The 122,088-nt window shown below is 54.1% G+C and overlaps 4 protein-coding genes across 8 annotated transcripts; 1 reads left to right on the forward strand and 3 right to left on the reverse strand.

The window, feature by feature from the left end:
- Positions 1-11,334: 11,334 nt before the first annotated feature.
- On the reverse strand, positions 11,335-48,794 carry PTPA (protein phosphatase 2 phosphatase activator). 3 transcript variants are annotated; one of them, XM_064377246.1, is made up of 11 exons: positions 48,523-48,794; positions 40,409-40,504; positions 37,866-37,963; positions 35,030-35,116; positions 29,646-29,771; positions 27,575-27,692; positions 24,445-24,544; positions 23,357-23,481; positions 22,266-22,366; positions 17,439-17,546; positions 11,335-12,900 (listed from the first exon to the last, which is right to left on the reverse strand). In XM_064377246.1, exons 1-11 carry the CDS (start codon positions 48,551-48,553, stop codon positions 12,823-12,825), a joined length of 1,068 nt encoding a protein of 355 aa, XP_064233316.1. In that variant the 5' UTR covers positions 48,554-48,794; the 3' UTR covers positions 11,335-12,822. The 3 variants fall into 3 exon arrangements, with proteins under 3 accessions (XP_064233316.1, XP_064233317.1, XP_012313415.1); XM_064377247.1 differs by having other exon boundaries at positions 40,409-40,501; positions 48,523-48,793; XM_012457992.2 differs by lacking the exon at positions 40,409-40,504 and having other exon boundaries at positions 48,523-48,788.
- Positions 48,795-49,371: 577 nt separating this feature from the next.
- On the forward strand, positions 49,372-65,293 carry CRAT (carnitine O-acetyltransferase). 2 transcript variants are annotated; one of them, XM_012457994.3, is made up of 14 exons: positions 49,372-49,670; positions 51,979-52,242; positions 55,002-55,120; positions 56,226-56,279; positions 56,816-56,981; positions 57,325-57,499; positions 58,137-58,315; positions 58,863-58,963; positions 61,223-61,342; positions 61,500-61,622; positions 61,723-61,858; positions 62,549-62,611; positions 63,980-64,117; positions 64,515-65,293. In XM_012457994.3, exons 1-14 carry the CDS (start codon positions 49,644-49,646, stop codon positions 64,728-64,730), a joined length of 1,881 nt encoding a protein of 626 aa, XP_012313417.1. In that variant the 5' UTR covers positions 49,372-49,643; the 3' UTR covers positions 64,731-65,293. The 2 variants fall into 2 exon arrangements, with proteins under 2 accessions (XP_012313417.1, XP_012313416.1); XM_012457993.3 differs by lacking the exon at positions 49,372-49,670 and adding an exon at positions 51,151-51,291.
- Positions 65,294-69,404: 4,111 nt separating this feature from the next.
- On the reverse strand, positions 69,405-77,927 carry DOLPP1 (dolichyldiphosphatase 1). The gene is made up of 8 exons (XM_012457995.2): positions 77,831-77,927; positions 74,735-74,835; positions 74,405-74,489; positions 74,206-74,305; positions 73,896-73,994; positions 73,240-73,368; positions 72,657-72,746; positions 69,405-70,880 (listed from the first exon to the last, which is right to left on the reverse strand). The coding sequence occupies exons 1-8, from the start codon at positions 77,904-77,906 to the stop codon at positions 70,844-70,846; spliced, it is 717 nt and encodes a 238-aa protein (XP_012313418.1). The 5' UTR covers positions 77,907-77,927; the 3' UTR covers positions 69,405-70,843.
- A 7,333-nt stretch (positions 77,928-85,260) lies between these two features.
- MIGA2 (mitoguardin 2) lies at positions 85,261-120,332 on the reverse strand. Of its 2 annotated transcripts, none has more exons than XM_012457997.3 (16): positions 120,264-120,332; positions 116,630-116,868; positions 114,812-115,022; positions 109,443-109,555; positions 108,373-108,490; positions 107,908-108,044; positions 99,051-99,168; positions 97,661-97,761; positions 96,983-97,098; positions 95,059-95,131; positions 94,745-94,831; positions 89,638-89,736; positions 89,174-89,308; positions 88,057-88,110; positions 87,285-87,401; positions 85,261-87,009 (listed from the first exon to the last, which is right to left on the reverse strand). In XM_012457997.3, exons 2-16 carry the CDS (start codon positions 116,723-116,725, stop codon positions 86,803-86,805), a joined length of 1,782 nt encoding a protein of 593 aa, XP_012313420.2. In that variant the 5' UTR covers positions 116,726-116,868; positions 120,264-120,332; the 3' UTR covers positions 85,261-86,802. The 2 variants fall into 2 exon arrangements, with proteins under 2 accessions (XP_012313420.2, XP_012313421.2); XM_012457998.3 differs by lacking the exon at positions 120,264-120,332 and adding an exon at positions 119,921-120,150.
- Positions 120,333-122,088: the final 1,756 nt, after the last annotated feature.

Genomic DNA, 122,088 nt, shown 5'->3' on the forward strand with positions numbered 1-122,088 from the left:
AGTCCCAGGGCTCAGGCCTTGGCCCCTTCTCCCTCCCTGCCACCTTCTCCTGCAGGGTCCCTTCAATCCACTGACAACTCTCTCCAGCCAGGACCTCTGCGCTGAATGCAAGTTGAGGGTCCCACCACGTCTGGCCCCTGCTCTTGGGCTACTGACATCTCGGAACTCGTCTGTCTGAGCCCAAACCCCTGCGAGACACCCCAACCCCTGCTTCTCCCCACATCTGTCCCATCCCAGTGAGTCGCACCACCATCCAGCAAATTGTTCAGGCCAAAAACCAGGGCATCTTGACTCCTTTTTGGTTCATAAAGCCAAATCCAGTCCATCAGCAAATCCTCCTTCAGATGAGATTCATAATCAGGCCAGGCATGGCGGCTCATGCCTGTAATTCAGCACTTTGGGAGGCCAAGACAGGAGGATCACCTGAGGTCACAGGAGCTCATGACTAGCCTGGCCAACATGGTGAAATCCTCATCTCCCCTAATAAATACAAAAATTAGCCAGGTGTGGTGGCACATGCCTGTCATCTCAGCTCCTTGGGAGGCTGAGGCAGGAGAATCACTTGAACCCAAGAGACAGAGGTTGCAGTGAGCTGAGATCGCACCATTGCACTACAGCCTGGCAACAGAGAGACACTCTGTCTCAAAAAAGAAGAAGAAGAAGAAGAAGAAGAGCTTCACAGCGTATCTTAGTACCACGGCTTTTGCTCTCCCAGCCCAGCCGCACCATCTCTCGCCTGGACGAGTGCGCTAAGCTCCCTGCAGGTCTCCCTGGGCTTCCTGTGTTCACGCTCACCCTCCTCCTGGCCATTCTCCTCCTCTCCACTCCCGTACACGCGAGCATGCTGAAGTCGGATCACGGCTCTCCCTATCTCCAACCTTCCCAGTAGTGTAAATGTTTAAAAAGCTGGTGGGTAGAGCTCATCTGTAGCGTTTGCCAATTCCTGTGGTGTAAACACTCCCATTTTGGCCAATTCCTACCAATGTGACATCACTGAACATGGAGAGGGAGAGGAATGTGTGCAATCAGCTCTCGCAAGCCAGTGTGAGCCACCCCAGCACACTGCTGCCCCTACTCCACTCAGAACAAAACACAGACCAGGCATGGTGGCTTACGCCTGTAATCCTAGCACTTTGAGAGGCCAAGGTGGGCGGATCACCTGAGGTCAGGAGTTTGAGACTAGCCTGGACAACATAGTGAAATACCGTCTCTACTAAAAATACAAAAATTAGCCGGGCATGGTGGCACATGCCTGTAATCTCAGCTACTTGGGAGGCTGAGGTGGGAGGATCGCTTGAACCCGGAAGGTGGAGGTTCAGTGAGCCAAGATTACACCCCTGCACTCCAGCCTGGGAAACAGAGCCAGACTCCATCTCAAAAAAACAAAAAACAAACCACTTCTGTGGGTCAGGCTGCCACTGAGAACACAGCCCTGGCTCTGTCACTGAAGCGGAGGTGGCTCCAGAGGAAGGCAAGGAGGCCAGCAAAAGGGGCTCGACTGCTCCTTGGGTGCCAGGACGAGCACTGGGACCTTTATCCTGGTGGGGCAGGTGGCATCACTAGTTTATCAAAAGCAGTGTGGCTCCCACTTCGCCTCTCCCTTGCTGCTCTGCCTCTCCACCCTTGGGAATGTCCCAGAGCCTTTGCCTGCCTGAGGCCAAGTCCACGCAGTCTGCCTGTCTCCATCAAGGGTGCTGCCCAAGTTTGGGAGTGAGCCGCAGAAGCGTAAGCCCTCAGAGTCTGGAACACTGGGAAGCTGCCCTGCCCCAGGGGCCTCATGGGACCCCCAGAGCTCCTGCATTGGAGTCGGGGGAGAGCAACACAGCAGCCAAGGCCCCGGCCAGCACCTTCTAGGATTCAGCTTCTTCTAGGATAACACCAGGGACAGAGGACTTACAAACACACATTCATCATTCATTCATTCATTCATAGCTCAGCAAGTAGTAACTGGGCATCCACCTACTCTGGGCCAGCCCCTGCTCCAGGTGCTGGGGACCCAGTGGTGGCCACGGTAAGCCTGTGCCCTCCCTCATTGGATGACCTTCCACTGAGAGGGAGATGATCACTAAGTAAACAAGCCGATAGATAAAACTTGAGATGAAAACGGGCTCATGAAGGCAACTAGAACAGAGAACAGATGGAGGCTCGCTCACGAGCAACTCAGAGAAAGCTGGGACGCCTCTCTTGGGAAGTGTAATCTGAACTGGGCCCTGAACAACCAGAGGGCACCTCTGCTCAGCCTGGGGCTCAGGCAGTGCAAGCCAAGGACGCAGCAGGTGCCAAGGCCCTGGGGCAGCAACAGGTTTGACATTCTGGAGGACCAGGAAGAAGGCAGCATGACTGCAGTACAGGCGCGGGGCAAGTGGGAAGGGCACAGCTGCTGATCACCTTGTGGGGCCTTCTGTGTGCGACAGGAGCCACCCTTCAAGCAGGGATCTGATGGGAGTCACCTTGAAGCAGCTCGGGGTAGAGCCCAGGGACAGGGGCAGAGTGGAGTGAGGAGAGCAGAGAGGAGACGCTGTGGCCAGTGCTCCCGGGAGAGCCCACTGTGCTCCCTGGCTGCCGTGCAGGTAAGGAAGAAGGGGACAGATTTGGGTTACAATCTGGAGGGACACCCAATAGGACCTGCTCATGGGTTGGATTTGAGAAATGGAGGAAAAGAAAGGAATTCAGATTCAGGATGATACCTGGACCAGGTGCAGCAGCTCACACCGTAATAATCCCAGCACTTTGGAACACTTGTGCTCAGGAGTTTGAGACCAGCTTGGGCAATGTAGGGAGACACTGTCCCTACAGAAAAAACTTTTTTAAATTTAGCCAGATAATGGTACACACCTGTAATCCCAGGTATGGGCCCAGGAGGGTAAATTCAAGCAATAGAGGGTAAGGGAAGCCAAGGCTGCAGTGAGCTATGTGTCCCTGCACCAGCCTGGGTGACAGGGCAAGACCCCGTCTCAAAAAAAAATTAAAAATTAAAAACACCTGGGCTGGGCACAGTGACTCACTCCTATCATCCTAACACTTTGGGAGGCTGAGATGGGTGGATCACTTGAGGCCAGGAGTTGGAGACCAGCCTGGCCAACATGGTAAAACCCTGTTTCTACTAAAAATACAAAAATTGGCCTGGCATGGTGGCAGGTGCCTGTAATCCCAGCTACTTGGGAGGCTGAGCCAGGAGAATCACTTGAACCCAGGAGGCAGAGGTTGCAGTGAGCTGAGATCAAGCCACTGCACTCCGGCCTGGGCAACAGAGCATGATCCTGTCTCAAGAAAATAAAATAAAAAGGGTAACACCTGGATTTGGGGCCTGATGGCTGTCCACGAAACAGACTGCCGTGGGGAAAACGAGGAGCCACATGCCTGTACCCACCTTTCCCTTGCCCAACTCTGGGTGCCGCACCATGCTGGCTGTTGTAGGACCTGGTGTCAGACAAACCTGGGCACCATCCTGAACCCACCAGGACAAGCTGGAGGCCCTGGGACGCCACTAAAATCTGAGCCCCACCACCATCAGCCCTTGACTGGGAATGTGATGCCACCTTCTCAGCTCACTGTGGGGACTGCATGAGGTGACACATAAAGCACATGCCTAATACACTGAGAGGCACGCTACCAGCCAGATAGTCACTGCTGTCACTGCCGTCCTGCCTCTTCATCATCTTTGTGCAAATCGGCCCTGCCCCCAAAAGAAACTGGGCCCTGGGAAGAGGTGCCTCTCAGACAGGGCCAGGGTCTGGGGCCAGTCCTGGAGAGATGGGCCTAGGAGCAGGAAGACGAGGAGGGTGGAGGGAGGGGTGGAGTGGAGTGGAGTGGAGGGAGGGGTGGAGTGGAGCGGAGGAGGGCTCTCAGGCCACCACAGTGGGGACAGACAGCACATGGCAGCCCATGCTACCCGAGGCCTCAGGTCAGGCCCCATGGAGAGGCTGAAGGAGCACAAGCCTCAGTGGGAAAGAGACCCTGCACCCCCCGCCACTGCCCACCTTGGCCGCCCACAGTGCTGGGATAACAGGCGTGAGCCACCGAGCCCTTCTGTGAAATGAGGACATCATCACTTATGGTGAGGATGAAGCAAGAGAAGCTTCCAAGCACTTAGCTCAGGGCCAGACACACAGGCTGCGTGCAGGAGCCACCAGCTCCGAGGCCTCTACGGGAACCCCCCGAGGTCGGGGGGCAGGGAGCAGCAGTGGCAACTGAGGACATGGAGGCCAGGAATTTGTATGGAGTGGGGCAGGAGCCGCTCCTGAAGGACCAGCCAGGCCAGCACAGTCCAGGCAGAAGCCAGGCCTGGGGCCTGTAGCCAGTAAGGGAACAACCACCTCAGCTCCGGACAGCTAGCACACCTCCTGCCTTGCTGCCAGAGCCCTCGTCCTGCCTTCCGCGAAGCCTCTCCACTCTGTCCACCACATTCCCACAGATCCCCGCACGCCCCACGCATGAACCTCCATGAGGGACGGAACCACATCTACCTCCTCCATGGTCCTTGGGCTCTCCTTGGAGCCTGGCAGAGCAAGTGCTCGATGAACATTCATGGGACAGATTCACAGCCATTATTGGGCTCAGTGGGTAGAAATGTCCCCACTGGCCCGGGCGGGATGGCTCACACTGGTAATCCCAGCACTGTGGGACACCAAGGCGGGTGGATCACCTGAGGTCCAGACCAGCCTGGCCAACATGGTGAAACCCCATCTCTACTAAAAATACAAAACTTAGCTGGGCATGGCAGTGCGTGCCTGTAATCCTGGCTACTTGGGAGGCTGAGGCAGGAGAATCGCTTGAACCTGGGAGGTGGAGGTTGCAGTGAGCCGAGATCGTGCCACTGCAGTCCAGTCTGGATGACAGAGCGAGACTCCTGTCCCAAAGGAAAAATAAATAAATAAATGTCCACACTGGAACCTGATGGGCCGGGTTTGAACCCCACTTACCACCAAGGAATTCCTCCCCTGTGGCTCGATCACCGCATGCCCACCTCACAGGGTGGCCTGCGGAGATTCAGTGAGACGGTGCCGGAAACGCCCTGGGCTGTGTCCCTTCGGTGGCTCATCACCCACCCCGTAAGGCCACGTTTACTTACCTTGTTCATACATGAGGAAACAGGCTCAGAGGGGCTCAGCCATGGCTCAAGGTCACACAGCAGGAGATGCAAGAGCCACTCCAGAGCCCACGCACGCCTTGGCCACGGCGCTCCCCACCCCTTGCAGAGGGCAGGAGCTGGCCCTAGAGGGTGTGTGCGGTCTGCCAGTGCGGGCGAGGGCCAAGCCCAATCTCCCTGAGCAGAGGTGGGAGGCCGGAGCCTGCCTGCCTGCCAGTCCCGCCTGGGGCTGGGTCCAGTTACCCCGGGATGAGGCGCTGCACTCAGCCTGCCTTTGCAGTGTCCCATTTGAAAAGCCCCAACTTTGTCTCCAGCAAATAAGGAGGGTCAAGGAAACTGTCCAGGCTCAGACTGGGAGATCTCACTACAGGCCAGCAAAGGCTCAGCCTCAGGGCCAGAACTGGGGATCCAGCCCTGCTGGGAAGGGAGCTTCCCAGAGCTCCAGCCATGTGCCAGGTACTGAGGAGTCCGCCTCATCACCGCAGCTCCGAGCCTCAGCCTCACAGGTCCGTCTGCTCCTTAATGTCACCTGCTCAGGGATGAAGCTGGACCCATCAGGGGCTCTGCCCCTTCACTGGGATTTGGGGAAACACTCTCAGCCACATCACAAGCACTGAGAGAAATTGAACCATTCAACCCTTTTTTTGTAACCACCAAACCCCTCCATCCAGGGCCCAGGTAGGAAAAAGAGCACCTCAACTTTGGGACTGAATTCTGGATCCAACTCACGTGTGCTGGGGTCCTGAGAACAGAGGCTGGGTCCCAGAGGTCACGAGGGAGGCTGCAGATGCCCTCCAGGGAACTGCTAGTCACCTCAACTCTCCCCAGTCCAAAGGCTTCCTGAGGAATCGGGATCCGGGCTGCCGCCTCTTGCTGGGTCCAGTTTGCACGGACTCTCACACACCATTTCTCCAACAGCTCTCACCCCTGGAATCCCCCAGCCCCAACTGCCCACTCCCTCTCAGGGGGTCTCTGGGCCAACGCATTACCAAGAACTCACCTCCCCTTCCTTTACCCTGACAGATCTGAGCAAGACCCCTCTCCTTCCTCTCCCTCCTGCTCGGAAGGACAAGGCCCCTCCTCTCTGCCCAAGATCCACCATCCCCCGATGCTTGTTAGGGGGAAAAGCTTTTTATTTAGTTTTTTTTTTTTTCTTATTACAAAAGTAATATGTGGATGTGGTCGTAAGATTTAAAAATCAAATATGAAAAACATAAAGCAAAGTGAAAACTGACCTACCACTACATTTTCTTTTGTGGATCAGTAATGTTGGGTATTTTCTTTTTTCTTTCTTTTTTTTTGAGACAGAGTCTTGCTCTGTGGCCAGGCTGGAGTGGAGTATTGCAATCTCAGCTCACTGCAACCTCTGCCTCCTGGGTTCAAGCTATTACCCTGCCTCAGCCTCCCGAGCAGCTGAGACTACAGGCACGCACCATCATGCCTGGCTCATTTTTTGTATTTTAGTAGAGACGAACGAGGTTTCACCATGTTGGCCATGATGGTCTGGATCTCCCGATCTCATGATCCGCCCACATTGGCCTCCCACAGTGCTGGGATTACAGGCGTGAGCCACCACGCCTGGCCATAGTTGGGTGTTTTCCTAACTATCTTTGGAAACAGGAAAAGCATTAAGAATTCTCCAAAATCCCTCATATCCCCACCACCCAGAGATAAGCCCATGACTATCTGGGCCTTTGTCCACGCAGATGGACAGACAGACGGACAGATCAAGAATGCAGATTTCTGCTTTTTTACAAAAAAGCACTGTCCTTCACCTGCAGTTTTTGCAGCTGCCTTCCCTGCGAATAACGGATTATCAGCATCTTTCTAGAAGAGTAAATGGATAGCCGCGTCATCTGACAGCCCGTAGTAAGACTGCTCCCTCTACATTCCCCAACCATGGAACACGTAGGGTGCTTCCCAGGCTCTGCCAGAACAAGTCCAGGAGGGAAAATGCTCCAGGAGGGATGGCTGCCTGTCTGGTTCACCGCAGCACCCCAGCACTTGTCCCCCGATTGGAGCAGAGAGGGCTCCGGCAGTGTTTGCTGAGTGATGAAAGCAAGCCCAGCCTCCCGGCTCAGCCCTGACCTGGGCTTCTCTGGTCTCCCCAGCTCCCTCCCTCAGCCCTCGGCCTGCAGCAGCACTCAGGTACCCCAGGTCCCCCCATACCCTCCTGCCTCCTTTTCCTCCCCACTGTCCTGACCTCATCCTCCTTTCCCTCCAGCCCACTGCTCCTCCGCTTGGCTCCAAGGCACTCAGAACTGCTGGCTGCCTGAGACTAGGGCAACGGTGGCCACACCGTCTCCCTGCGCACTGCTCCACTCACGCGCCCCAGGCCAGGCGCCAGCTTCCTCTCTCCACGGATTCTCCAGGGCCGACCCGCCCTCTCCTGTGTCTCCATCAGGCTCTGCATGAGGGCCCCTACCACTATCACAGCCATTTCACAGAAATGTACAAAGTGCCTACAGGACCCTCACAGGGCTAGCAGGAAGTAGGTCAGATGAGGTCTCTGGCCTCACAGGAGCAGCAAAGGTAGGTGCTGAGTGTAGAGTGGTGGGCCTTAGCCCGCCTCACATGCATCCCCATCAGCCCACAACAGGAACCCCAAGTAAAGAGAAGCCGTGCCTGCAGAGCAGGCAGCCCCCTCACCACCCCAAATTCCAACTAGGTGGCTGCCCCCATAAAGACCCCAGTGCCCTTACAGCAGGGGTGTCACTGAGTGCTAGGAGGGGAGGCGGGGACACCCAGGCAAGCAGGCCCAGGACACTAGCCCTGGTTTAGGGGGCCAGGCGAGGCCTCTTCTCAGAGGCAGTGAGGCCTCAGCTGAGCCCCAGAGAGACCAGGGGTTCTCCAGTAGGATAACGGGTTCTTCGAATAGGGCCAAACTGATGAACGGCTCCAGGAGTGTGAGGCAGCCTCTCTCTGCGCTGTTCAGGGCCTTCAGCATCTCTTACCTGGGCCAAGGCCCCAGGTCCCATTACCAGCATCCAGCCAGCTGCCCAAGAGTTTCCTAAATCCCAATCCGTGTCTCTCTCACACACCACAGAGGCACCAATTAAATACGCTCCCTGGCCTTCTCCAGCTCCCCACCAACTCCCCACCGAACCACTGATTCTTGCTTCCTGGTGCCTGCTGTGTGCCAGTCTCTGCTGGGCACTGGGATACAGCAGTGGGCAAGACAGTCAGTCCCTGCCCTCCTGTGACTCACCTTCTACCAGGGAAGACGAACCTTAAGCAATGCCTTTTGCAGAGAATTAAATGCAGCTAGGCAAATGTCAAGGCCATGTGTGGAGTGCTACCGGCATCCATAGCAGGGGTCTTAAACCCCAAGGCAGCTTCAGAGCCCTCTGCAGGCCAGCGTCCACCTGCTGCTGCAGCAGCTTTGCCCTGCCAGCCACCCCTCCACATCTCCGTGCACAATGGCCCCGCTAGTACGTCCTGGTTCTGTGCCCATCATCCAGGTGAGAGGATGCCCACACGCCACCTCCTCCACAGAGCATTCCAGAGTTTACCCAGAGTCCACCTGGCTGCGTCACCTCCCGCTCACCTTTGTGGCTAGTTTTCCATCTCTCTGTTCCCCAGTAAGCTGGAGGTTTCTTGAAGGCAGTTTCTTACCTTTTTCTCATCTCCGTAGTCCTCCAACACCTCATCGGTATATAACATGCTTAATGCTTGTGGGATTCAAGAAAAACGTATCACCTGACTTGGGCCCAAGTCTTGGGCACACCAAACCCTCAACTTTGTTCTCCTTCCAACCCCTTCCTCTGCCCAGGGTTTTCCTCCTAGGAAGGCCTCTTCCCCTCACCTCCCACGAGCACAAAGTGGCCTCTGCCCTGGCGAGTCAAAAAGGAGCACAGACGGCTGAGTTCAGCTTGTCCTCTGGAGCTCTTGTGGCCCAGGATGCTGAGAAATGACCCCCACCCTCCAGTTCTGTGGCCACCCCCACACTCAGAGGGCTCCCCTCTGACACACTGAGCCCCTGGGGTGGCAGCAGCACGCCAACCTTCACTGAGCACAGCATGGGCTGCAGGTGCACGTCCTCCCCCCGCCCACCTCCCAGGGCCTGAGTGGGCTCCCGCCCTGCCCTGAAGCCCTCGCCCATGTCCTCCACGCTCTCACTGGCCCTCGTGCCTCACATTTCTCTGTAAAAATAAACCCAGCCCAACTCGCCACCAAATGGTCGCAGGGTCTGCCTTCCTCCCCCAGGGAGAAACGAGCGTCCCACCGCAGCCGCCCGCCCCATGAAGGCCCCCAGCGCCTTCTCCAGACCTCACTCCCTTCAGTTTCCCGCTCTCCTGGACCTTCCCAGCAAGCAGCGGGAGGCAGCCCCAGGTCAGCCTGAGCAGAGCCCACCTTCAAGGCAGTCCCTTGGCCACCACCCTGCCCACCCTCCCTTTCCTGCTCCTGCCACAGGGAAAGTCAGAAGAAGCAAGTGATGTCTGGTCAAGTGCCCACCTCTGGCAGCAGACCACCCCCCACATCCTCCTCCCAGGCTGGTGGCGTGTGCCATGCCAAGCACACCTCACAAGGCGTCGCCTGCATTATCATCCCTACTCCCTCCTCCACCACCCCCACAGAAGCCCACCCAGGGCCAGTGCTCCTCGGATTTGGAGCTTAGGATCTCCGCCCACACCCCATCCTCCTCCTCTGTGCAGAAGCCAGCCCTCTCCTCTGTCTCATCTGCATGTCCCACCCATTTGGCCATCCCTGGTCTGGGGGCACGACACCTCATCACCATGTCCGCCAGGAGCCCACCCCAGCGCCCTCCTCCTCGGCACCTCCTCTTAGAAGCTAACAGATAGTCCCATGGCCCCACGGCAATCCCTCTCCCTCACGGCCCCCTCATCCCAGGAAATGGCACCAAGCCACACAAGCCAAGAACCAGGGTTCCTTCTGCTCAGATGTACTTTATGTAGTAGGGAAAAAAAATAAGAAGAATCGGGGTTCTTGGCTGCTCGGCTGTCACAACTCCCTTACTGTTAAGTGATACCAAATGCAGCCTAAATTGGACCACTTCCTGCCACCCCACTCTGAACCCTCACCCAGGCCACTATCCCTGTGCACATCACAGTTACAGCCTCCCAAATGTCCCATCTCCCCTTCTGCCCCACCCACCCCAGGCCCTTCTCCTGACAAAACCCTCCAGCACCTTCCCATACAACACTGTCCAAACTCAGCAGAGCCGGTAAGACCCCAGCCAAAAAGACTGGCCCCTCTACCCAACCCTAGCCCTCTGGGCCCTAAGCCCCAGCTGCCTCACCCTGGGCCCAGGCCTGAGCTGTCCACAGCGGTTCTTTCTTGTCCTCAGCGTCTCAGCTCACAGAGGAGCCCCCACCCTGCACCCATCAACGCCTTCTCTAATTAACTGCCATTATTTCCTCCATAACCCACCCTGCTACCTAATACTGTCATATCTGGATGCACTGCAGTCATGAGGAACATGCAGCTACTATTTGTGAAATGAAAGAATCCTCAAGATCAATAATAGGAATGTCATTATGCCCATTTTTCAGATCAGGAGGGCGAGGCTCAGAGAGATGAAGTCAACTGCCAGGGCCCTCCTACTCCTGGTGAGTAAGCAGCAGCGGCTCGGTTTGAACTCAGGTGTGACTGACTCAAGGCAGGGCTCCCGGCCTCCAGGCTCCAAGGAGGCGCAAGGTGATGTGAGGCTGAGGCTTTCCAGTCCCATGTTCTCTTGGCCTTAGGTCAAGGGTCCTTGAACGCTGAGCAGGAGTCTCTAAGGAAGTCTGGGGCAAAACAGTCCCAGAGACCCTCAACCCAGCAGGGACAGAGGGGTGGAGGAGGGAGAATAGAGGGCCACCCCCTCACAAACCACAGGTGCAGGTTCCACTGTCAAAACCCATCCAAAGGCTACCTCGCCAGCTTGGGACTAAGCTAGGAGTTCAGAGGGGCCCCCTTCACCAAGCACAGCTGCAGCGACCACCCGAGATGTGCCGTGCCAGGCCCCAGGCTGAGGACTTCACATCTGCTGTCCATTCCTGGCAGTCACCCTGTGACTGTCCCCATTTTATGAATGAGGAAGCTGAGGCTCACAGGCTTCAGTAACTTACAACCTTGCAGCTGGGGCTGGAGACAGCTGGGACTTAAACCCACCAAAGGCTCAACCCAAACTGAAACAGCTCAAGTCTCAGACACTGTGGCCTAGGGGAAGGGGACCTGACGGAGGTCAGTCGTGCAGAGATGGGCCGAACACGTGACATGAAAAGACGTATCTCACACAGGTGACAGGTGCAAAACAGAGGCTTTAATCCGAACAGCAATGAGGGTGCAAGGGGCTGGGAGCCCAATGGGGGACAGGGGAGCCAGGAAGGGGTGTCTGGCCCTGGGAGAAAGGTGGGAGCTGGGCCTCTTCTGGGAAACTGTCACTGACCTTTGGGACTCCTGTCCCAGCCTGTGCCCAGACCATCACCGGATCCCAGGCCAAGCCCCTGTGTTGTGCTTCTCAGTGCTCCCCCTTCCCGAAGGGTGTGTGGACCCAGACACAGGAGGGGGGCAGTGGAGAAGGGCAGGCCTGGGGGATGAGCCTGTAAGAGCCAGGCCCAGGAACAGCCCTAGGAGAAACCTTGGCGGTGGCATGTGGCTAGGCCCCCCTCTCCCCTCAATGGGCCTGCCCAGCCCCCACTGGGCACATCCTCAGAGCCAAAGCCTGGGCCTGGGAGGCCGTCACTTACCTCACCCTATAAAGGCAATGGACAGTTCAGGGAGGTGGGAGGACAAGGAGTGGGACTGCCACCTTCTAGGCCCACCCACCACCCAAGGGAGCAGAGAAGCAGGGCCCAGGGGCCCTGAGTGAAGCTTGCAGCAGCACAGAGGTAACAGAAGCAGATGGGCCTAACACTGCCCAGAGGAATCCAGGCTCTCCAGACACAATGGGCCCCAAGCGCCCCCCTGAGTTTCTGCCACCCCCTCCCTGCCAGGGAAAGTTCTGGAAAGATAGGCCTCATCCCATTAGCTGCATCCTCCCAGGAGCCCAGCACCTACCCACAAGGCAGCTTCCATCAGCTAGGCTACCCTTGGGGAGAGGGAGGGATGTGGCTACAGCCAGAAAACCCAGCAAAACCAAAGGCTGAAGAACAGAAGAGCCAGGAGAAGTCTTGGACACACCTGCCCTCAGGTGCAGAGGGCAGGGTGAAAAGGAGCCTGGGAGGGGCACCGGCCAGGACAGCTAAGGCCACCCCACCCCACACCATGGCTGGCAGCCAGCCTCAGCTTCCAGCCCTGGCATGAACAGCCCCCTAGCATCGCCTGGGAAACTGACGCACCCCTGCGAGGAGCAGCTCCAACCCTTAGAAAGGCATTGACTCCAGGAAGCAAAAAGCAATGGAAGCAGCAGGTTATCTCCCCTCCCCTCTCCTCACTGCAGTGCTGAAGAACAGCCCCTGGCCTCAAAACCAGACTGGGCGGGAGCAAAGGGAGAAGAGGCCAAGAACAGGAGAGGGTGGCCCAGTGACCGGGTCCCAGCCCTCTCTTCTGGCCAGTCCAGCACAGGGAAGGTCAGGAAACCGGCTACACTTTGGTCACTTCTCCCAACTTGGGTCCTGAAGTCTTATGCTCCAAGCCCCCCGCTCAAGCCCATCTCACCGCCCCACCCCAGTTAACAGCCTCTCATCAAACAGGACGAACAGAGGGAGGGGGTGGGGAGGGGCCACTGCTGGGGTGGGGAGGGCAGGCACAGGAACGGTGGCCTGGGTAGCTCTTCGGCTCGGCCCCTCCTAGCCCGACGTGACAGGATGGATGGGCAGCAGGCTCCCAAACTTGAAGTGCTGGATCACAGGGAACTTCTCCAGGCACTGAGGAAGGAGCAGTTGAGCAGAGTGGTGAGGGCTGCACCACAGCCCTGCTGGGACCCCAAGCACCACAGCAGCTCCCGGGTGTCCAGTCCAGGCCCAGGAAGCAGCCCTGCCAGGGGAGCCCCAGGCCTTCCTCCCCCACATCCTTACTCATCCTACTCAAAAACACCTACTCCGCAACAATGAGACCCATGAGAGAAAGAGAGAGAGAGAGAGGGAGAGGGAGACAGAGAGAGAGAGAGAGAGAGAGAGAGAGAGGGAGAGAGAGAGAGAAAGAAGGCAGCCCAACAAGGTAGAAACTGAGAAGAGAGACAGCCAAGTGACATCACTTGGTCCAGAGGGGGAATTTGAGAACTTGAGGTGAAAAGAACCCTCCAAAACCAGCCCCAGTTCTGGAGAAGAGATGTGGGGACATTTGAACATAAGCCTAAGAGGCTGAGGCTGGGCCCAAGGCCTGTTTTCTCCAGTTTTCAGTTCTCTGGACTGAAAAAGGCATCTTGGCACTTCAGAGTAAGACAATAAGAACCAGCTGACGTTGAGATCCCCCCACCCCTGGGCAATTCCCAGCAGCCTGTGTGGGGGGGCAGGGGAAAAGAGCACTGAACAGGGGAATGGCTAAGCAGGGGGGTGGCCCAACTCCCTGAGCCCAGCCCAGCCCAGGCCCCTAGCAGAGGAGCAGAGCTGAAGAGTGAGCAACAGGGCCTATCACAGCAGCTGGCCTGGCCCAGAGGCAGCCGACCCCAGCTTCCAGCTGCAGCTCCCACCACAGCACCCTACGCCCACCACACCTGGTCACTAGCTCTCACAGGAGCCACTCTGGGCATGCGAGGGTTGGATCTGCCAAGACTGATGAGGGCCTCCTCCCACATCTTTGGCCACAGAAACAAGAGTATGCTAGGCACCTCCTGGCTGGGGCGGAACAAGCCTTATGGCCTCAGAGGGAGTAAGAGCCTCACTCTGTGGCTGTGGTCTCAACCTCCAACTAACTTTGAGGGAAAAGGGGTGCCATGACTGGCCCAGGTTCCCTCTCCTCAAAAACCAGCTGTGAAACATAGGAGGGAGAGGCACGGGGGTGATGAGTGGGCCAAAGAGATGCCAGAAGGGGAGGGAAAGAAGGATGGGGACCAAGCTCATGGTGGGTGGGGAGCAGAGCCCTGGCCACAGCCAGGATCCTGGGCCTGAGGCAGAGAACGTGGGGAGCAGGCAGCGGGAGGTGGCCCCTGGGCGGGAGGGGGAGCAGCCACAGATCCAGGCCAGAGGCCAAGGCAGCTGCCATGGTACTTATGTCATCCAGGAAGTGGTCATAAGAGCCCCCCCACCCCCTAGGGTCCTGGAATTCCAGAAGGGGTCAAAGGTCAACCTGCTTCTAGCTCCCACAGGAGAAGCTGCAAGGCGAGAGGGGGGCAGAGGCGGAGTTTCTCTCCATTCTGCCCATAGGACCCCAGAGCCAGCCCCCTCAGAGTCACAGAAGCCAAGAGCTGGGCCAAGGAAACCAAAGGCTCCAGGGCAGGAGGCACCCCCGGCCAGGGCATTCTCCCAGCAAGGCCCTCCTATGTACCTGGGTGGAACAGTGGCCTCAGCCTGTCACTTCTGACCTTCCAGTCAGAGGTGATTCAAGCAGGGGAAGGGACTCTCTGGGCCCTGACAAGGTCCTTCTGAAGGCAGCACCCACACAGTGATGGCCCACAAGAAAGACAGGCCCCCCTCCCACACAAGACCCCTGAGAGCACTTGGTTCTTCGGTCAGAAATATGGGGACAGATGTAAAGTTATACCCAAATCCTGAGGCCACCTACTCCCAGGTGGGTCAGACTTCTGTGGCAGCCGAAGAGGCTGACTCCCCTCCATCAGCCAGCTCTGATGGGAGACACAGCCTTCCTACCCACTCCTGGACTGCAAGACTGGCAAGCCTTGGAGGTCCTCCCTAGGGCGTAAGAACTGGGCTGAGAAAGCAAGCCCTCTCCCGGGACCTCTGTGCAGGCAACATGCCAGCCCATGGGCCCTTTGGGACCAAGGACTAAGGGCTACTTGCTAGTAATTTGTACTAATTTGTCAATGAGTGCTGAACACTGTGAAGACTTAGTGATCTTTTTTTTTTTTCTTTTGAGATGGAGTCTTGCTCCATCACCCAGGCTGGAGTGCAGTGGCACGATCTCGGCTCACTGCAATCTCCACCTCCCAGGTTCAAGTGATTCTCCTGCCTCAGCCTCCTGAGTAGCTGGGACTACAGGCGTGCACTACCATGCCCAGCTAATTTTTGTGTTTTTAGTAGAGATGGTGTTTCACCATGTTGGTGAGGCTGGTCTCCAACTCCTGACATCAGGTGATCCACCTGCCTTGGCCTCCCAAAGTGCTGGGATTACAGGCGTGAGCCACCTCACTCGGCCAGTGATCTTTTTTTTGGGGGAGGGAGGGGGGATGGAGTCTCACTCTGTCACCCAAGCTGGAGTGCAGTGGCATGATCTCAGCTCACTGCAACCTCCGCCTCCAGATTCAAGCAATTCTCCCATCTCAGCCTCCCAAGTAGCTGGGATTACAGGCACGCGCCACTACGCCTGGCTAATTTTCGTATTTTTAGTAGAGACAGGGTTTCACCACGTTGCCCAGGCTGGTCTCGAACTCCTGGCCTCAAGTGATCCGCCCACCTCAGCCTCCCAAAGTGCTGGGATTACAGGCGAAGACTTGGTGATCTTCAAGTCAGTAAGTTCCAGCGAGCCTGTCCCCTTCCCCACACAGCGCCTGCCACACCCAGGGCTACAATCTTCCGTTTTCAGGAAGGCCACTTTGTGATTACTAGAGAGACCCTCATCCTGAGTTGGTGGTCATTTTCAGTGTCCCCCTTGTGTTCGCCCCTGTGCTCAGCCCCCACGGAGACCCTGAAGGCCTGTGCAGAGCAGACTGTCCCTGTGTTCCTGCCACCCCATCACGATTTTCAATCTGAATGTGCTCCTCCCTCATCCTCTGTCAGCCTGAAGTTCTTTTGTCTATGAAGGGCAGGTAGGAGAAAGTGACAGGGTCTGTTCCACTATCCTTTGGGCCTTAGAGCCTGAGTCAAGGGAAGTTTAGAGTCACTTAAGAGGCTTGTAGAGAGGACAGTACTGTCTTTGGCACACAGGAGATAGGGTTGAGAGGAGGCTGGAGGACACTGTACACCTCTCACATGCTCGGACACCCTCAGCGGGGGCAGGGAAACAGCAGAGTGAGAGTTCCCCAGCAGCCCCCACTGTGGGACAGGTGGGGGTGGGGTTGTCAGGAACATCAGGTCACCAGAGGGCAGTCACCCAGGGCAGAGTTGGAGTGGAGAGCCGGGGGCGGGCAGCTGCAGTCAGAAGGAGCCTCGGCAGCTCCAGCCAACAGCCTCTCAGATTAGAGAGGTATGTGGGCTGGAACCTAAACACAGGATGTGAGGTCCAGAGGAAGGGGACCCACAGGGGGAGGGGCGGAAGGGAGACAGGGCCCGGCCTGCTCAGTTCAAGCCTCGTTAACCCCTTCAGGGCAGCGTGCAGGGAGCCAGGCCAACTGGAAGAATCTGTGCTCCCCAACCCCGCCGGCCTCTGGCACCCTTCCCCATTGTCCTGCCACTGCTGATGGGATCCAGTAGGCTCTGGGTCCAATGAAGACCTGGAGCAGCCCCTCCCAGAAGAGAAGAGTGGCCAGGAGTCAAGAGATGGTGCCCACAGGACAGTGCCTGAGGGCATGAACTAGCCACCAGGGCCAGTCTGAGGGCAGAAAGAAGGGACTTTAGGGACCCATCCCTCCAGGTGTGGAACTTCACATCCAGCCCTTTCCTAGCCAAGGCCAAGCATTTCTAGGATTAGTCTTCCCAAGCAGTGGGAGGAGCTAGCAGAAGGGCAGGGTAGAAATAAAATGTCTCCTCCCACTTGCAAGAGAGAAAAGGCCACCTCCTTGGCTGGGAGAAAAGTGCCAAGAGGGCAGGAGACACCCTCGGCCGCCTCCCAGCAGGGGGAGCTCCAGGAAACCTCAGCTCTCCTTTCCTTGGCATCATCTGATTTGAGAGCAGGGAAAACCATTTGCATCAAAATCTCTGAAGCAGTCAATAAAAATGCCAGTTCCCAGTCTACCCTCAGACTTCCCACCACTCAGCCATCATACATACTAACGTGGAAGGCAGCACTTTGGAGACGCCTCCAAAGGGTAAGCCCCTTCCCAGGTATGCCATGGGAGAGACAGACTTAGGCTGCCCGAGCCTCAAGGAGCCTTCAGCTATTTGACGGGAGCAGAGAGGCCCCCACCGCCCCAACTCCCGACGCAGCAGTTCCTTGCCTCAGCCTTCAAGCTCATCAGCACAGAGCTGGGCCTCAGCTTTTCAGGGCTGGGGTAGCCGGTGCTTCTCTGACTGCCCATCCCCCAGACGGGAGATTCTGAGGTCCCAAGTGTCAGAGGGGCTAGCCTAAGATTTAGAGCAAAACGGTAGAGTAGGAGGAAGCAGGAGCCTCAGGCCCCACATCTTTTGCTTTGTCCCCAGCCCAGGACCAAGTGTGGCAGCAGGGACAGGCATGCTGGCCAGCCCCCACTCACCTCAGCCTTATACATGCGGATTAGACCCTGGTTCACTTTGGACCAGGAGGGGACAGCACTGATGTTCCACAGCTGGTTGGAGTGCTCTGCAAATGGGCCAGTCTTCATCTGGAAAAGAGAAGCCACAAGCTGAAGAGGCAGGGGCTGGCTAGGAGCTCATCCCTCCTCCCCTGTAGCAAAGTCACACACACACGCACGCACGCACGCACGCAACAAACGCGCAGACACTTGGGGGCCAAGCTACAGCATCTGCCTGTGGGGCGGACATACAGACAGGTACATGCAAGTGCCAGAGACAGGGCTCCCCCTTGGCCCTCAAGGCCTCCTAGGAAAATACGACATTCCTTGCACACCCACCCCCAGTCACCCCTCTTTCTCCCATAGCCAAAAAAAAAAGGGACCTGATTTCTGTTGCCCACCCAATCTAGCAGCCTCAGGAAGATAAGATAAGATCTCCGCCTGAGACTCTGGTGCAGTTCCCACCGACTCCCCAGGAGCCCCAGAGCACCTCTCCAGCACAGGGGTCCACTCAGGTTCAGATAAACAGCAGCAGCTGGACCCCACACCTACAGGCTTACCTTTTCCCTTCAGGCCCCCCCTTCCCCCCGAGGCTCCCCCTTTCCCCCAGGCCTCCCCCACAGGACACCTAGTCTGCTCCTGCACCTGCCACCAGCAGAGCTAGATGAGGAAAGGGTCGATTTGCAGGAGGGTCAAGATGGGTATGACCAAACCCAGGTATCCAACAGCCCTCTGCATGGCAGGCAGAGTGAGGAAAGAGAGGCCCTACGGGAGGCAGGGATGCCTGAAGCAGCAGTCAGCCTAGCCTGGCCAGAAGGTGGGGAAGGAATGGCTGCCACAGTAGCTGTAAGAGACAGGCACAAGGACAGCTCCATTCCTGGTCCTCCCTCTTGCCAGAGTCTGACCTTCCAGGAAGGAAGAGAAAGATTCTGCAGCCAGCAGCATGAAGTTCCCATGACATCAGAAACCACAGAGGGACATCTGATGTATCCCCCTGACACCACGAGGCCAGCACATTTGTGTTTATTAACCAAGCAGTTCATAATTCCCCCCACACAGCCCCCCAGCTCATGGGCAGCATTTACAGGGGAACAGGGCTCTGCACCCCAAGCCCATGCTGCAGAAGGAAGACTCTGCAAAGAGGCTGAGTCTGGCAAAGAAGCAGAGACTTGGAAGGTTCCAGAAACATGCGGGTGTCGGGGGAGGCTGGGTTGTTTGAAGGGGAAAAGATAAGCCGGAAATACTCTCCATATTGGGGCATCAGTTCACCATGAAGGCCCTCAGGAGCCCCCACTCCTGAGCTGTGGGCTGCCACCTGGTGACCCAATCCTGGCAGGCCTCGTACTTCTCTAGTAAGGGCAACTGTGACAAAACTTTTAAGATTTAAGTTAAAAAAGCTGACATTTTATCCACCTCACCTCCCTCCCCTGGCCCAGGTTCCCTAAGAGCCCGTCCAGACACCCATGTTCAGAAGCAAGGACAACAGGCTCCTCCCTCCCCTCCTCTCCCAGGCTCCACTACAGCCAGGCAAGAGCCCGAGGCACTCGACAGAGGCAAAACCCACCCGGTCCCTGGGGGCCTTGTCTTGGGCCACTTGCTTCACCCGGAATTGTCCAAGGCTCTCTCCTCCAGGAGGGCAGCCAGGCACCCCCAGCCTACAGGGGCCTCACCTCCGGGGAGCTTTGCCCCAACTGCCGTGTTCAACCGACTCCACCCCCAACCCCTCCCCCTCCCCGCCCTACCCACCCCTTCTCCAGTCTCTGAAGGCTCCAGCCCTGTGCACACTTCCAGGTCTGGGAAAGCTCAGGGAGCTATGGAGCTGTGTAACCAGTTTCACTCTCTGGACACGGCCCTGTGACCAAGCAACCAGGAGGCACCCTGCCGGCTTTGTCTGCTAGGCACCTGCCCAGCAAGGGCTCCCAGGCAAAGGCAGGCAGATGGACACAGGCAGACAGAGGCCCTGCCTCCTGGCCAGCCTTGCCCACCAGGGCCACAGAACATATACCCAAAAGGCTGCTGGCAGAGACAGGGCTAAGCCCATGTCCTGGAACTCCAGTGGCCTTGGGCCCCAACCCACAGAAAGGCGAGAGAGGCAGTTTCTTTGGAGGGGCTGTACACTGCCCCTTAGGCCTTCAGTGCCCCAGGGTCTCCCTAAGCCCTTCAGAAGGAGACCCTCTAACTCTGGCAAAGGAAAACAGACAAGGGGGGAAAAAAGCAATCTGGGGCGAGAAGACAAAAAAAAAATTAGCTCATTCTAGCCACAAAGGGAGAAGAGAAAGAGCCAGAACGAGCGAGCTAGCTGCAGCCCGCAGTGACCCCAGGGGAATTGTGTGAGTCAGAGCAGCCATATTGAGCAGGAAATTACTCACAGACGCTGCGTTCCTGCCTCTCCACTCCCCAGAGAATCGGCCTTTTGTAAATGGCTCCTCTGTCAGTAACTGGGGGGATGGGCGGGGGTGGGGAGGCTCTGCACAGCGCCTTCCTGTCAGCTCCTTCCCTTCCAGCTGAAATCTGATCCCTCCCTTCCCAAAACTCCAAATTTAGAAGCCAGATTGAAACTGAAATTCTTTTCCTGCCTGCCCTGGGCTCTTAAAGGCACCAGGGCTGCATTTCCAGAGACTGCAGAAGCCCTGCCAGGTGGGGTCCCTCACCTAGGATGTCCATGGGTACATGAGAGCAGAGAGTACCAGGGTAGTCTTGGCATGAGACCCAGGAAGAGCTGCCCAGTTCCATCCCAAGTTCTTGGTGTTAGGTTTAATCTCCAGCTAAAAGAGCCCATGATGAGCCCAGGGTCTCCAGAGACAACATCGCCTCCTGCCCAACCAAAGATTACAGAACTCCGTGCAAGCCTACAGGTCCCAAGTGAGCGAGGCCAGGCCACTCACCAACTAGAGGCTGCAAATGCTGCTCACTGCTCCGAGGTGGAAGAGGGTGGGCGCTTAGAGAACAGACAAGTGCTGCAACCAGTGGCCACATGGCAAGATGAGCCCTTGCTGCAGTCACCTCAGCTCCTGGGCACACCCTTCCTAGCATCCACTGTTGAACACCATGCCCAAGAGCCTAGACCCAAAGTGAAAACCAGGCCCTGTGGAGAAGGTGCGGAACAGCCAAAAACTCCAGGCACACCCTCCCCTCCCTGTTCCCTCTGCGGCCTCAAATAAATGTCACCAAACCTTCTCCAAGTTCAGTGTGCCTTTCCTGCCACCTAGTGGCTATTTTGAGATTTCCTCTAGCAGAGGAACTGGGACCCAAACTTTGGGAAAGCTTTTGGGTTTTTATACCAGCAGAATCAACCAACCAACTAAAAACACAAAATCTTACCATGGAATCAATTCCCAAAATCCTAGAGGCCAGGCCTGGCCTGCCTCCTAGTTAGAATATCGACAGGGACCCAGGGGCCCGGCCAGCTGCCAGGGGAGTGCAAACAGCTCAACCTTTTAGCCCCATGCCAGAGCTCAGTGTGGAATCTGCACCCTTCTTCCCACCCTGCTCCTCCAGCTTATCCTGAGGTCCCCTAGGCCTCCACAGACCCCCGCATTCCACTCCACAGAGAGCAGCACGTGACTGGCTTTCAAGGCGGCGAGCCAGGCTGCCCCCAAGTCCTTCCGACCTTGGGCCTGCCACACTGCTGAGGGCAGCAGATCTCCGGGAATGAAGTGGTGGCCGCCCAGCCGTCAGTCCCAGCTCCATTTGCTGACTTGGAAAAAATGTGTCATTCCCTCTGGCCTCTGGAGTTTGGCAGAATGTTTGAGCCAAATGTTGACCAGGAAGAGCTTGGAGCCAAGGCTACTGGTTATAACCCAGCTTCTCCATTTCTTCAGAGGTTCAGAATACAAAGCCAGTGTCCACAGGTCTGCTAGGGACCTCACTGAGGCAGCAGACATCCGTGCTGGTGTCAGGAAAGGGACTGAGGAGGGATAGAACCCTCAAACCCTCTCCAGATAGCAGAGCTAGGGCGCCCTTCAGAAATGTGAGGTGAGGGTGTCAGGGAGGAGGAAAAGTCCCAACACCTCCCTGAAGAGAGGTCCAGAGAGCAGAAGGTCCCTAGCTTTCCCATGCAGTCACCTGGCAAGTGTGTTTAGATGCAGGTTCCTGGCTCTTGTCCCCTAAGATCCTGATGCAGTAAGCTGGGATGGGGGCCCAGGAATGTGCATTTTAACAAACACCCTAGGAGATCTTGCACAAGCGGTCCAGGGCCCACTGTAAGGAATCCTGCCTTGGTGAGACAAAAACTTCCAGTTTCAGAGCCCAGCCGCAGGGCTGGCTGTCCAGTGACTGCCACCACAGGCCAGGCCTGCACACTCCCACTCCGCACTTCGCTCGGGTTCACATCCTCAGGCATTGAGAGAGATATGTCCCTTCAACAGAAAAGCTGTCTGCACCAGAAGTTCACACCATCTCCTCTAGTGGTTTCATTTTACACATCCACAAGCACATGTTCTACAGAGCCTTGTGGGGCCCCACTGAAAGATGTTGACCCTCCCCTGCAAACCTTGCCCTCCCACCCTTTCAGACCTGCTGCAGCAGTCACCAAGGCCAGTTAGTGACCAAGTGTTAGACCTCACCTCAAGACTCCTGTGGTGTTCAGGAGAAACTGCAAGAGAACTGGGCGAGGAGATCCTGACAGTCAACAGTGGCTGACTCTTTCAGGAGAGGCCCAGTGGGGCTTCCTTTGCAATAACCCACTCTGGCCGGCCCTGCCATTTTGGGCAGCAGCTCTGGCTCTTCTGATCCACTGTGAAGCCGCCAGCCTTGGTTCATCTGAGTCCGGAGGCGGCTGTGGGATTCTCCCTCACCCCTCCTCCTCACCTCAGTGATAAACAGGATACACTCCAGGAACATGTAGTCCTTGTGGTTCTCATTCACAGCCTTCTCATCCACAAAGTGTCTGGGCTCCAGGTATGGGTGGTCTGGGAAGAGCAAAGCACCCCATGGTTCCGAACCAGGCCCCATTACTACCTGGGCAACCCAGCTCAGCAGTCACACCCACCCAAGGGCCTCAGTCCTGCCCGTGCTCCCCTCAACACCTGACCTTGAAGGAGCAATAAATGGCTTTGAGTGTGTATATTCTAATGCGCTAAGCTCTAGCTGCATGGCATTGGACACATGACTTCAGCCTGCCAAGGTTCAGTTTCCTCACCTGAACAGTGGGGATAACAACAGTCCCTCCTCCTAGGGGCCGTGACAATAATTACCACACCTACAGCACTCAGTATGGTGCCTGGCGCAGGTGCCAGTCAGCAGAACTGGCCTCATGCTGGCAGACCCTTCGAGGGGTCACCGAGAAGATTCAGGGAGGTAATGCACCGGAGGCCACAATAAATGGTCATTTATGAATATCATTTTGTAGGCAGTTCATTCTACATCAAAATAGAGATGATCACCCACCCCTATCCTGAAAACCAGCCTCAAGAGCAGGGGAGTCAACCGAGTAGGCCTCTCTGAGCCCCACAGGAAGCAAGCCCACCGCCCAGCACTTGGTGGCTGCTCCCTAACGGGCCCCTTTGCACACAGTTTGATAATAACAGTGGATGACGCTGGTCACCGAATCAAAAGGGTCCCTCATTTTCAACATAAAACCCCACAGCTGCTGCCAGGAGCTGGGGTGCATTTCACACCAGTCCATTATGCACCAGGCGTGCGCCCTTGCTCCAGCCCATGTCACTTCCCATTATCTTGGTGGCACTTGGCCTCCGCCTCCCCCAGCCCACCACACGGGCTCTCACAGCAGAAGGTTGACAGCAAACAGCCTCCCTCAATAGCCAGTCTAATGCCCTGCTTTCCAACTGTCACTGCCCTGGGCAGGAAGAAGGGAGGAGGGAAAGCAGGAGGGGCAGGGGAGGGGCACAGAAAGCAGCCTTGGTTGGGGATGGAGGGAGAGGTGCCCCCCATTGCAGTACCTATCAGCTGTGAACTGCCCCAGATGAAGGGCAGAAACTGGAAGTCATCCAGACCCCACACTCCCTGGCTGCCGGCTGGCTCCATCCTGTACGTTTTTTGGAGTTTCCGCATAACCTCAAGGTACCTGCACAGGAGGGTGGTGAAAGAAAGGGAAGGTAGCAGAAAGTGAAAAGACGCTCTTACCCCTCCGGCCACTGGGAGCACAGGAGGCCCCAAATAACCACTGAAGAGTGTAACTGTTCCAATTTCAATCATGTAGCTTCATTTCCCCCGACAAACACTTAGCCATCTTTTGGCTCAGGAAAGGGAAAAAAATCACTGATTAGGAAGGTAGGTTTTGGTACCATCAACTCCTGACAACTTGTAAAACCCTGGGCAGGGCCTCAGCCTCTCCAGCCTCAGTCGGCCTGTCTGAAAGCTGACATGAGTCCCAGCAGGTTATCTCCTAGGTTCTTCTGGCTGCAACCTTCAATTTTATCAGAGGCTGCATATGGCAGCCACCTCTGGAGCGTCAAGCACTGCTCCTGGGCTCCGTCACAGGCCTGCTGCAGCAGCACTGCTAGAAAGGGGCTCGCAATGGGAATCTTAAGGGCTCTCAGTAACTGATCCACATCAGTGCTGCCCAGCGACTGGCTTGGGTGGTGCAGGGCAGCAGGTCAGAGCCTGACTACCTGCGTTCAGATGGCGTGAATCCAGTGTGTGACCTCAGTGAAGAGATTGGATGTCTCTGTGCCTCAGTTTCCTCATATGTAAAGTGGAAATAACAGTCGCTATTTCACAGGGTTTTTGTAAGAATTAATCAGTTATACATAAAGTGCTTAGAATTCTTTCTCCACATGGTCAACACCATGCGAGCACTGGCAGACATTATGTGACAATTCTTTCACTTGTTCTTACTAGGAGGTTAATTTGAACCTGTTGGGAAAAAGCCTTGGACACTCCATCCACAGCGAGAGCTTGATTAGGACAGGACAAGAGAACAATGAGCCACTCAGGAGAACCCTACAGCACCCCATTTCCCAGGCTGAGGAGGAAAGAGATGGCCCCCTCACGCCCCCTCCTCCAGCCCTCCTGTCCTTTCTCTCACCGATTGAACACTTTGAAGACAATAGCTATTTGGTCATCCACCCGGAGCACCCCAATCTTGCAGAGACAGCAGAGGAAAGCAGCAAAAGCCGCCTCATGCCCTGGAGGAGAAAAAACAACCAACATTGACAGTGGTCCAGGTAAAGGACTGGGATTGTTTTGGTCTCCCAGAATCCAAATCATTGATAAGTGCCCCTCTAAGGAGGGTCAACATGGAGACAATGAGACCTTTTCCCCATTCAGAAAGACTTGCTAGGCCCTTTCCTTTCAAGAACTATAATGCCAGTACTGGCTGGGCATGGTGGCTCATGCCTGTAATCCCAGCACTTTGGGAGGCTGAGGCAGGCAGACTGCTTGAGCTCAGGAGTTCGAGATCAGCCTGGCCAACATGGCAAAAGCCTGTCTCTACAAAAACTACAAAATTAACCAGACATGGTGGCATGTGCCTGTGGTCTCAACTACTCAGGAGGCTGAGATGGAGGATCACCTAAGCCCAGGAGGTTGACGCTGCAGTGAGCCACGATAGGGCCACTGCACTCCAGCCTGGGCAACAGAATGAGACTGTCTCAAAAAAAAAAAAAAAAAAAAACTACCAGTACTATAATTCTACTCTTAAAAGACCCAGGCTGGACATTTACATTTCGTTTTGTAGGTTTAACCCACTCAGCAACTCCACTGTATTTACTGAGCACCTACCATGTAGGAAGTCACTGTCCATGTCACACACTAGGAGACAGTGACAAGTAAGTCCCTGCCCTCAGAAAGTTTATGATCTATCAGGGACAACAGACATTAAATATATAGTCACTACTATGATTCCAGCTCTGAAGGAGAAAGACATGGTGCTAACCAGAGGCTGTCACAGGAGACCCTGACATAAGGGTTCAGGTTTCCCCTAAGGAAGTAATATCTAATCTGAAATCTGAAAGATGAGAGCTGGCAAGGCAAAGGGAGTGAGGGAAGCAAGAAATGCATTCTAGCCAGAAGGAATAGCATGTGCACAGTCCTTGAGGCAAGAAAAAGTTTAATCTGTTTGAGGAACCCTAAGGAGGCCATTATGTCGAAGGCAGTGAGAACAAGGGAGAATGTGTAATGACATGAGGCTACAAGTCACATGGGCCTTATGGCCATAGGAAAGAGCTCAGACTTTACCCTAAGAGCAATGGGGAGCCGCTGCAGGCTTCTATCAGGGAACACATGATCAGATTACAGGGTGAAAAGGCACCCTCCCTTCCTTTCCCAGTCATATCAAAGAGGAATGGTCTGCACTGTAGGAACTACTCACTGGACTGTGATTGAATCCCATTGTTCACAGTATCACACATAACCTATCTGGAGGGAGGTGAGAAGAGAATATATCAGAGAATACTCCTGTCCTGTCTCTGGAGAACAAAGACCCCTAGAGGGCCTGGAAGCTTGTGAGCTCAGTTTTCTTCCCCTGCCACAGTATCCACTTATGACCAGCCAGGGCCCAGGCTCCCATTGTTCAGGGGTTTACATGCAGCTGGGGCACCAATCCCTGCTGACCTGACCAGTCTTCCCTCTTTGATCTTTTCCCTGCTGGTCTTAGTCAAAGCCCCACCTGGTTCAAGAGGGCCCTTCTCCAGGGCCTGCCTCTGTGGCCAGGGCTCCCTCTTGTGGATCACATTCCCCAGACAAGGGGAGGGCTAAGCAGTGTTCCCATTTGCCTGCCTCAGGCCAGAAAGGAAAGGCGGGCCCTTACCAAAGTAGGGGTCCTCCTTGGCTACACAGGCCATGCCCTGACCTAGAGAACGCCTCCCTTTTTTATTTCTGAGAGATGGGGTCTAGCATGGTGGCTCACACACATAATCCGAGCACTTCGGGAAGCTGAGGTGGGAGAACAGCTTGAACTCAGGAGTTCAAGACCAGCCTGGGCAACATGGCAAAACCACATCTCTATCAAAAATACAAAAATATCAGCCGGGCGCATCAAATACAAAAATATCAGTCGGGCGCAATGACTCACGCCTGTAATCCCAGTCCCAGCACTTTAGGAGGCCAAGGTGGCTGGATCACCAGAGGTCAGGAGTTTGAGACCAGCATGGCCAACATGGGGAAACCCTGTCTATACTAAAAACACAAAAATTAGCCGGGCATGGTGGTGTGTGCCTGTAGTCCCAGCAGGAGAATTGCTTGAACCCAGGAAGCAGAGGTTGCAGTGAGCCAAGATCCCGCCACTGCACTCCAGCCTGGGCGAGAGTGAGACTCTGTTTCAAAAAAAAAAAGTGCCAAGCTGGTGGTGTACACCTGTAGGTACCGGCAGGTGGGGAGATGCAGAGGTGGGAGGATTGCTTGGGTCCAGGAGGTCAAGGCTGCAGTGAGCCAAGATCACATCACTGCACTGCAGCCTAGGTGACAAAGTGAGACCCTGTCTCAAAAAAATAAATAAATATATAAATAAAAATAATTTTAAATACATTTTTAAAAAAGAGATGGGAGTCTTGCTATGTTATCCAGGCTGGTCTTAAACTCCAGAGCTCAGGCAATCCTCTCCCTCAGCCTCCCAAAGTGCTGGGATTACAGGCGTGCCACTGCACCTGTCTACACTTCCCTGTTAAGGTGCCCACACACTCCCTCTCCTCAAAGTCCAAACCCACTTGGCTTACATGGACCACAGATCCAAAGAGCTCAACAGCACAGAGAATGGCTAAGAGACAAGGGGTGCAAGGGAGAGAGCATGCCACAATACTACAAAGGTCACCAAGAAGCGCTCTCATTTCTCAGAGCTTCAGGAAGCTGCTGCCTTGACACATAGTGAGTGTTCAATTAATTATTATTTTGGGGATGAGGCACTCACAGAAACCATTTTCACAAGAACAGAAAGCAGCACTGGCGCAAGCACCATGCATGGGGCATCAGCTCCCCCTGGTGGACTACAGCAGAGCCACAGCATCCGGGCCTCCCTGCAAGCCTGGCCGCTTCCCACCCCCACCCACCCTGTGCCCCCCACCACAGAAACCACCCTACACCCCAGCTGCCCCAATACGCTGTAGGTACTTGGCGAATTCTTGATGGCTCTTGCTTGCTCAGAGGGCCTTGAGACCACCTGAAGCCCCAAAAAAGAAAGCAGTGAAGCCAGGTAAGTACAGAGCCCCACAAGCAGCAGGTACCTGTGCCGTAGTCAATGCGCGTGGAGTTTCCCACTGACTCCTTTAGGTAAACAGCCACCTCAGGCACAGCAGCTGCCAGATGGGTGGGGACCACTGTGGCCACCAAGTTTTCTGCTTCCTGATAACACAAGAGACACAAAATGGTGGCAGCACATTAAGCAGCATCCCAGTGGGCAGGTGCCCAGGGGCAGTACCTGACTGGGGACCCAGGCTGCCATGCCAGGCCAGCCTGGCTCCCTGTTCTGACCGGCCACAGAAGGAAAGGGAAGGAAAGCATTTATTCTCCCACAGCAGAAGACTACCCAGGTGGCTTATCATAGACTGATCCTTCTTCCAGGGCACAGGGGTCTTGGGGCAAGACAGGAGGAATCTGGAAAAAGCCTCAACCCTCCGATCTGGTAACTCACTGGAGTCCCACCGAGACTCTGGTAGGTAAGTGCTGTGATTCCCACACATGCTACCTTCTTCACACCCTCAGGTCAGCTTGTGTCATGTGTCATCAGAAGACATGCAGAAGAATGTTCACAGCAGCATTGTTTAGAGTAGCCAAAAGGTGGAAACACAGCAGAAATGTCCAACAGTGAGATGAATAAATTGTGGAATATTCATGCAACAGAATATTACACAGCAAAGAAAAAGATCTACGGCTATACACAAAAATATGGATGAATTTCAGACATGACATCAAGCAAAAGAAGCCAGACATTTATATAAAGTTCAGAAACATGGGGAAAAAAACAATTTATGGAATAGAAATCAGAAGAATCTGGCCGATATCAATTGGGACGGGGAGCACTCCAGCTAGAATGTTCTATTGCTTGACATGAGTGGTGAGTCCATGGGTAAAAAACTTGGCATGTGTGGTGAGTCCATGGGTAAAAAATACGTAAAAATCCATCAAGCTGTACAGCTATAATCTGTTAGCTTTAAGACATAACAAGGTCAGAAGTAGTGGTTCACACCTATAATCCCAACACTTTGGGAGGCCAAGGTAGGCGGATCACTTGAGGCAAGGATTTTGCAACCAGCCTGGCCAACATGATGAAACTCTGTCTCTACTAAAAATACAAAAATTAGCCAGGCATGGTGGCGGCTGCTTGTAATCCCAGCTACTCAGGAAGCTGAGGCAGGAGGATTGCTTGAGCTGGGGAGGTCAAGGCTGCAGTGAGCTGAGATCATGCCGCTGCATTCCAGCCTGAGCAACAGGAAAAAAAAACAAAAACAAGATGATGTATCTTAAGAGTCCAGAGGCAGCCCCAGGCCTCTCTTGGGAACAGCATTTCACTGGGTCCTGAGTTCTCCCCTCTGCTCCATGTAAAAATATTGGGCCAGAGAAATTAGGACCCAAATTTCCGTAAGCTCAGTTATAGACAATTGGCATGAGAATCTCCTGGAGAGCTGGTGAAAATCCGGATTCCCAGTCCCTACCCAGACCTGTAGACTCTGCTTTTCTAAGGACAGGGCCTGAGATCCTGCATTTTTATTTTTGTTTGCTTTGAATAGATAATAGCTTGATAAGATTCAAAAATAAAAACATCAGTAGGGGATCAGTTAAATCGACTAGTTCATCTACACCATGGAGTACTATGCAGCTAGCATTCCAAGTGGGCATGCAGTGGCTCCATAGCTCACTGCAGCCTCAAACTCCAGAGCTCAAGCCATCCTCCTGCTTCAGCCACCCAAGTAGCTAGGACCAAAGGTGTGCACCATCATTTCTTATTTTTTGTAGAAACAGGGTCTTGCTATGTTGCCCAGCCTACTCTCAAACTCCTGGGCTCAAGTGATCCCCTACAGATGGGTACGTGGGACGTTTCCAATTTGCTGTAATACAAACAGTGACTTCATAAACAGCCTTGTGCAGAGGGCTGTATATGCAGAGTAGCGTTTCCCAGAAGATGACCAAGCAGAGTATAAACTCATTTCTAATTTTGCTAAGTGAAATTGCCATTTTAACAAACTCTGGGATTTTTATATACCTACAAGCGCTATACAATGCAGGCCTTTCCCGAGCTGGTGCCAAAACCACCCTCACTGCCAGCCCAGCCCCTGGCCTGTCCTGTGGCGGCCTCACCTCATCAAGTTTGGCATACCAGGTCCTGTATGCCTTATTCCCAAACCGAGAGGGCTGGTCCACTGGAGGAGTCTCATCAATCCACCTGTCCAGCGTGTTGAGAAGAGCAACTAGTTTCTCAATGGCCTGTGGAGGCAAAATAGAGGGGTCCAAGCCACGTTGACTGGTGGCTCCAGCTTAGAAACAGAGGGAAATCCACTACTGCCACACAATGACCCCTCAACATGGCCCCTGCTGACCACTCTCCCCCAACCCTCTTTCTTCCCCACTGTCCTGATTATGAAGGAGGGTCAGGAGAGCATGATGGGCTTTCCAGAGAGGGAAGAGCACTAGGTTGATGGGACAGGGACAGGGTGGCTTCAGCACCTGGTTTCTACAGGCAGCCTATCCATGGGCTGCTGCTAGACAAGCACAAACTCCAACCCTGACAACTGTTTACAAAGACTGTATCGGAGCCTTTTGTTCAGTATCCAATACCTACTCATCATAAAAAAATAGAAATATAAACAGAAGGAAACAAAAATGACCAGTAATCCTGCCAGCCAGAAATACACTAAACATTTTAACATACCCTTCTGTGTTGTCTTCTTAGAGTGTTTTATATTGTTTAGCACAGTGGGCCTGGATTCAAACCCCAGCTCAAACACCATTTAGTTGCTGTGAGACCTTGATCAAGTGACTAACTCTGAGCCTCTCAGTTTCTTGATCTAAAGAGCACAGTGCCTGGCACAGGGTGATGGTATATATTCATCGCAGGACACGTTCTGCTTTGCAGCCTGCTCCTTTTCCTCATGAACCTCATTTCACAGCTACATATAAACAGAATCTTATGATAACCTTTACTAAATGTATAACATTTCATCGTGCCACTGCATTATAATTTATTTAATTCCTCACTGTGAAATGTTTGGATTATTTCCATCTGTTTCACTACCTATTTCACACACAATGCAATGGTAAATCAGCTTGCAACTCAGTCTTTGTGGAAATGCCAGGTCATCATGTGCAATGCTTGTAGGGCAGCAGGGTTTGAGATCCCATCCCCCCCACACCTTTCGCACAGAAGACAGGGACCCAGAAGTAGAATTGGAGTCAGAGGTGTGGGCAGCATTGGCATATAAAATGTTACTCAGTGAAGAAATAGGTGTGGCTGTCTATCCAAACCAAAGGTCAGCTAGAAGGTGCTCCTTCCAGGTATGGCTCGTAGAAACAGGCCAGCAGTAGGGCTGGTGGAAAACACAATGCAGAGGCTATCTGCAATCAGTCAATCCTGGAAAGAGAGTCCCTGCCAGAAAGTGGATCTTGACTGTGTCTATGGAAACAAATGGTGTAAGAAGAAACTTACAGAAAATCCTGGCACTGGGTAGGAACCAGCAGGGTGATGCTCACATGAGAAGGTGCACCTGGGAGGGCAAGGCAGACCAGGCCTGCCATGTGAAAGACTCAACCAAGAGCTATGTATGTACTTGGGGAGAGGCAGGCTTAAGCTAATGAAACAGGCTGGCTGTGCCCTCAGCTGCATATGTGAAACTGGCCCTGAGTGCTACTCTCTCTCATCTCCCTTTTATCTAGGCTTGAGGCACGGGAGGACATGAAAAGTAGCCTGCAAGAGGAGAAATTTCCCTTTACACCTGGTTAAGGCAGAGGGCCAGGATGGCATAAACCTGCCTTGCTGAAATGTGAGAGCGCTGCCAGAGCCTGGCTTTGTGAAGAACCAGGAATGGCTGATAAGCACAGGCCAGACCTGACCCATGCAGCAACGGGGGCTTACAATGGATGGCACAGTCATCTTGGCCCCAGGAAGCACCAGTCAGTCCCAGATTCCCCAGGGATCTCAGTCTTAGGTGAAGCACTGAAGGGGAGAGAGAAGGCGAAGGTCACAGGAGCCAGGGCCCAGCTGCTAGCTCAGCTGGGCCAATGAATAATTCAAAGGCTCCCAGCTCCTCTTCTGGAGAGGGCTTTTTGAATGTAGGGGCTGCCTCTATTGTGTGATGTGCTGGGAGAGAAGGGCTGGAAGAAAGGGAACTGTGGCTGGAACCCCTCTGAGGCACAAAGAACAACTCCAGCTTTCTCATTCTCCCTAGGCCAGTGCTTCCTTTTTGGATTTCAGGGACCAGTAGAATCTTCCCTAAAATTTCACTGGACATTTTTTAATTTCGCCCCCTTGTAAGTTTAAAAAAAGCAAACAGAACAACAACAAAAATAAACCTATCACATTTATTTTGCAAAAATGGAAAATCTTAACACCCATAAGAGGAGGAAAGGCATCATTTAATATAAGAGCTAGCTGGCCGGGCGCAGTGGCTCACGCCTGTAATTTCAACACTTTGGGAGGCCAAGGCGGGCAAATCACCCAAGGTCGGGAGTTTGAGACCAGCCTGACCAACATGGTGAAACCTCATCTCTATTAACAATACAAAATTAGCCTGGCGTAGTGGCACATGCCTGTAGTCCCAGCTACTCAGGAGCTCAGAAGGCTGAGGCAGAAGCGTCGCTTGAACCCAGGAGGCGGAGGTTGTGGTGAGCCGAGATCACACCATTGCACTCCAGCCTGGGCAATAAAAGCAAAAAGAGCAAAACTCCATCTCAAAAAATAAATAAATAAATAAAAATAAGCTAGACCTTTATTTTTTCCAGATGGAGTCTCATACTTTCACCCGGGCTGGAGTGCAGTGGCGTAATCTCAGCTCGTGGCAACCTCTGCCTCCCACGTTCAAGCGAGTCTCCTGCCTCAGCCTCCCGAGTAGCTGGGATTACAGGCACCTGCCACCACGCTCAGCTATTTTCTTGTATTTTTAGTACAGACAGGGTTTCACCACGTTGGCCAAGCTGGTCTCGAACTCCTGACCACATGATTTACCAGCCTTAACCTCCCAAAGTGCTGGGATTACAGAGTGAGCCACCGTGCCCGGCCAAGAGCTAGCTTTCTATGCAACAACACTATTGAAAATTAGAACTGACTAATGCCTGACAGTAACAATAGCTAATAATAAAAGTATTTATTTAGTATGTGTTAGGCACTATGCAAAAGAAAACCCTACTTGTGGAATCCCAGTGAATCTTCCCCAAGGGCCATGAGTAGGTCTGCTAACTCTTACCGTTCTGCAGATGAGGAAACAGAGGGTCAAAAATGACAAGGTCACTGGTTCACAAGTTATGAAACTAGCCAGCCTAATTCCAGAACCCAAATGTGTAACCACACTGCAAACCTGCCAAAGAACAGCTCTTGAGCTAAGACAATACCTGGGCCAGGCATGGTGGCTCATGCCTGTAATCCCAACACTTTGGGAGGCCAAGGCAGGTGGATCACCTGAGGTAGGGGGTTTGAGACCAGCCTGGCCAACATGGTGAAATCCTATCTCTATTTAAAATACAAAAAGTAGCCAGGTGTGGTGGCAGGCACTTGTAATCCCAGCTACTTGGGAGGCTGAGGCAGGAGAATCGCTTGAACCTGGGAGGTAGAGGTTGCAGTGAGCCAAGATCATGCCATTGCACTCCAGCCTGGGTGACAAGAGTGAAACTCCGTCTCAAAAAAAAAAAAAAAAAAAAAGACAATACCTGACTGGTGTGGATGGCTACCATCAAAGCCATGGGCAATTAGGGAACTTGGCAGCTAAGGATTTGCTGGGGTAATTACAATCTTCCCCTTTAATTAGCCTTCCTCCACGACATTCCTGGCCCACTGAGCACAGCTGAGCATCCCTCACCACAGGCTCGAGGAAGAAGCCCCTCTTTCCTCAGCCATCCTGCACCCAAACCCTCATTCCCAGAGCACTGAGTGAGCCCAAGAGGAACCCAAAAAACCACTAATGGGCGTGGCTCCCAAGGGAAGGCTATCTACCAGAAGCACAAGCCTGGTTCTCCTGAAGTGGACAGAACAGGACCTAGGCCACCCAGCAGCCAGACAGGCTCAGGAACAGGCAGCTCCACCAGTGACCGGGTATAAGGGCGAAGCGGGCAATGTTAGTCTTGGGGCAGGTGGAGAAACTGGGCCAGGGCAGAGCCAACCTTACCCAACAAGCCCAAGGCTGTGGCTAGAGAGCTGGGTAGGCCAAGGTACTGAGGGAGACTCTTGAGGACCTGGTGTCTGAGATAAGAGACTCAAGGTGGCTCTGGGCCAACTGGGACACAAACCCAAGAGACTGCTGGAGGCCTAGGTCCTAGCCCTGGGAGACAGCATCTAGCAACAGCAAATAGCCGGTAAGGCCACACCTTCCCATCAGTATCTGCCTCCCCACAGCTCTTGCCCTCCCTACACAAACAAAACTATCTCTGAAACAACATCCAAAAAGCACCCACCAGGCAGTGTGAACCCAAACACAAAAAAATGAATGTGCCCTTTGACTCAGCATTTCCACATCTAAGAATGAATCCTTCAGAAACAAGGCCCAGAAATCTATGTGCAGGGATATTCCGAGGAGCAATGTTCAGGGAGACAACCTAAAAGTCTGAAGTTAGGGGCTGTTTAAATAAATGAGAGCCTGAGCTTGGTGGTTCACACCTGTCACCCCAGCACTTGGGGAGAACAAGGCAAGAGGATTACTTGAGCCCAGGAGTTTGAGACCAGCCTGAGCAACATAATGAGACCCTGTCTCTGTATTTTTCTAAAAAAGGGCCGGGCATGGTGGCTCACGCCTATAATCCCAACACCTTAAGAGGCTGAAGCGGGTGGATCATGAGGTCAAGAGATCGAGACCATCCTGGACAACATGGTGAAACCCCATCTCTACTAATAATACAAAAATTAACTGGGCACAGTGGCGTGCGCCTGTAATCCCAGCTACTCAGGAGGCTGAGGCAAGAGAATTGTTTGAAACTGGGACGCAGAGGTTGCAGTGAGCCAAAATCTAGCCATTGCATTCCAGCCTGGCAACAAAGCGAGACTCTGTCTCAAAAAAAAAAAAAAAAAAAACAAAAATAAAAAACATTAAATGATTAAATAAAATGAGGGCAGAGCTCACTGCAGGAGAAGTGCTCTTGGTCTCCTGGATGTGCGCTGTCAGTTGGGGCTGCCCCAGGAGCTGGGTTGAGAAACACAGGGAGAAGTCAGCTCTGCTGTGAATGTCATACACATGTCTATTACTGATCTCTCCAGTGAGCACGTTTACTTTTTTGTAATCTTTTTTAATTTCAAAAGTTATCTAAAACACCAATTACCAAAAATACTAGCTATAAAACAGCATATTTACCTTGATCTCAATTTTATAAATATCCATCTATTCACAGATTTTAAAAATTAGAAATATAGACACAAAAATGTGAAGTGCACACATATTTGGGCAATCAATCTTATTTTCTGCACTGGCCCTGGGGTGGGCACTGAGCCCACGGGACACTGGAGCTATTTTTGGAAAGGCTGCTGCAGCAGCTCCTTCTGGGCCTACCTCGGAGACTTTGTACTCGAAGGTCAGCTTCTTCCCCTTCACACCTTCATTGAGGGTAAGGATGAACCCGATGTAGTCAGCGTATGCCTACCAAACAGAGAGAATGGGGATGGAGAGAGGGGTGGCAGGCCCCACCACACCACCTGCCCCCAGCTCTACCACGTTACCAAAGAGCTCTAGCTTTCTACTTCTCCTTCCCCTGGCTCCCAACCCAGTAGCAGGAGAAGTAGAAAGATAATGACAAATACCCAACCCCTATCCTCCAGAAAAGCTGGCAAGCCGGTGACCACAGACAGTAACACGCTCATCTCTAGCCAGAGTGAACCAAGTACTCACTATTGCTGCCAGCAGTTTCTTTGCACAACAGCAGTGTCTATGAGGTAGATGCTGCTGTCACCATCTTACAGATGAGGAAACCAAAATTTCAAGAAAAGTGATCTACCCAAGGTCTCCCAGGAGCAAGATCTCATTAGACATGGAGCTAGGACCAGCCAGCCTAACTTCAAAGCTGAGTGGGCGCATGCTTGTCCATTATGCTCCACCGCTAGGAGTTCCAGGAGTACCATCAAAGATCTCGCCCCCAGTAATCAGCCACAGGCAGGCCAGGCTGTCTAGCTGCAGTGCAGATGCCTGCCACAGACAGATCTCCCCACACACCCATCTCAGCTTCCAACTGGACACTCTCTTCCCTGCTGGGCTGAAGTTACACCCAACACAGGGATAAGAAAGCATTGAGGACCAGGCGCTATGGCTCACGTCTGTGATCCCAGCACTTTGGGAGGCCAAGGCAGGAGGATCACTTGAGTTCAGGTGAGACCAGCCTGGGCAACATAGTGAGACTCCATCTCTACAAAAATTAAAGTTTCCCAGGCATGGTGATACATACCTGTGGTCCCAGCTACTCAGGTGGCTGAGGTGGGAGGATAGCTTGAGCCCAGGAGATGAAGGCTGTAGTGAGCTATGATCCTATCACTGCACTCCAGCCTGGGGGAAAGAGTGAGACCCTGTCTCAAATTAAAAAAAAGGCCGGCACGGTGGCTCATGCCTGTAATCCCAGCACTCTGGGAGGCTGAGGCAGGTGGATCACGAGGTCAGGAGTTCAAGACCAACTGGCCAACATGGTGAAACCCCATCTCTACTAAAAAATACAAAAATTAGCTGGGCATGGTGGCTTGTGCCTGTAATCCCAGCTACTTGGGAGGCTGAGGTAGGAGAATTGCTTGAACTGGGACCTGGGAGGCAGAGGTTGCAGTGAGCCGAGATCATGCCACTGCACTCCAGCCTGGGCTACAGAGCGAGGCTCCATCTCAAAAAATAATAATAAATAAATAAAAATAAAATTAAAAAAATAGCACTGAGGTACAGGACCCTGAGAGGCAATTGCTGGGAACAAGTGACACCTGTTTGGTTTTGTTTCTTCTTCATCCCTTTTTCCTCTCGTTTTCTTCCTTTCTCCTTATCCAAGCCTTATGGATGCTGGGGTGTCCACAGTAAGCCCTGAGACAGGCCCTGACATCTAGAAGGAAGCATTCCTATACCAGGATCCTCCTGCCAGCCATGGAATAACTGCCAGCAGGCCAGGCCTCTCCAAAGCAACTCTCCCAGGCCAGGGCAAGTCTGAGCCCCTGTCCTGAAAGTAGCTACGCTAGAACCCATGGATTCAGACAAAGAAGCAGGTTCAACTAGAACAATCTGGTGCCCAGAGAAGATCTGACAACACCTGGAGACAATGCTGGTTGTGACAACTGGGGAAAGGCGTGCTGCTGACACCTAGTGGGTAAGGCCAGAGATATTACTAAATGTCCTACGTGGCACAGGCCGACCCCCTATGATGAATTATCTGCCCCCAAATGTCCATAGTCCTGACATTGAGGAATTCTGAGGTAAAGCAATCAAGATGATACAAGGACTGCAACCATGTCCTTTAAGCAGCTGAAGGGATCAAGCTTCCCCCTAGGCTGAAGGGACTGTTGATCCTAGTGAAGACTCAGAAAAGACATGATAAGCATTTCCAAACACTTAGAGGGCAGGCTTGTGAAAGAGGAACCAGACAGGCTTAGATGGCCCCAAGTCCCAGCAAGCACAAGGCATGGAAGCTGTGGGGTATGGGTCTCCTGGAGAATCTGCCCGGCATGCGAGGACCCCTGTGCCCAGCCTTCTGTATGAGCAATACTCTGCAGCCCAGCTCACCAGACTGGGAGCAGAAGCCTGACTAGAACCGGCCCAGAGGCCTTCCCTGAGAAATTGAAATTCGCTTTTTCTCAGTTTGTCTTTCCACAGCCTGTACCAGAAGCCTGAGGGGTACAAGTGGTTATCTCCTGCCCATCATTTGGGCTGAGCAGCAGAGAAAGCCAGTCTGTGCCCAGTACTCTGGGTCCCAGCTCCTAGGTATTTGCAGGCTTAGCCATTATCACTGGCTGAAGTTTCCATGAGATAGCCTCTTCTCCCCCTAGGGCACTGGCCCACACTTGCTGTTACTTGCAGCCAAGAATCAAAGTGACTCACTCCATCATTTCAAACACTCATGTTCGGCCAATGCAGCAACACTTAAGGGGCAATGGCTTATGAGAACCAGGAGCGGAATGCTCTCAGGCTACCCTGGTGCCAGCCTGATAAAGTAGGCAACCTTCCTGATAAAGCATCTCTGAGTACTGCCTCTGAAGGGAAGAGACAGCCAGCTCCCCTGTCACCTTGCTCCCTAGCTTCTGAAAACTCAGGCTTCAAAAGCAAGAAGGGCCAGGAACTCACTGCCTGTCAGGCCAGGAAAACCACTGTCTTTGTAAAGCCCAAGTTTCTCACCGCAGTTCCAACCTGAAAGTGCAGACACCACTGGTACCTGAGAACGCTTCCATTTGCCCATGTCTGGAACTGTGTGGATCTCCTTTTTTGGAATGATGAAGTTCTGAGTGGCTGGAGGGGCCTCCTCCAAAGAATCTTGACAAAGAAAATGAAAAAACAAATAGGTAAATAGAATCCTCCCCTACAACACACAAACACTCTTTTTTTTTTTTCAATTGAGACGGAGTTTTGCTCTTGTTGCCCAGGCTGGAGTACAGTGGCACGATCTCGGCTCACTGCAACCTCCACCTCACAGATTCAAGTGATTCTCCTGCCTCAGCCTCCCGAGTAATTGGGATTACAGATATGCATCACCAAGCCCAGCTAATTTTTGTATTTTTAGTAAAGACGGGGTTTCCCCATGTTGGCCAGGCTGGTCTCAAACTCCCCACCTCAGGTGATCCACCTGCCTCAGCCTCCGAAAGTACTAGGATTACAAGCATAAGCCACCACACCTGTCCTCTCTCTCACTTTTAAACCATGACTCCAACACCTGAGCCCTAGCATAAACCAAACGCATACTTCCAGGATGGAGTAATGCCTTGTTAAGCTAAACCCACCAGCTTCCTGCCTGCCCTTCTTCAGTATGGGGAGGAAAGAGAAGGGCAATACTGACAATCCTTTCAATAACCATACCCTCCCTTCCTTCTCCCCATCAGAGCAGGAAGGTTAGAAAAATAAAACCAAGTTGATGTTTTAGACATACATAGGCAATTCACAGAAGAAAAAAAACACTAATTGCAACAAACATTTGGAATAAACTGGCAACCTCCTGAATAAGCATAGATACATAAATTATATGTGATTTCTCTTCCTGGATAAGGTTGGCACATTAAAAACATCGACTAGTTGTAGCAGCTCATACCTAATCCCAGCTTTGGGAGGCCAAAGCAGGCAGATCACTCGAGGCTAGGAGTTCAGGACCAGCCTGGCCAACTTGGCAAAACCCCATCTTTACAAAAAAATTAAAAATTAGCTGGCCAGGGTTGCCGTACACCTATAGTCCCAGCTTGAGAGGCTGAAGCAGGAGGATCACCTGAGCCCAGGAAGTAGAGGACGCAGTGGACTGAGATCACACCACTGCACTCCAGTCTGGATGACAGAGCGAGACTCTGTCTCAAAAAAACAAACAAACAAACAAACAAAGAAAAAGACATCTGACATTGATTCCAAAAAGAGGAAACAAAAACTCTCCTACTCTGTGGGTGGGAAGGTTAGTTGGTAGGACCTGCTAAGGGGGCAACTCAGCACCATCTTTTCAATTAAAAAACTGTATATATACAACGAGTCAACAGTTCTACTTACAGGAATCTGTCCTTCAGATATGTTCACGGAAACAGACAAAGATATACACAAAGGTGCTTAATGTATCAAAAAAAAAAAAAAAGGGTGAACACAGTGGCTCACACCTGTAATCCCAGCACTTTTGCACTTTCGGGAGGCCCAGGCAGGAGGATAACTTGAGCCCAGGAGTTTGACACCAACCTGGGCAACCTGGGCAACATAGGGAGATGCCATCTCTACTTTTTTTTTTTTTTTTTTTTTTGAGATGGAACCTCGTTCTGTAACTGGAGTGCAGTGGCATGATCTCAGCTCACTGCACCTTCCGCCTCCTGGGTCCCGGTTCAAGCAATTCTCCTATCTCAGCCTCCCAAGTAGCTGGGATTACAGGCACAAGCCACCATGCCCAGCTAATTTTTGTATTTTTTAGTAGAGACAGGGTTTCATCATGTTGGCCAGACTGGTATTGAACTCCTGACCTCGTGATCCACCTGCCTCAGGCTCCCAAAGTGCTGGGATTACAGGCGGGAGCCACCATGCCTGGCCTCCACCTCATTTTTCAAAACAATTTTTTAGGCTGGCTGTGGTGGTTCATGCCTATAATTCCAGCACTTCAGGAGGCTGAGGTGGGTGAATTATACCTGAGGTAGGGATTTTTAGACCAGCCTGACCAACATAGTGAAACCCCATCTCTCCTAAAAGTACAAAATTAGCCAGGTATGGTAGTGCATGCCTGTAATCCCAGCTACTTGGGAGGCTAAGGCAAGAGAACTGCTTGAACCCAGGAGGCAGAGGTTGCAGTGAGCCAAGATTCTGCCATCACACTCCAGCCTAGGCAACAAGAGTAAAATACTGTCTTAAAAAATTTTTTTTAATTACAAATAACCCAAATAGGCTGGGCATGGTGGTGGCTCATGCCTATAATCCCAGCACTCTGGGAGGACAAAGCAGGAGGATCACAATGTCAGGAGTTCAAGACCAGTCTGGCCAACGTGGTGAAACCCTGTCTCTACCAAAAATACAAAAATTAGCCAGGCATGGTGGCGGGCGCCTGTAATCTCAGCTACTTGGGAGGCTGAGGCAAGAGAAGTGCTTGAACCCGGGAAGCGGAGGTTGCAGTTAACCAAGACTGCACCATTGTACTCCAGCTCTGGGCGACAGAGCGAGACTCTGTCTTGAGGGGAAAAAAAAACCCAAATACCAGTTGATAAGACAATGGGTAAATAATGATATGCCCAGGCCAGGCACCGTGACTCATACCTGTAATCCCAGCACTTTGGGAGGCCGAGGCGGGTGGATCATTTGAGGTCAGGAATTCCAGACCAGCCTGGCCAACACGGTGAAACCCCATCTCTACTGAAAAATACAAAAATTAGCCAGGCATGATGGCACACACCTGTAATCCCAGCTACTTGGGAGGCTGAGGCAGAAGAATCACTTAAACTAGGGAGGTGGAGGTTGCAATGAGCTAATATTGTTCCACTGCACTCCAGTCTGGGAGACAGAGTAAGACTCTGCCTAAAAAACAAAGAGGCCAGGTGTGGTGGGTCACTCATGTAATCCCAGCATTTTGAGAGGCTGAGGCGGGTGGATCACTTGAGGCCAAGAATTCGAGACGAGCGCCTCCAACATAGCGAAACTCCATCTCTGCTAAAAATACAAAACTTTCCCAGGTGTGGTGGCACACACCTATAATCCCAGCTACGAAGGAGGTTGAGGCAGGAGAATCACTTGAAAACAGGAGGGAGAGGTTGCAGTGAGCAGAGATCACACCACTGCACTCCAGCCTGGGCGACACAGCAAGACTCTGTCTCAAAAAATAAAAAAACATGCCCACATAATAAATATTTTCATAGCTTATACAAAGAATAAAATCTAAGCCAGGCACAGTGGCTCACGCCTGTAATCCCAACACTTTGGGAGGCTGAGGCAGGCAGATTGCTTGAGTCCAGGAGTTTGAAACCAGCCTGGACCACATGGCCAAACCCCATTTGTACAAAAAATACAAAAATTAGCCAGGTGTGGTGGTGCATACCTATAGTCCTAGCTACCTGGCGACTGAGGCAGGAGGATCACTTGAGCCCAAAAGGCTGAGGCTGAAGTGAGCCACTGCACTCCAGCCTTGATGAAAGAGCAAGACCCCATCTTGAAAAAACAAAACAAAAAAAATTAGAAACAACCCAAATATCAGTTAAGATGATGAGTAAATAATAATATGCCCACACAATGGAAATTCTCATAGCTTGTAGAAAGAATAAAATCTAGGCCAGGCACAGTGGCTTACACGTGTAATTCCAGGACTTTAGGAGGCCCAGGTAGGAGGATCGCTTGAGCCCAGGAGTTCAAGACCAGCCCAGGCAACACTGGGAGACACCCATCTCTACAAATAATTTAAAAATTAGCCAGGCGTGGTGGCTCACACCTGTTATCTCAGCACTTTGGAAGGTCGAGGCTGGCTGATCAGAAGGTCAGGAGTTCGAGACCAGCCTGGCAAATATGGTGAAACCCCATCTCTACTAAAAATGCAAAAATTCATGGTGGCTCACACCTGTAATCTCAGCACTTTGGGAGGCCAAGGCAGGCAGATTACCTGAGGTCAGGAATTCAAGACCAGCCTGGCCAACATGGCAAAACTCCGTCTCTACTAAAAATAACAAAATTAGCTGAGCATGGTGGCTGGCGTCTGTAATCCCAGCTACTCGGGAGGCTGAGGCAGGGAGAATGGCTTGAACCCGGGAGGCGGAGGTTGCAGTGAGCCCTCGTCACTGTACTCTCACCCAGGTGACAGAGCGAGACTCATCTCACAAAAAAAAAAAAAAAAAAATTAGCCAAACATGGTGGCGCGTGCCTATAGCTACTTGGAGGCTGAGGCAGAAGAATCACTTGAACCCAGGAGGCAGAGGTTGCAGTGAGCTGAGATGGTACCAGTGCACTCTAGCCTGGGCAACAGAGTGAGACTCCATCTCAAGGAAAAATAAATTAGCTGGGTGTGGTGGCACATGCCTGTGGTCCCATCTACTCAGAAGGCTGGGGTAGGATAATCACCTGAACCCAGGAGGTTAAAACCACAATGAGCCATGATCGTGGCATTGCACTCTAACCCTGGCAACAGAGTGAGACCCTGTCTCAAAAAATAATGATAATAAAAAATAAAGAATGTGGCCAGGCACAGTGTGGCTCATGCCTATAATCTTGGCACTTTAGGAGGCCTAGGCGGGTGGATTGCCTGAGCTCAGGAGTTCAGACCAGCCTGGGCAACGAGGCAAAACCTTGTCTCTACTGAAAATACAAAAAATTGGCCGGGATGGTGGCACAGACCTGTAATCCCAGCTACTCAGGAGGCTGAGGCAGGAGAATCGCTTGAACCCAGGAGGCAGAGGTTGCGGTGTGTCATTCGCTCCAGCCTGGGCAACAGAATGAGACTATCTCAAAAAAATAAATAAATAATGAATGAATGAAATCTATACTGCTGACATAAGAAACACAGCCTAGATTAAAAAAAAAAAAGTGAAGAAAGAAAACTGTGCTATAATATATAGTAAAATCCCATTCTTACGAAACGGGAACTATCCACACCAACATAAATCACACGACACATATTAGTATAGTCATGGGCTGCATAACAATGTTTCAGTCAGTCAGCAACAGACTGTGCCTACGATGATGGTCCCATAGATTTTAATGGAGTGTATATAGAAACCTGATACGTGGCACTTGATGTTAGCACTGCAGATCAAGCAGGGGAAAGGACTGATGTTCAGTAACAGTGCTGGGACATTTGTTAATAAATTTTAAAATATATACTAACTAGTTTGTGCAAGTACACTCTATGATGTTCCCACAATGAGGAAATCACCTAATGTCACATTCATCAGAATGTGTCCCTGTTGTTAAGTGATGCATGACTATAAATCTAAAAGATTAAATATCAAAGTTACTGATAGTCATTTCTAGGGGATGTGATTTATATAGGACTTCCATCTTTTAAGTCACATATTACTTTTAAAAACAAGGCAGGACGTGGTGGCTCACATCTGTAATCCCAGCACTTTGGGAGGACCAGGTGGGCAGATCATGAGGTCAGGAGATCGAGACCATCCTGGCCAACATGGTGAAACTCCGTCTCTACTAAAAATACAAAAAAAATTAGCCAGGTGTGGTGACGCATGCCTGTAGACCCAGCTACTCGGGAGGCTGAGGAAGGAGAATTACCTGAACCCAGGAAACAGAGGTTGCAGTAAGCCAAGATTATGCCACTGCTCTCTAACCTGGGCAACAGAGCAAAACTCCATCTCAAAAATAAAATAAAATAAAATTAGCCCAGCATGGTAGCATGTGTGACTGTAGTCCCAGCTACTAGGGAGGCTATGGCATGAGGATGACTTGAGTCTGGAAGGTCGAGGCTACAGTGAGTCATGATCATGTCACTGCACTCCAGCCTGAGTGACAGAGTAAGACCCTATCTCAAAAATAAATAGCAGCAACAGAAAAAAGCACATAGAACCTTTGTAATCAGACAAGAGCAAGAGTGTCTATATTTTCCAGTTGGTATAGGAAAGGAAAACCCAGAGAAGTTCCATGCTGACCTAGAGGCAAACTTAATGCCAAAGCCAACTGCTTCCTAGAAGTGCCCTTGCTAGCCAACACTCTGTTCACCACACTGCAGGACTCCCTTCACTCTGTGACCCAGAAATACAAGCCCTCAATCCTTTCTTCTTTTCTTTTTCTTCTGTTTTTTTTTTTTTTTTTTTTTTACAAAGCAATCCTTTCTTCTTAATTCCAAAATCCATAAAGTTCTAAAAACCCAATTTTTTTAAAAATAAGTTTACCATAAGGTCAATAGGTATGAAACCTAAACTGATAGGAAAACATGTACAGGCTTTGTGTATCTGACTTACTGAGGGTATTTATACATTTTGCTGAAATAATTTTTTTGCTTACGGGATGCTGTCTTCTGAGACATGAAAAACTCTGCATTTCAAAACACACCTGACCCCGAGGGTTTTGGATACAGAGTTGTAGACCTGAATTTACAGTTGGAGAAGTGTTAGATTAGTAAGCATTTCCTTTAAAAATGCAAACTCTCAGCCAGGTGCAGTGGCTCACACCTGTAATCCCAGCACTTTGGGAGGCCAAGGTGGGCGGACCACCTGAGGTTGGGAGTCCAAGACAAAAGTTCCTGACCAACATGGAGAAACCCCATCTCTACTAAAAATACAAAATTAGTCGTACATGGTGGCACATGCCCATAATCTCAACTACTCGAGAGGCTGAGGCAGGAGAATCGCTTGAACCTGGGATGCAGAAGTTGCAGTGAGCTGAAATCATGCCATTGCACTCCAGCCTGGGCAACAAGACAAAAGTCCATCTCAAAAATAAATAAACAAATAAATAAAAATGCAAACTCTCACTAGAGCAAAGTGAAAGAGTGACACAGAAGAGTAAAGGACTACCAGTCACTCATGACACGTTATAAGTTTGTCCCACTGCCTTCCTCTTAAAACCTAGCTGACATCAGCTACATGGAGAAAAAGGGACAGAGACCTAAGAAGTTTCTTAGGCCGGGCGCGGTGGCTCACACCTGTAATCCCAGCACTTTGGGAGGCCAAGGCGGGTGGATAACGAGGTTAAGAGATCGAGACCATCCTGGTCAACATGGGGAAACCCCGTCTCTACTAAAAATACAAAAAAATTAGCTGGGCGCGGTGGCGCGTGCTTGTAATCCCAGCTACTCGGGAGGCTGAGGCAGGAGAATTGCTTGAACCCAGGAGGCGGAGGTTGCGGTGAGCCGAGATCACGCCATTGCACTCCAGCCTGGGTAACAAGAGCGAAACTCCTTCTCAAATAGAAAAAAAAAAAAAAGAAGTTTCTTGAACACGAAACATTTGGAGAAACAGAGCCTGTCTGGAGAGGTCCTGAGGAAAGAGAAAAGTGCCAGGGGACTTGGAGACCTAAGGAGAAGGACAGAGAATCTGAGTTTAGAGAAAGACAGATCTCTGCCTAATTCAAACCTGGGCCACAGAAAGAAACCAGAAGCTCTCTTCCTCCTCCCACCTGTCCTGCAAGCTCTGTTCCCAGAACCCAAAACTGAGGCCCCTGCTATTAGTAAATTGGCACTTCAAGTAAGATGCCAAATAAAAAGCTTTGTAGGTCAGACTAGTAACCCAACCACATTGCTTTTATGGGAAAATGTGTCCCACGTTCCACATAATCAACTTGCAAATGATCTTTGGGAACCTACAGCCCTTTCGTAAGTGTGAGATAACCGTTCCCTGCAAAGGGAGAGCCCTCCTTGGAGGCTGCAGTGAGCCAAGATCATGCTACTGCACTCCAGGCTGGGTGACAGAGTGAGACTCTGTCTCAAAAAAAAAGATACAGCCCTCCTGACATTATTTCACAAGGATATTTCACAGGAAGAAAGCCTTCAGGTCAGTCCATGTTTGGGAAAAGGCTGCCTTATCGGGAAGCACTATAACAAATTACTGATGAAACACAAGTTGCCAGAACACACAATCCCAAATCAAAGAAACAAGCCTTCAAAGACAGGGTTGTGATAAAAGAGGTCATGCCCACAGTCTCTCCAGCCTCAGATTATGTCTCTGACAAAGGTTCCAAGAGACAGTGGATTCCCAACAACCTCACAGTATAAAACATCCAGAATTTTAGAAATGTTCCTTCCTAAGCCCCCCAACAAAGACTCTAACACACAGTATTATCATCAGCCATTTGATTCTGGTCTACAAGTCCAACCTGCACAATTTTGAAACTTTGAAAAAGATAAAAGCAATCAGCATTTACTTATTGCCTACTGTGTCCTATGCTTTGCACATATCTTCTTATAGAATACATACTACAATTCTATCAAGAGAGTATACCAGCGTCATTTTAAGAAATAACTGAGGCTTTTTCCTTAGGGGGAAAAAAAAGAAATTTTAAAAAAGAGAGAAGTAACTGATATTCACAGAGGCTATGACTTGCCAGGCAGAGCCAGATCTGTGTGACTCCAAAATCCAAAGTTTTCATCACTACATTGAGTTAAGGGGAACTTCTTGGCCAGGTGCAGTGGCTCACACCTGTAATCCCAGCACTTTGGGAGGCTGAGGCGGGCGGAACACTTGAGGTCAGGAGTTTAAGACCAGCCTGGCCAACATGGCAAAATCCTGTCTCTACCAAAAACACAAAAAATTAGCCCAGCACGGTGGCAGGCACTGTAATCTCAGCAACTCGGGAGGTTGAGGTATGAGAATCGCATGAACCTCGGAGGTGGAGGTTGCAATGAGCCAGCCTGGGTGACAGACAGAGTGAGATTCCATCCCAAACAAAAAAGGATGGAGGAGGAGAAAAAAGAAAGATGAAGAGGAAGAGGAAGAAGAGGAGGAGGACCATCTCCAGGGACCTGTATCTTTCCAGCCATGGATAACCTCCCTGAGCCTTCCTCTCTTAAAGGAGAGAGGCACAGGTTCTCTCCCCCTACTCCCCACCCCCATTCATCTTCAGAGACACATTCATCTCACTGATAACTGTGGTTGCCTTATATCTCCTATCTCTTGATGTCACTACCAGAACTTTGAGATGGAGTCTCGCTCTGTCACCCAGGCTGGAGTGCAGTGGCACAATCTTGGCTCACTGCAACCTCTGCCTCCCGGGTTCAAGCAGTTCTCCTGCCTCAGCCTCCGGGCCCCCAGCTGAAACTACAGGCACATGCCACCAGGCCCCGTTAATTTTTGTATTTTGAGTAGAGACAAGGTTTCATCATGTTGGCCAGGCTGGTCTCAAACTCCTGATCTCATCAAGTGAGCCACCCTCCTCAGCCTCCCAAATTGCTTTGATTACAGGTGTGAGCCATTGTGCTTGGAGTCATTACCAGAACTTCTTTTTTTTTTTTTTTTTTTTTTTTTTTTGAGACTGAGTCTTGTTCTGTCGCCAGGCCGGAGTACAGTGATGCAATCTTGGCTCACTGCAACCTCTGCCTCCCGGGTTCAAGCAGTTCTCCTGCCTCAGCCTCCGGGCCCCCAGCTGAAACTACAGGCACATGCCACCATGCCCAGGTAATTTTTGTATTTTTAGTAAAGACGGGGTTTCACCATGTTGGCCAGGATGGTGTCTATCTCTTGACCTCGTGATCGGCCCACCTCCACCTCTCAAAGTGCTGGGATTACAGGTTTGAGCGACCTCGCCCGGCCCCCTTACCAGAACTTCTAAGACAAGCTTGTCCAACTCTCAGCCCAGGACAGCTCTGAAAGCAGCTGGACACAAATTTGTAAACTTTCTTAAAACATTATGAGATTTTTTTTTTTTTTTTTTGCTCATCAGCTATTGTTAGTGTGACCCAAAACAACTCTTCTTCCAATGTGGCTTAGGGAAGCCACAAGATTGGACGCCCCGTTCTAAGGGCACACACACACGGTTTTGTACAAAATAAATGTCTGGTTTTCAATGTCCTAAGAAACGGAGCCCAGCTCTTTGTTCATCTCTTTTGGGGAGTATGGAGGGGATGCCTCTTCTGATTTTCAAAATTTCTCCCTCCTGAGACCTTTCCAGGGACCACAAAATTGGAGACAGGATACCAGGAATATCAAATGCTTTCAAAACATTAGCTGTGGTTGGTGAGCCAACCTATTTACCCCTCTGTCGGGAATGTAAAAGTTATCTAAGGCCAGTCCTTAGTTCAAGGTAGGTTGGCAAACAGCCCTCTCCTTCTCCAGAAAAGGGGTCTCCGTAGCACCTCCATCTCAGTTATTTGAGATGAACTAAAAAGAGGGTACAGTGTAAACAGAAGTTACAGGAGGAGATGCCAGAAAGACTAACCTCCTTCACAAGCAGCCTTTTAAAATTAGAGGTTTAGACACCACGGGCAGTTTCCCTCAATAAATTCTCAGGCACTGAAACCAGAGAGTAGGTAGATGAGGGGTGAGCAGGGCGAGGAGGCTGAACACGGGGGCGAGGCAGGCGCAGGGGATGGGGTGCCAGCCAGCCCCGGAGCAGCGCCTAATAACAACGGCAGCCCCCGGAATTACTTTCGCCTCCTTCCCTGGCAACTTCCCCGCCAGGTCAACAGCTTACTTAAGCACGCGCTGCCCAGAGATGCAAAAGGGCCCCTTCTGGCGCTACCCACCGGACAGTCGGGCAGCCCGGGCTCCCCCAAAACCCAAAGCTGCGTCCCAATCACCACGCCTTTGCAGCCCCAGGTTCCCGCCCCAGCGGCGCCCCACCACCCACCTCTCCCCTAAGGCCATTCAACTCTGTTCCTCCTCGGGGCCCCCCAGCTTTTGCCCCTCCACTTCCTCCGTGTCCTGACTCTCGCTCTCCTGAGCACCCCACACCTGGCACCGCCCCCATCCTACCCCACCCCGGCCCGGCCCCACCGGCCTTACCTGGCGGCGGCTGCCGCTCGCCCTCAGCCATCTTGCTTCGGCCAGGAGCCAGCCCAGATGCCTGCAGTCCCCTCTCGCCTTTCACCGCTGCACCCACACTTCCTCGCCCCGGCTCCACCAAACGCTTCGAGCTTCCTGAAAACAAGTGAGCGCCGGCGGGCTATAACCGAAAACCGAGAGTTAAAGTCACCCCAGCGAAGACGGCCGCCATGTCGGTGCGGGGCGCTCAGGGAGCATGCCTATTAACGGCCGACGCGCGGCGGACGCGAGTACCGGGGCGACCGCCATGTCAGTGCGGGGCCCGCAGGGCGCATGCGCGCCAACGGCTGCCACACACCCGGCTCGCTAACGGCCGTCAAAACGGCTGGCGCCGTGGCCGCCATGATTGTGCGGGGCGCCAAGTTTGGGTTGTGCGCAGCCATGTTTTTGCGGGGCAGTCTCCACCTGTCATCTTTGTGGGTGGTACTGACCCTAACCCGAGGAATATTAGAGGACATTCCCCGATCAACATGGTTGTTTTCCTACCACTCTTAACAGTTACGATCAAGGACACTAGACGGAGTTGCAGAGTGCACACCACCACCTCCAACAGCTTAGAAGACATATGGGGCGGGGTAGAGACAGCTGGACGGTGACCTCTGCCTTGCTCCTCCCCGGGTCTCAACGCCTTGAGGGGACTCCCAACCCGCTGACTCGCCCTCGCCCCGCCCCTCTGGCCCCGCCCCCGTCATGGCCCCGCCCCCGTCATGGCCCCGCCCCCGGCTCTCAGCCAGCCTCCTGGGGCCCGCTACCGGGCGAAGCCCCGCCCTCCTGCCCGCCCCCTCCTTCCCCACCCCACCGAGGCCCCGCCCCCGACCCGGAGCCAGCCCTCTGGGCCCCGCTACTGGCCTGGGGCCAGCTACTGGCCCAGGCCGCGCCCCGCGAGTCCTCCTCCCCGGGCGCCTGCCCTCAGCCCGCCCGGCCCGAGGGTGGGCGCGGGGCCGCCTCCACCGGCTGGTGTAGGTAATTCGGCGACCTTGGCCCGAAGACTCTAGCAAGGACCCGCTGACGGCGGCGGCGGTGCGGACTTTGCCCGGAGTGTGGGGCGGAGCGGACTGCGTGTCCGCGGGCCGGCAGCGAAGATGTTAGCCTTCGCCGCCAGGACCGTGGTGAGTGCGGCAGAGCCCGGGCCTGAGGGCCCTGGACCGCGTGGGCGGGCCGTGTGGTTGCGCCCGCCCGGGAGGGGAGACCTCCAGCTGGTGAGGTGGGATGGGATCAGGTAGGCGTCCCAGGTTTGGCCGAGCAGGAGACTGGGGCGCAAGGTCAGAAGCAGGATTGAACCCACGTCCTGGAGCGCTCGATTCCAATGACCCGGGAAAGACGGGGGGAACCCGGCTTCAGTCAGCACCCCACCCTTAGACCCAGAGACAGGTCGGTCGGGGAGAGAGACCAGGAGCGTCCAGGTCCTGGCTCATTCTCCCAGTTATTCTCCGACTCACACACCGGTCTCATGCTCAGGCCAAAGGAGTTGGTCAGGCTCCTTTGGTTTATCAGATGGTCCCTGGGGAACTGTGTGGCCAGAAAAACACGCGGAGGCATCAAGCCAGGCTGCTCAGAAAAGCCTCAGAACTGGCAGGAGGCAGGCAGGTGGCAGCACCATGGCCTCCCTCTCCCCCAGCCCTCTTTCCCAGCCTGGCTATATCTACCCCTCGGTCCTTCCCAGACGGCATCACAGATGCTATTCTGATTTGAGTTTCTTCCATCTCTGATCCAAGCGTATGTCTCACTCTGTCTCAAACATACACTCCGGGGCCAGAGTGCAGAGGGTGCATCCAGGCTCAGGCTTAGAGGCTCTTCCAGGTGTTACAACGCCCTGAGCGTCCGCCGCACCTTGTCACTGTCTCGCAAGCTGCATCACATCCCATAGACAGCCTCTCGGTCATCCTCTGGGACCACCCGACTGGCCTGGTCACTTTCCTGCCAGGGAAACTGAGCCAAGGAGGGACTTGGCCAGAGTCCCCTAGACCTGCTCATTCAAATCGAGCCTGATCCCAAAGCCAGCGTCCTTTCGTTTATTTTTCACACCAAAAGTCCTGTACTCTTGAACCCTCACTGAATGAGCCACAGCTCAGGAAAACACGAGTGTTGGTAGAGGGATGGCTCAGATGGGTCCCAGGAGTCCTGGAGAGAAACCAGAGATAGGCAGGGCTCCTGGCTGTCCCGTCCACTGACGGCCCTTTCCCGATGTCTGCTCCCCTGCACCAACCCTAATTTCAGGACCGACCCCAGGGCTGTGGTGTAACCTCAGCAGCCAGGCAGTCTCTGCCCTCCAGCCAGGTTTTCTCTCATCAAAAAGATCTTCTCAGATTTTGACAGGTGGATATTTTTTTATTACCTCTTGGCCTGCCTCCCTGGCGCTGAGCCCAAGCAGAGAAGAAAGGAAAGAGCTTTCCAGGTTCCCTTCCACTGGAGTGCCCCCCGCCAGCCCTCTCACCTGCTCCCCATTCCTCTACTTCTGGGAGCTCAGGAGGGTGAAGCAGCTTCTGAAGTCCAGGAGCTTCCCCACCACTGCCACAACACCCGATGCCACCACAGCCATCACCACTGCCACCTGCCTCCCCCTGAATCTTGGTTCTTTTCTCTTTCCAGCCCAGGCAAGTGGCTGCCTCTTGCTAAGTTCTGCTCGCCCACTTGGTAGCACAGTTAGGCTTAGAGATCCAGCCAAGGCAGACAGACAGGGCCCAGAACCTCAGTCCTGCCATGGAGGAGGACGGGCAGCAGAGAGAGAAGGTATGGAACGGAGCTCTTGCCGCTGCCGCCTGCCCACTGCAAGAGCAGCCTCGGGCCCTCCTGTGTCTCTTTCCGCCCACTTCAGGCTCTCCTGGACTTTCTCTCTCTCTCTGTCGCCTCTCACCCTCCATCCAGGCCACTGGGCTCTCTCGCTACAGCATTGCCCTCACCCCACCCTTGCCCCATCTCAGAGGCAGGAGGATGCCCAAGGCCCCTCCCCAAAAGGTGCTGCCATTGTCTGGCTCTCTAATTCTCTCTTCTTCCCTTCTATTTCTCAACCTGGAAAGGGTGGGAGAAAAGGAGGTGGGGACATTCAAGAGGGACAGTCACCACTCTGCTGGCTGGCTCCTCTTCCAGGGTGAGAGAGGAGGAGCTGTGCAACCCAACAGGTGGGCAATCTCCCTTATCTCTGCCACCCCAAAGGTGCCGTTCATCCTGACTTGGTTCCCCTGAGCCTTGCCAAGAACCATGAGCACACCACACTCTCCCCCATCCCTACCTGCATCTCGGGGCCCCACAGAGGCGGAGACACCTACAGCTCTAGGGCTGGGAGGCCAGGGCCAGCCCCACCCAAGAGGCCGTCTCTGCCCCCAGAGATGGGCACATAAGTGCCTAGGACTGCAGCTTTGGGACTGCCACGTTTCCAGAGCCAGAGAGGGAATGAGCAGGATATTCTGCTGCCTGCAGGTGAGGCCTCTGGGCTTCCTGAAGCCCTCCTCCTTGATGAAGGCTTCCGGCCGCTTCAAGGCACACCAGGATGCGCTGCCGCGGCTGCCCGTGCCCCCTCTCCAGCAGTCCCTGGACCACTACCTGAAGGCGCTGCAGCCCATCGTGAGTGAGGAGGAGTGGACCCACACCAAGCAGTTGGTGGACGAGTTCCAGGCCTCAGGAGGTGTAGGAGAGCGCCTGCAGAAGGGGCTGGAGCGCCGGGCCAGGAAGACGGAGAACTGGGTGAGTGAGGGCACCCTCACCGTGACCTGCTGCTGGCTGTGCGCCTGCAGTTCTCCAGTGCCCACTGCTCTGGCATGGCCGCTCATTTGCTGCCCACAATTTCGTGAGCACGTGCTCTGTACCTGATATTTGGCAGGGTGCTGGGTGAGCAAGAAGGATACAGTCACCAGCCCCTTGGAGCTGACCTTCAAATAGGGAGGAGAGAAAGGGGCTGAACAGGATACAGGTTGTGGACGAGGTGGTTTCAGGCAGTGAAGTTCTGCAGAAGTGAAAGGGGTGATGAGGAAGAAGAGGGCTGGGGACAGCAGCCGCGCTATGCTGCATGTCAGGAAAGGCAAGGAGGAGGGGATGTTGGGCCCAAGGGTCCGAAACAGACAGAGGGGACAGCACAGGCAGAGACCACCACCTGGCATGTTCTGGGACAGAGGCAGGAGTGGGGTGCAAGGGCAGGTACAGCCAGGTAGGAGGAAGATGCCCTTGTGCTCGGTGGGACAGCCTCAGGCAGGGGATGTGTGCTGCCCAGTGACCTGGTTCTGTGTCTGATCTGTGACACAGGTGTGCCCACTTTGGAAAACGTGTCCACACCAATGCTTCGTGTGCTTTTCTATTTGCGTCTCATACTTCAACACACAGATTATAAAGGTGGCCCGGCTGCTGGGAGGGAGGCAGAGTGGGAGCCAGGGGTGAGGGGAAGATGGTATCATCACCCCTAGGGAGCTGTGGCAGCCTTAGCCTGGCACTGGATGGGAGAGTTGTTAAGTCCAGGACTGCTTTGGAGGCAGTGCCAGTGGCACTTGACAATGAGGTGGGGGTGAGGGTGGGATTTGCCCACCCTCCTCCATTGAAGGAGAAGTTGGCTATCGGAGAGCCAGAGCAGGCCGGCCCTGGGAAGCGCTATGGTGTAGGAGGTGCCATGGGTGGGGAGGTGGGGCTCTAGCCCTGGGGCTTGGCAGAGGCTGGGGGGCTGCACACGGGAGGTGGGAGTTGTCAGCATTAGCTGAGACTTGGCAGTTCAGGACCTTGGACTTCAGAATCAGGATGCTTCCCCTGAAAGGTCCTTAGAGAGTCTGGGGGCCAGTGATTTTCCAGCTTCATTTAGCCTGGGACTCCTTCAAACAGAAGTTCCTGGCTAAAGGGGTGGGGGCACCCCCCCCCCCCCGCATTCACAGGGCCACTGAAGGGTTTCTGCCACCACCTGGCAGATTCTCACTGGGGTAGTCCCCATACCTGCAGGGTCTCCCCTGGTCTCCCAAGCTCTGGCCAGAGGCTCTGGGATCCCTAGTGGAGTACAGGCCCCCGGCTGTTTCCCCAAGGGAAGGGAGCTCCTGTCTGCTATTCCCTGATCTACAGATGAGAAAAACTAAGTTCCAGAGAGGTGGCCCAAAAGCCCAGAGCCTCACAGCAGCTCTCAAGGAAGCCCTCTGCCACACAGGAAGGTCTGGCTGACTCAGGGGCCCAGCCCTTAGGGGCTGCCAGTCACCTGTCATACAACCTAGGCCAAGTCACTCCCCCTCACCCCTTGCCAAGGGCTAGTGGCCCAGCGCTGCAGGGGAGTGCATATGGTGAAGAGGTGCATCCCGCTGCTGTTTGCCATGAGGGGAGGGGGCCCAGGGTGGGCCCAGGTCTCTGGGGGTGGAGAGCCAGAGAAAGTTGTACTGGCCATGTGTGGGGAAGGTGGGTGTTGCAGTCACCACACAGGACACAGGGTGACAGTCACGTGGGACTGTGCGCAGCCCCAGACATGGGGCCTTTAATCCCACATCCCTGGCTGGTGCCCAGAGACCCCCACCCTGCAGACAGGGGATGGACTGTCAGGGCAGAGAGTGAGGATGTGTCACCCACATCTTGTCACTAGCATAAGGATTCATCGTTGCAGGGAGCGTCCCCTCAAGATTGCCCTGACCTTGAGATCAAAATTGGTATCCACTAGCCAAGGCCACAGAGCAAGACCAGTACCTCAGGCTGCCCTGATACCTGGTCTCTTGCCTCCTTGGACAATTCTCTGCTGGGGATGGTCAAAAACTCATTTATTGGGCTGGGGGTAATTGGCTCACGCCTGTAATCCCAGCACTTTGGGAAGCTGAGGCAGCCAGATCACTTCAAGTCAGGAGTTCGAGGCCAGCCCGACCAGCATGGTCTCAAAACCCTGGTGAAACCCTGTCTCTACCAAAAAATACAAAAATTAGCCGGGTGTGTTGGCGCACACCTGTATTCCCAGCTGCTCAGGAGGCTGAGGCAGGAAAATCGCTTGAACCCAGGAGGCAGAGGTTGGAATAAGCTGAGATAGCGCCACGGCACTTTAGCCTGGGCGACAAAGTGAAACCCTGTCAAAAAAACCTCACTCATTTGACTTTGTTTTTGTAGACCTTTTCGTTTTTTCCTTTCTGTCTAAGCAGGCATACTTGTAACACTGTAATTTAACACATGACAGTCATTGACAGAGAATGTGTAAGATGAGAATTCCTTCACCTTGCTGCCCCTCCCCACACCCCAGGTTTCTTCCCAATCTTTCTTTCACGTCCTTTCTTAGCAGCGGCGTCTGATTGATCTGGCTAATACTGATCACTCGGGCTAAAGGGAAGGGGCTGGTGGGTTTAAAGTGTGGGGCAGGGAGGCTGGGTTCTGGATCTAAGCGTTTACTTTGAGAATCTCCACTGAGGGGCAGAGGGAATGAAGGCCAGCCAGGTCCCCTGGCCCCGGGGAGAAGGGGGCACCAGGGTTCACACACCCTTCCTGACAGGCTCTGGCTCTTCTCCCAGCTGTCTGAGTGGTGGCTCAAGACTGCCTACCTCCAGTACCGCCAGCCTGTGGTCATCTACTCCAGCCCAGGCGTGATGCTGCCCAAGCAGGACTTCGTGGACCTGCAGGGTCAGCTCCGGTGAGTGGCTGGGGCTCGGGGGCCGGGAGGCAGCTGGGGCCCTCGAGTCTACTTCCCCCAGGGGCTTGCAGGGGCCCCAACCCTGCTTATCTTTCTGCCCCACAAACAGCCTTATGATGTAGGGAGCATCTTCCCTATTTTATAAATGGAGAAACTGAGTTTCAGAGCAGGGAAGGGAGCTGCCCAAGACCCCGTTCAGGAAGCAGGATCTCCCCAGCTCTGAAGATTTGAAACCACAAATCTTCATGGATGCCCTGTACCCCTCGTACCTGAGGCTTCTCCCCCGTCCTAGTTTTAGCACTTAACCCCTCCTTCCCACTCTCCTCAGCTAGCCACGGGGGTGACCTCTGTACACAGTCCTCTTTTCCACATTCGGCCAGGTCACCTGCCCCAGCCACTATTCCAGTACTACCAGAGATAAAAATACCAGTGACAGGGATCTCCTGCCCAAGGACCAGCCAGTAGCTGCTGCCACCTGCTTCTCTTAAAGGGACCCTGGGAAGAGCCAGGGTTCAGGCCCAGGAACTCCAGCCAGTGGTCCCCATGGTGGGATGCAGGGGGAGCCCCAAGCATTGAGGGTGGTTGCCATGGGCCAGACAGCCCCGGGAGGAAGGCAGCCTGGGGAATACAAAGGCCCAGCAGGGAGTAAGGGACCTCGTGGAGGGAACACCAGAGCCGCTGCTCTCCATTCACACCACCCCAGGGGCCTGGGTTCCTCCAGAACCGACACTTCAGAGCAGATGACACCCCCTCCAGACTCCAGGCTGTAGTTCAGGAGCTCAGGCCCTTTGTGGGCAGACCCAACCCACTGACCCTAACCCAGCCACAGTCCAGTTGCTGGGGACTAGCACCCAAGTCCCACCAGGCCCTTGGCCACCAGCACCTCCCCGAGCCCTCCTGACCGTGCTCCCTCTAGAGATTATGAAGGAGCCAGCACAGACTGGCAAGCTGGGACTCCCAGGCCCCTCCCTTGCGCTCCCGGGCTTTCTGGAAGCGGCGAGGGAGGATGGAAGACTAGGCCTCTCCCTCCCCAAGCAGGTACCCCTGGCCCAGGGCCTCCCTCAGGGTGTCCACACAGCTTCTAATCTCTAATCAATCTTTCCAGATTTGCTGCCAAACTCATTGAGGGTGTGTTGGATTTCAAGGTCATGATTGACAAGTGAGCAGCCCCGCCCCTCCCTAGCCCCACACCTGCCCAGGACTGCCTAATTACCACAGCCACCTCTGACCCCAGCCCTGGCCCGGCATACCAGCCTGGGCGCTGGGCAGGCCCAAAGCTCAGTCACTTTCACTTCCTGTTAGCCCAGCCTCGGGTGGGGGTTGGGAGATGCAGCAGCACTGGGGATTGTCGTCTCCTCTAGCTACTGGGATCTCCTCTTGGTGGGTGACCGTGTCCCATCCCCACCAGAGAGGACCCCAGAGTTTTATTTGCTGCCTCATCTCCCCTGTGACAAACTGAAGCCCAGAAAGGGGAACGGAGGGAGTTTTTAGGTGACTTCTGAGCAGGGTCCGTCCGGAGCAGAAAGCGAGCCTCCTGCCGGAAGCCCAGCCCTGAGGCGCCCTGCTCATGCTGGAGGGGGAGCAGGGACGCTGTGTGAGCCCCCAGCAGTACCTAGCAGGTCCCTGTCTATCCTGCCCTCCTCCCCATTCACTTGCCCAGTGGCGCCCACCCTCACTGCCCCTCTGCCCCTGCAGCGAGACCCTGCCCGTGGAGTACCTGGGGGGGAAGCCATTGTGCATGAACCAGTACTATCAGATCCTGTCCTCCTGCCGAGTGCCGGGCCCCAAGCAGGACACAGTCAGCAACTTCAGCAAGACCAAGAAGCCTCCCACACACATCACCGTGGTGCACAACTACCAGGTGGGTGGCCCCTGCCCACAGCTGCAAGCCCCGCCCTGCTACAGGAGTACAACAGGATGGCCAAAGTCAGCTTCCCCACTGGGGTCCCCCAGCACACATGCTCACGTGCCTCAGGAACGGGCGTCCCCTGGCTTCTCCACTGGGGGCCCAGGGAGGCCAGGAGGGGCCGTGGGCCTGCCCAACCCAGAAGGGCAATCCAAGGACCTCCTCCCGCTCTCACCCTTGACCTGACTCTATCCCCTCCAAGGCTAGGGCCAGGAGGAGGCAGGTGTGGGCAGGTGGCTGCTCTCAGCCTGAGGTCCCCACTCAGCCCCCTCCTCTCCACCTGCCTGTGCCCTGATAGTTTTTTGAGCTGGATGTGTACCACAGCGACGGGACGCCCCTCACAGCGGATCAGATCTTCACACAGCTGGAGAAGATCTGGAACTCATCCCTGCAGACCAACAAGGAACCTGTGGGCATCCTCACCTCCAACCACCGCAACTCCTGGGCCAAGGCGTACAACACCCTCATCAAAGGTGCCTCCTGGGGGCCTCGCTGGGGCCGCACACCCAGGCCTCTTCCCCCAGCACACCAGGCCCCGCCCAGCCCTGGGCAGCCATGTTTCTCGCTGCATCCTCTCAATGTGGAGCAGGCGATGTGGACCCTTATGTCATAGATGAGGACACCTCAGCTCCGTTTGGTTAGGGTAGTTTCTCTTTGCTAAATAGCAAGTTAGGATTAGAGTCCACGTCCTCTGGCTGAGGAGCCCACCTGCCTCCCCGTACCCTGTGCCCCCGAGCACCTGCAGTCCTCCAGAGCATGCCTTGCTCAGGGCACTGGCCTGAGTCAGACCACCTGTGTGGGATTCCTGGCCGCCACACCAGCTCCCGTGCAACCCTGGGCTTCCGTTTCCTGAATCTAAAGTGTGCCAGGTGTTGGGCCCTGCCTTGAGGAGTGCTGTGGGCTGCAGGGCCCTGTTGAGTTCGAAGCTCTGAACCCACACCCTGCACCCAGTGAATGCCCTGGAAGGCCCCAAGGTGGAGATCTGCTCATCCCAGAGGGATACAAATGGGTCAGAAGAGCCCAGGGCAGGACGCTGCAGAGGGGCTGGTCCATCTCTCCCACATCCTGAGACTCACCCCATTTTGCGTCCACCCCCCATGCCACCTGCAGACAAGGTGAACAGGGATTCCGTGCGCTCCATCCAGAAGAGCATCTTTACCGTGTGCCTGGATAAGCCTGTGCCCAGGGTCTCGGATGACATGTACCGCAGCCACGTGGCAGGCCAGATGCTGCACGGGGGCGGCAGCAAGCTTAACAGCGGAAACCGCTGGTTCGACAAGACGCTACAGGTCAGGTCCCTCGGGGCTTCACCCACTCACGCACACCTGAACAGGGCCTCCTCGGCCTTGGAACTTCCTGCTGCTCCCTGGCCCTGTGTCTCCACCTCCTAGCTTGTAAAGCAGGCAGGAAGCCAGCAGGCTGGACGCCACCATAATTACCAGGCAGCCAGCCTGTCATCACCAGTCCTGCTGCTGGCCTGGAAACTGCTGTCACCCCCAGCACACCCCCTCAGCGCCTCACAGAGAACCTGGGAACCAGGGTCAGGAAGTGCAGTCCTGGCAGGGCAATCTCTCTTCGCATCTGTAAAACGGGGCGGTGGTCGGCCTCACCAGTAGAGTAGTGTGAAGGAGTCAGGCACGCTGAGCGTGGAATGCACTTAGCACACCAGGGCACCCCATGAGTGTCAGCTATTGCTAATAACAGTAACAAGTCAGCATAGCGCCTTGAGATGGCTTCAGAGAGACCCTTGCCACGAGACTCCACTAAAGAGTGGTTGGATCGGGACCTATCCCCCAGGGCCCTGGGGCTGACTGGGGTCTCCCCTCCCTTCTGCAGTTCATCGTGGCAGAAGATGGCTCCTGTGGGCTGGTTTACGAGCACGCCGCAGCAGAGGGGCCCCCTATTGTCACCCTCATGGACCATGTCATTGAGTTCACGTGAGTGCAGTCACATCTCTCACCTAGTTCCCCAGCTCCTAGTGACAGATGACACACAGGTGATAGACCAGCTTATAGGGGACTATCACTCTCCTTTGTGCCTGGGAATTTGTTTCTTCCAAGGAAGCCAGTTGACCATGGTGGCTCACACCTGTAATCTTGACACTTTGAGAGGCCAAGGCAGGAGGATCAACCTGGCCACTATGGTGAAACATGGTCAGGAGTTTGAGTTCAACCTGGCCAACATGGTGAAACTCCTCTGTACTGAAAATACAAAAAAAAAAAAAAAAAAGTACCCGGGTGTGGTGGCACACGCCTATAATCCCAGCTACTGGGGAGGCTAAGGCAGGAGAATCACTTGAACCCAGGAGGCGGAGGTTGCATTGAGCAGAGACTGCACCACTGCACTCGAGCCTGGGCAACAGAGCAAGACTCTGTCTCAAAAAAAAAAAAAATTAGGCCAGGTGCAGTAGCTCATGCCTGTAATTCCAGCACTTTGGGACGCCAAGGCAGACTGATCACCAGTCTGGTCAACATGGTGAAACCCCATCTCTACAAAAATATAAAAATTAGCCGGGCATGATGCCGGGTGCCTGTAATTCCAGCTCTTCGGGAGGCTGAAGTGGGAGACTTTCTTGACCCCAGGAGGTGGAGGTTGCAGTGAGCCAAGATCACGCCATTGCACTCTAGCCTGGGCATCAGAGTGAGACTCATCTCAAAAAAAATTAGCCAGGCATGGTGGCGGGTGCCTTGCCTGTAATCCCAGCTACTCAGGAGGCTTAAGGCATGAGAATCACTTGAATCTGGGAGGTGGAGGTTGTAGTGAGCCGAGATCGTGCCATTGCACTCCAGCCTGGGTAATAGAGCAAGACTCTCTCAAAAAAAAAAAAAAACTAGTTGAGCGTGGTGGCGGGCACCTATAATCCCAGCTACTTGGGAGGATGAGGCAGGAGAATCACTTGAACTGGGGAGGCAAAGGTTGCAGTGTATAGGGCCACAGCCCTACAGGGTCGTGGGGTGTCCCCTGTCGCTGTGCTGAGGCACAGGATCCGAGAAATAAAGAGACAGGACACAGAAGTACGAAGAAAGCACAGCTGGGCTTAGGGGGGCCACGCCACCTATAAACAGAGACAGGCGAGGCCGTGAATGTCCAGAAGCGTCTGTATTTATTGGGTATAGGTTAGGGGGCAGGATAGTGAGTGAAGTCATCTTTAAGGATAGTGATAGGGTCGTGAGCAATAAACAAGGGGTCTCCCCCCATTAGGTCACCTAGGCTAGGAGGCGGGTAGTGCACAGCAAAGGGTCCACCCTCATTAGGTCACTGAGGCAAGGAGGTGGGCCGTGCTCAGTGAAGAGGGTGCAGTGTGCAATATCTCTTATCCATGGGCACGCTACTTCTAATAGTTATAGAAGGATGCTTTTGAGTCACACAGCAGTGACAGAGCTGATGGGGTCTACCGCCACCTGCTGGCAGCTTCCAGTGAGTTCTGTAGGAGGATGCTTTTGAGCCAGCACAGTAACCAGAGCTGATAAATTCAGTCACCAAGGCACGATTATACCAGAGGAGTTTTAAGCCCTTGGATGCTCTCGGGATTGCCGGTCTGAGGGCAGCCTTTCACAAGAACTGGATGCAAGGTCCTACAACTCCTTTATCAGGAGGAATGGCTCTTGTTCCAAGCCTGCCATACAGTGGGTATCTTGATGATACTGAACGCTGCCACCTGGGCCATGGATTCTTGTCCTGATATAGTTGTTTTTCCCTTAAATCATGCTCTGCACCATGTCTGCTCTAGGCATTCCTCTGACTATGAACTAAGGTATAATTTATATATGTGTATATATATATATATATGTAAATAACTGAGTGGTGAGATATTCTTCAGGCACTCATTCTATAAACTAATATATGATTATATAAAGGATTATATAAAAGGAGATAACTGAGTAGCAACACTATAAACTGAGATATTCTTCAGGCACTAGTTGTGCCAGGAATCTGCTTAGCTCTCCTTCCTCGGTGCCCAGGTCGGGGGTTAACCACAGCAGTGAGCTGAGATCAGGCCACTGCACTCCAGCATGGGCAGCAGACTCCATCTCCAAAAAAGAGAAAGCTGAAGTGAAGTGGTTTTCAGAACAAACTCACACCTCCCTGAGCTGGCGTCCTCTAGCTTCAGGGACCCATCCTCCCCACCCTGGTCTCAGGATGGACCTAGGCTCTAGAGGCGTCAGCATGAGCCTGAGGCCCCATGTACTGTGCAGGAAGAAACCCGAGCTTGTGCGGTCTCCCATGGTGCCCCTGCCCATGCCCAAGAAGCTGCGGTTCAACATCACTCCCGAGATCAAGAGTGACATCGAGAAGGCCAAGCAGAACCTCAGCATGTAAGTGCCTGCTCCCACCATCCCCGTGCTGGGTGGGTGAGGCCAGGACCTTGCTCCTGAGAGGCTCCTGTGCCAGCTGTGCTGGCACTAAGATCCTCCGTGGGGTTGGCAGGGGCTGACAGGGCCTGCTCCTCACCTGCTCCTCCCACACCCTCAGCATGATCCAGGACCTGGACATCACCATGATGGTGTTCCACCACTTTGGAAAGGACTTCCCCAAGTCGGAGAAGCTGAGCCCAGACGCCTTCATCCAGATGGCCTTGCAGCTAGCCTACTACAGGTGCACCTCTGCAGCCTGCCCATGGAGGAGGGAGGAGACCTGGGGGCAGGGGAGGGGGCAGCTGCCTCCAAGGGGTGTGCTTAGCCCCGTTTCCCACCAGGATCTACGGGCAGGCATGTGCCACATACGAAAGTGCCTCCCTGCGCATGTTTCACCTGGGCCGCACCGACACCATCCGCTCGGCTTCCGTGGACTCACTGGCCTTTGTCAAGGCCATGGATGACTCCAACGTGACGGTGAGAGGTCTGGGGCGAGGGCGGGTGAGCTGGGCCTGAGCTGTCTCCCTCCTGCTCACTCCGTCAACACACATTGATTCAGCACCTACACGATTCCAGCCCAGTGGTGGGCATGGGGAATCTAACAGAAGCTGGAGCCATGAATTTAGCTCTGAGCTTCCTGGTGGCCAAAGAGGAAAAGGGAGTCATTCATTTGTTCACTCAATTTTTACATTGGCAGTAAGCAACTGCCCTATGTCAGGCCCTGGCTGAAGACCAAGGAGTTGGCAGTTCCAATACTCGCTCTTTTTTTCTCGTTTTTTTTTTTTTTTAAAAAAAGAGTCTCACTCTGTGGCCCAGGCTGGAGTGCAGTGGTGTGATCTTGACTCATTGCAATCTCAAGCAGTTCTCCTGCCTTAGCCTCCCAAGTAGCTGGCTCCTGCTACCATGCCCAGCTAATTTTTTGTATTTTTAGCAGAAACGAGGTTTCACCATGCTGGCCAGGCTGGTCTCAAACTCCTGACCTCAAGTGATCCGCCCGCCTCAGCCTCCCAAAGTGCTGGGATTACAGGCGTGAGCCACTGTGCACAGCCCTAGTACTTGCTCTTAAAGAGTTCAGAATCTAGTACTGGTTGAGAAGTGGGCTACTGAGGTGGGAGAGAAGCCGGGAAGAGACCGTGCTTCAGCTCCCTCTGACCTTCACCCCTCTAGGAGCACCAGAAGGTGGAGCTGCTGCGGAAGGCCGTGCAGGCCCACCGAGGCTACACAGACCGGGTGAGTGAGCCCGCCTCTGCCTACTCACTGTCCCTTAGTGTCAGCCACCTGTCTGGCCCTCTGACTATCCATCCCTGCAGCCAATGGCTGCCAACCATTTGCTAGGATCACACCTCCCTGAACCTGGGAGTACCTGGAGCCAGGCTGAATATCCCTATTTTTTTTTTGAGATGGAGTCTCGCTCTGTTGCCCAGGCTGGAGTGCAGTGATGCAATCTCAGCTCACTGCAACTTCCACCTCCCGAGTTCAAGCAATTCTTCTGCCTCAGCCTCCCAAGTAGCTGGTATTACAGGCACCTGCCCCCGTGCCTAACTAATTTTTGTATTTTTGTAAAGACAGTGTTTCCCCATGTTGGCCAGGCTGTTCTCAAATTCCTGCCCTCAGGTGATCCACCTGCCTCAGCCTCCCAAAGTGCTGGGATTACAGGCATGAGCCACCACACCCAGCCAAATATCCCTTTATTATTTATTTTGTTTTATTTTATTTTTTTGAGACAGAGTCTCACACTGTTGCCCAGGCTGGAGTGCAATGGCACGATCTTGGCTCACTGCAACCTCTGCCTCCTGGGTTCAAGTGATTCTCCTGCCTCAGCCTCCCAAGTAGCTGGGATTACAGGTGTCTGCCACCAGCCCAGCTAATTTTTTTTAGTAGAGACAGTGTTTCACTATGCTGACCAATCTGGTCTCAAACTCCTGACCTTGCAATCCACCTGCCTCGGTCTCCCAAAATGCTAGGATTACAGGCATGAGCCACTGCGCCTGGCCAAATATCCCCTTTTTAAATTTGGAAAAACCTAGCCTGGGCCCAGTAACCACCCTGGTCCCAGGTTCCAGGGTTGGCCTGGCCCTTGGATGTTGGATCACACTCTTTCCCTGGGTATATGTGGTCCAGCAGACAGCGAGCTTCCTGCCCTCCAACAGCTTAGGCTGCAGTCAGGGAGGGGGCTCTCTGGGTGTCGGTCCTGGCTCTGTCTCTGAGCACCTGTGTGTCCAGGCTCTGACTCATTTAGAGCTCACCACTACCCTGCGAAGGGAGTGTAGGACTCACCCCTCTTTACAGATGAAGACATTACTGTTCCAGAACCTAAGCAGCCTACCAGGCCCCGCAGCCAGGATGGGGCTAGGCCACCTGGCTCCAGGGCCCTGCTCTGCAACCCTGCACTGTCCTGCCTCCCTGGGCAAATCCTCGCCCCTCCCTGAGCCTTGGTTTCCTCATCTGTGAAAGGAAGGCTCTCCGGCCTGGACACTTCGGTCTCGTGGTTCTGAGTGGCCAGTGCCTGGGAAGGGTGGCACTGCCACAGGCCGAAGAGGGCAGGGGTACCCTAGGGGTCCACAGCCCCTGCTCCTGATGGCTCTCCCACCACAACAGGCCATCCGAGGGGAGGCCTTTGATCGGCACCTGCTGGGCCTGAAGCTGCAGGCCATCGAGGACCTGGTGAGCATGCCCGACATCTTCATGGACACCTCCTATGCCATCGCCATGCACTTCCACCTCTCTACCAGCCAGGTGGGCCACGGCCACAGGTGCCCATGGGGTGGGAGGTAGAGAACCTCCTGGCAGTTGGACCTTGGGGGTGATGTGGCCCACAGAGGCCCCTCAGGCCCAATGCCAACGCAGCTGAGTTCCAGAGGAGGAACTGGGGGCAGGGGCCTCTCTGCAGCCCAGGCAGGCTGAGACGGGGTCATTGCTCCTCACGGGAGAATTAGCTTTTCTGACTCACTGGCCAGGTATAAAGAAACATTTGATCCATGCCAGCCTGTGCTGGTTGCTGGGATACAGCAGGGGACAGACCACGGTCCCTGCCCCCAAGGGGCCTGCCATCTTGGCAGAAGCACAGGCATCCTGGGAAGTACTGGGGGCATCAAGGTGGGGGAGCTGAGAGCTCTGGTCCTGCCATCCCCAGGTCCCTGCCAAGACAGACTGCGTCATGTTCTTTGGGCCCGTGGTCCCAGACGGCTACGGCGTCTGCTATAACCCCATGGAGGCCCACATCAACTTCTCCCTGTCGGCCTACAACAGCTGTGCAGAGACCAACGCCGCCCGCCTGGCACACTACCTGGAGAAGGCGCTCCTGGACATGCGTGTCCTGCTGCAGGGCCACCCCCGGGCCAAGCTCTGAGCCCCAGGACTCAGGCCTGCCAGTGCCATAGCCAAGCTCACATTGGGATGGGCCAGCCGCCAGGGCTCTGCTCCTTGGTTCCCTCTTCCCTGGTCCCCCCCAGATCTACTAAGTCACAGCATCCTCCAGGAGGCCCCAACCAAGTGCCTTCCGTGGGTCATCCCGGCACCTGCCAGGGCCTGACCTGGAGCTGAGTACAGAGGCTGTACATTAGGCCTGGGCCCCTGGTGTGTCATCCACCAATGCCTTCTCTGGGGAAGGGAACCAGCCCTCCAGAGCAGGAGAGTGGCACAAGCTCTTTGTCTTGCCAGAGGTGGCCACTCCCTGCCATCTTCACAGCCAGACCAGCATCTGTACCCTACTTCCCAAGCTCCCAGGACCTGGAGACAGGATTGTCTGGGGCTAAGGGGCCAGGGTGTGAGGTTTCATCTCCATGGCAGCTGTGCTTCTGTGGATAACGTGGCTAGTGAGCCACCTCTGGTTCCCTTCAGCTTGGCTCCTGTCCCTGCCCTGCTGTATATTAACACTCAAGGTTATCAATAAAGGGGAACTGTGTTGATGAAGAGGTGTTTCAGCTGAGAGGCAGGCAGGGTGGTGGCAGGCACCTGGCCTTGCCCTCTTTGGCTTTCCCTGGGTCTGGGAGCTGGTGTCCCAACAGCCAGTGGGCCTGAGGGTTTTGGTCCGTGAGCCAAGGGACAGCTGTGATCTGGCACTGGGCCCAGAACTGTGCCAGAGCCAGGGCTGCGTCCTTCACCAACAACTTCCCACCTACCTCTGTCTTGGGCCTTCCCAAGTCCCATCGGTTGTGGGTAGGGGCATCTCTCTCAGGACCATGGGGCCCAGCAGGCCCAGGTCTGGTGGGCTGGGCAGTGTGGCTGCTACCCAGGGGCCCAGGGTGTCATCCTGCTTCCACCCACTGAGCCCAGCAAGAGTAGGAGTAGAGCAGCAGGCTCAGCTCACCCCAGACCCAGCCACTGCCAGACAGACACCTTCACGGGTGGCAGGGGAAGCCACCAGAGCAGAACCACGTCCCTGCCCACAACCCCGTCTGTGGCTGAGGCAAGGCATCCTGGCAAAACCAAGCACACTGTTTTCAGAGAGAGGAGTCTCCCACAGGGACACAAGCCTGCGAGGAAGGCCTGTGTGAAACCCCAAGGGTTGATGCCAGGGTGGGGCCAGGGAGAGTTTGGCCGGCCTGGGAGTGAATGGCTCTGTGACCTGACAGCTGGGACAGTCACCTGAAGTGGGGCCTGGGGTTTGCTCCCTTTGTCAGATGAGGAAACTGAGATTTAGCGAGGTTAAGGTCACAGGGGACACTAAATGGCAGAGCAGGATTCACAGAGGCCACTCTTGTCTCCTCTAGGCTGGGGCTCCCAGAAGCCCCTCCCTAGGCTGGGCACAGTGGCTCAAGCCTATAATCCCAGCACTTTGGGAGTCCAAGGCAGATGGGTCACAAGGTCAAGAGATCAAGACCTTCCTGGCCAACATAGTGAAACCCCCATCTCTACTAAACAAAAATTAACTGGGCATGGTGGTGCACGTGTGTAATCCCAGCTACTTGGGAAGCTGAGGCAGGAGAACTGCTTGAACCTGGGAGGCGGAGGTTGCAGTGAGCCGGGATTGTGCCACTGCAACTCCAGTCTGGGCGACAGAGCGAGACTCTATCTCAAAAAAAAAAAAAAAAAAAAAAAAAGCCGGGCGTGGTGGCTGACACCTGTAATCCAAGCACTTTGGAGGCCAAGGCGGGCAGATCACCTGAGGTCAGGAGTTCAAAAAACCAGCCTGACCAACATGGTGAAACCCCATCTTAAAAAATAATAATAAATAAATAAAGTTCCTCCCTAGAGCCAGGTCCCCAGCCACATCCATCCAGGTGTCCTGCAGAAGGGAGTGGAGAAAGAAGGAGGCTACAGGTAGAAACCGGTCCAGCCTCAAGTCCAGTGGGTGAGGAGAGAGGTTGGGCTGAGCCTGAGCTCTGATCAGACACAGGGACCTGCCAAGCCTGGCGTGAAGATGGTACTCACCAGGAGAGGGAAGCCACTTGCCCAATGCCCCAAGAGGACAGGAGGTGCAGCCCAGACAATGGGGGAGTGGGTGGAGGCAGGGAAAGGGATGCCTCCAGGGGGAACAAGCAGGCCTGGAAGAGAACCTGACGCTGCTCCTCCGGTGGAGAGCTTGGGCTGCTGCCTCTGCACAATGGGGTGCTCCCTCTGGGGGTGACTAGAACCCCTAGGAAACAGGGCCCACAGCAGGGCAGAATGAGTGCTGCATAAGCGGCCAGGGCCTGCAGCCAGCCCAGGGCAGGACAGGGAGGGGAGGGTGAGCAGGCAAGAGGCTACAGGACAGACACCCTGGATTCCCAAAACGCCCCAAAAAACCCTACAGGTCTGAATATAAGGTCAGATTTTTTCCCCCAGAATTATCCTTCTGAATTGAGGGCATCCCCTTAGGGTGACATTGTTACAATTCCTTGGAGCCGCCACGTACTATTTAGGGAAGGCGCACTCAGCATCTGAGCAACCTCAATCATGGTGAGAGGGAATTCATAGAGGTCCTCCGTGCGGGGAAAAACGGCAAACAAAATTTCGTCATTGCACTCCAGTCTGGGAGAGAGTTAAGACTCTATCTCAAAAAAAAAAAAAAAGACAAGGGCCTCTTCCTGAGCCAAAGTGTGAGGAGGCTGGCACGGCCGGATTTTAGGAGGATGCCGTGGTTACTGTCGCATGAGGAATAGTTTAAAGTGGACCAAGCTAAGGGTGGGGAGGAGGGGACCTGTCAGGAGGCTTTGCTGCCTGCAGGCACGGACTGGTGGCAGCCTGGACCCACGCAGCAGTCTGGGAGGGGAAGAAAAGTGGATCTTTCTTTTTTTTTTTTTTTCTTTTTCTTGAGATGGAGTCTCACTCTGTTGCCCAGGCTGGAGTGCAGTGGTGCTATCTCGGCTCACTGCAACCTCTACCTCCTGGGATCAAGCAATTCTCCTGCCTCAGACTCCAGAATAGATGGGATCACAGGCACCCGCCACCACACTCAGCTAACTTTTGTATTTTTGGTAGAGACGGGGTTTCACCAAGTTGGCCGGGCTAGTCTCAAATTCCTGACCTTAAGTGATCAACCTGCCTAGACCTCCCAAAGTGCTGGGATTACAGATGTGAGCCGCCTCACCTGGCCAAAAGTGGGTATTTCAAAGAGGCTTCTGAGGGCTTGAGGAGTTGGGCTTCTGCCCAGCACTGCACCTTGGGCAGGATGGAGTGGGGTCGGGGTAAGCAGGTGAGTGTGAATGAAGTGAAAGCAATGAGTTAGCAGCATCTGAAGCCAGGTGGCCCGGACCCAGCCTGAGCCCTTAGCCTGGTGGTCTCTGTGGGCCTCCCCAGGAAACGGAGTGAACAAGTGAAGGAAGGCTCAGGTGGGGCCAGGGTCCACCCTCTGGGGAGCTCCTTTTTGCAACCTTCTCAGTGTAGGACTTCGGTTTTATTAAGAAATGAAAGCTATGGCCGGGCGCGGTGGCTCACACCTGTAATCCCAGCACTTTGGGAGACTGAGGCAGGCGGATAAGGAGGTCAGGAGTTCGAGACCAGCCTGGCCAACATGGTGAAACCCCATCTCTACTAAATATGCAAAAAAATTAGCTGGGAGTGGTGGCTTGCACCTGTAGTCCCAGCTACTTGGGAGGCTGAGTCAGGAGAATCGCTTGAACCCAGGAGGTGGAGGTTGCAGTGAGCCGAGATAGTGCCACTGCACTCCAGCCTGGACGACAGAGCAAGACTACATTTCAAAAAAACTAGTAAATCAGTCTGTGCCTAATCATTCCAATATCTGAAGTATTTGTGGGTTTGCTTCTATCATCTGTTTTCTGCTGGTTCTCCGTCATGGCGTCTTCTTTCCTTTTATATTTGATCATCTTTGTCCACATGTATTTGTTTTGTTTTTGAGATGGGGTCTTGCTCAGGCTGGAGTGCAATGGTGTGATCACAGTACGCTGCAGCCTTGACCTCCCAGGCTCAAGTGATCTCCCACCTCAACCCGCCAAGTAGCTGGGACCACAGGTGTGTACCACCACGCCTGGCTAATTCTTAAAAAAATATTTTAGGGAGGGACAACGGGGAGAAATGCCAGATATAGTATGCATCTAAAGTAAAATAAAAATTAAATATATATATTTTAAAGACAAGGTCTTGCTATGTTGCCCAGGCTGGGCTCAAACTCCTGGGCTCAAATGATCCTCCCGCCTTGGCCTCCCAAAGTGCTGAAATTACAGGCGTGAGCCACTGTGTCAGACCAAGTGGAGACGGTTATCCTGGCACATTCTGAAGGGCACACTGGCTGCCCCCAAGTCTTCAAGGCTGTCCCACAGAGGAGGAACGAGGCTCAGTGAGAGCAGAGCCAGCACCACACAGGGAGGGGCCTGAGAGTGAAAAGGGGAAAACTTCCTAAGGCTGAAAGTGTCCAGGTTTGGAATGGCGGCCCTCATCCCCTAGAGGGATGTAATCGGAAGCTGGACAGACCCTGACAGGGAACGTCGCAGAGGCCATTCACAGTCCTCCTGTGGGCTAGAAGGGACTCGGTAACTTCTGGTTTCATGGTCTTCACCACCGTATCGTTGCCCCTAAGGGTCCTGTGTCCCCGCAGCTGCCCCAATCTCCTCTCCTGAGCTCAGTCAGCATGTGCTCAAGCCGCCCAAGTTTACGATTTTATTTTAAAACAATAGTAAACAATTTCATTGATTTTTCTTAAATCAAACCACCTCACACTCGGCTTGTCTCAGGCAAAAAGTAAAAAATAAAAATAACAAGGGGAGGGAAACGTGGAAACCGACCTACCTTCCCTAGAAATAAGCCCTGGTCCCGGCATCTGGAATGGCTTTTGGACACTGCCTTTAACAAAGGAGAAAAGAAAGCACCAAAATATTGTGCTTCAGCAGCAGGTTAGGAACCGCCACAAAGAAAGGGGTGGGAGGATTCGAACACAGATCCCGAGTGACCCAGTTCAGTCCTCAAAGCTTCTGAGAGTCTGGAGGCGTCTCCTCTCCACAACTCCCTTTCAGAGTGACTTAGAGATGGGGGTCCCTTTGGGAAGAGCCCTCCCACAAACTGGGCTGGCAGGGCTCTGTAAGCCCACACCCCAGACACAGGTTTGAGGGGGACCCCAAGCAGGTTCCCAGCTGGTCAAGAGATGGGTCGGGAAGGACAAGGACATATTCAGAGCACACAGAGGGAAGGACGAGGGACTTCGGGCGCCCGCTGCCTCACTCCTCTCCTCCCGGCTCCCAGCTCCTTCCCATTTTGTTCGCGTAGGGATGAAGACTAACTGCTACCGGGTGGCAGGGCAAGAAAGAGCTGTAAACAGCTTGGGTCTGCTCACCCACATGTGCAGGCTCCTTTGTCAGAAAGGGATTATTGTCTTATGGACAGGGGACCAGAGAAAGCCCTTATGGTGTTGGGTCGATACGGGGTAGAACACGATGACAGCAGCTGCCAGATGCGCACTCGCTCTGGGCCCTGCCCCCAGACAGGGAAACACTGACCGAGGTTCTGGAATGGCAATGGTGGCAGGGAGGGTGTGGGGTATGCTCCCCTCCTCCTGGCACCCCAGGCCACCGCTCCAGCCCAAGGAGAGGCATCTGCGCTCTGGACATAGGGCAAAGGGCCTGGGAAGCTGACTGGGGCCCTCTGTCCATAGGGCAGCCACCGGAGAGCAGGCTCTTCAGCTCCAGAATCCTGCCTGCCTCTGACAAAACCAAAAAATAAATAGTGTGTACTTCTCACGCCACCTGGAATTCCTGGCCCCGAGACCAGAGGCGCGAGCCCTCCTCCTCCACCCCACACCCAGGTGCCCACGCTGAGGGCACTTCCTGCCCAGCCGGGGGCTGGCAGCAGCACAAGCAAGGGTCTCTGGCCACGGCCCCCAGGCAGCAGGCCCTCCAGGGTCCTGGTTGAGGGGCTGGCTCAGCCCTTTGGTCCACCTTGTTCATTAAAATTAAAATAAGAAAAAAAAAGGCTCCACTTGGTGACTTGGATCTGTAGAGGTCTCTGCTTCGTCCCTGTCTGTCATCCTGTCCATCCTGCAAGGCATCATGTGGGCCAGATCTGGAGGCTGGGCCCAGCCACACCCACCAGTCACTGCAGTTTCGTCCCCAGCTTGCGTTGTCTGTTCCTGCAAAATGGGACAGGGGTCAGATGTGGATTCAGTAACCTACAGCTGTCCCCCACCTCATAGTCCCAACTAAGTAGATAAATCCCGACCCCCAGTAGCCAGTGATTGACCTGAACTGGGCCAATCAGAGCGCCTGCCCTGGGAATGGCACCTAGAGAGGGTTGATCTCCCTGGCGGGGCCTGTACCTCAGCTATCTCAGCTCTGGAATCCTGGAAGTGAAGCCAGGAGACTGGGGCTGGGATGGGGGCCAGGATGAGACAACAGAGGCAAGGGGAACCTGGCTGGGTTCCAATTAGTTATGGGGAGTTTCCCTCTATTGACAAGCCAGCACAAGTGGGTTCTGTTGTTACCGATCAAAATAGAAGTACAGAAAAGTAGTGAGTGCCCCATCCGGGAGGTATGTAAGCAAAAGTAGGAGAACTACTGATGGAGGTTACTGAGGGGATTTGAGCACCCAATTTGGGGTATGGCTATATCCAGGATGAGCCCAGGAACCTGAGGGAAGCAGGGCCAATCACCTCCATTTTCTAGAGAGGCTGATAGACTCGGTAGAGGAGAATGGGGCTTGTCCAGGGTCCCAGTTAAAATCTAGAAACCTGACTGGTCCTGTGTGATCTGGCCCCAGCCTCATCCCACAACACACCCCTTGTTCCCTGGGCTCCAGCCCCGGCTGTCTCAATCTGGTGCACTCACCAAGATAGGTCCACTTCAGGAGCTATGCACGCCCTTCCCCAGCCAGCTCTGACTTCAACAGGCCCCGCCCACCCAGCCCCACATAGGCTCCCGACACAAGCTGTCAGGCCACAGCACCGGATCACATAGGCAGGTGCACCGCAGCTCTTCCCTGCCTGCTGTGAGCACCATAAGCAGGGGACCACGGCTGTCGCTCTGTGCTTGCCCCCAGCACACAGCCTGGCACAGAACAGGTGTGCCCTGAGATTTTGGTAAATGAAGGCAGGTGGAGGCCGGCCAGGCGGGGCGGGGCAGGGCACGGTGAGGCAGGGCAGGCCGGTGAGAGATCAGCAGAGCCAGCTGGGGCCCTTCCGCCTCTAATGGGATTGCCTGCCCTAACCCCCTCCAATCCCCTTTCCTCATGGATCCCCGGCTTTGCTCTTAAGCTTGTTAGGATAATTTGGACCTTGATGCACTAAACACATTTCCTGGCTGCTAGGACACCCCACCCTGCCCCGCCCCACAGTCCCTCTTGGCCCCCCTGCAAACCTCCCAGGCTTCCTCTGGAGCCTCAGCTCGTCTCTAAACCCGGAGAGGAGCCAGCCTTCCCACACCCCTAGGACCCCCACCCAGGATTTGGGGTGAGTGAAACACCATGAGTCAGGACTCTCCAAAGCTCAGCTCTGTCCTGGCCTGCTGTGCAACTACAGGCTGGCCCCCTAACTCAACATGCCTCAGTTGACCCAGGTCTAAGAAAGCATCTGGACTAACCCCTAGGGATGGCCACACACAGGAGCCCTAAGAACCTCAGCTGCCCAGCTCTCTGGTTCTGGGCTGCAGAGGTTAAAAGCATGGGCTCTGGGCCAGACAGCCTGGGTTCACCACCCTGCTCCCCACCCAGTATCTGCAAGATCTCAAGCCAATGACTTCTCTTCTCCAAGCTTCAATTTTCTCATCTGCAAAATGGGGGTCACGGTAGGATTCAATGGGTTAATGCAAGAGAAGCACTTAGGCAGGCATGGGCTCCCAGAGTGCCCTCCAAACACAGAGGCAGAGGCTGCCTGGGGCTGGGTCCCTGTGAGCACTGCTGTCCCCGAACTCACCTGGCTTCTGCCCGGGTTACCGTGTACTCAAACCAGAGTACGTTGGGAATGAGGCTTGTGTCTCGGATTAGGAAGAACTCGGAGATAGGCCTGGAGAGACAGACACCCAGAGAGCTAGGACCACATCAGGGCATGAGTCTCACCGCGCCAGACATCACCACCAGTGCCCAGGGCTGGTGCTGCACCCTCCCCCACCGCCTAGAGTCACTGCCTGGCCTAAGACCCCAGAGCCACTGAGAGACCCAGCTATGTCACCTGTGTCACCTCAGGCAGGGGCACTGTCCCACAGCACACACAGCCCAGCAGGACTCAGGCTTCTAAGCCCCTGAGAACCCATGCGAGGACAGAGGATAGCACTCTGGCTTCTGGGCCTGAGGAAACCCCCCATGTCTCTGCTGCAAACCCTTGGAGGTGGTGGAAGCCAGACAGGTGGGGCCTGTAGCCTTATGCCACCAGAAAGCTAGGCACTGGGGCCTCCTCAGGGAGACAGGGGCTGGGGTCAAGACTCCTGGCCCGCCCACTGACAGCCCCACCCACAGGAGGGGACAGGGCCACAGTGCCTGGGACGGCAGGAGGCAGTTACCAGGCTGCTATCCTGGGGAACAGCGGGGTGAGGACCTCCTGGGTGAAGATGAACCAGGCGACGGCCATGAGGCCTCCAGCGATGCCTCCATAGAGCACCTGGCTCCAGGTGTGGTACAGCAGGTAGACCCTGGGCCAAGGCCAGAAGGGAAGTACGTGAGAGCCAGGCAGAGACAGGCCCGCACAATCCTCTGAGCCCATGTGCCAGCTTCCCAGGGACCCGTGCCCACACATGTGGAGACACACCGACACACCGACAGGACACTGACTCCACGGGCACAGCCTCAGATCCACTTCCAGGAGGGAGGGCGCTGGACCCCAACTGCAGTTCTCCCATCTGCAGCCGTGAAGGGCCGGCTGGGATCTGCTGCCGCCTGTCCAGCCCTTGACCTCTGGATTTGTCTATGGTGGGCTCCTCCGGAATAGGGACTAGATGGCTAATACACGGCATTAGCCCCAGAATCTTGGGCTCAGTGGGGACTGGGCTAGAAAAAGCATCTGGAGCCCTGTCTTTTTAAAACTAGAGGTCTGAGACCCCTTTCCCAGTCCTGCCCTATAGGCTCTGGGACTAGGGTCCATAGTGGGGCCCAACAGGGACCAGGAATCAGCAGGACCCACATGGGCAGGGTGCAGGCAGGGGCTCTCCCTCCTCCATACCTACTGTAGGAGACTAGGAAGGCCGCAGCGAGGAGCCCTAGGGAGAGCACGTGCCTCCACAGCAAGTCCAGGAACCTGGCGTTGTTTGTTTGGTGCATTCTGGGAAAACAGGCCCGCCAGATGGCCTCAGCCCACAGCCCAGCCCAGGCCTCCCAAACAGTCCCTGGCCCCATCCAAATGCTCCCTGGGTGCCTTCTGCCTCAGCTGCAGCCCCTCCCACCCCAGGGGCATCTGAAGGGCTAGCAGTGAGTCCCTGGCAGAGCCCAGCCTGGGCCAGTTCAGGGCCACCCCGGCAAGGGAAGAAGCTCACCTTAAATACAGGAAAAGGAAGGAATAGACGGAGAAGAACCACATAAACTGGGAATGGCTGGAGGGCATCCCGTATTTGGTGCCCACTGCTGTGTGGGGGCCTGGGAGAGAGAGGAGACCAGGGCATCACGGGAGGATGCAGACCTCCCAGTAACACCCCGACCTGGGGGACCCTCAGGCCCTCGCGGCCCAGGCCCTACCTCCACAGGGCCGTGGCTCCTGGATCACGTTTTTGATCAGCCAGTTGACCCCCTCGTTCAGTGCCAGGCCCGCAAGGAACGAGATCTGCTGGGGAAGACGTGCGGTCAGCTGGGCCTCTGTGCACCTGCTGGCTGCTACCCAGTCCCAAAGACCATGGGCTCTGACTGAACCTCCCAGCCCAAAAGTTAAGCAACCTGGAACCAGCAGGGAGGCTTCACACACCTGAAGACAGGTTGACGCAGGGATGAGAAGGCAAACCCTGGGCTGAGGGGCAGACAGGCTGCCCAAAGCGGGGTGGGGTGGGGAGGGGGTGGGCAGGTCAGACTCACCGTGTGCAGCTCCCGCTTAAATATAATGAGGGTCACAAAACCAACAATGACAAATACAGGGCCGAGGCTCAGGTAGGCAAGAAGGTGGCCAGAGAGATCACCTGGCAAGACAGAGAACAGAATGAGGACAGGGCCCAGGCATCAGAAGAGGGGCCAGCCCCCTGCAAGGAGGGCCTGAGCCAGAAAGGAGGTCCTAGCCAGGAACACTGGCCCCTTTTAGGAGACGAGGACACTCAAGCTGAGAATCTAAGGGCAGGTGAGGCTGAGTCCAAAGGGCACCCTGACCATTTAAGACAAGGCGGCTATGCAGCCGCTCTGGGGTCTGAGGGCATGGCTCAGTTCCTATGCCAGCACTCGCCGGCTGCGTGAACTGAGGCCGGATTCAAGTTTCTAAGCCTCAGCTCACCTACTTGTGGAATAGGGATATTAGTGCCTACCTCCTATGGCTGCGTGAGACTTGATGATATGAGACCTGTGAGACACTCAGTTTGGTCCCTGGCAACCAGGATACTTCCATGTTGGGACAGAGGTGGGGAGAACCCAGTGTAGGAAAGGGTCCATGCCACCAGCCTCACACAAGCAGCAGGGAAGGTGTCCACAGAGGGCTGAGCCCAGATTCCAGGGCTGAAGAGATGGACACACACACGCCTGGCCTCATCCACATCCGGGATCCCACCCAGGATCAGGCTGGCCTGGGGTTGGTCTGGGAAAGCAGTGCAGCCCGGCTGAGGACCTGGGTTCAAGTGCTGGTGCTGCCACAGTCCCACTGGGTGACAGCAGGGTGAGTCCCTTCTCTTTCCTGGGCCTCTCCACCACGAAGCTCACCTCCACAGCACTGGGCTGTGAAGACAGCGAGTGGCTGGTACCCACACCTTGAGACAAAGGCGGCTATGCAGCCACTCTGGGGTCTGAGGGCATGGCTCAGTTCCTATGCCAGCACTCGCTGGCTGCATGAACGGAGGCAACGATTCAACTTTCTAAGCCTCAGCTCACCCACTTGTGGAATAGGGATATTAGCGCCTACCTCCTACTGCTGCCATCTCCACAGCCTGTCCCAGAGCCGGCACCACCCTGGGGTTTTCCTGAAGATGCTACCACAGACTCTGGCCTCTCCACTCTCTGATCCAAGCCCCCTCATGCCTCCCACTGCCCTTAGGACAAGTTCCCCCTCAGCCCAGCTCATCTGGCCCTGCACAGCCCTGGCCCTGCTTCCCTCCCACCCTCTGCTCTACTTCCAAGGACCGAACTCTAGTTCCCTGAGCGTACCGTGCCCTGTCCTACTTCTGGACCTTTGCACGCAGTTTCCCCACCTGGGATGCTCTCTGGGTTAACTCAACAAACATCAACTAAGAACCCACCACAGTGGCAAGAAAAGACAGATACGTCCCTGGTAGTGCAGAGCTCACAGTCTGACAGGAGAATCTGCTGTCCAGACATGGTTCATGATCCACTAGTTAGTGTAGATATCAGGACAGCATCTGGGAGTAGGGACTGGGTCTCTTTATACCCCACTCTATCCCCACGGCCTAGCACAGAGCCTGACTCTTAACTGGGCTCAAAAACTGTTGAATGAATGGATGAAATAAGCAAGCGATGGTGTGATGAGGGGTGTGAAGGAGAAGTGCAGGGAACCACAGAAGCATTTATAGGGGCCTAGACCTCGCCAGATGCCCCAGGCTCAGCCAGGTCCCTCATCACAGCCTGTATCATGCTGCACACAACTGCCTGCCAGGTTCCTTCTGGCTTGCTGGACTGTGAGCACTCCAAGAAGCTACTCTGAGGCCAGGACGGGAAGCTGTGAAGGTGCAGAGGCCTTAGCAAGTCTCACCCACCTCCTTCTTATAAAGCAGTCATTTTTCATAGTGCAGGAGTGCAGGGATCTATCAGTCCTGTTAAGCATTCTAAACTCAGAGCTAGCCCAGGGCCCAGCACTCAGGAGTGTTCAGCAGATAATTGGCTGAATGAATAAATGGATGTATGATGGGCAGGCAGGCAGGGCCCAGCACCTGGCAGGGCCATACCACCCCCAGTACAACCCAGAACACCAAGGTCAAAGTTCTTTGGCATTCAGTCCTGGTGCCCTCAGCGGGGCCAGGTTCTCACATCTCGCAAGGCAGCAGCAAGAGCAGGCCCTTCCCAGGCAAGCAGGGCTCAATGAGGGGGCCCCAGCCTTACCTGGCACTCAACCATCCTACTCAAGGAGGGTCCTGGAAGGTGGGATGGCATTAACTGCAGGTATTTCCTGAATACTTATGCATGCTGGGCACTGTGCTCAGCCCTTCTTGTGCCTCCTGCTATTTGATGCTTACACCATCACCAGACAGTAAGCACTGTAATCAGTCCCACTTTTAGAGGTGAAGTAACTTAAGCAGAGGCAGGCACCTACACAAGGCCTCAGCCTCAACTGGAGCCTAGATGGGTCTGACCCCCACGCCCACGCTCTGCGCCACTCTTAGTAGAGAGCCTCCAGAACGCCGCTAATGGACCTCTCAACTAGAAAGCCCTGCGCTTCGAGAGGTGTGTCTGAAGCGAAGCTCCAGAAGTCAAGATCCCGGAGGCTGCCGCCCCCTCATCGGGTCCTCTCGGTTGTAAAGTCGTGCTCTGCTCAGGGCGTGGCACCACAAGTACTCAAAAGCCTGGCTGCAGCTTGCACACTCCCTGCAACGGAGAGCTCTTTCTCTTACAAGCAGCCCAAAGCACTGTTCGAAGGAAACAAACACTCCCTGCACGCTGGGGCGGGAGTGCGGCCTCTCTGGGGCAAGGGAAGAAGGGCAAAGGTCCAGGCCAGGGATCTTTTCTCGCCTCACACAGACCCCCGCCCCATTTCAGTCCACCGGCGCCCCGGGACCCAGGGGAGCGCCCCGGCCGCGCAGCCGCAGAGTACGCGAGCGAGCGCCTCACAATTTCGCCCAGCTCATCCCTGCACCACTGCGCCTGCGCGGCGCGCGCGCCGGCCGAGCCCCTCCAAGGCTCACTATTTGACAGTTCCCACCCCGGTCCCCCGGCGCCCCCTACGCGGGCTCGCGCAGGCCAGAGAGCCCGAGACTGAGAGGCCGTACCCGGGAAGGCGTCCTCGGAGCCGGGGCCGCCTTTTACCTGCAGGATATTCGACGTGGGTGAGGGTCACCGGCCGCCATGAAGCGGGGAGCGAGCACTGTCCTTCCGCTGCCATCTTACCCGGAGACCGGGCTTCTTCGAGCAGCCAATGGGGAGCCAGGGGGGCGGTGGTCCTGACCTATCACGCCGGGGAGGCGCCGTGCACCCAATCGGAGGCCGATATAGGTAGCGGCGCAGCCATTCAGCGTGCAGGCCGTGGGGCCGGGCTGAGAGGCGAATCAGAGAGCGGGGCCCCTGGGAGCCAACGAGCCGGCCCAGCTGGCGCCCAATCCCGGGCGAGCACAGGTAGGGGCCTGGCCAATCAGAGAAGGGGAGGGTTCCAGCGCAGAACAGGGAGCATAACAGCCAATCAGAAGGTGAGACTGCCTTAGCGTGTGGGCAGGGCGGGCCAATGAGGCGCTGGCTTTGGGGGCGTGTTGAATTTTGGTGGGAGCTTTGGTTCGGATGGGACCTGCACCCAGAGTGAAGGCTCCCCTGGTACCCCGAGCCGACCTGCAGTCTGGGGGACCTGCGCGTCCAACAGCGCATACTCGAAGAGGAGAGGCAACCTCAGCCCCAAGGGGTTTGAACCGACCCACTTTTAGTTACGAGTAAACTGAGGCCAGAGACCCAGAGGAGGCTTATTTCCCTCTGCCCCATACTGGCCGGCGAAAGGGCAAGTCACACAGAACAGATGACGTTTTTGTGAAAAGTGTGTTGGGCAAGGCGCGCAGTAGGCACCCTAAACGCTGGACTGAACGGAAGCTTAATTGATGCTAAGAGTGGAAGCTTAGCTGCAGTTAAGGACTCCTTCCACCTTCATTCATTTAACAAAGATTTATTGATTCAGTCACGTCTGTGCTACTTAATGAGGCGTCCTGGGAGCATTTCAAACAAGAAGTCGGTTTTCCACCCACCCTTCAGTTTTCCCAAGACATTCTTCTGTGAACAGCCAGCCACACCTTCCCACCCGTCTTCACCTCTCCTACCCAACTCTGTCTCTGGCTAGATTGGATTACAGTCCAGGTAAGGTGGGCTGGAAGGGCTCGACCTCTTGTCTCCTGGCCCTAGCATGTGCTGGGTTGTTTTTTTGTTTTTGTTTTTTTCTTTCTTTTTTTTTAATGCAACAGTGTTGAGAGATTTTTGTTTTGTTTTGTTTTTGAGACAGGTCTTGCTCTGTTGACCAGGCTAGAGTGCAGTGGCACGAACTTGGCTCACTGCAACCTCCACCTCCTGGGTCCAAGTGATTCTCCTGTCTCAGCCTCCCCAGTAGCTGGGACTACATGCGCACACCACTGCACCCGGCTAGTTTTTGCGTTTATAGTCGAGATGGGGTTTCACCATGTTGCCTTTACTGGTCTCAAACTCCTGAGCTCAGGCATTCCGCCCTCGTAAGCCACCGCCCCTGGCCAGCAAGAGCTATTTTGCTGCATGGGTTGCACTGCCTCTCCTGCCCTACTTTGCCCAGCCAAATCTGGCTCAGGTGTCTCGTGGACTTACAGGTTTCCACAGCCGAGTGAGGGACCAGTACTGGACTCCCACGGTTGCATCTCCTCTCCTGTCTCAGCCCAGACCTCACTGGACTGTGATCAGTTCCTTATCTCTCCCAGTGAGCAGCGGCTTTCAGACTTCATAGAGTGCAGAAGTCAGCGTTTAGAAAATACAGATTGCTGGGTCACATTGAGGCCTGGGTTGATCCAGTAGGTCTGGGTTGGAGCCTAGGTGTCTGGGTTCTTATGTGCTCCAGGGATGTCGATACAGGTAGTTACAGCCACTGCTGGAGAAGCCCCAGGCAACAGGAGGACGGGTTGATACACCCTGAGCCAGGTCCAGACCTGACCTAGAGCAAGTGCCCGATAAATGACACAGGCGCCCCCGACAGGAGGTGAGAATAACCCAGGAAATCCCACCGAGAGAGTGGCTCTGTCTGTGAGTGGCCAGGCCAGTGGAGCAGGGACCCTGGGCTGGCCTGTGTGGCCAGAGGAGATGATGGCGACTCAGAACCCACCAGGGAGCCCAGAAGGCCCCCTGCCCCCAGCCCTGCTGTGCGCACTCCCAGCCTGGGCTCGTCTGGGCACTGCCATTATTAGCCTTTGAGAAGCAGGAGGTGTGAGGAGCGGGCCGGGAGCTTCCCAGAATAGTTCCCTGGAACAGGGCAGCCATCCACTATCTGGGCCACATTGTCGCTCCCAAATCGACCTTGGGAGCAAAGTCCATGAAATGCAGACCTGTCAGTGCCGGGAGTCTCCCGAGGGAGGTTGAGGATGAGGAATCACAAAATGAGAGGGAGTTACCCAGGGAGGGTTTTCATGGCAGAGAGAACAGTGTTAGCCAGTGTCCTGGAGCCCGAATATGGCTGAAGTGGGCAAGAGGGAGAAAAGGGATGAGGTGGCGAGGGGGAAGTCCACAGGGGCCTGGCCACCCAAAACTTTGAGGGCACTGTTAGTGATGGGGACAGAGGGGATATCTGAAGGATGGGTTTGTTGTTGGGTTTGGTTTTGTTTTCTTGTTTAAAACAACATTCAGGGCAGGCATGGTGGCTAATACCTGTAGTCCCAGCACTTTGAGAGGCCGAGGCAGAAGGATCACTTGAACCCAGGAATTCAAGACTAGCCCGGGCGACACAGCAAGACCTCATCTCTACAAACAGTTTTTTGTGTTTTTTTTTGAGATAGAGTTTTGCTCTTGTTGCACAGACTGGAGTGCAATGGCAGGATCTCTGCTCACCACAACCTCCACCTCCCGAGTAGCTGGGATTACAGGCATGTGCCACCATGCCTGGCTAATTTTGTATTTTTTGTAGAGACAGGGTTTCTACATGTTGGTCAGTCTGGTTTCAAACTCCCAACCTCAGGTCATGGCAGGCAGATCACAAGGTCAAGAAATCAAGACCATCCTGGCCAACTTGGTGAGAGAAGTGCTTGAACCCAGAAGGTAGAGGTTGTGGTGTGCTGAGATTGTGTCACTGCACTCCAGCCTGGCGACAGAGTAAGACTCCAGCCTCCAGCTCAAAAAAAAAAAGAAGTTCTGGTAATGACTCCAGGGTCAAGGTGGCTCATGCCTGTAATCCCAGCACTTTGGGAAGCTGAGGAGGGTGGATCACTTGAGGTCAGGAGTTCGAGACTACCCTGGCCAACATAGCAAAACCCCATCTCTACTAAAAAGACAAAAATTAGCCAGGCCTGGTGGTGTATGCCTATAATCCCAGCTACTCAGGAGGCTGAGGCAGGAGAATCACTTGAACCCAGGAGCTGGAGGTTGCAGTGAGCCGAGATCATGCCACTGCACTCCAGCCTGGGAACAAGAGTGAAACTCCGTCTCAAAAAAAAAAGTATATCTATATATATATATATATATATATGGCTGGATGCAGTGGCTCACTCCTGTAATCCCAGAACTTTGAGAGGCTGAGGAGGTTAGGGGTTCAAGACCAGCCTGGCTAACATAGCGAAACCCCAAAAATACAAAATTTAGCTGGTTGTGGTGGTGGGCACCTGTAGCCCCAGCTGAGGCAGAATTGCTTGAACCTGGGAGGTGGAGGTTGCAATGAACTGAGATCGTGCCACTGCACTCCAGCCTGGATGACAGAGCGAGACCGTCCGAAAAAAATTGTATATTTTATATATATGTATATATATATTTATACAGAAAATTCCAGAAATCAAACGTGTACAGCTTGATATAGTTTCACAAACTAAGCACCCTTGTGTAAGCAGCCCCCACATTAGGAAACAGGACCTTAGGAGCCCTGGCACCCCCCCACCCAGTCACCACTGTGACTTCCAGCTTCCGACACCATACCTTCAGGTTGGCCGGATTGTGTAATTTCTATCAGCGGAAGCCTACAGTCTGTATCTTTTGCGTATATGGCTTCTTCACTCACATTATGGTTGTGAGCTTTAACCATGCTGCAGCCTTCAGTGGAAATTTGCTTCCTCTCGTTGCTGTATAGTATTCCATGGTGTGAACATTCCACAGTTTATTTCACATTCTAGTCTTTTTTTATTTTTTGTAGAGACAGGGTCCTGCTGTGTTACCCAGGCTGGTCTTGAACTCATGGCCCCAAACAGCCCTCCTGCCTTAGCATCCCAAAGTGCTGGGACTACAGATGTGAGCCACTGTGCCCGCCTCCATTCTAGTCATTTTTTTTTGAGATGGAGTCTCGCTGTGTCACCCAGGCTGGAGTACAGTGGCGTGATCTCGGCTCACTGCAGCCTCCACCTCCCGGGTTCAAGTGATTCTCCTGCCTCAGCCTCCAGAGTAGTTGGGACTACAGGCATGCACCACTATACCTGGCTAACTTTTTGGTAGAGACGGGGTTTCACCATGTTGGCCAGGCTGGTCTCAAACTCCTAACCTTGTGATCCACCCACCTCAGCCTCCCAAAGTGCTGAGATTACAGACGTAAGCCACCTCGCCCGGCCCCCATTCTAGTCTCGATGGACATTTGTGTGTTTCTAAACTCGGGGCGTTAGAAGTGGAGCTGCAGCGAGCACCTTATGCACAGCTTTGGATTCATACCTGTGGATTTGTCCTTGTGGATTTGTTTCTGAGGGAGATGTGCCTAGGAGCCCTTGCAGGGTCCCATGAGACGGAAGCGGTGATGCAGTCAGACCTGGCTGTTGGACAGGGGCTGCACAGTGCAGGCATGAATATGGCCAGGAGCCCCAGGGGAGGCTGCCTGAGCTGCCCGTCTCCTCCCTCTGAGCTGAGGGTTTGACCAGTGATGTTCCCGATGCCCGCTCTGCACGCCCTGAGAGGCACTGCGTCCTTCCTGTTACCTCCACAACAGCCCTGCAAGGCAGCCCTGAGTGCACCCAGCTTGTGGCTGAGGCGAGGCTCAGAGTGGCACACTATTTGCCATGGCCACCTGGCCCAGGTTCAGAACCACCCTGCATCTCATGAACCAGACTGTTGGCCGCCTCCTCCCACTGCCCCGTAGGTTCTCAGACAAGCCCTGAAACCCAGGCTTTTCCAGAGCTGCCCCAGGGCAGGGTCTGGCCTTTCACCTCTGGCCTTTCCTCTGGCAGGGAGTTCACAGAGAGGGTGGCCCTGAGATTAGAGGTACAGAGTGTAACTGCACCACACCCCAGCCACACTGGTCTGTGCTCAGAGTCCCAGCAAGCCCTTAGGAAACAAGGCTCTTTCCTTCTCTTGGCCTCCGATATGGTTTGGCTGTCTCCCCACTCAAATCTTGTCTTGAATTGTAGCGTCCAGAATTCCCACGTGTTGTGGGAGGGACGCGGTGGGGGTAATTGAATCATGGAGGCAGTTTCCCCCATACCGTTCTCGTGGTAGTAAGTCTCACAAGATCTGACGATGTTATAAGGGGGTCCCCCTTTCACTTGGTTCTCTTTCCCTCTTGCCTGCTGCCATGTAGGATGTGCCTTTCACCTTCCACCATAATTGTGAGGCCTCCCCAGCCGTGCGGAACTGTGAGTCCATTAAACGTTTTTCTTTATAAATTAGCCAATCTTGGGTATGTCTTTGTCAGCTGCGTGAAAACTAATACAGCCTCTTTCTCCAAACGTGATGCTGCTGCCTTCTGGGTTGAATGTTCACTCGTTCACTTCAGGAAATATTTGAGTTCCTCAGTCATGCCAGACCACGTGTGGGCATCAGGGATGAAGGGTGAACACAGCCAGCTGGGTGCCACCCTCAGGAAACTGCCATTTCAGTGGGGGCTGTGGAAGTCCTAGATCCCTGTGATGTCAAACTAGAAGTGATGGTTTCAGTTGTAAAAACCTGTGAGAGGAGCTGTTCATCATGTATCTCTTACAGTAGATGCTTCTGGAAGGTAGGGCCTGGGACCCCCCCACCCACGGAAATGGCCAGGCTCCCCTGAGCTGTGAGCTCCCCTGGTTTGCAACATTTGCTGATTTCCATGTTGGAAATCCTCTCTCTTGGGGAGGGGTGCTGTGGCTCATGCCTGAAATCCTAGCACTTTGAGAGGCCGAGGTGAGAGGATCACTTGAGGCCAGGAGCTTGAGACCAGCCTGGGCAACATAGTGAGACCTCGTTTCTAACAATAAACACATAGGGCCAGGCGTGGTGGCTCATGCCTGTAATTCTAGCACTTTGGGAGGCTGAGGCAGGAGAATCCCTTGAACCCGGGAGGCGGAGGTTGCAGTGAGCCAAGATCACCATTGCATTCCAGCCTGGGTGACAAAGTGAGACTCCATCTCAAAAAAAAAACAAAACAGTTAACACATAAATATATAAAGCAAGCACGCACTCTCCCCGGGGCTCACACTCAAGCTGCCGCCATTGACGTTCCTTGCCCAGGTTGGAAGGAGATGCCCACAGCCAGCTCTGGAGAGTGGGCAGTACAAGCAGGCTCCTGCGCCTCCACCGCTGTCTCCGCAGCACCCAGAGCAAGGCCTGGCACACAGTAGGTGCACAACAACTATATAGCGAACCAATGAGTGAGCATCCTTCAACTCTCCTGTCCGTGCATACATCCCGGAGCCCACTTATATTAATTCAAACCACTGTTTATCAAGCACTCAGTGTGAGCTGTGCCACGGCCAAAGGCTCAGCGAACAGGATCTCACTCACCATCTGAGAATCAGCCAGCCAGTGAAGCAGGAGGAAACTCACAGCTCCTCACGACCCGATGGAAATGCAAACAGCTCCAGGTGAGGGCATGGGGTGGTGGATGGGGCGTTGGGCTAGGTTCCGGAGACCTGGCTGTCCGGCCTGGGGCTGTCATGGAGTCGCTGTACGTGCTAGGGCATGCCCCCTTCCCTCTCCCATCTCCTCTTTCATCAGCAAGGGTGCTGGTCTCAGTTAACAACCACTCGTGAAACCACCCCAAAACCTCCTGGCTTAAAACCATCTCCATTTTACGCTCAAAGTCTGTGGTTACGCTCGGCTGGCCAGGTCTGCTGGGGTCACTCATGGCAGCTGGCCACTCAGCCGGGTTTGTGTGGCCCAAGAGGACCTTCAAGACTGGCAGTGAGCTGTGGCTGCTGGCCAGGATGCCTCTGTGCTCCTCCACGTGGCCTCCCCAGCAAGGGAGCCTAGGTGTCTTGCATGGCAGCAGCTACTTTCCAAGAAGGCACGTCCCAACACAGCAGAGCTCAGGCCTCTGCTAGCCAAAGCAGGTCACACAGCCACTGCTGTGGGAGAGGACTGTACAGGACATAGGTCCTGAGAGGTGCAATTCTGGGAGCCTTGATCATGACAGTCCACCACCAAACAGGCCAGGCTTCCTCTTGGGGTCTTCCCAGCTCTGGTCTCTGGGATTCTGAGCCTCCTGGGACATCTTGTTCTGCTCTGAGATGGGAAGTGCTCCAAGACAATGTTGGGGGTGGGGACCAAAAGGACCCAGGAGCCAGCTTGGAGGGGCTCCCACTGGCTCTGGCCCTGCTGTGCCCCAAGAAGCACACAGCCACACACATAACCAACAACATGGCAAGGTGGAAGGAGGTCGTCTCAAGTGTTTATTTGACTCACAGTCAGTGCACACACTCTACCATCTGAAGTCAGAAGCTGCGACAGTCAACTGCTACAGGCAGTGCACAGATGTGTAAACAAAGACAAATGAAAATGCCACGTCTGTTCACTGGGGAGCAAATGAGGGGGCGGGGCTGAGGCCCACCGTTACATTCACAGCACAGGGCAAGTGCAAATGAACAGGATGTCAGGACTGGGGGTGGACGGGGGGCACAGGGTCCTTCCTGCCCAGGCAGGTTAGTGCCCGAGGATCCCGCATCTGAGAAGGGGCCCACAGATGACAGGCTGCCCCAGCACTGTCTCCCCTCCCCTCCGTGCCGCACCCTCCCACCCCCGGACCCCTTTCCCATTCGGAGGAGAGGGGCCCGGTCGCAGGAGCCAGTCCTCTGACGCCCGAGTGTGGAAACCCAGGAGGGGAGTCTGTTTCTCCTGCAGGCCCCAACAGAATGCATTAGGGTCATGAGACACCTGCTCAGGTGAAGATACTGAGAAGTGAGTCTGCCGGGCTGACAGGATTCCTGGCTTGAGGTCCTGCTAATAAAACTCTGTCTGCAGGCCCAGAGGAGGCTCTCTGCCCCCATGAGGCCCCAGGAGCATTTGTGCGTTGAACTGAAGGCAAAGTGCTGAGCAGTTTCTTGTCCTAATGAGGGTGGGGAAGCTGGTCCAGCCACAAACATCCTCTGACCTCCCCCAACGTGGTCCCTGGGCCCACAGGTGACGGGCCTGAGCGAACCCTGGTCAGAGCCCCCAGCTCAGGGCCTAGCACCACCCAGGGAGGTCCAGGCTCACAGCAGGGGGATGGGCGGAGGCAGGAGGGCCCACCCCACCTCTGCCCGTCTTTGGTGGTGGCAAAGGTGGGAGAAGAAATGACAATCTTTGGCAGGGCAAGGGAATGTCAAAGGACAGTGTCCTGGTTTGGTGCTTGGGTTAGTCTCCTCCCAGAGAGCACAGGATGGGGAGGCCCACACCTCTGTCCCACCTCTGGATGGCCTGAGCCTGCTGCCCACCAAGGTGGCCCCACTCTCCTCCTCTGGAGTTGCAAAGTCTCTGAGAAGGTGGCTGAGGTGGGGAGGCCATCAGGACAGGCCAGCTGGATGCCTGGATGCTGAGACCATGGAGCCACAGGTGGCTTCTAGCTCTGGACACTGTGACCTTCACTACAGGGCACAGCGCCCCCTCCTTCACCTCTACCCTCCCGGCCCCCTTGTCACCTCCCTGGGGTGATGAGAGGTTTTGTGATGCCCCACCTGGGGCATCCTGGCTCTGCCTGTCCCAATTCTCCACAATGCCCCCCTCTCTCACTGCCTCTCTCTCCCACAGGCCCCACTGGCCACTGTCCTGGCCTCTGCTTCCCCCAGGGACTGTTCCATCCCTCTCCGTGGAAATTTCCCCTCTGGGCTTTGGGGACTCCCAGATGATGGGGATGAGGCAAGGTCAAGGGCAACTGCCCTCAGCCACCAACCCAGGGAAGGGAGGAGGAGCCTTTTCTCTGCCGCTTCCAGCCCACACAGCCTCTACTGCAGCTCCGCCAGGGACACATTCTCTCGAGGCAGTGCTCCATTCAGGCCTGCGCTGCTGGCCGGGGGTACCCCAAGGTAGCCCAGCAGGATCTCGCTGCGGCGCCGGGACAGCTGCAGGATGTCATCTGCCAGTGCGGGCACCGACGTGTAGCGCACGTTGTCCAGGTCAAACATGTCCCTCAGGTACTGCACAATCTGGTGCTGTGGGAACAGGGCTGGCGTCAGGCCTGGCCCGGGCTGCTGCCCACCACGATGCCCTCCAGGTCACCCCACGCCCCTTCTCCACCACCAGAGCCCCAGCCAGTCCTCTCCACCCCCGGGCTCCTCCCTCCCGCCGCTTCCTCTGGACCCACGTGGGTCCGGCTCCACCCTCCCTCTGGGAGCAGGCCCAGGCCCTCACCCCATTCCTGGCACCTCCCAGGGTGCCTGTGCCCAGGGCAGTGGTCAGGAAAGAGCAAAAACTGCTCCCTGTTTACCTTGAAGAAAGCACAGACTTCAGCGAGCTGAGGCTTGGGTCCAAGGAAGCCGAAGGCTAGGACAGGGCTCACATGCTCCGATACGGAGTAGAAGTGGGAGATGAAGCCGTCGGGCACCTGCAGTGGCAACAAGGCTGAGGGGCCAGGCTGGGGCCCAGGTAGGACGAGGGCATTGGGCCCAGGTGTGGCATAAAGGGCCGTGCTTTGGAAGTTGACCCAAATGGAGCATGTTCCCACTGGATGGCCCTGGGCAGTGACTCGAGCTTTCAAAGCCCATTTTAACTTATGCAGATGGTAACCACAGGCCACTGTGGGAACTGCACAAGGCGGGGCTGTGGTGGCTCAGGAAGTGCCTGGAGCACGTGGCAGCGGCAGCTGCTATCAGCTGGGCAGCAGAACCCGGCCCGCAGAGGGCAGCAACAAACCACAGCCCAGACAGTGCAGCCAGTCCCTGCCTGGGAGCGGAGCGGACAGGAGCCTGACCACTGGCGGGGATAGGACGCGGGGCTGTCGAGGCACCTGCACCAGGCCAGCTGTCAGCCCTGTGGCCACCACCCTAGGGTGTCCATTCCTCTCCCCACAGTGGGCTGCTCTGTGCTGGGCCTGGGAGGAGAGGAAGTGGGTCTAGGTGCGCCTCCAGGGAGCTCCCGGCCCTGGGAGAGGTAATGGCAGAACAGGCGGCCAGGGCCGAGTGGCTCAGCGAGGAGCTCCACTCTGCAGCCACATCACCTCACAGCCCAGCTCGGGGATCCTGGGCTGCCCAGTCACTCACCATCAACAGCCTCCTCTTGGCTTTCAGGACCGACCAGCAAGCAGTGGCCAGGGCCTGCATCAAAGACAGGATGCGCCTGGTGTCCAAACGGGCCTAGCCCACAGCCCCTGCCCCTGCCAGCCAGGACCAAGCCCTCCCACTCCAAGCAGGAAGATGGGGCCGGGTGCCCAAGCTCTGCGGCTTCCTCCTCTGATTATGGAGTCAGACATCCCTAGACTTGGTCTCAACTCTAACCGTACTGCTGGATCATCTGTGAGCTTCAGTTTCCTCCTCTGTAAAGGGCCACACACGCTCCCACCTTCTTTGGTGGTTGTGGGAGCAATGGTTCCCGCCTGAACACTGCCTCTCGGAAGCCTGGGCCCAGGCGGCACGGCCCAGCTGCTGGAGCGTCACTACTGGCCTCGCTGGGGGTCCTGTGTTGGGCTGTCTCTTGCTCTGTGCCTTTTTTTCTTTATGGTTTTGCTTTCCACTCTTTTAACTTGATTTAACAGGGTGCATCAAAATGGAATAGAATTCATACCAGCACAGAATGAGTGGAATTAAGGTAGGGTGCGGTGACTCACAGCTCACACCTGTAATCCCAGCACTTTGGGAGGCCAAGACAGGTGGATCACCTGAGGTCAGGAGTTCAAGACCAGCCTGACCAACATGGAGAAACCCTGTCGCTACTAAAAATACAAAAATTAGCCAGGCATGGTGGTGCATGCCTGTAATCCCAGCTACCTGGGAGGCTGAGGCAGGAGAATCACTTGAACCTGGTAGGTGGAGGTTGCGGTGAGCCAAGATCAAGCCACTGCACTCCAGCCTGGGCAACAAGAGGGAAACTCTATCTTAAAAAAAAAAAAAAAAGAAAAAAGAATGAGTGGAATTAACTAAATGAAACCACACAATAGGAAGAAAACGCACACCACGTGGGTTCTAAACTGGGGCACCAGGCAGCAACGGAGCACCCTGGAGGCTTCTCCAAGCAGACTCTGGTCTCCCAGGCCCGCAGCCCCAGATCTAAGGGCTGGGGGCCCAGCCGTGGTGCAGATGCCAGGGACAGAGGGCATGGGGGCAGGCAAGCGCACAGACCGATGGGAGCAAGTGTGGGTCTGGGAGCAGGACAGCGACCCACCGTCTCCTTGAAGCTGTCTGACAGCCAGCGGTTCCTCAGGACGGCAAGCACTGAGGCCGGGGGGTTCTCCAGGTCCTCGAAGGCGTCCATAAGGATGAAGTCCAGCACGATGTCAAAGAAGCTCATGCATACCACCTGCGGAGGGTGCCGCCCGGGAGGCTCATGCATGGCACCCGATACCACCCGTGGGGGCACCGCTGGAGCCTCAGAGCTACTTTCCAGATGGGGAGACTGAGGCTGGGGGGCCAGGGCATGAACACACGTGAGGGGGACATGTCTTCCCCGCTCTGCTGTCCAAAGGGGTATAGCTGGGGCCATTCCTTCCTCCACCTTGGCCTGGGGCAGGGCAGGAACTGGGGCTGTGAGCAGTGAAGGAACCATCTCAGCCACTTGGAACTGAGGCAGAGCTTGGCCCAGGATGCAGGGGAGCCCGGGATGCCGGGATTCAGCACAAAGCAACTCACCCCTCGGCCCTCCAGCTCCAGCCGCGTCGTGGCCCAGGTCTCGGGCCGCAGGGCATAGCTCAGCATCTCCTCATAGCTCTCCAGGAAGCCTTTGGGGCTCTGTGGGGAGAAGCACAGCCCATCCTGGTCACTGGACAAGACCCACAGGGACAGTCTGGCCTGTGGATGCCAAGGCACAGCTGGGGCCCATCCCCACGCAGCAGCCACAGGGAAAACGTGGCAAAGAAGTGTCTCCTACTCAGCACAGCGTGCTTCTCCAGAGAACCAGGACACCCAGCCAGGTCAGGCCGGCTCCTCTGCTGACCACCTGCCGTCTACCAGGAGTGCCCAGTATGACAGCGTCATCTCACTTTGGAGGGACACAGAATGTGAGGGTTAGAGTCAACCAGCCAAAGGTTCAAATCTCCGTGACCTTGGACCTCAGCGGGGAAAGGGGAGAAGCTACAGCCCCGCCCTGATGAGGCTCTTCTGGAGCAGCGGCTGAGCTCGTGTGTGACGTAGTCAGTCCAGCAGCAAAGCACTCAAAAAACAGCACTTAAAGCACTGCTGAGCAGCACTGAGGCTCTTGGCACACTTGACGCATCCTTCACTCTCTGGGACCCTGAGGGTTACCTGGGGTTTGGGACACTCTTTTCAGATGTGACTCTGCATTTATAGACGTAGAAAAACACTAAGTGTCAGGGTTGTTTCTCAGCATGGATTAAATAGTGATTTTTTTTTTTAAGTCTTTTTCTGTCGCCCAGGCTAGAGTGCAGTGGTGCGATCTCAGCTCACTGCAGCCTCCACCTCCCAGGTTCAAGTGGTTCTCCTGCCTCAGCCTCCTGAGTAGCTGGGATTACAGGTGCCTGCCACCACACCAGGCTATAGTAGATGGGGTTTCACCGTGTTGGTCAGGCTCGTCTCGATCTCCTGACCAAAGGTGATCTGCCCACCTCAGCCTCCCAAAGCGCTGGGATTACAGATTACAGGCAGAGCCACGCGCCTGGCCCCAAATTTTACAAAGTATTTTCATTACATTTTAAAGAAAATTTGCCGGGATGATCCTGGGCCATCCTTTGACCACCCTGACTGAGTCCGTTTTCTCATCGGTAAACAGTGACGATGATGAAGATATGGGCCGGTCCATACCTGAGCGTGCCCTACCATGTAACGTCCCCAGGACACACCCATTCACACAGGAGGACACCAATACGTGATGAGGTTTTGTGGTTGCCCCACTAACACCATGTTGAGCGAGTGGCCTGATGCTACAACCCTGGCGCCTGGGCTCACATCTGCCCAGGGCTCGCATCTGCCCAGGGCTCGCATCTGCCCAGGGTTCGCATCTGCTCAGGCCAGGGCCGGGCCCCATCCTAATAGAGCCACATTAGTTACTGCTTCAGTCCCAGGGCTCGGTGCAGGCTCTGGAGCTCGGGGGCTGCTAAACAGCTTCCGTTTGTTTTTGTTTTTGTTTTTCTTTTTGGAGACGGAGTCTTGCTCTGTCACCAGGCTGGAGTACAGTGACGTGATCCTGGCTCACTGCAGCCTCCACCTCCTCCTGGTGTCAAGCGGTTCTCCTGCCTCAGCCTCCTGAGTAGCTGGGACTACAGGTGCGCACCACCATGCCCGGTGAACTTTTGTATTTTTAGTAGAGACAGGCTTTCACCATGTTGGCCAGGATGGTCTCAATCTCTTGATCTCATGATCCGCCCTCCTCAGCCTCCCAAAGTGCTAGGATTACAAGTGTGAGCCACTGTGACCAGCCACGGCTTTCTTTTTTTTTTTTTTTCGAGACACAGTCTCGCTTTGTTGCCCAGACTGGAGTGCAGTGGTGCGATCTTGGCTCACTGCAACCTCCACCTCACGGGTTCCAGCTATTCTCCTGCCTCAGCCTCCCAAGTAGCTGGGACTACAGGCGCGCACCACCACGCCAGCTAATTTTTGTATTTTTTAGTAGAGGCAGGGTTTCACCATATTGGCCAGGATGGTCTTAATCTCTTGACCTGGTGATCCGCCTGCCTCAGCATCCCAAAATGCTGAGATTACAGGCATGAGCCACTGTGCCCGGCCTCATTTGGTAATAAAACCAAAGTCCCACACCGAGAAGTTGCAAAGCGGAGGTCCCCAGAGGGTGGAGCCCTGGCACCCACCTTAGCCTTCCTTCACTTGCTCACTCACTCAGCTTCCTGTGGAGGCCCACAGAGACCTGGCTAAGGGCTCAGGCTGGGTCCAGGCCACCTGGCTTCAAATCCAGCTCTACCCCTCACTTGCTTAGTATCCTGGACAAGCCCCCTTCCCTTCCTGGGCTCAGCACTCTCATTCACCAGGCAGAAATTGCAGTGACGCTTGAATGAACTACCCGAAGTGAAGCACCGTGAGCACACACTGAGCACTGCAGGTAAACGGCCGCTGCTGGGAGCGGAATTATCTGAGGAGTGCTTACGCAGTCCCTGCCCTGTGCCAGGCCCTGGATGGGGCACACACCTGTTCCAGGAGAGCTCCAGCCCTGGCCCCCATGGAGCTCACCGAATAACAGGAGAGGAAGGACAAGGCAGCCCTCGAGCAGGAGGCAGGTGGTGAGGCCACACCGCCACAGTGAGCCCAGGGCTTCTCTAGGGTCTCAGGGAGTCAGGTGATGACCTCCTGGGACAGAGACAGCTGGGGGTACTCAGAAGACAAGTGACCGTGGAATGCGGGAGGAGGAAGACAGAGGAAAATTGGAGTGGGGGGCTTCCAGACACTGTGTCCCACCTCCTAACCTGGCTGCTGGTTACACAGGATTTGTCTTTCCTTTCATTAAATCCTATAGATATGCTGGGCACAGTGGTTCACGCCTATAATCCCAGCGCTTTGGGAGGCCAAGGCGGGCGGATCACCTGAGGTCAGGAGTTCCAGACCAGCCCGGCCAACATGGTGAAACCTGTTTCTACTAAAAATATAAAAATTAGCCAGCCGTGGTGGCGCATGCCTGTAATCCCGGCTACTTGGGAGGGAGGTGGAGGCAGAAAAATCACTTGAACCTGGGAGGAAGAGGTTGCAGTGAGTCAAGATTGAACCACGGTACTCCAACCTAGACGACACAGCAAGACTCCATCTCAAAAAAAAAAAAAAAAATCCTATAGATACTTTTTGTTTTTTTGAGACAGGGTCTCATTCTGTTGGCCAGGCTGGAGAGCAGTGGTGCAATCATGGCTCACTGTAGCCTTGAACTCCTGGGCTCAAGCAATCCTCCCATCTCAGCCTCTTAAATTCCTAGGATTACAGGCATAAGCCACCATGCCCAGCCAAATCCTATACTTTTTTACACTGTCTTCTATGCGTATTTCACAATAAAGTTGTTTTCTTTAAAAAAAAAAAAAAAAAGAATAAGGCCAGGTGTGGTGGCTCAGATCTGTAAGCCCAGCACTTTTGGAAGGTTAAGGAGGGCAGATCACCTGAGGTCAGGAGTTTGAGACCAGCCTAAGCAACATAGGAAAATCTAGTCTCTACGAAAAATACAAAAATTAGCCAGCTGTGGTAGCACATGCCTGTTGTCCCAGCTACTCAGGAGGTTGAGGCAGGAGGATGGCTTAAGCATGCAGGTGGAGGTCGCGGTGAGCCGAGATCATGCCACTGTACTCCAGGCTGGGCAGCGGAAGCAAAACTTTGTCTCAACAACAAAAAAAAGATTGAGCAACAGTGTTCCTGGTGTAGAGACCAGCACATGCAAAGCCCAGATCAGGCAGCAAGTCTGGTGCACTAGAAGGCCCTTCAGCCAGACGGGATGAAGCTCACAGGGCAGCAGGCACAAGCAAGCGTTGTAGGTGGCTGGCTACGACCAGGTAACGGGTGAGGAGCAGATGTACGAGGTCAGACGTGTGTTTTACAGTCATCTCTCCAACTGGTCAAAAGCTGTGCTCAAACCCGTTTAAAAAAAAAAGACAAGTAATCAATCTACAAAAAAATCATGCAACCTCTCTGGGCGCGGTGGCTCACGCCTGTAATCCCAGCACTTTGGGAGGCTGAGGCGGGTGGATCAACTGAGGTCAGGCCTTTGAGACCAGCCTGACCAACATGGAGAAACCCCGTCTCTACTAAAAATACGAAACTAGCCAGGCGTGGTGGCGCATGCCTGTAATCCCAGATGCTCGGGAGGCTGCGGCAAGAGAATCACTTGAACCTGGGAGGCGGAGGTTGCAGTGAGCCGAAGTCGCTCCATTGCACCACAGCCTGGGCAACAAAAGCAAAACTCCATCTCAAAGAAAAAACAAAAACAAAAATTATGCAACCTCATCAATAATCAAAGATGCGAGGAAACACCCTTATCTTGCTGGCAGCAACTAAAGTTGTTAAGGCCTTTTGGAAGGCAACTGGCAATATCTGCCGGCCTTCTAAATGTCCAGGACACAGAAATGCCATATCCATGCTTTGCCTCACAGAAAACCTCTCAAGAGAGCCCCATAAGGAAGATTATAGTCGTGATGTCTGTGATGGTGAACACTAGACAGCCCAGGTGTCCATCCATCAGGGATTGGGGTCATCGTGTGGTGCTCTCCACGCAATGGAACGCTCCACAGTTGGGGAAAACCCCTCCAGGTGCTGGCGTGGAGAGACGCATGCCATATGCCACTACACCCCAGAGTAAATTGCGGGACGGTAAGTAGGCAAAGGCTTAGAAACGGAGTAACAGCATCCATGGTTGGAGAGTCTACAGAACGGAGTAGGAGGCACACACATCAGCCTGTGCACAGGGGTTCCCTCTGGCAGGTGGGGTTCAGGGGGACCCTCTGTGGTTTGCATTTTATTTTATTTTATGTTTTTTTGAGATGAAGTCTAGCTCTTGTTGCCCAGCCTGGAGTGCAGTGGTGTCATCTTGGCTCACTGCAACCGTTGCCTCCTGGGTTCACTCGATTCTCCTGCCTCAGCCTCCTGAGTAGCTGGGGTTACAGGTGCACACCACCATATCTGGCTAATTTTTGTATTTTTAGTAGAGACGGGGTTTCACCATGTTGGCCAGGTTGGTCTCAAGCTCCTGACCTCAGGTGATCCACCCACCTTGGCCTCCCAAAGTGCTGGGATTACAGGCATGAGTCACCGCGCCCTGCCAGGTTTGCATTTTATAATTGCCCCCTACCCCACCCCCTGCTACCTTCTCGGCCTTGGTCATCAGGCCCGTCACCATCTGCCGGCCCACTTTCCCGAAGAAAAGCTGGTTACTCTTGTCTTCCAGAAGCCCCTGGGGAAGGAGGGAGGGAGAGGAGTGAGCTGCTGGCATGGCAGTCCCTCAAAGCCCATGGAGAGGGCCACAGAAGAGGCCAGGTAGGTTGCCCACCTGCCACAGAGGAGCCCAGGGTGGGAGCAGGGCTGGCCAGGGACCAGGAAGCCACGTACATGCCACACAGCCGTGGCTGGCCTGACCGCCCCTCGCCTCCCACCCCCTCGGAGCCCCCAGGCCACACCCACCTCGAAGGCCTGCCGCACACAGTGCAGCTTGGCCAGAAAGTCCTGGTCGCTGTAGCAGCTCAGCAGCTCCGTCCTGAGGGGAGGACAGATGGCGTCACACAACCTGGTCCCTGCCCAGTGATGCCCCGGGGGGTCAGGTGGCACCTGAGTGGGGAGGGGAGAGGCTCTGGCTCCAGCCCTGGCCCTGCCTCAGCCTGGCAGTGTGACCTCTGGCTGGTGCCTGCCTCCCTTGAGGCCTTGGTCTTCCCAGGCCACAGGACGAGGCTGCCTGGATGAGCTGTGAGGACATGTCGGCCTCTCAGGCACTGGGTTACAGAGATGACCGAGGCCTGCTTAGGCCACAACCCGCCCCACACTTCACTGGCAAAGGACTGAAATGGCCAAACTGCCTCCTGATGGCAGATGTGGTGAACCACCCAGCAGGGTGGCGACCCTTCATCTAAATCGCCTCGGCTTCAGCCAGTGTCTGATTCATTCCTGGTCAGTTAACTTTTTTTTTTTTTAAGAAGGAGTCTCGCTCTGTCACCCAGGCTGGAGTGCAGTGGTGTCATCTCAGCTCACTACATCCTCCACCTCCCAGGTTCAAGCGATTCTCCTGCCTCAAACTCTCAAGAAGCTAGGACTACAGGCACGCACAACCGCACCCCACCTAATTTTTATATTTTTAGTGGAGATGGAATTTCACCATGTTGGCCAGGTTGGTCTTGAACTCCGAACCTCAAGTGATCCACCTGCCTCGGCCTCCCAGAGTGCTGGGATTACAGACATGAGCCACTGCACGCAGCTCCAGGTTAACTTTTAAACACACATACTGAAATCTGCAAGCCATGATCAAAAAGCCAAGTTCTCAGGCCCGGCGCAGTGGCTCACGCCTGTAGTCCCAGCACTTTGCGGGGGCCAAGGTGGGTGGATCACTTGAGGTCAGGAGTTTGAGACCAGCCTGGCCAACACAGTGAAATCCCATCTGTACTAAAAATACAAAAAAAAAAGTTTGCAGTCTTTTATCATACAAAAAAGTTAATTTAAGATGGTGAAGAGGCCTAAATATAACCACAGACAAGGAAACTGAGGCTAAGAGAAGTTAAGCGACTTGTTCTGGGTAGCAGAACTTGGAGGCGCCCGGGTCTGTCTGTCCCCACAGCCTGGGTTCCTGACTCTCCTATGGAGGAGATGCCTCCAGACACTGCACTTAGGACCAGTGCCTCCTGTGTGGCTGGACCCCTCTGAGAATTTACTTTTGTTTTTATATGGAATGCTTGGGAAATCTGTGTGTCATCTTGCACCGGGACCATGCTAATCTTCTCTGTACCATTCCTTCTTTTTTTTTTTTTGAGGCGGAATCTTGCTCTGTTGCCCAGCCTGGAGTGCGATGGCATAATCTCGGCTCACTGTAACCTCCATCTGCCAGGATCAAGCAATCCTCCTGCCTCAACCTCCTGAATAGCTGGGATTACAGGTGCGAGCCACTACGCCTGGCTAATTTTTGTATTTTTAGTAGAGACAGGGTTTCACCGTGTTGGTCAGGCTGACCTCAAACTCCTGACCTCGTGATCCGCCTGCCTCAGGCTCCCAATGTGCTGGGATTACAGGCATGAGCAACCGTGCCAGACCCATTCCAATTTTTTTTTAGTGTATGTGCTGTAGAAGCAAACAGCCTCTCAGAATTTAGAACAGGCATTAACTATTGTTCTTTATGAATTATGTTCATTTGTTACTGTCATTATTGATACCAGACCTGCCAGTATGGGTCCATCCAGGCCCTCTGCAGCTGGGGGAGGAGCTGTCGCCAGCTCACCACAGCCCCCAGGCAGCCTGGACTCACTCAGGCTGAGTCCTCACCAAGCACCACTGGCTTCTCCGCCTCCCACAAGGGCCAGGGTCACCCACTGCCTCCTGTCCCCTCCCTCGCTCCACCCCTGCTCACCTGAGGGTCCGGCAGGGCACTTTCCCCTCCTTCACCAGCTGCAGGGCCTCCTCGTAGGCAGCGGCAGGTCTGGAGAGTGGGATCGGATAATCTCCGGCCTGCAGGGACTCGAAGAGCTGGGGGAGGGTGCAGAGGAGGGGGCCGGGGAAGCCCGGGTGAGCAGCATGCTGCGGCTAGAGGGGACCTGCTCATCGGGCAGCCACAGTGGCCACCCCAGGTGCCTGCCCACTGCCAATCTCTCTGAAGGGATGTCGGAGGGAACTGGCCAGGAGGCCCCAGTTCGAGCCCAGCTCTGGCCCTTAGCATCCCCATCTCCAGGGCACCTTCCCAAAGAGGCCACCTAAAGGGCACATGTACATGTCCTCCCGTGCCTGATCCACGTGCCCATGGCAGGAGACTGAGGCCAAGCAATGGGCACAGCGGTCTGGAGGAGGGAGAGGCTGACACGGCTGGAGCCCTTTGGGGCAGAACCCCTGCTCTCACCCACAGGACAATGGCCCCCGATTTCTCAGCCCTCCCCCATCCCCGACAGCTTCAAGGAGGCCCGTGGGAGCATCCAAACTCTGCTCCCGTCGGAGGAAATGCCTCCACTTTCCCATGACCCAGTGCCGGCCCCATGAGCCTGTAGAAGAGGCCTGGCCTTCACCCCACCCCAGGCTTGGTCCCCACCCAAGTCACCTCAGTAGCGGAGAAGAAGGAATCCTCTGAGGTCAGGCTGTCCTCGTCGTCCGGTCGCAGCCGCAGCGAGCCCTCGGTCAGGGGCAGCATGAGGGTCCTCTCTGGGAGGAGCAGCGAGAGAGGGAGGGGCTGAGACTCCCAGCACAGTGCTCAGTGGGAATCCCAGTACCCAAAGCCCCCCACCAGGCCCAGGGGAGGCTTCCTCCTGGGTCTGCAATGCCCATGCTCAGGGGCAAAGCTCTGACATGCCGAGTGCTTCTGTGTGAAGACACTGGACTCGTCACTTCAGTGAGTGACCTCCTTCAATCCCCACGACATCCTCAGAGGTTGTCAGCCTCAGGTGTGGGCTCTTGGCCGGTGAGTGGCTCTGCCAGGCTCATGGGTCACACTGCTAGACCTGAGGTCTGAAGGCCCCCGAGCTCTGCAGGGGAGGACTCTGCTGCTCTGTGTGGCCCTGGACAAGCCGCCTCTGTCCTCTGACAAGCTGAAACTCAGCCACTGATACCAAGGGCTTGAGAGAGTCCACAGCCGCTCACCTGGGGTTCCCCTCCCTGCTCCACCAAGGGCTGAGGGGTGTGGACCTCCGGGGTGATCAGGAAAGGTTTGGTGGGCAAGTTAGCAAAGGCCACAGACCTGCAGCGGGGAAGGTCCCCCCGCCCTTTCTGCCATGAAGGGAGGCCACAGGAGGCAGATTCCTCCAACAGAGAAGCCATGCGGAAAGCAGGTGGGGAGAAGCCAGGGCAGGGCTCGTGGCTGTCCCAACCCACTCCAGTTCTGTGTCCCCACTGGCAGAGGCAGGGAGCTAGACCCTCGGGAATCTGATACTATCCCTGACAGGGCTGAGTGCACAGGGAGGGACCCAGGGGTCATTCACTGCAGGGGTCCGGGACATGCGGGCACAGAGACGACAGTGGCTATTTGGCAGAACGACTCGGTTTCCCTCAGTAACGTCACATTTCACCTCAACCCACCCAACAACAGAGCTCTGGTCTTGGCCCTTGGCCTGCTCTCAGTGAGCCTCCCAGGAAGCACCCCATCCGTCCACGCAGTTTGAGCCTCAGGAAGGGACTCGAAGAGAAGGCCTGGGAGAGCCATCGGGGAGATGCTGTCAAACGAGCCCCAAGGTCGCACCCAAAGGGGACAGGGCCAGGTGTACTCGCTGGGGATTCCCAGGGCCTCCCTTCAGCTGTGCTCCAGCCTTCCGTGGAGAAGGGAACACCTCAGTTTCCCCATCTGTGCAATAAGGTGCTGGATCACGTGAGGTCCAAGAGCCCCGGGGATCCTGATTCATTGGCTGCACTGAGGACCACGCCTCGGTTCTCGCACCTTCTCCTCACCTCCATTCCTGCCACCCTCCATGCCCACCCCGCCTGCGCCAGGCCCAGCTCACCGAGGTCCAGCAGCATGCTGTCCGCGGGGAAGGTGGAGCCGAACTCCTCCTGCAGGTGGTAGGCACGGTGCAGCAGGGACTCCAGCTTCTCCGCAAACTCCTTCCGCTGTGACTCTGGCTGCCGTAAAAACCATGAGCCTCAACCCAGACCCTCCAAGCTCCCCGTGAAAACAGCCCCTTCCCTGCCCCCAGGTCCCTGGGGAAAGGGGAGAAGCTCTGGGGCTCAGCAGCTAAGCACAGAGGCTCTAGACCTTCACTGCTCGATACAGAGCCACCAGCCACGTGTGGCAGCTGAGCACGGGAAACCCAGACAGCCCCAGAGTCTAAATGCACACCAGATTCCAAACACCGCACCAAAAAGCGTAGCCCATCCCAGGAATCTTTTCTGTTGATTACACGCTGAAACGATCACATTTTGGATATACCAGGTTACATAAAGTACAGCTGACCCTTAAAAATGGTGGCCTTAGGGTACCTGTGCCCACACAGTTGAAAATCCACATAAAACATTTTTTGTTTTTTTAGAGAGGGTCTCCTTCTATCACCCAGCCCACAGTGCAGTAGCACAATCACATCTAACCACAGCCTCAACCTCCTGAGTTCAAGTGGTCCTCCCGCCTCTGCCTCCATAGCAGCTGGGACTACAGGCATACATCACCATGCCCGGCTAATTTCTGTATTTTTTTTTTTTGGTAGAGACAGGGTTTTGCCACGTTGCCCGGGCTGGTTCCAAACTTATGGGCTCAAGTACTCCTCCTGCCTCAGCCTCCCAAAGTGCTGGGATTACAGGCGCCTGGCCCACGTAGAACCTTTGACTCCTCCAAAAGTAGAGGGAGTTATTAGTAGGTTGTTAACTACTAATAAATAACCTACTGTTGACCAGAAGTCTTACTGAGGGGGTGAAAGGGGTGGGAGGGTTGGGGGGGGGGGGTCAGTAAAATGTTATTAAAGAAATCATAAGTTGCCAGGCACAGTGGCTCATGCCTGTAATCCCAGCACTTTGGGAGGCTAAGGCGGGTGGATCATGTGAGGTCAGGAGTTCAAGACCAGCCTGACCAACATGGTGAAACCCCATCTCTAAAATACAAAAAAAATTAGTCAGGCATGGTGGCGTGCGCCTATAGTCCCAGCTACTCTGGAGACTGAGACAGGAGAATTGCTTGAACCTGGGCGGTGGAGGTTGCGGTGAGCCGAGATCACGCCACCGCACTCCAGCCTGGGTGACAGAGCGAGACTCCATCTCAAAAACAACAAAAAAAAGAAATCATAAGGCAGAAAAGTAGACTGGGTGAGGTGGCTCACACTTATAATCCCAGAACTTTGGGAGGCAGAGGCAGGAGAATCTCTTGAGCCCAGAAGTTTGAGACCAGCCGAGGCAACATGGAAAGACCCCATCTCTACAAAAAATACAAAAATTAAGCCGGCATGTACCTGTAGTCCCATCTACTCAGGAGGCTGAGGTAGGAGGATCACTTGAGCCCAGGAGGCTGAGGTTGCAGTGAGCTGGAATGGTGCCACTGCATTCCAGCCTGGGCGACAGAGCAAGACTGTCTCAAAAAATAAATAATAGGCCGGGTACAGTGGCTCACACCTGTAATCCCAGCACTTTGGGAGGCCGAGGTGGGCGGATCATGAGGTCAAGAGATTGAGACCATCCGGGCCAACATGGTGAAACCCCATCTCTACTAAAATACAAAATTAGCTGGGTGTGGTGGCACACGCCTGTAGTCCCAGCTACTAGGGAGGCTGAGGCAGAAGAATTGCTTGAACACAGGAGGCAGAGGTTGCAGTGAGCTGAGATGGCGCCACTGCACTCCAGCCTGGAGCCTGGCGACACAGTGAGACTCTGTTGAAAGAAAGGAAAGAGAAAAAAAAAAAAAAGAAAAAAGAAAGGAAAGAGAAAAAGAGATAGAGAAAGAAAGAAGAGAGAGAAAGAAAGAAAGAAAGAGAGAGAGAGAAAAGAGAAAAGAGAATCACTGGGCCAGGCACAATGATCCACACCAGTAATCCCAGCACACTGGAAGGCCGAGGCAGGTGAATCACCTGGGCCTAGGAGTTTGAGACTGGCCTTGGCAACATGGTAAAACCAAAAACACAAAAAATAGCCAGTTGCATAGCCTGGTCTCAAAATAAATAAATAAATGAATAAGATTAAAATTTAAAAATAAAATTAAAGGCCAGGTGTGGTGGCTTACACCTTTAATCCCAGCACTTTGGGAGGCCAAGGCAGGGGGATCACCTGAGGTCAGGAGTTTGAGACCAGCCTGGTCAACACGGCGAAACACCATATCTACTAAAAATACAAAAATCAGCCAGGCATGGTGGTAGCATGCACCTGTAATCCCAGCTACTTGGGAGGCTGAAGCAGGAGAATCAGTTGAACCTGGGAGGTGGAGGTTTTGGTGAGCCGGAAACTGCACTCCAGCATGGGCAACAAGAGTGAAACTCCAACTCAAAAAAAAAAAAAAAGATATATATATATATATACACATATATCTCCACCTCCCAGGTTCAAGTGTCCAGGGTCCTGCCTCAGCCACCTGAGGATCTGGGATCACAGGCATGCACCACCACACTGGGCTAATTTTTGTATTTTTAGTAGAGGCGGGGTTTCCCCATGTTAGCCTGGCTGGTCTTGAACTCCTGACCTCAGGTGATCTGGCCACCTTGGCCTCCCAAAGTGTTGGGATTACAGGCGTGAGCCACCACACCTGGCCCAAATTTTAACTTTTTATAATAGATGTGTGGTTTTGCTTTTTTTTTTCTTTTGTAAGATGGAATCTTGTTCTGTCACCCAGGCTGGAGTGCAGTGGCACCATCTCAGCTCACTACAACCTCTGCCTCCCGGGTTCAAGTGATTCTCCTGCCTCAGCCTCCTGAGTAGTTGGGATTACAGGTGCATGCCACCACACCCAGCAAATTTTTGTATTTTTAGTAGCAATGGGGTTTCACCTTGTTCACCAGGCTGGTCTTGAACTCCTAACTTCGTGACCTTGTGATCTGCCTGCCTCGGCCTCCCAAAGTGCTGGAGTTACAGGCGTTGAGCCACGCCTTTTTTTATTTTTATTTTTTTGTAGAGATGGGGTCTAGCCATGTTGGCCAGGCTGGTCTCAAACTCCTGACCTCAGGTGATCCGCTCACTTCGGCCTCCCAAAGTGTTGAGATTACAGGCATGAGCCGCCATGCCCAGCTTTTTTTTTTTTTGAGATGAAGTTGTATTCTTGTTGCCCAGGCTGAACTGTAATGGCACAGTCTCTGCTCACTGCAACCTCCACCTCCTGGATTCATGTGATTCTCCTGCCTCAGCCTCACTATGTTGGCCAGGCTGGTGTTGAACTCCTAACTTCAGGTGATCCACCCACCTTGCCCTCCCAAAGTTCTGGGATTACAGGTGTGAGCTGCTGTGCCCAGCTGATCTGTGTGTATTTTATGTTAGTAAATTAAAAAGCCTAGTATCTACATATATTTTATGCATTCATGACATGTATTTTTCATAATTCTTTCAGTATCTCCAGGTTAAGTGGGTTCATCTGTGACATTTTCAAAATTGTCATAAATTTCCAAAACATTCTCCTATATATTTATTGAAAATAATCTGGCCAGGTGCAGTGGCTCATGCCTGTAATCCCAGCACTTTGGTAGACCAAGGTAGGAGGATCACTTGAGTCCAGGAATTCAAGAGCAGCTTGGGCAACATGGTGAGATCCTGTCTCTACAAAAAATATAAAAAATATTTACCAGGCATGGTAGTGGGCACGTGTAGCCCCAGCTACTCAGGAGGCTGAGGTGGGAGGCTCGCCTGAGCCCATGATCACATCACTGCACTCTAGCCTAGGGGACAGAGCAAACCCTTATCTCAAAAAAAAGAAAAGAAAAAATGAAAAAAAACCTACGTTGTTCAAAGGTCACATGTATATTATCAAAATTAATTTTGCCCATTACTTTGTGCTGTTTACTGTGGTCCACAGGAAATATTAAATGTCGCATGTGGCTTTCCACGGAGTAGCACTGCTCTAGAGCCACACATGCCTGGATTCAGATTGTGGCACCACTAGTTCCACACTGTGTGACCTCAGGCAAATAATTTCCCCATTCCAAGCCTCGTCTTAGTTTCTCTGTCAAGGGAAATAAGAATGCTTTCTCCTATTGCTTGAACCTAGGAGGCAGAGGTTGCAGTGAGCCGAGATCGCACCACTGCACTCCAGCCTGGCACCTGGCGACAGAGTGAGACTCTGTTTCAAAAAAAAAAAAAAAGAGTGCTTTCTCCTAAGATCTCAGGGAAAACTTAAAGACCATACGTAGGCAAAGCACTTCACACAAGACTGGCCCGTGGTGGCCACCAGTAAGTGTAGCTCTGAGAATAGATATTGTAATTATTACTTTACTTATTTTTTTGAGATGGATGCTCACTCTGTTGCCCAGCCTGAACTGCAGTGGTGTAATCTCAGCTCACCACAACCTCCACCTCCTGGGTTCAAGAAATTCTTCTGCCTCAGTCTCCCAAGTAGCTGGGATTACAGGTGTACACTGCCAAGCCCAGCTGAATTTTGTGTTTTTAGTAGAGACACGGTTTCACCGTGTAGATCAGGCTGGTCCTGAACTCTTGACCTCAAGTGATCGGCCCGCCTCGGCCTCCCAAAGTGCTGGGAGCAAGTCACCTCGCCCAGCCTGTAATTATTACTACCGAGGAGGAGTTTGAGAAGCTCCTGGGGTGCAGGCAGCATTTCAGTAGACACAGTGCCATCCAGGAGGAGCCGGACTGGAGCCCCTGTTTGCATTAACCGTGCATGCTTAGGAAGGCAAAGCGTTGGGCCTCTGAGCCCTCCTCTGCAGCATGGGCATGGCATAACACCCACCTGGCGAAGTACAGTGCCCGATGCCAGGGGGCAGCAAGGGACAGGTAATAATTCTTACGGTGTTGTTGGAGCGCAAAGTGAGGAGGACTCCAGCACTGCGAAGCTCTGGGGTTATGGGTTATCACCAGCGTCGCCACCCAGGCTAAGCAGCGAAGGGACAGCCGCCTGGGAAGGAGGCAGGTGGCCGGAAAACACTGGCAGAGGCCTAGGGAGGGAGGCGAGTGGTGGGAGGATGGTCTGACGGGGAGAAGGTTCACCCAGCACTTCGCTCCAAAGAGTGCACAGCATCCTGTGGCCTTGATGACTTGTTCCTACCCCTGGGCCTCCAGGTCGAGGCGAGGGAAGAGAGGGCACGCCTCCCTGCAGCCCTGGAGTTTCTGGGCTGAGTGCTGAGGGGAGGCATGAGCCAGCCTGACTCTGTTTTCCACGAAGGCTGCCAGAGCCTGCACCTGCCTGTAACTGGACCCATGGGGAGGAGATGAAGCCGAGGCCACTGGGGAGCACTGGTCAGAAGAGCTCAGAGAGGGATGCAAATGATGGAAATGGCGGCATCCACTGAGTGCCACCCTGGGCCAGGTGCCTCATCATTCAGCCTCACAGTGTCCCTCTGAGACCGGGATCACTAGGACCCCATTTCACAGGTAAAACGCAAGGTTAAGAGGTCCCCATGGCCAGCAGAGCCTGGCAGAGCTTGGATGCAGCCCCAAGCCTACAGGACCCCAGACCCACTGCCCCTTTGCTCAGTTCTCAGGCAGGGCCGGGACCCGCCCTGTGTGGCCAGCAGAGCCTTGCAGTTTTGGCACAAGTGTGTGTCACTGTGAAAAGCTCTCAAGTAAGGTAATGGGTCTTAGATGTGACATCAGATGCACACTCAACAAAACGGAAAAACAGATACCTTCACCCTCAAAAAACTGTGCTTCAGGGGGCTCCAGCAAAAAAGTGAGGCCGTGCACGGTGGCTCACGCCTGTAATCCCAGCACTTAGGGAGGCCAAGGCAGGTGGGTCACCTGAGGTTGGGAGTTCGAGACCAGCCCAGCCAACATGGTGAAACTCTGCCTCTACTAAAAATACAGAAATTAGCTAGGCATAGTGGTGGGCGCCTGTAGTCCCAGCTACATGGGAGGCTGAGGCGGGAGAGGTGCTTGAATCCGGGAGGCAAAGGTTGTAGTAAGCTGAGATCGCACCACTGTACTCTAGCCTGGATGACAGAGCGAGATTCTGTTTCAAAATAAGTAAATATGGCCGGGCGCAGTGGCTCACGCCTATGATCCCAGCACTTTGGGAGGCCAAGGCAGGTGGATCACAAGGTCAAGAGATCGAGACCATCCTGGTCAACATGGTGAAACCCCGTCTCTACTAATATAAAAAAAAATTAGCTGGGCATGGTGGCGCGTGCCTGTAATCCCAGCTACTCAGGAGGCTGAGGCAGGAGAATTGCCTGAACCCAGGAGGCAGAGGTTACGGTGAGCCGAGATCGCGCCATTGCACTCCAGCCTGGGTAACAAGAGCAAAACTCCGTCTCAAAAAAAAAAAAAAAAGACGGGGTTTCACCATGTTGGTCAGGCTGGTCTTAAACTCCCAACCTCAGGTGATCCGCCCGCCTTGGCCTCCAAAGCGCTTGGATTATAGGCGTGAGCCACCATGCCCGGCCTCTCCCTAACACACTTCTACAGCTGCTCATTCCCTGCCCACCTGCAGACAGGACCTGATCCAGCTACAACTGCAGACACCCAAGGGTTTGAGTCACTTTAAACCCCAACCTTCACACCCCTACCACTGCAGCGATCATGCCCCTGAGCTCACGCCCCAGCAGGGACAGAGGGCATGAAACCTTCCAACTTGTTAGCAGCTGTGCCAGACACAGCCCCATCCTTGTTCCACAAGCTATTTCCCAGGTTCCCCTGCCAGCTGGCTCTCAGCCAATGGGAGACACGGGTGGAGGAATGAAGGCAGGGGTGAGAGAGAAGTAGGCAGAGAAATCCTCCCCTCCTCCTTCTACCTCCGCCGCCAGAAGTGCCCACATCCCCTGCTCCACTGTGGTTCCAGCCCCCACAAGACAGCCCTGGCCCAAGCTCTAGGCTCACCACCTCCTCCCCATGTCCCTCCAGCTCCACCTTCACCTATGCAACCAATTCCCTGGATTCAACTCCCTCTTTTTTTTTTTTTTTTTTGAGATGGAGTAAGTCTTACTCTGTCGCCCAAGCTAGAGTGCAGTGGCATGATCTCGGCTCACTGCGATCTCCACCTCCTGGGTTCAAGCAATTCTCCTTCCTCAGCCTTTCAAGTAGCTGGGATCACAGGCATGCTCCACTATGTCCAGCTAATTTTTGTATTTTTAGTGGAGGCAGGGATTCACCATGTTGGCCAGGCTGGTCTTGAACTCCTGACCTCAGGTGATTCACCCACCTCGGCCTCCCAAAATGCTGGGATTACAGGCGTGAGCCACCATGCCCGGCTAACTCCCTCTGTTTTTAATGGCTGAAGTTATTCCTACTTCCTAGCTAGGCCCCAGATGATTCTCCAGATATTGTCAAGCTGCTCCTGAAAGAGGGGGGGCCCATCTGTCCACATGCCAGCAGAAGTTACGAGCTCAGCGGGATTTGAGCTTATTTTCTTTTCTTTTTTCTTTTTTTTTTTTGAGACAGGGTCTCACTGCGTTGCCTAGCCTGGAGTGCAGTGGCTGGATCACCGCAGCCTGGATATCCTCAGTTCAAGCAATCCTGCCACCTCAGCCTCTTGAGCAGCTGGGACAATGACCAGCTGATCTCAAACTCCTGGGCTCAACTGATCCTCCTGCCTCAGCCTCCCAAAGTGCAGGTGTGAGGCACCACGCCTGGCCACAGAAATTTTAATTTTAGCCTTTGAACTTCATTTTCCTTTCCTGATACTGAAATAATAAATATTCACTGTAGGCCGGGTTCAGTGGCTCATGCCTATAATTCCAGCACTTTGGGAGGCTGAGGCAGGTGGATCCCTTGAGGTGGGGAGTTTGAGACCAGCCTGGCCAACGTGGTAAAACCCTGTCTCTACTAAGAATACAAAAATTAGTTGGGCATGGTGGCAGGTGCCTGTGATTCCAGCTTCTCAGGAGGCTAAGGCAGGAGAATCACTTGAATCTAGGAGGTGGAGGTTGCAGTGAGTGAAGATCGCACCACTGCACTCCAGCCTGGGCAACAGAGCAAGACCCCATCTTAAAAATAAATAAATAGGCCGGGTGCGGTGGCTCACGCCTGTAATCCCAGCACTTTGGGAGGCCGAGGCAGGCAGATCACGAGGTCAAGAGATTGAGACCATGTTGAAACCCCATCTCTAATAAAAAAAATAAAAATAAATAAATAAATAAAATATTCACTGTAGAAAACTTGGATGGTGCCCAAAAAAAATACATTTAAAAAAAAAAGGGGCTGGGCATGGTGGCTCACACCTGTAATCCTAGCACTTTGGGAGGCTGAGGCAGGTGAATCACAAGGTCAGGAGTTTGAGACCAGCCTGTCCAACATGCTGAAACCCCGTCTCTACTAAAAATACAAAAAATTAGCTGGGTGTGGTCATGGGCACCTATAATCCCAGCTACTCAGGAGGCTGAGGCAGCAGAATCGCTGGAACCCAGGAGGTGGAGGTTGCAGTGAGCTGAGATCATGCCACTGCACTCCAGCCAGGGTGACAGTGTGATACTCCATCCTAACAAAAAAAAAAAAAAAAAAAAAAGGTCTGGTAATGCAGCCAGCTCTTAACAGAAGCGTCTTCCCTTCCAGTCTTTCAGGACTGCACATTGCCCTTTACGGGGTTGAGAGGGGTGTGATTCTCGACACAGCTGTTTACCGAGCACCAGGCATCGTGCTGAACATGAATTGTTTTGTTTCATGTAAATAACACCCTCGTGGAGGGAAATCCACAGTCCCAGAGGACAGAAGCCTGCCTGCCTCCCAAGGGGTGGCTGCCCCTCTCCTGTGCTGCCAACCTTCTCCCATGGGTGCAGGGGGACACAGAAGACCACCTACCTCAGAGAGTGGCTCTGACACAGTCTCTGGGTTCCGGAGGCCATCCCCCGGCGTGGGGGTGCTGCCGCTGTCCCCCCGCTGGCCCACGCTTAATGCCTGCTCCCACTTCTGTAGAGCCTCCTCGAACAGCTCCATGCCTGAGCATGGGTGGGGCAAGAAGGGAGAGTCAACCCCAGCACAGTCTCACCCAATACGGGGCTCAGAACATCAAGAAGGCAAGAGGGCCTTGAAGGGCAAGACCTGGGTGGGGTCACATGGCCAGGGCAGCTCAGGTTCCAGGCCTTCTTTCAGACCAGGTTTGTTCCTAGACACTGTCCCTTGTTCAGAAATGGCTGGAAATCACCCAATTGGGATTTGGGGCAGCATAGTGAGGGGCAAAGTGACCCGAGCCTGGCCAGGCTCCTAGGAAGGGACCGTTCCTGCCACCCACCCTGCCCTTGAAGCTCAGGCACCTCCTGGCCACACCTTGCATGTAGAGGCTCTCCACGTTGCCATCGCTGGTGGTCAGAGACTCCTCCATCCCTCTGGCATCCCATGGTCCCGAGCACGCAGCTGTGGGGCTGGATGCGTTCACTGCCACCATCTGGGCACCAATCAGTACAAGAACAAAGAATGAAGCCTTCCCAGACCCTCTGCAGGGCCCCTTGAGCTCTCCCCTACTGCCTGACCATGGGCCACACACACCCTCCAAATGCCATCCCCAAGCTCGTCCCTGGCCACAGCATCCACACCCTCAGAATGGCCTAGAACCACAAACTCCAAGTGTCCGATGCTGCCTCATAGAAGCCACCAAAGCAGAAAGGAATCCTGAAACCAACACCCAGCCCAGGAACCTATAAACCCCCCTGAGCCTGCTCCTGACTGGTGTGTCCATCCCCTACTCCACGGTTCCTCTACCTCTTGGACAAGAACACAGAGTACCCATTCTGTGCCAGGGCCCTGCCTCTCATGCACACAAGCAGCCGCCCACCCCACTGGGCTGTGGGCACCCCCAGCTCTTGCTTGCCCCTGTGCCAGCCTGGCTCAGAGTTGGGACTCCGCTTGCTGAACCAAAAGCCACACCCCAGGAGAAGCCCACCTTCTGCCTTTATTTATCTCCACACCCCCAGTGCCTGGCAGAGTCCCTGGTATGACACAGGGGCTTGTCAGTGGCTGATGAATGAACAACCTGCACTTTCACAGGTACGGGTCTCCTCAAGAGACCATCGGTTTCTCTCCTCTGCACCTGCCCACCTTTCTCCCAACACCTGGCACAGTGAGTGATTAGGGACAATCCCTGAGAGCCTTTGTGGGTAGAGGAGTGAGAGAGAGTGAGTGAGTGAGTGAGTGAGTGAATGAATGAATGAATGAATGAATCTTCACCTCCCTTCACTCTACCAGTCCATAAGCTTGCTTAAGGCAGAGTTCTCAGGAGGGATAAGCCCAATGCCCTGGAGCCCTGTCTGCCCAATGTCCAGGAGTCCTGGAGCCCTGGAGCCCTGTCTGCCCCAGAGCCCTGTCTGCCCTGGAGTCCTGGCCTACCACCCGCTGCTCACTGAGGCCACGCTGTGGGAGGAGCCCGAGTGCTTGCTGGGCTCAATGGAAGAGATGCCGCTCAGGGTATCATTGCTCTTGCTGCTGGGGCTCTGGACTCTCCGGCTAGAGTATCCTGCAAGGAGCAGAAGGGCAGGCGTCACACAGGCATCCTATTTGGCCTTTGTACAGGCTGCTCCCCTGCTGGGCCAGCTTCCCCTTCTTCCTCATCTGGGAACCAGTCCTGACCTTCTAAGTCAGGGTAACAGTGGGCCCCAAGGGTGTGCACTGAGCAGAACAGGGTTTCGCCATGTTAGCCAAGCTGGTCTTGAACTCCTGGGGCTCAAGCAATACCTCGGCCTCCCAAAGTGCGGGATCATAGGGTGAGCCACCGTGCCCCGCCTTTTGCATATTTTTAAAAGTTGTTGCCTCATATCCCTTTTGGAAGGAGGAAAATTCTAAACTAGTCGCTCAATCAGCAGCCCAGAGAAGGCTAACGAAGAGGCAGAAAAGCAGATGAGCCTCGTTCTCAGCTTATCTGGCAGGTTCTGGGCTCCTTCCCTGGGCCTGGTCCTGTACCCAGTGGCAGGGAGTGGCAGGGATGTGATCGTGAGCAGGACAAGGAGGGCCCTACGCTCTTCTGTTGCTCCAGCCTGGGCAACAGGGCAAGACTCTGTCTCAAAAAAAAAAAAAAAAAAAATGTTTTTTTGTGAGACAGAGTTTCACTCTTCTTGCCCAGGCTGGAGTGCAATGGTACAATCTCAGCTCACCACAACTTCCGCCTCCTGGTTCAAGCGATTCTCCTGCCTCAGCCTCCCGAGTAGCTGGGATAACAGGCATGCACCACCACACATGGCTAATTTTATATTTTTAGTAGACATGGGGTTTCTCCATGTTGGTCAGGCTGTTCTCAAACTCCCAAACTCAGGTGATCCATCTGCCTTAGCCTCCCAGTGATGGGATGACAGGCATGAACCACCATGGCTGGCCTAAAAATTTTTTAATAAAATACACATGAAAGGTTATTTTTAAAATAGAGACAGGGCTGGGTGCAGTGCCTCACGCCTGTTATCCCAGCACTTTGAGAGGCCAAGGCAGGCAGATCACATGAGGTTAGGAGTTCGAGACCAGCCTGGCCCACATGGTGAAACCCTATCTCTTCTAAAAATACAAAAAATTAGATAGGCGTGGTGGCGCCTGCTTGTAATCCCAGCTACTTGGGAGGCTGAGGCAGGAGAATCCTTGAACCTGGGAGGCAGAGGTTGCAGTGAGCTGAGATTGTGCCAATGCACTCCAGTTTAAGTGACAGAGTGAGACTCTGTCTCAAACAAAACAAAACAAAAAAAGCCAGGTATGGTGGTGCACGCCTGTACTCCCAACCTCTGGGATGTGAAGGCAGGCAGATCACTTGAGGTCAGGAGTTCAAGACCAGCCTGACCAACATGGTAAACCCCATCTCGAGTAAAAATATAAAATTAGCCAGGTATGGTGGCTTGCGCCTGTAATCCCAGATACTGGAGTGGCTGAGGCAGGAGCATCACTTGAACCTGGGAAGCAGAGGTTACAGTGAGCTGAGATTGCACCACTGCACTCCAGTCTAGGTGACACAGCGAGACTCTGTCTCCAAAAAAAAAGAGAGAGAGAGAGACAGGGCCTCCATATATCACCCAGGCTGGTCTCAAACTCCTGGGCTCAAGTGATCCACCGGCCTTGGTATCCAAAAGTGCTGGGATGACAGGTACAAGCCACCACACATGGTCAAGATTTTTTTAGAAGCAAGCAAAGTAGGGAAGAGAAAGTACAGTGAAATGAGAGCCAGCAGAGTGGGACAGTGCATGGAAGCTAAAGGCTTTGCAGATGACTCCAGGCTTCCCAGGACAACCGGAAACTCAGCTGCCTTGGCCTCTCAGGGTCCCCTTTCATATTAGTCTCAAGACTTCTTTTTCCTGCCGGGGTCGGTGACTCACATCTATAATCCTTACACTTTGGGAGGCCAAGGCAGAGGGATCACGAGGTCAGGAGTTCAAGATCAGCCTGACCAACATGGTGAAACCCCGTCTCTACTAAAAATGCAAAACAATTAGCCAGGCATGGAGGCACACACCTGTAATCCCAGCTACCTGGGAGGCTGAGGTAGGGGAATTGCTTGAACCACCGAGGTGGAGGTCGTGGAGGCTGCAGTGAGCCAAGTGCACCACTGCACTCCAGTCTGGGCGATGGAGTAAGCCTGTCTAAAAAAAAAAAAAAAAAAGGACTTCTTTTTCCAATTATTTTTGAGACAGAGTCTCACTCTGTCACCAGGCTGGAGTGCAGTGGCACAATCTTGGCTCACTGCATCCCAGGTTTAGGCAATTCCCCTCCCTCAGCCTCCCAAGTAGCTGGGACTACAGGCTTGTGACACCACCTCCGGCTAATTTTTGTATTTTTAGTAGAGATGGAGTTTCACCAAGTTGGCCAGGATGGTCTCGATCTCTTGACCTCATGATCCGCCCACCCTGCCCTCCCAAAGTGCTGGGACTACAGGCGTGAGCCACCGCACCCGGCCGCTTCTTTTTCCAATTCTAAAGATAATACTTTCCTTTTGCAACAATAATACACAATTCAAATTTATTTTCACAGGAGACTTTTGCTTTTTTTTATTATTTTTTTTTAATAGAGACAGGGCCTCTCTATGTTGTCCAGGCTGGTCTTGAACTCCAGGCCTCAAAGAATCCTCCTGCCTCCCAAAGTGCTGGAATTACAGGTGTGAGCCACCACACCTGGCCAACTTTTGTTTCTTTCTCTTTAAAAAAAAAAAAAAAAATTATTTAGATCATATCCAGTTTGGGAAAAAAGAAATAAAAAAATGATAAAAAAATTATTTCAAGAAACGTATGGGGCGTGGTGGCTCATGCCTGTAATCCCAGCACTTTGGGAGGCCGAGGCAGGTGGATCATGAGGTTAGGAGTTCGAGACCAGCCTGATCAACATGGTGAAACCCTGTCTTTAAAAAAAAAAGAGAGAGAGAGAAACAGGGTCTCCCTATGTTGCCCAGGGTGATCTCAAACTCCTGTACTCAAATGATCCTCCCACCTTGGCCTCCCAAAGCACTGGAATTACAGGTGTGAGCCCCCATGCCCCCTCCTTTTTTTTTTTCCCCCTCAAGACAGAGTTTCACTCTTGTCGCCCAGGCTGGAGTGCAATGGCATGATCTCGGCTCACTGCAACCTCTGCCTCCCAGGTTCAAGTGATTCTCCTGCCTCAGCCTCCCTAGTAGCTGGGATTACAGGCGCATGCCGCCATGCTGTGCTAATATTTTTTTGTATTTTTAGTAGAGACAGGGTTTTGCCACATTGGCCAGGCTGGTCTTGAACTCCTGACCTCAGGTAATCCACCTACCTTGGCCTCCCAAAGTGCTGGGATTACATGCTGCTTTTGCTTCTTTTTTTTTTTTCCTTTTTTTCTGAGTAAACATCTCAGGAACTTTTGCTTCTTAAAACAAGTTTCGGCCGGGCACAGTGGCTCACGCCTATAATCCCAGCACTTTGGGAGGCCAAAGCGGGCAGATCTCTCGAGGCCAGGAGTTCGAGACCAGCCTGGCCAACATGGAGAAACCCCATCTCTACCAGAAATTAGCTAGCCATGGTGGCTCATGCCTGTAATCCCAACTACTCAAGAGGCTGAGACAGGAAACTTGATTGAACCGGGAGACGGAGGTTGCAGTGAGCCAACCTGCAACCATTGCACTCCAGCTTGGGCAACAGAATGAGACTCCATCTCAAAAAAAAAAAAAAAACAGTTTCTCCGAAGATGAGGACCCATGAGAACTCTTTGCCTTGGAAAGAGATCAAGACAACATTCCAATGTAGCAAACACTAGGTCTCTATATTACAAGATTAAGAGGAGCCATAAGAGTTTTTTACAACCACACCAGCAGCTACAAAGCCGATCAGTGGCTACTAGAGCTGGGGTAGGAGAGGGGCTGACTAAGGACGCAGGGCATTTAGCATTTAGAGAGTAACAGAACAGTTCTTTTTTTTTTTTCTTTAAGACTAAGTACAGCAGTGAGAAGCAGGGAAAAGAGTAGAAGAAGGAGGGCCGGGCGTGGTGGCTCACGCCTGTAATCCCAGCACTGTGGGAGGCGGAGGCAGGCGGATCACCTGAGGTCAAGCGTTCGAGACCATCTTGGCCAACATGGCGAAACCCCATCTCTACTAAAAATATAAAAATTAGCCAGGCATGGTGGCACATGCCTGTAGTCCCAGTTACTCGAGAGCCTGAGGCAGGAGAATCACTTGAACCTGGGAGGCAGAGGCTGCAGTGAACCAAGATCTCACCATTGCCCTCCAGCGTGGGCAGCAGAGTGAGACTCCATGTCAAAAAAAAAAGAGAGTCTAGCTGGGCGTGGTGGCGCACACCTGTAGTCCCAGCTACTCGGGAGGCTGAGGCAGGAGAATTGCTTGAACCCAGGAGGCGGAGGTTGCGGTGAGCCCAGATCGCGCCATTGCACTCCAGCCTGGGTAAAAAGAGCGAAACTCCGTCTCAAAAAAAAAAAAAAGAGAGAGTCGAAGGAGGAGTGTGATCTGTGACTGAGCAATTGACTGAGTGAACTCACTACCTTCCAACCAACGGAATGATTTCTAACCGTGGTGGTGATCGGATGATTCTACGTGTGTGAAAGACCACACAACAGTATGCTAAAAAGCCTGAATCTTAGTACATGCAAATTAAACCTCAATTTTTTTTTTCTGTATTTTTAGTAGATACAGGGTTTCACTATGTTGGCCAGGCTGGTGTTGAACTCTTGGCCTCAAGTGATTCACTCGCCTCAGTCTCCCAAAGAGCTGGGATTACAGGGGTGAGCAACCGTGCCCAACCCTTAAACCTCAAATTTTTTTTTTTTTAATAAAGGCGGGGTTTTACCATGTTGGTCAGGCTGGTCTTGAACTCCTGACCCCAGGTGATCCACCCGCCTTGGCCTCCAAAGAGCTTGGATTATAGGTGTGAGCCACCATGCCCGGCCAAACCTCAATTTTTAAGAGAGAAGGGGATGGAAGGAATCCTGCGTGGTTCAAGAACCACACAGCTCTTCCTGCTCCTCAGCCTGTGGAACATCTCTCTCTGGACCCAGGGGCCACACCCCCGAACCCCTCTGGAACCCTCCCAAAGGGTTCCCAGCCAATGAGAACAACCAAAACCAGCACCACGGACAGAGCACATGCATCCAACAGCGTCACCCTCCAGTACGGTGTGGAGGAAGGGACGCTACTGTCGTCCTGCTCATGGATGAGGGGACCGTGGCTCTGAGACAGGAAGTCACTAGCCCAAGATCCCAGGGTAGAGAGTGGCCCAGCTGGGCTATGACCCCAGGATGTGACCCCAGGTCAGGCCATGCCCACCACCTCACACCTACCTTTCTTCACGGAAGGGACCTTCCTGGCCATGAGGATGGGGAGGGGCACCGTGCCCAGTTGCTCTCCTCCCATCTCGGGGCCAACCTGCTTCTTCCTCCTCCGTCGCCTCTTCAGCTGGTGGGCAGCCAGGGCCAGGGCCACAGTCCCTAGGGCTGTGGCAAAGAGGACTTTCCGCAGGCCTGGTGTCAAACGTAGCTGAGAGAATGCAGACTGCAGGGAAGACGGGGCGCAGCCAGTTACACCTCCCTGGGCAAGGTCCAAGGCAGCAAGCCCACCCCAGGGCACCTCAGGGACAGGATGTACACCGCCCTCCGTACACATCTGCTGCCCAGAAGAGTGACTGAGAGGCAGCTGCCCTAGACAGGGAAACTGACCAGCCTCCCGGTAACACAGACCACAAAGACATAAAGATGGCAAGATGCCCGTGCCGAGGAGGTGACGTCTGGGCTCTGGCATCCAAGGTCATGATCACACTAGCTGCAGTGAGTGAGCTAGGACCTAGCCTCGGGCACCCATCTGAGTCCCCATCATTTCCAGACCAGGAACCTGAGGCTCATCCAGGTGAAGATATGTGCTCAAGGTGACAGAGACAGACATGAAACCCAGGTCTGCTGGCCTGTTTCTTAGTGATCCCTCAAAGATGACACTTACTCACCTGCCACACCATCTGAACACTTCCTTCTGCTGCACCCTCACCCTCTGCCCCCAGGGGGACTGCCCCTCAGGTGGGACTGTACCCCACAGGACAGAGCTTTTTTTTTTTGAGACAGAGTTTCACTCTTGTTACCCAGGCTGGAGTGCAATGGCGTGATCTCGGCTCACCGCAACCTCCGCCTCCTGGGTTCAGGCTATTCTCCTGCCTCAGCCTCCTGAGCAGCTGGGATTACAAGCATGCGCCACCATGCCCAGCTAATTTTCTGTATTTTGAGTAGAGACGGGGTTTCACCATGTTGACCAGTATGGTCTCAATCTCTTGACCTCGTGATCCACCCACCTCCGTCTCCCAAAGTGCTGGAATTACAGGCATGAGCCACCGCACCCGGCTAGGACAGAGCTTTAAGAAGGGTCAAGAGCCCAGTCAGCCACAAATGTGGGAGTTGTCAGGGAGGGCATTATTGACCCCTTTTTTAGACTGAATAACTGAGGTCAAGAGTTCATAGAGGGCCAGGTGCAGAGGCTCATGCCTGTAATCCCAGCACTTTGAGAGGCCAAGGTGTGTGGATGGCTTGAGCCCAGGAGTTTAAGACCAGCCTGGGCAACACAGCAAGACCCCATTTCTATTAAAAACAAAAACAAAAACAAAACTTTTTTATTTTTTTGAGACAAAGTCTTACTCTGTCACCCAGGCTGGAGTGCAGTGGCATGATCTCGGCTCACTGCAACCTCCACCTCCCAGGTTCAAGCAATCTTCCTGCCTCAGCCTCCCAGTGGCTGAGACTACAGGCACAAGCCACCATGCCCGGATAATTTTTGTATTTTTAGTAGAGACAAGGTTTCATCATACTGGTCAGGCTGGTCTTGAACTCCTGACCACAGGTGATCCGCCCACCTCAGCCTCCAAAGTACTGGGATTACAGGCATGAGCCACTGTGCCCAGCCAAAACAATTTTTTAAATTAATTTTTTTTAAAAAAGAGTTCATATGGTCTCAGGGTAAAGAACAGGCCTGAAGCCCCAGACAGCAAACCCCGTCCAAAGAGGAGACACCACAGACCTAGGAAAGCAAGAACGAGGACTCGGCGCTCCTGTACCCAGAAGGCTCTGGGCTGGGCACTGAAGTATTTCGCAGATCAGAAGTACAACCCACCCCATCCTTACCTGCCCAAACGTCGTGTACAGGAACACGGGGATCTCAGCCACTGTCATGGCCAGGGCCTGGATCATGGACGTGCCCTCAGCCCTCTGGAACGCCATGGCAGGGCCAATGCCCCAGGCAAAGCCCTCAGGGCCAAGAGCTTCCAAGGAGAACGTCTTCAACTGGTTGCCAGCTGGGTCCTGGGCACCATCCGCACCCCAGAAGGACAGGGACGCACATACCAGAGGGCCCCTCCGCAGAGCTAAGAGACAGACGACCAAGTCAGACAAGAGAATGTGCACACGGAAACACACAGAAATGCACACAGGAGCTCCATGGGGGATGAGGCGGAAGCAAAGCTTGCATCCGGAACCCCAGGCCTGGAATCAGGTCCCAGGCCTCTGCATCTGCCCACCAGCGGGCAGCCTCACGCCCACGGACCCTCTGACTACCAGGGACCCTGTGAACAGGAACATTTCTGGCCGGCCAGCCCCGGAGAGGACCCAGAACCTGGAATTGGATAGGCCACTCTCGGACTCAGGGCTTTAAACCACATTTTCTCTACCTCTTTCAAACCATGGACCACTTGCTAAGTAAAAATGTCAGGCACCAGACTAAGAATCATTGCATCACAAAGTCAAGAATGTTTTCTTTCCAGTGGACTGTTGAAGACAGCACAGTATCTCCCTGGATAAGAAAAGCTACTCCACACTCTGTTGCGGGGAAATAGGGGAGGGATAGCGTGGGGGGAGGGGGGTGGGGAGTTGGGGAGAGATAGCATGGGGAGAAATGCCACATATAGGTGAGGGGGGGGAAGGCAGCAAATCACACTGCCATGTATGCACCTATGCAATAATCTTGCATGTTCTTCACATGTACTCCAAAACCAAAAATGCAATAAAAATAAAATAAAATAAATAAAAGAAAAGAAAGAAAGAAAAGCTACTCCAGGCCAGGCACAGTGGCTCACACCTGTAATCCTAGCACTTTGGAAGGCTGAGGCAGGCAGATCACTTGAGGTCAGAAGTTGAAGATCAGCCTGGCCAACAAAGAAACCCCCATCTCTACTAAAAATACAAAAACTGGCCAGGTGCAGTGGCTCATGCCTGTAATCCAGGTAGTTTGGGTGGCCGAGGTGGATGGATCACCTGTGGTTGGGAGTTCGAGACCAGCCTGGCCAACATGATGAAACCCTATCTCTACTAAAAATACAAACAATATCTGGGTGAGATGGCCCACAACTGTAATCCCAGCCTACTCAAGAGGCTGAGGCAGGATAATCACTTGAACCTGGAGGCAGAGGCTGCAGTGAGCCAAGATTGCGCCACTGCACTCTAGCCTGGGCAAGAAGAGCAAAACTCCATCTCAAAAAAAAAAAAACAAACCTCTCTCTGAAGGCACCACAGAAGGAAATAAATAAATAAATAAATAAAAGACAAAAAGTAACCAGGTGTGGTGGTGCACACCTGTAATCCCAGCTACTTGGGAGGCTGAGGCAGGAGAATCATTTGAACCCATGAAGCGGAGGTTGCAGTGAGCTGAGATCACACCACTGCACTCCAGCCTGGGCGACAGATCGAGACTCTGTCTCAAAAACAAAACAAAACAAAAAAAACAACAGGCTAAGTCAGGAGTCCAAAGTCACACAGCTGGTCCATGGTAGAGTCAGACTCTGTACTCAGTGCAACTTTTGCTAAATTTCAGAAGGAGCAGGAAGTGGCAAGCCCAGCAGACCACAGAGTACTGGGCAGCTTTCCCCTGGACCTCAGGAGACACCCCCCTCCCCCCCACCCCCCGTATCCCATTGCCCCTTCCCAAGGCCAGGAAATAAGTGTCTTGATCACACCTAGCCCAGACCCCAGACCCGGAAGGGTCCTCCCCGACTGCCACCCTCAAGCCCAAGGATGCCTTCAAGGTCTCCCAGGACCTCAAGCGGAAGGAACACACAGGCCAGGGCAGACCCTGTCTCCCTGGGATGGCGGCCAAAGTCACTGGGCCAGCACAAGAAACAGCTTCTCCACAGTGAGTGGGAAGGACTGAGGAGCCTGTCAGTCTAGCTCCAGGGCTGGTAGAGGGGGCGTGTGAAAGGAGGGGTGGGCAGGATGATACTCTAGGGCTAAGGAAGCTTCTAGGTGGTCAAGGGTAGAGACATCCTGCCAGGAGGCTGTGAATGGAGCTAAGTGACCTGCAGTGGTCAGGGCCTAGGTTGATACTGCCAGCCACGTCCCCCTACCCCTCACCCCACTCCCAGCCTGGCGCCAAGTCTCAGAAAGGGGGAAGACAAGCACATCAGAGGGTCAGCAGCTACTATTTCCCAAGCCCTTACTCCAGGCCAGACTGAGAACACACTCTCCACCACAGGCTCTGAGTCCAGTGCTCTGAGAACCCTCACAATGACCAATGTTTATCTCAAGGCTGGGGAAACACGGAGCCTCTGAGATGGAGCCGCCTGCCTGAGGTCACTGAGTACTAAGCAGCCAGGCTGGGGGATCTCAAGGCTGTGGGAGTGTTTCCCAGCTGCTGCCTGCTACCACTGTCATGCCTCTTCCAGGCCACACCTGTAGGACTTCTGGGCCCCCAAGTGAGAACCCAACATGGCATTAAAGATGAGCCTGAACACATGCTCCAGGGGTGACTGAGACCCACTGTTTGCAGGAGAGTTCAGAGCAGCCCCTGCTGTCCCCCTGGGAGGCAGAGCCTGCAGGTGCAAGGTAACACCACCAGCACCCAAGCCTGATTCACTCCAGGGATGGATCTAAATCCAGTCAACCCACATCCTGTCCGTCTCCCTGGCACCCTGTCGGTCCCCCAGGGCCTAAGGTGAGTCGCCTCCACCTCCTCTCCACCATGAAAAGTCCATGGCAATGTCCCCTACTAAATGGACACTTCTACTCCTGTGCAGGGCCTGGCCCCACTTGGGCAGCCATCTCTCGTGCCCTACAACCTTAGGTGGACACCTCCCCGTTCCACCTTCACTACAGCACTTACAACGCCCTCATCCTGGGTGTCTATGCTCATCATCCCATGCACCTCCACCCCTGCGCTAGACAACCCCACTAATGACTCTGGCCTGTACACTCGCTCATTCCACCTTGACCCTAACAACGTTCCCGACTCCCTTGAGCTAATCTCTGCCCAGTCTCCTATTCACCCCATGCCGGACCCCTCACCAGTCCCACCATGCCGGGCACTGGGCATCCCCGCGCTGGACCTCAGCAATATCCCCGTCTTCAGAAATTGCTCATTCCAACCCAGACATCTTGGGCAGCCCCTTCTCCTCTTGCCTCCCAGTCCGGAATATCCTTGAAACTCACCCAGGTACGTTCTGGCGCCGCTCATGGCCCGCACACCTGCTCCTTCCATCCCGGGTGCTTTCCCCGCCCGGGATCGGGTACCTGTACGCCTGCTCCAATCCCCGCCACGTTCCAGGCCCGGGCATCGTCTCCGTGACCCAAGTACCTTCTCGTTCCACTCCCAAGCAAGGCGCCCTCTCGCACCTTCCCCGGTCCCGGGTACCCACTCATTCCAACCCCGGCACCCTCCCGATCCGGTTGGGCCCGGACACCAGCGCCTACTCGGTTCTGCGTGCAAGCCTCAGTCCCGGGCCCTGCCGCGCTGCCTGCCCTCCTGGGGGGCTCAGCCCGGGCCGCTACTCACCCGGGATCCCATCGCTGCGGAAGGACAGCGTCTCCTTCCCCCGCGGCTGCGCAACCAAACCAAGGCCATCGGGGGCGTGGTCTCGCGCCAGGCCTACCCTTCTCTGGCCAATGAGCATCACTGAGTCGCTCGGGACCTGGGCAGCCTCTGGCCAATGAGGAGGGCCATGTGACCGAGTTGATCCCGCCTCTCCCGCCCTCTTCCCCGCCCCCTAGTGCGGTTGAAGCGCGAAAGTGGTCTCTTCTCTTCTGCTATTGGCCATTCAGATTAGGGTGACAGGGACGGCTGGGTGGGGCGGGGCCACTCTTAAAGGGGCTAAAGCGCAGCAGTCAGGCCTCTAAGGGGCTTTCTGAAAGGAAGCTGAAGCAGGCTGAGCCGTCTTATTAGGATCCTCTACTCCTGTTGTTCCCCACAAAGACAAATCCTTCCCACTCTCGAAGCGCCCATTTTTAAATACTCCCCCCCTGACTTCCCGCAGCATCCTCAAACTGCCGCCACTCTCCTCCCTGTTCTGAGTTGTTAGCAAAAGTGCCAGGTCTCCCCTGCTAGACACCGCCTCACTGAGAGCTGGAGTCAAGGCGTCTTCAGTTCCGGCCACCTGTGTCTTACACTAAATACCAGGGTGATGGAGTCAAGTTTTCCCACTTCAGCTCTCTTTCCCACTCCCCGCTATGAAACAGGGACGAAATTCTTCCCTTTCCCGAATCACCGGGCTTTGGTGAGGATGGAAAGAGCACTGTGTGTCAGCCCTCCCTTAACTGCGAAGAGCTGAGCACAACTACGGTTTTGTTTTTTGTTTGTTTGTTTGTTTGTTTTTGGGAACGGAGTCTCGCTCTCTCACTCAGGCTGGAGTGCAGTGGCGCGATCTCAGCTCACTGCAACCTCCGCCTCCTGGGTTCAAGCAATTCTCTTGCCTCAGCCTCCCGAGTAGCTGGGACTACAGGCGCACGCCGCCACGTGCAGCTAATTTTTCGTATTTTTAGTAGAGCTGGGGTTTCACCATGTTGGCCGGGACGATCTTGATCTGACCTCGTGATCTGCCCGCCTCGGCCTCCCAAAGTGCTGGGATTACAGGCGTGAGACACCGCGCCTGGCCTGTTTTTATTTTCTTGCTGGGACCCATCACCTGACATGTTATGTATCTGTCTGCCTATGAGGGGAGGAGCCTTGTGTTCACTGCTACATCCCTGGTGTGTAGAACAGTGCCTGGCACACAAGAGGTCCTCAAGGTGAGTCACTGAATGAACGAATGACGTGTAACTGTATTGATATATGGCTATGGAAGAGGATATGGATGCTGGTGTGTGCTTAAAAGAAAATCCTAAGCCCCTATAGACTGAACAGACCCTGGCGAGGCCAAGGGAACAATAAAGAAACCTTAAAACTGAGTTCTTGGCCATGACACAACGGGAGGTCAGACATGATGCATTATACCTCCTCTCTTTTGTGGCTTAGACACAACTGACCAGCATTAATGTTAAAACAGAGATCACTGGGTGCAATGGCTCACACCTGTAATCCCAGCACTTTGGGAGCCTGAGGCAGGCAGATGACTAGGTCAAGAGTTCGAGACCAGCCTGATCAACACAGTGAAACCCCATCTCTACTAAAAATACAAAAATCAGCCAGGTGTGGTGGCATGCATCTGTAGTCCCAGCTACTCGGGAGACTGAGGCAGGAGAATCACTTGAACCTGGGAGGTAGAGGTTGCAGTGAGCCGAGACTGCATCACTGCACTCCAGCCTGGGTGACAGAGTGAGACCCTAACTCAAGAGAAAAAAAAGAGATCATAAGACTGACAGAACACTCTTGGTGGTAATAAGGT

Source organism: Aotus nancymaae, unplaced genomic scaffold, assembly GCF_030222135.1.
Source record: "Aotus nancymaae isolate 86718 unplaced genomic scaffold, 86718_ANA_hifiasm-v0.15.2.pri h1tg000003l, whole genome shotgun sequence".
In the NCBI taxonomy this organism is placed as follows: Eukaryota; Metazoa; Chordata; class Mammalia; order Primates; family Aotidae; genus Aotus; species Aotus nancymaae.

Coding starts and splice junctions, on each gene's coding strand:
- DOLPP1 (XM_012457995.2), bottom strand. CDS start 77,906: ATGGCAGCGGAAGGACAGTGCTCGCTCCCCGCTTCATGGCGGCCGGTG. Junction 73,369..73,895: donor TTCCTAGTCTCCTACAGTAG/GTATGGAGGAGG, acceptor GCCTTGGCCCAG/GGTCTACCTGCTGTACCACA. Junction 70,881..72,656: donor GTAACCCGGGCAGAAGCCAG/GTGAGTTCGGGG, acceptor CCCATTTTGCAG/GAACAGACAACGCAAGCTGG.
- MIGA2 (XM_012457998.3), bottom strand. CDS start 119,969: ATGGAAGGAGCAGGTGTGCGGGCCATGAGCGGCGCCAGAACGTACCTG. Junction 108,045..108,372: donor GGAGAGCCTCTACATGCAAG/GTGTGGCCAGGA, acceptor ACCCATGCTCAG/GCATGGAGCTGTTCGAGGAG. Junction 89,309..89,637: donor TGGAGCTGGAGGGCCGAGGG/GTGAGTTGCTTT, acceptor CACCCTCCGCAG/GTGGTATGCATGAGCTTCTT.
- PTPA (XM_064377246.1), bottom strand. CDS start 48,553: ATGGCTGAGGGCGAGCGGCAGCCGCCGCCAG. Junction 40,505..48,522: donor CGAGCGGCAGCCGCCGCCAG/GTAAGGCCGGTG, acceptor TGTATTTTTCAG/TAGAGATGGGGTTTCACCGT. Junction 37,964..40,408: donor CCAAAGTGCTGGGATTACAG/GTATGAGTCACG, acceptor TTCTTTGTCAAG/ATTCTTTGGAGGAGGCCCCT.
- CRAT (XM_012457993.3), top strand. CDS start 51,262: ATGGAGGAGGACGGGCAGCAGAGAGAGAAG. Junction 61,859..62,548: donor TGGATGACTCCAACGTGACG/GTGAGAGGTCTG, acceptor TCACCCCTCTAG/GAGCACCAGAAGGTGGAGCT. Junction 64,118..64,514: donor TCCACCTCTCTACCAGCCAG/GTGGGCCACGGC, acceptor TGCCATCCCCAG/GTCCCTGCCAAGACAGACTG.